The 144,179-nt window shown below is 43.5% G+C and overlaps 1 pseudogene; it reads left to right on the top strand.

Annotated features, from left to right (window-relative positions):
* Nucleotides 1–14,803: 14,803 nt before the first annotated feature.
* On the top strand, nt 14,804–99,531 carry LOC146833821 (flavin-containing monooxygenase 1-like; annotated as a pseudogene).
* Nucleotides 99,532–144,179: the final 44,648 nt, after the last annotated feature.

The following is a 144,179-nucleotide window of genomic DNA, read 5'->3' on the forward strand; positions in this document are numbered from 1 at the left end:
CAAAAGGGGCACCTTAATTTGAGCCGGGGTGCCTAGGAACGCTTGCTCCAAAAATGAAGAAAACAGACATATGAGACATGGAATTGGAGGCAGAATACAATGGCAGTTTAATGAGAAGATGCAACTTCAAAGAAACCGCAGAATAGAGACATAAAGTACAAAATACAGAATCCAGATAATCATACAGCTGTCATGATATTCTCTGTATCTCAATTAATGTACTGACAGAGAGAGAGAGAAAACACATCTATAAATGCATCATGAGAAACAAGTTACACCAAGGAAAATGTTACCTAGGAACACTCACGTTTACTCTTAGAGCAAGCATTCCTGCAATTACAATACAAAATCTTTTAAATGCAAAAGTAAAGAGAACAATGGTTAAACATAACATGACATTTCATATAGGTAAAATAGAATAAGATACTTCAAGCAAAGCAGAGCAAGACATTTTAAGCAAAGGAAGACAAGAGCTCCCAGCTCTTGGGGAAAACCTGCACTGCCTGTTAACCTACATACAGACGGCGAGGTAGTCCGTCGATATCTGTGGGTGCTCCCTTTTTATATCATTTTGTGGGCTCCTTTGCACGCTACATCTCCCTACGTATGCTACCCAAAAGCTTCGTCTGCAGATTTTACCAGACATTTCGTCATTTACCCACTTAATGCTGACAATGGACTGGGTGAAAAGGTCAGTCTCTCAGGCCAATCGCTTATCGTAAGTTCCATAGAGCAAGCAGAAAATAATGGGTATTGTACGGGAATTCAATATATTCATGTATAAAATCTCCTCAGTTCTCCTAACTTGACGCTCTGCGGTTGCCACTTCCTTAAAAGCGGGAAACCTGCCCAGGAAGCAAGTACCAGTCCAGGATGCAGCCTACTGTATGTCGACAGCTTCAGGGGGATGTTGAACTTTGATACCGAGCACGGAGCACTCGGGTAGGGTGGGGGCTACTGGTTTGGAGCAGAAGGCCTCGCAGACCTGCCTTCAGACTGCTATACACTAAAATTGCAGAGCTATGGTCAATTTAACAAAGAGGCCTACATATTGAACAGAAGGGCCTACACAGGGGTTTTATACTGGCTGAGTGGTAAGGATGTCTCAGGATAATTATATAGCAACACAGGACCCGCTGGTCAATTTAATACGGCCTACAAATGCAGCTGGCAGGGCAAGGACAAGGGTCTCATACTTCAGGTGTGGACAGAACGGGCCAGGGGCCCCCTGTGATACAAAATCTACCCTCCTTCAAGCCTGTGGCAATGTAATAGACCATTGTGGGCAGAAGGAAGAGGCAATGGTAGTACAACCATACATGCCAACAGACCCGATTCAGCCAGGAAACGTCCAATGTTTTTAAGCTCAAATGGGCTTTATTTGATCTGTCTCCTGTCTACAATATCCTCTTTTTCAATGTAACTCAAAGGGGAAAATCAATACCCCAGTTTTTTTTCAAAATCTCCCTCTTACCAAGTTCAAAATGTTCGCAAGTATGGTACATTGGATCATGGAAGGAAATGGGATAGGGACATGGACTTGGATAACAGAGGACAGGAGGGACATGGAGAGGTGCACCAAACTGACCCTGCAGGGCAGGCATCAGGGTTTGCAGCAGCACAATACACCACACGGGAGTGCAGCACAACAATCCATAGAAAGCAAGAGGGAGGGGACAGGACCATGCACATGGACAACAGAGAACAGAGGGGCAAGAGGCAATGGTAGCTAGCTGACCATAATGGACAGACAGGAGAGAAAGCTGCAGCATAACAGACCATAAAGGGCAGGAGGGACGGATCAGGGGCATTACAATGGAACAGACAAGCCAGGAGGGAGGGAGTAGGGCTGGGGGCAAGGGGGCAGGGCAGGAGCAGCAAGATAGCCATGGAGGTCAGGCAGGATGGGCACTAGAAGCAAGACACACCATGAAGAGCAACAGTGAGACTGTGATGGCATACACACAGACCATGGAGGGAAGGTGGGAGGGGGTCAGGGGCAGCTAACTGACCACACAGGGAAGGTGGGAGGGGCCATGGCAGCACAGAAGACCATGCATGGCAAGTGGGAGGGTTAGTGGCAGCACAATGGCTATGATGGGCAAGAAGGAGGGTGGAGGGGCATGCACAAAGGACGATGGAGGATAGAAGGGAGGGTCAGGACCTGTGCACAGACAAGAAAGTTCAGGGGAAGGGACCTCACAACAGACCACACGGGGCAGGCAGGAGGAGCAGCTGCAGCACAACAGACCAGGGAGGGCAGAAGGGTGTGGCAGTACAATGGACCATGTAGGACAGGAGGAAGAGGATAGGGGCATGGCATGTGGACAGGCAGGGTGGAGGTGACAGGGACAGGTTACAGTCATCTGACAATGCTAGGCAGGTGGGAGGGGAGTGGCAGCTCAACAGAACACTCAGAGTAGATAGGAGTGGCAGGTCCATGGGACATGGTGGGCAAAAAGGATGGAGCAGGGGCATGCACAAAGACATCGGAGGGCAGGGGGAAGGAGAATAGGGGCAGCAAGCTAAGCACAGAGTTTAAGCAGGAGGTCAATGATGGGGCATAGAATTGGGCAATGGAGGGCAGGAGGAGTGGACTGGTACATCATACTGAGGGCAGTGGCAGCACATCAGACCATGCATGGCAGGAGGGAGGAGGCTAGTCCATGGATTCACACAACAGAGGATAGGGAGGAAGGGGATGGGGCAGCAAGCTAACTGTTCAGAGAAGGCGGGTATTAGGAACTTTATTGTTTTTAAAACATTGTGTCTGTGCGAACTACTTAAAATATGAACAAGTATGCAGCATAATCTCACTTTTATTCAGGAAGAAGAGGACGTTTGTGACTGTGACTCCGGGCTCACTTGGCAGAAACACCCCCTGACCCTCCACCCCCTATCGCAAAATGTAATGCCCGTGAAAAGGGTAGGTGAACACAGTGTTATATAGAACATAGTCCTGAGAGCACGATTGAAAATGAAAACTAGATATAGTGTATGGTATAAACTATGCACCAAAAAGTGTGATATAAGATGAACCGGGCGTGAAATATAATACGCAATACATTGTGCGCAATGACAGATTCATTGGAGAGCGCGAGATAGCACAGGCACTAGCGCGTGCTATGCGATATGCGCCTTGGAGTGTAATATGCACAGGGCAGTGTTGTGTAACCTAACTAGTCTCTAAAGTTGTAATATAAAATATGTGCTGGGGAGTGTAACGTTGCATATGCACTGTGACAAAGATATGGATCCCAGATTGTAATATGTATGGCATAGCACTGTGCGTTATAACATAGGCATCGAGAAAGGCACGTTAGATGGGGCAATATAACCCGTGCGAAGACAAGTGTGGCATGACATATTCACGGGGTGGTGTTACAGTGCACATGGGCTAGAGAGTGTCATAGCATATGCACTAGCTAGTGGAATACAACACAGAGGTGTGTGGCACACGGCAGGCAATGGTGGGTGTAACACAGCATTGGGCTCTGTCAGGAGCGCGCTGTGACTCTCAAGTGATGTTCGTCCCCTTTCCAGAGAGTAAAATAAAAAGTATTACACATCCGGCAGTGGATGTGTGTTTTATTAACCGTGAGGGGGGTTTCTTGCATAGTTTTGGTCGAATTTTTGTCGAATCCCCTTTGAATGGCTTGGTGTGCATGTGTATTAAATGTGCCCGTCAATAGCTACCCAAGTTTGTATAAATAAACGACAAGGGTGTCTACCGGGATTAGGCACGGTAGGGCATCAGACATGTCAGAGCTTCACTAGTGGTGTAAATACATTCCACGTGGATTCATTGCATGCATAGTCGCCTTTTAATGAATATCACGCAAATCGTCATGGTGATAGGTACGTACGGTTTGTCCAGCATGTCCTAGGTGTGTCTATAAATATATATTTTTTAAAAATAATAAAAAACAGTGGCCGGCCCTGGGGATTGGGGTCAAAAAAATATAATTAGGAGACTGGCCCTGGGGGATGGGGTCATCAGGGCCAATAAATTAGAATAAGAAGGGGAACCAAACAGCCCCCCTTCTTAAAAAACTAAAATAAATAAAAGACTGGCATCGTGCCGGAGGCCATGCCCCCTCCGTGCAGCACTCTGCAAACGCGCCCCAAACAGGTATCTCCAGTATGCGCCAGGGAGCTGCGCTGCAGCCAGGTGTTCTGAGGCCAAGCCCCTTTTTACACCTCTCTGCAACGCAGCTCTGTGGCGCTTACTGGAGGTACCTAGTGGTCTAGTTTGACCCTAGGGACCCTTAGGATTCAAGGGGACTTAATCTCTCAACTTAGAACAGCCACAGGGCGCGTTTACACAGTGGTGAAGGGAGGGGACGGGGCCTGAGGTGACGTGTGCAAACACGCACTATGGCACGTTTTAAATTGGGGATATAATTTCCCTTCAATACTGAGGGCCCCTGGGGGCTAACTAGCCCACCAAGTGCTTCCAGTAAGCGCCACTGAGCTGCATTGCAGAGAGGTGGTCCAGGCCGTGCCACTTTTTACACCTCTCTGCAACGCAGCTCTGTGGCACTTACTGGAGGTACCTAGTGGGCTAGTTGGACCCCAGGGACCCTCAGGATTCAAATGAACTTAATCTCCCAACTAAAAATGGACACAGGGCGTGTTTACACAGTGGTGAAGGGAGGGGACGGGGCCTGAGTTAACGTGTGCAAAAACGCCCTGTGGCCTGTTTTAAGAGGTAGTTTTAATCCCCATGCCCTCTTATATACTAGGGGCTTACAGAGGAGGTCATGCTAATCATAGGGGGACCCCAACGCATAATGTTCCCTAGTGTATGTAGGTGTTTTCACTGTATTCTAAGTGTCTTTTAACATAGCACTGGCTCTAGGACTGGTTAGTCAGGCTCAGTTACCACCAGTATCCGTCTGAAAAAGTTGAGGGTACAGGATGATTTTGCAACAAGGCTTCTTTCTGCTCTTCTTTTTGTTCTTTCTGCACGTTATCCTTCTTCCTGCACTTATCTTCGTATTTGAGGACTTCTGTTGCTTCTTTCTGCACTTCTTTTGTTTCTTTCTGTGCATTTTTTCTTCTTTCTTCACATGTCCTATCTCTGTAGGCATAGTTAGAAATTAGCATTTAAAAAACCTTTGAAATTCACAGAAAAAACCATAGGTTTCAGGCACGTTATAGTTAGGAATTAGCATTTAAAAAACCTCAGAAATTCACTGAAAAAACCATAGGTTTCAGGGGTGTTATAGTTAGCTGGACTTTTCACTTGTACAAAACCATTGAAATTCCCCCGTTATAGTTAGTTCAGCTAACTATAACTCGGGCGCCCGCAATGCACTGCTGATGACGTCACATATTACATCACTCATGACATGGTCAGTGACATCACTCATGACATCACTGATGACATCTCAAATGACATCACTGATGACATCACTGATGACATCATCCTTGTGATAGAGTGGCAGACCTCCTCTCACCCTAATATAACCTTTGATACACACATTCAAAAATAGAGACTAAAATTTTCAAAACAATGGACATACCAATACCAGTTACAACAACCTCTTCAGTAATTCTAAGATCCACATACACATCCACTCATTCACCAACAGTCCTATACAGTCACTCATACATGTACTCACTCATCATATGTACTCATACACCTATACATCCTGTTACACAATGCCACTCATCCATAGAGTTACTCACACACATAGTCACTCATGCTAATAAAGAATCAAACATACATTTACTTGCATATACAGTTATACACACACCACCATACTTACTTCTACGGAAACTTACACATACTTAGTCTTTTAAACAATCACTTATAGAAACACATACTTATTCATACAGGAACTCTTTCAATCTCTCACTCTCACATATACTCACATATATACACCAATAGTCACATATACTAGTTTAAAACATATGTAGTTACTCATAAAGACACTATTGAGACAGTCATTCACTCACTAACACACCCATACACACACTCATCCACCCATACAGTCCTGCACACATGCTGTGTTCAACACATACAAACAGTGAGTCACTCATTCATGCACCTATGCACTACGTAATACCCCCCACCGAACCATGCAGACACTCAGACTGATACTCAAAAAACCAACTAATAACCTATATAGACACCCATGTAGCTACTCACCAACCCATGCAGCCACTTATACACAAAGTGAGAGACTGATACAGATATTTACATATTTAAACATTACTCACTAAGCCATGTATTCACTATGATACACTTAATCAGTCAGTTACACAATCAATTTTTCAAAAACAAATCATCCATTTAGACACTTATATACCCATTTATTCTTCCATCGACCTTGAGATATACATATATAAAACATATTTAATTTTCAGAAAAACACACATTCACTGGATGATGTCATCAGTGATGTCATCAGTGATGTCATTTGAGATGTCATCAGTGATGTCATGAGTGATGTCACTGACCATGTCATGAGTGATGTAATATGTGACGTCATCAGCAGTGCATTGCGGGCGCCCGAGTTATAGTTAGCTGAACTAACTGTAACGGGGGAATTTCAATGGTTTTGTACAAGTGAAAAGTCCAGCTAACTATAACACCCCTGAAACCTATGGTTTTTTCAGTGAATATATATATATATATATATATATATATATATATATATATATATATATATATATATATATTCACTTAAAAAACTATTGTTTTCACACACGTTATAGTTAGGAATTAGCATTTAAAAAACCTTGCAAATTCACTTAAAAAACCATAGGTTTCACACATGTTATAGTTAGCTGGACATTTTACTCGTAAAAAACCAATGAAATTCCCCCGTTATAGTTAGTGCAGGCAACTTTAACTCACGCGACCGCAATCCTCTGCTGATGACGTCAGATATTACATCACTGTATTTAGGCACTTATTTACCCATGTCTTCCTCCATTATTCTTTAGCGACACATATATTACAAATATTTATTTTTCAGAAAGACACATATGTCATCAGTGATGGAATATCTGACCGGCGTGCGCACACCGTGCGCGCACCCCGCGAAATTTAAAAAAAAAAAAATGTTTTTTCACCCTAGGGGGTCCTTCTGTGACCCCCTGACAAAGGCTAGGGGGTCAGGAACTGTCCACCCTGCCCCCTTTTCACGTTCTCCACCTTTGTTTTTCACCCCCTCAGACTGCGAGAGACAAAATGGCGGCCGACACTTCCTGGTTTCGACCGATTCGAATGTTTACCGACATCTAACAACCAATCAGAATTGCGCTCGCGCACGGCAGGATGCGCGCACCGTGCGCGCACGGTGCGCGTGTATAGATATTGATATGGTTTCAATTGCTATTTTCTCAGGAAATACTGAACAGATTTACACCAGACCTGCAAAAGGCACTTCCTTGACCTTATGGCTACCTCTCTGCCAAATTTCACGTAATTCTGTTCAGCCATTCGGGCTGTAGCTGCGACTAAAGGTCCTATGGAAAAATGCATGGGGAAAACGCGTTTTGGGATCCCCCTTTTTCTCGGCCCCCGCTTGACGAATCACCCCGAGACTTTCAGGGTAGGAGCTGAGCGGAGCGCCCCATTAGTTTTGAAAATTTCGCGAGGATTCGACACATGTTATAGTTAGGTGGACATTTCACTCGTAAAAAACCATTGAAATTCCCCCGTTATAGTTAGTTCAGATAACTATAACTCGCGCGACCGCAATCCACTGCTGATGACGTCACATATTACATCACTCATGACATGGTCAGTGGCATCACTCATGACATCACTGATGACATCATCCTTTTGATAGAGTGGCGGTCGCGCGAGTTATAGTTATCTGAACTAACTATAACGGGGGAATTTCATTGGTTTTTTACGAGTGAAATGTCCACCTAACTATAACATGTGTGAAACCTATGGTTTTTTAAGTGAATATATATGTATATATATATATAGTAACCACAGTCCTTTATCGCCGTATTTTCAGCTCGAACAAAGGTGCAGACCACGTCGTGGAGTTCAAAAAAGGTGCTTTATTGAATTAATCTATGCATTGAAAGTGAAAGCAAGTGCCCAGCCTGGCGCGTTTTGACCGCGTTGCCGCAGTCTTGATCACAAGACGCGCTGGACCAATAGACCACTTTAAATAGTAATACAACCCAATACATCCCACTAGAAGCACACCTATTCATGATAAACATAGATAACATACTTTGAGGGTTCCACTGGTTTTAATGCAGCACTGAAAGCTAAATCGTTTTTTTAAATTAGTAATATAAAAAAGAAAATATTAAACTATACAGTGCAATAAACTGGTCCTATTAGCATAAATGTAGCATTAAGAACATATTGTCAAAGTGACCATGTCGTAACGTTCTAATATGCGTGTTACACTGACCAACTATTAAAATAACACCTCTAAGTAAAAGTATGTTATCACTAAAATAGGTAAAGCGCTAAAGATATAAAGTGCTAGTACAAGAAAAATGATTTTTCCAGTGGATGTGTAAATATCAGCATTAATTCATGTGTGTTATTGTAAAATCTGTAACATAGTCGCTTGCTAAATGTCCTAACATACTATGAATAAACTGCAAGTGCACAATGGAATTGCTTATAGATAGACCCTGGTGACCAATGTTACATATCATAACCACTAGTTGGTGGCTATATTGCACGACTGTCTCATGATTCTAGATAAAGTGGAAATGCATAATAGACCAATAAATCTTGCATACTCAGGTCACACTAGATGTTAAAACACCTTCTCATTGCGGCTATATGGGACTAAAAACCAGATTTAAAACCATCCTAGACCGAGTAAAACTAGGGAAAACCCAGTAAAAACAGAGTTAAAAAAACTAGTTAAAAGACAGCTTGTAAAAATACAGAATACGGCCTCCAACCTGAAATACTATACGAAGAAAACCATCTTATAGAAAATTGTGAAGATCTTCTCCTGTGTTCAAACCATTTGGCATCTTGGTATCTAGCAACATAATAAATTCTGATTCTAGCTGCCTGAGTCTCTTTTCATGGTTACAACCCCTGATTGATTTGGGTACTGAACCAACCACATATTAACTGAGATCATTGATATTATTATTATGTACAAGTTTTAAATAGCGAGCTACCGGATAGTTAGGATCTGAATTTACAACTGCCCGTAAATGTTGGAGTATTCTATTAAATACTTGCAGTTTAGTACTTCCAACATGTTGCAGATGGCATGTGCATTCCAATATATAGACTGCAAAATCAGTCCTGCAGGTGTAATGACCCGGAATTTTAACGGTTTTAATGGTGATGTCATCAGTGATGTCATTTGAGATGTCATCAGTGATATCATCAGTGATGTCACTGAACATGTCATAAAGTGATGAAATATGTGACGTCATCAGCAGTACATTGTGGGGTGCGAGTTATAGTTAGCTCTACTAACAATAACGGCCGAATTTCTATGGTCTTGTACTAGTGACATGTGCAACTAACTATAACGTCCCTGAAACCTATGTTTTTTTCAGTGCATTTCTAAGGTTTTTTAAATGCTAATTTGTAACTATAACGTCCCTGAAACCTATCGTTTTTTCAGTGAATTTCAATGGTTTTTAAAATGATAATTTGTAACTATAACGTCCCTGAAATCTATGGTTTTTTCAGTGAATTTCAAAGGTTTTTAAAATGATAATTTGTACTTATAACGTTCCTGAAACCTATGGTTTTTCAGTGAATTTCAAAGGTTTTTTAAATGCTAATTTGTAACTATAACGTCCCTGAAACCTATGTTTTTGTCAGTGAATTTCAAAGGTTTTTTAAATGCTTATTTTCTTCTTTAAACCTAAAGTTTTTTCAGTGATTTTAAATTATCACTTCATTGTCAACCTAGTAAAAACAGCCAATATCCCCAGTTTTCCAGCCATAGCTACACAAAAAAAAAGAAATCGTCACAAATGAGAACAACAACTAACGGTAATAATATACAGAGTAGACGTCCCCGTGCAAAAATTAACACCAAAGCACCAGTTCCCGCTATTTTCAACGAGCAGCCAAATCTGAGGTGCGATCCAAAAACAGGGAATAAGCCACGTTTGCAGTAGGTATCTAACATCTACATTTTACTGGTGTAAACCAGGACGACTACCTACAATGTGAAAGGGATCGCAGCCCAAAATCATATCTGAAGCGCAACATATGTCATAGAGTTACTGATCACGCAGCTCAAACACCCATGAAGACCACAACACTCACTGCCACCAGCCTCAGGACATCCCCCCGGACCACCCCCCTCCCTACTACCACCGAGACAGCACAGAACAGGACAGCGGACCTTCCAAAAACAGCATGGTCCGTCAGCCACACAATACTTGAATGTTGGCAGATATGGCAAGCAAATATGCATGAAGGACGCAACTTATCCATCAATAATAATAATGCCCACAATACCAAGTGTAGCGGTGATATGCTGGACAGACCTCACTATACAGATCATAAACCTCTCCATGTGTACATATACTGCTGGTGCTTGTAGTGTTGTGGACAGTGGACGCAACCATGTTACCTCAGGCAGTGAGGAAGATCTCGGTCATGTAACTGTATCATCGTCCCCTGTAAGCGGAAGCGCAGTGTGCTGGTCCAACATACACCACTCCAGCGTAGAAGTGTGAATAAATAGGCCGGGACTCTGGGTGTGGTTCCCTTGTGTGAAGGCCAATGCGTCTGCCAGAGCAGCGGCCCTCACCCTGCCACATGGCTGCTGCCATGACCACCGGCCTCCTCGACACAGGCCCCCTGCGAACACAGCGGCACAGCACCGCTGACTTATGTCTGTACATACTACTGCCTTCGATCTACACTGCGGACAGCAGGGATCACAATTCAGATGGAGTGGCGATTGCAGATGACGCAGTCCAGTAGGCAAGACACATTGCTCCCAGCGCGGCCCGCCCGGACCACGCATCATCGCAGGCTGCGTACACGCTGAGCGCCAGAGGTACCACTAACTCAGTGCACCACAAGTCAACGCCATGTGGCCTTATTAAGGCAGAATTTATTAGTTAAAAGACATTACTACCAGTGTGGCCCGCCCGGACCATGCATCATCGAGTCATCATCTACACTTCGGACAGCAGGGCTCACAATTCAGATGAAGTCACAATTGCAGATGACGCAGTCCAGTAGGCAAGAGACATTTCTCCCAGTGCGGCCGGCCCGCACCACGCATCATCACTGGCTGCGCACACGCTGAATACTTCTGATGCCCCTACCTCAGTGCACCACAACTCATGGACCCTTTATGATAGGATCTTTTGTGTATGATTTCAGATCTGCTGCACCCACCTCAGTGCACCACAAGTCATGGACCCTTTATGATAGAATCTTTTGTGTGTTATTTCACATCTGGTGCCCCTACCTTAGTGCAGCACAAGTCATGGACCCTTTATGATTGATTCTCTGTGTCTGATCCAATGATTACTGTTGTACTTGTTGCCAGCACCAACCATTCCCGGAGGGTTGGCTTACAATCACCCCACACGCATCCACCACAGATGCCACTGGAGATGTGACCCTTGTAATAAAAAGGAGTCAAGCGGATGTGCCCGTACCCAGTTCCATCTGTGTCCGTGTGTTCATTATATATGCAACATGCTGCCCCTAGGCCCTACCACATTACATAGTGCTCTGAACAGCGTATGCAACCATCTTACCTTTGACAGTGGGGGAAAACTTTAGTTATGTAACTTTGTCTCGGTCATTGCACAAGTACGTACATAGAGACTGCATCTTTAGAGTACTGCAAGTAGAGTGTATAGTGAATTTATAAGTGCGTGAGGATCATCGCAGTGATTGTATAAGTACATATGTTGGCACAGCCTAACTCCGACAACAAGCTTTTCTCTAATTGGCTGCCCTCCATGTGCCAAAAACTGAAACTTCACCTTTCCAAGGCCCTGTATTGCTACAGCTGCAACACTCCACTGAATGTGCAATAAACATTCATATCCATCGTTCTTTTGCCCACTACACCACCCCAGTTTAGACATGGCCATAGGATTTAACCCAGATCTCTTGACTGGGGGAGAATGTCTGCATTGTCAGCATTCCGTCCATCATTTGTTTGTTGTAGCGCTTTTCGCCCTAAGTGGGATGGGTATTCCCAGACGTGGGACCCGTGCTCACTACGCCACTGGAGTCAAGCTATCCTGGCTGATGACGGCTGATAGCCAGAAACCGGTCCTAGGATGCTTGATTCCGGTCCAGGGAAGACATGGCTTGGCAGTTCGGGCTGGACTGTTCCCATGAGGCACAGGGTCAAGACTGATTTGCATATGGCCATGTCTAAACTGGGGTGGCGTAGTGGGCAAAAGAACGATGGATTTAACCCAGATCTCTTGACTGGGGGAGAATGTCTGCATTGTCAGCATTCCGTCCATCATTTGTTTGTTGTAGCGCTTTTCGCCCTAAGTGGGATGGGTATTCCCAGACGTGGGACCCGTGCTCACTACGCCACTGGAGTCAAGCTATCCTGGCTGATGACGGCTGATAGCCAGAAACCGGTCCTAGGATGCTTGATTCCGGTCCAGGGAAGACATGGCTTGGCAGTTCGGGCTGGACTGTTCCCATGAGGCACAGGGTCAAGACTGATTTGCATATGGACATGTCTAAACTGGGGTGGCGTAGTGGGCAAAAGAACGATGGATTTAACCCAGATCTCTTGACTGGGGGAGAATGTCTGCATTGTCAGCATTCCGTCCATCATTTCTTTGTTGTAGCGCTTTTCGCCCTAAGTGGGATGGGTATTCCCAGACGTGGGACCCGTGCTCACTACGCCACTGGAGTCAAGCTATCCTGGCTGATGACGGCTGATAGCCAGAAACCGGTCCTAGGATGCTTGATTCCGGTCCAGGGAAGACATGGCTTGGCAGTTCGGGCTGGACTGTTCCCATGAGGCACAGGGTCAAGACTGATTTGCATATGGCCATGTCTAAACTGGGGTGGCGTAGTGGGCAAAAGAACGATGGATTTAACCAAGATCTCTTGACTGGGGGAGAATGTCTGCATTGTCAGCATTCCGTCCATCATTTGTTTGTTGTAGCGCTTTTCGCCCTAAGTTGGATGGGTATTCCCAGACGTGGGACCCGTGCTCACTACGCCACTGGAGTCAAGCTATCCTGGCTGATGACGGCTGATAGCAAGAAACCGGTCCTAAGATGCTTGATTCCGGTCCAGGGAAGACATGGCTTGGCAGTTCGGGCTGGACTGTTCCCATGAGGCACAGGGTCAAGACTGATTTGCATATGGCCATGTCTAAACTGGGGTGGCGTAGTGGGCAAAAGAACGATGGATTTAGCCCAGATCTCTTGACTGGGGGAGAATGTCTGCATTGTCAGCATTCCGTCCATCATTTGTTTGTTGTAGCGCTTTTCGCCCTAAGTGGGATGGGTATTCCCAGACGTGGGACCCGTGCTCACTACGCCACTGGAGTCAAGCTATCCTGGCTGATGACGGCTGATAGCCAGAAACCGGTCCTAGGATGCTTGATTCCGGTCCAGGGAAGGCATGGCTTGGCAGTTCGGGCTGGACTGTTCCCATGAGGCACAGGGTCAAGACTGATTTGCATATGGCCATGTCTAAACTGGGTTGGCGTAGTGGGCAAAAGAACGATGGATTTAACCCAGATCTCTTGACTGGGGGAGAATGTCTGCATTGTCAGCATTCCGTCCATCATTTGTTTGTTGTAGCGCTTTTCGCCCTAAGTGGGATGGGTATTCCCAGACGTGGGACCCGTGCTCACTACGCCACTGGAGTCAAGCTATCCTGGCTGATGATGGCTGATAGCCAGAAACCGGTCCTAGGATGCTTGATTCCGGTCCAGGGAAGACATGGCTTGGCAGTTCGGGCTGGACTGTTCCCATGAGGCACAGGGTCAAGACTGATTTGCATATGGCCATGTCTAAACTGGGGTGGCGTAGTGGGCAAAAGAATGATGGATTTAACCCAGATCTCTTGACTGGGGGAGAATGTCTGCATTGTCAGCATTCCGTCCATCATTTGTTTGTTGAAACGCTTTTCGCCCTAAGTGGGATGGGTATTCCCAGACGTGGGACCCGTGCTCACTACGCCACTGGAGTCAAGCTATCCTGGCTGATGACGGCTGATAGCCAGAAACCGGTCCTAGGATGCTTGATTCCGGTCCAGGGAAGACATGGCTTGGCAGTTCGGGCTGGACTGTTCCCATGAGGCACAGGGTCAAGACTGATTTGCATATGGCCATGTCTAAACTGGGGTGGCGTAGTGGGCAAAAGAACGATGGATTTAACCCAGATCTCTTGACTGGGGGAGAATGTCTGCATTGTCAGCATTCCGTCCATCATTTGTTTGTTGTAGCACAGAGTACTTCAGTGGCACAGCAACCTTCCCTTTGCCCATGCGGTGGAAACCCCTTATGTGCCAGTAGGCTTATGATTCACCCGGCCTCCCCGGCCCTGCACACGCTTCCAGGCCAAGGACCCAGCACACGCCCACAGCTATGGCACGAAGTGGGAGCCAGAGCTCTTCTATTCAGCCATCTGTCCCACAGTCACTCTGAGTGCAGTCACTGCTGGCAAGGGGACTCCTTCCCGCAGGGTGACCCCGAATGCCCGGAGCGTTGCCGGTCCAGTCAGCGCAGATAAAGCCGCTCGTGAGGGCCCCCCTCGCCTCTCACCTTCGGATTAGTGTGTCCGCAGGGCACATGGCCAGGCACGTCGTCCTGGATCAGTGTCCGGACTCGATGCTGCGTACCCAGTCCAGAAATAGGCATCAGCGATGTTGCCAGTCGATGCACCCGCCGAAGCGCTTCTGGCACGCAGCGAGTGCACTCCGACCTGGGTGCGGCTCGGAGCAGCTCGCAGCCGGCTAATGGCACCTGATACGGCCTTCAGACTCATCTCAGTCGGTGCCCCAGTGGATGGAGACTCGGCTGCAGGTGAGCTACAGACGTCACGCTCACAAATACGGGCGGATTATTCATGGATATCGGCCCAGCCGGAGGAGTCCTCTCAAGGAGCGGACATTTCGCTGCTCGGCTAGACAACGCCCCTCTCTGCAGACACTCGAACACTTGCCAACTACAGAGTAATACCCCTACTACCATTCCCAACCAAGGTCTTAGAGAAAATCATAAACAGAAATCTCACTTAATATTTCAACAACCAGCAACTCCCTGACACCACTCAGTCTGGTTTTAGACCCACCCACAGAATTAAAACTGCCTCATCACCGCCACAGAAGACATGTGCTTGACTCTGGACAGAAGAGACACTGCAGCCCTCATCCTCCTCAACCCCTCCTCAGTATTTGACAGTCTTTGCCACCTCAGGTGCTCCTCATCCAACACTTTCATGACATCAGATTTCAAGGACGCACACTCCAATGGATCTGCTCCTTCCTGACTGGAAGGACCCAATCAGTTAACCTGACAACATACACCTCGGATGCACATGACCTATTCTGCTATGTTCCGCAAGGGTCCTACCTGAGCCTGAACCTCATCAAAACATACATGACCCCTCTAGCCAGCATCATCTACTCTCCTATGCCAACAACATGCAACTCATTCTATTCTTCACAGAAAAGAAGCCCAGAGCCCAGATCAAATTCAATTCCCGCATGATTGAAATCCCCCACTGGATGAAAACCAACTGTTTAATGCTGAACAACGACAAGACCGAAATTGTAATCTTCAGGAAGAGCACCTCAGCATGGAACTCCTCCTGTTGACCAACAAAGATGGGACCAAGACCCACCCCTACCAACCAGGGCAAGAACCTCGGAATCATCATCAACAGCAAACTGAACATAACCGCCCAAGTCAATGCTGTTACTGCCTCATGCTTCCACACCCTGAAGATGCTGAGGAAGATTTTCAAATGGCTCCCAATCGACACCCGGAAAACCATCACGCATGTCCTGCTCACAGCCATGGACTATGGGACTACGGGCACACCCTCTATGCTGGGAAAACTCACCATAATGGCTGCAGGCCATTCAGAACTCGGGCTGCCAGAATCACTTGCAACCTCCCATGATGCACTCACATCATAACACACCTGATTGGGCTCCACTGGCTCCCCATTCACAAACTAGCTGTCAGAACCCCATTTAGAGGGCCAAGGGGCACGCAGAGATTACAGGACCCAACCAAGGTAGTTGAGGCCTTTTACTCCTGATGTCTGGGGGACTGCCCTACTATGGAGCCTGCTCACCTGGGTCAAGCACCTCCTTCTGCACCTGACTCTCAGTTAGTAGCATAGCACAAGTAGTCAAGTCTACCTCAGAGAAAAGTGTACATACAGATCAGTGAACATGACTCATAACTCAACGTGCATGCATCTCACACAATAAATCAATGACAAGTCAAATATTTATTTTGTATAAAAGAAGTATTTTTATTCTAATTCTACACATGCAAAGGTAAACGACATTTAATAAAGAATAACACAGTCCCCCTTGAGGTAGGCACCCTAGTAGTTGTTCCCCCCCAACGATCTATTTCCCATGTAACGTGTGTGCTCTCATGCCCCAGTCACATGCAGCAAAATCCAGGGAATGTAAACTATTATGCCCTGTTCACCGGGTTTTCCCCTCTTGGCCTTAGTGAATAAGGTGTAGTCACAGAGTTCAAGAAGGGTTGCAAAAACCAAAGGCGGTATATCTCCCAGGGCCTGGTAGGCCCAGTTCTCAGCTTACCTGCTCCAGCAATACGTTCCCTGGCAGTGGTGCATTGCAGTCCTTTCCCAGAATCGCAATATCAGGCTTAAGGCATTTGCACGTGCAGCTCCTGGCAGGCACCGTCTCTCTCTCTCTAGAGGCACGCTTACCAACGTCCTGGCGATAGGTGTTGCTCTGGCTCCAGACATGCAGTAAGTCTTGTTCTTGTATACTAGCTAATAAAAACTAGCAATGCCCTTTCAAAACTGTATGTAGCATGAGAATAACAAACAATAGTGGTGTTATCACCTGAGAATTTTAGAACAAAAACTACCCACAGCTAGTTCCCCTTTTGCCTACCCTTAATTTGTAGAGGAGACATGCAGTAAGTCTTGTTCTCCCATGTTCAGGGATAGGAGCGGTCGCTTCGCACTAGTGTTGCTCCAATGGGGTTCTGACTGTGTCTCTTCTATCTTTGGGCCTCATTGGATATTAAGCCTCCCTCGTCTTGGTTGTAGCAGGAATTTGGGTCACGGGCAATGACATGGACCTCTGGCCTCAGCGCTTCGAGTGGCCCTGTTGATGGTGACCTCAGCTAGGCGTACCAGTGCAAGGGGTTCGCCCTTCTCTGCACAGAGTCCTCAGACCAATAGGAAGAAGTTGGCACAGAAACTGGAATAGAAAATACAAAGTTTAATAAACCTCATGAGGTGGAACTACATTCACACAGCACCCTTCGGTGTTGAGTGAAGTAGCACACTGAACAGAAGAAGCATGGTCCTTTTATACCCACACAGGGGCTGAAAAAGGCGGTACAAGTACACATGAGAAAAGTTATGCACATAGATGGTCATACAGAAACTGCACAGTCAACAAGTAGGAGGAGTAAGAAGTTGCTGACATCAGTTAGAACAGCCTGACAGTTCTATACTAGGAACAGGTGCACTCTACTAGCTAAGCACATCTGCACATGTGCAAGACTCTGGGAGAGGGAAACAGCAAATGTCCAGCACATAGCTAACTAAAATGGCTGCCAAGTACAAAATGGCTTTCAGCTCATGCTAAGAGATTAATGCAATCTTCAACAGATGGTCCTTTTAGCATGAGCTAAAGACATTCCCATAATCCAGTAGGAAATATGCATATTAATTTTTTTTCATAAATTTATCAATATCCTAATTCATTGCTTGGTGGGCATTTCTCATTCTAAATATTGTTAAGCTGGTATGTATAAGGTATAAGCAGGAGTACAAAGGGAACAGAGCATTGGGCCATACAGATAGCAGGAGAGAGTAATTACTATTATCAGAAACAGAACTATTAGCTTTCTAGTCCTAAGCAAATCCTAGAACCATCCAGTAAAAACATTTTTAAGGCTCCTATGCATTTCAGTGACCATCAATTTCAACTTCAAAATAGCCAACAGCACATATCTAATAAAAACATTTTCACTAGACTTTTCCAGTGTTTCCTTTATGAGGGCTAGAATATCAATCAAGAAAAGGGTAAAGTAACATTTGTCAATTGCTCAGATGAACTTTTCTCTCGCAGAATAAACATTATTCCTAATACAATTATGAAAGCAGTCAGACATATTATTACAAAATTGATCCTGGATCCAGAGGACCAGGAGGACCACACAGGACCATGAGAATTAGGACGAAGAGCTGCAAAGGGCTGCTCCTCCTCAAAAATGGGACGACCAATGGGGTACATTTTCAACAAAAAAGAAAAAGAAGTCCTTGGGAAATTAAAGCCGCTGTACAACCAACCAGAGGGGAGTCTTCTCCCTGTGTCCGTTTGAGCCTCACAGGCAGGCTCTTGTTGTTCCCACGGTGGAGCTGCACAACTCGCAACTCAGGAATCACGGCCCAGTTTCAAGGGAAAAGTTTCTTCTTTCAGGATAGGGCAATCACCCACCAGGGCAAATGCTCTCAGCGATCCTGTCCAGTGTCTCAGGCAGTGCACCAGTTTTCTTCATTTCAATCTAACAGGCACCAGAGACACAGCACCTGTACCCTGAACTCAAGTCCTTCCCTGTATTGCTCTGCTGGCACACTGCTCTTTCGTTGGGGCCATAGATTGCATTCGGTGTGCCCAGGTATCTCTTGACCAACAAAGGTGAAAACTTTACAGCCACTTTGGGACCAGGATTCAATGGCCTGATGCTAGGATCTCTGAAGCAACCCTTGTTTCAAAGGGGGTTACCTCAAGCAAAAACTTTCCTGCCTTCCTGGTCGGTCTGTGACTCTCGGCTGGGCATCAAAAACTTGATCCACGATTTCTCCTTTCTGATTTGTGACCCCGTCTTTCGCCCAAGACAGTGGCAGGGGTACACACTTCACATCCCAGTGCTTCCGGCCTTCTACCTTCACTGAGGTCCTGGTTGCCAGCAATGCCTGTGCTGGTTACCTTCACTTTGACTTCAAGCTGGACTGGTGCTGACTCTCCAAGCTGGATCTGATGTCCGCGCCCCTCTGGCAATGGTTGTAAGGCAGCAAATATCTATTGGTGGACAGAACAAAAGGTCTTTAGGCAAGGTAGAGAAATAATCTATCAACAGAGAGGATAGTCTCAGAATACTTCCTAGTCTAGGGACGCCCCATATATTAGCAAGGCACCCAAGAACCACTTTCATCTATGTGAGAGTAAAAGAAACAACAGCCTGGACCTGTTGGCAAGTATAAAAGGAACTCTTTGGTGAACTGACAAGAGTAATACGTCACCCAATCCGAAGCAGCCAAGGAGGTCTGTGTTCATTTACTAAATTCTGAGGAAAAGAGAAAAACAATACAGACATACTCCAAATCCTTACATCTGTATATTCCTATCTTAATCATCTAAAGACCCTCAAGAAAAAAGGAAATGTTCTACACTTTTACTCATAGACTTTGCATTACTTGTACAGGACTGCAGACACTTCTAAAATGATTTATCTTAATAAAAGCACCTACATTGTATGCTTAGGACCATGCTCTCATGTTATAAGAGCAACAGTAAAATCTAAAACTGCTAATTTACCAGGGATTCCTATTACATAAAGAACTAAAAAACTTCAACATAATGGGTACATTTTCTCCAGCAGAACATCTTGTGACAAACAGACTCCTATAAAACAATATTTTCCTCAAAAATGTTTGCTAAGGATCACATGGGCATCTTCTCTGCATTCTATTTTTCACAATCCAAACTATGCAACATCAGCTCTAGTAAGGACTGTCAGTTTATTTACACAGACTAGCTAATAAAAACTAGCAATGCCCTTTCAAAACTGTATGTAGCATGAGAATAACAAACAATAGTGGTGTTATCACCTGAGAATTTTAGAACAAAAACTACCCACAGCTAGTTCCCCTTTTGCCTACCCTTAATTTGTAGAGGAGCTAGCGTCCTTCCCCCATTTTTGACAGTAGGAAACCTGTAACAGGTTTCATTCTGTCAACACTATCAACCCCAATTTGTAGCAACTGGGCATAAACAAACTCTGAGGAGCTAAATAGCACATTGAGCTAGCAAAAGAACATATTCCTTTAGCAAATGTACAAGTGTGACACGAGGGCAAATGAATTTAAACTAAATCCCATTGCTTCCTTAATTCAGCCCTAAAAGCATTAGTGCTACATATATGGCAGAGCCATTGTCTTAATAAGAGCTGACATATACCATTATTATTCAATCTGTTCATATGAGTGAACAAAAACTTGCTTTTGCAAAAAAAAGCAAGCAAAACCTCTTTCTGTCCCTGCCCTGCCATTTCGTCTTTCAAATGTCGAAATGTCAAAGCAAATGTTGCGCTGAGCCCTGTTTCTAAAAGTAGAACTTCGACCTTTAACCTATTTACAGCTGTTCCATCTTGAGTGCAAGGTTTTCATGCAGTTTTACTTTTACCAATTCAAAGGGACCCTGGAGACTGAGAGCTCAACAGCAAAACCCACTCCATTCCTGTCTACCAGCAATTCAGAGGTAAGCTTAATAACTTCTGCCAGATTTTTTGTACATATTTATATTTGTAAGCAGTGTGCCGAGTGCTTGTATAGCAGTATAGATGTCAGCTATTCATTCTATGCTTACATATGTGCATTTACTGTAGCCTGAGGCAGTTTAAAAGCTGCTCTGATTGGAATAACCTCATTTAAATAGTGAATTTTACTCAATTTCGACTTTGATGTTTGGGGCACTTAAAATGAATATCCTACAATGTTTTTGCATAATAGTCATCCCCAGAATGTCCCCTACATATCCCAAAGATGTGGCATCAGAAATGTATAATGTATACCCTTATAAAAATGAGTTTTGTACGCCTGGGTAAAGTGACATTTCACATGTAAGTGACCCCCTATTGCTGTATAGCATGGCTTAAATTCAATTTGGATGCTAGAAGGTCACAGCATCATTATGAGGCATTATACATATTAAAAAACGAATTTAATGCACCTATTTTAAATAACATTTTTTATATAATCAAAATAATTTTCTTTTTTTTTAATAAATCCAATCATTTTGATGAGTCCACATATGAAAAGCAAACTGCATCCCTTTGCCTATCATATTTAAACACATTCATTCACAGCCCTAAGAACAGAAACCGAACTTGAAAGTCTGCGCCACTTTTAAATGAAGGACAGTCATTATTATTTAACATCAAAAACCACTCTTATCCTTATTTAAAAAGACATTAAGAAAATAAATCCCTACTGTTAATCTGTCCTCTGTTTATCAAAAATAATGAAACTATATTTCTAACTTTTAAAACAGCAGTCTGAAATGCAGGATTTTACACCGTGTTTGACTTCAGCTGTTTTCTGAGGCCAGAGTCAGAAATACCCACGTGCTGACACAGCTGCTTGACACGTAAAGGCATCGAATTCACACGCCTTTCAAGTCAGCCATTCCAGCCAGCACAAATCTGTCGTTCTGTAATGTGTATTTTGGGTCAATTCACTCAGATAATGTGAATGCCTTTTAATACCTAATACAGAAGGATAAATGCTGTGACATTTTGTATCTTTAATTTTATCTATTGCAAAACACATAATTTCGTTTTTTGAAGCTTTTTTATTCCTATTAAATGGATTCTAATTTTATCTTTAACATTGTGGCAATTTGCACACATGTATAGTGTCTTACTCTGTCAATTTAATGATAGCGTGCAGCTATTTAGCATATATTATATAATTCATTGCTGGATTCTTTTAAAATGTATTTTATTTTAATGATATTTGGCATAATAGAATGATGACAAAAAAAAAACATTGAGCTCATTCCAGACATTTTCAAAACGGTGTCATACACATAATACAGGGTACTTAAGGCTAGCCATTCTTGCACCAAGAGCGCAATCGCTACTTACTCACACAAGTACCACTAATTACAAACCACAGACATTTAAACACACATTTAACCCACAGATCAACACTTAAGACAGAAACAAAAGACAGCCCACAGACTGTACTTAAACCAAACCATTTGTAAATACTAGTTGTAAGTCATATTCACTAGATTTGGCTGGCAGAACATTAAGAAAAAAAACGCTCTGCATAGCACCACTTATGAATGTTACTAAGTGCACAGACCAGGATCCTTTCTATGTACATATTTAGTTCCTCGGGGTACTAGTCACCAAAGAAGAAATACTTTTTTATACCTAAACCTAGTTAAGTATCCCCTCTAGGGGAGCCGGCTAATTATATACAAGTTTAAAATGGTACATCCAAGAAAGCAACACATTCATAAATTCACCTGGGGGAAAACAAAAAGACCATCACGCACTTGCTTACAATTAACTGCTTTGTTCTTCAGCTCTAATGCTTTCACATGAATGTTCTTTCGCTGTTCTTTTTCAATCAAGGCTCGCTCACGCTTCATTCGTTCACGCACTTCTTTCTCCCACATTCGTACACAATCAAACATCTCTTGCCTAGTCTTTCGCTTAACCCCTTCGATGCTGCGCAGATTCCGCCGCTGTGCTGGCGGAATCTTGCGCGGGCGTGGTCATGACGGAATGGTTCCGTCATGAGCACAGCTCAACCGTGGGTCATGACGGAACCATTCCGTCATGAGCACCGAAGGGGTTAAACATACATTGTTCCACATACTCAATCTTTCGTAAATCAAATGACCCATACATAGGCCAACGCAACTCAGGATCCTTACGAGTGAATTTTTTATTCCATAATGCGCTGTACATTATAGAAGAAAGACCATACTTAATATACATATCCCTATTAGGCGTCCCCTCCGAGGGGCCGGTTGTGCTTCATCTAGTCTCAAATTGGTACCACTACAAAAGCAACACATCCTATGAAGTGTGCTAAAAACAGGCATGCCAAAAATAGCGCAGAATATGCAGTATTATAATCAAAGTAGCACTTAAGGTACGATGTGCCGTTCAAATCAATTCAGATAGAGAAAATTCTCCTCATTACCTGCCTATATAAATTGCAATCCATATATAAATCTCATAACAAACCAAGTTGGCCAACACCAATTCCAAAATCCAAAAGCCACAGTAAGTGTTACTAAACTACCTTACCAATCCCAGGCATCAAAACCAACAGCAAGCGCCACAGAAGGACACTTACCAATCACTTGGTGTCCAGGTTCCAACTGCCAAGTTCTAAAATCGACCAAATGGTCACTGCACGGCGAATCAACAGAAGAGATCTCAGTCGAGGACCGGCACCACCTGGATGGTCAGATCAGAAAGAAAGGAAAAACGCCGTGGTTGCCAAGACTCGGGTCTCATCGGGCAGCGATCGCGTCCAGAGCGAGATTCCAATCCTTCGTCGCGACCAATCCTTTGGGCATCCGAGTCACCGATGAGCCTCAGTAGTTGGGCGCCAATTTGTTGATGGTGATCTCAGCTAGGCCTACCAGTGCAAGGGGTTCGCCCTTCTCTGCACAGAGTCCTCAGACCAATAGGAAGAAGTTGGCACAGAAACTGCTCTAGAGCTCCACACGCCTGGGCTCCTTTCTGGATCTCGCTACCTTCAGCACGGCCTTCTCTCTCACCGGCACACTGGTCTTGGCAATCAGGCAGGTACTGGTGCTCCAGACTCCAGGCCAGGTGATCTTGGTTTCCCTGGGTTATGTCCCTTCACCTAGCAGGGAGACTAGCAGGCTACGCCTCTAGTCCTGGTCACAGGCAGAAGTCTTCCAGAGCTTCCCCTCCTTATGCATCTCGGCTGGCTCATTGGCAGATGACAATGTATAGAGTCTCAGACTGTCATGAACCTGACCTTCTTGCGTTCTCACTCCTCCTGTAACCTGTGTGTGGTGGGCTTGCGGGATCAAGCACACGTCTCAATGCCTCTCTGGCTGTTCATGGACTCATTGCCCTGTAAGCTTTACAACGTTCTTGAATGGTAATTATCCCATTGGATGGGGGCTGGTTGGGCAGGGACTGAGGGGGTTAGGAGGATGTGGGCGGGGGCAGTGGGGATGGGTGGTGGGGAGTGTGGGAGGGTAAAAAAGCACTATAAAAATGAGGAGGGAAGACAAATTGCTTTTAATGGAATCTTAAACGACAGAAAGGAAGTTTTTCCGAACGGTGTTCGGAAGCATCGTAATCGGTCAAGCGGAACCGCCAATCGCGATTCGGTCGGAACCGAATCTGACAAGGAGTCTGGCGGAAAGCTTCCGCGCAACATGGTAATGGGCTACTAAGCTTGGTAGATTTTCTAGTTGCAGCACTGTTTTCTTCATAAATAGAGCACATAGTTTCAATAAATATTGTAAACTGTTTTTATGTCTCATTTCTGTTTATTACGGGCATGCATGAGTGAGAGAACAAAAGGTGATGACCTGCTACCATGGTTCCTGAGGCAATTAGAGTGTTGTGTTCTGGGGTGCAAATTTACCTATTATTCCAGGAAGGTTAGTAGGGCAGGTAAGGCGTGCTAGTCTGTATTTGGGCGAATAGGTACTGATTTGGTATGGTGACTCAGTCCCTACATACTTTTGTTCTGTGGTCCCAGGCATAGTATTGTTCTCAAACAGAATCCCAGGAACATAGGCTTCTGTAGAATGAATAGGTGCACCTCAGATCAAGCTGGTAAATGGGCTCTAGCAGGATTGCAAACAGTAGGGTTCAGGTTTACAATGTGCTCCATATATGGCTCTAATGTTGACGAGTAATCAGTGATTGATTATTTGATAACTGAACTTGCATCTTGGCTGACGCCGATAATTTTATGTGGTGAACTCAAATGTCATATGGAAACAACTTGCCCCCTATGAAAGTCAAAAGCCGAAAATGTTCTGGACAAGTAAACATTTGTTGAAATTGCATGGGTTTAAAGATGCATGGTGAGAGTTAAATAGCCAGACCCAAGTTTCACATATTTTTCCACATCAAAGTGAGTTTGCTTGGGCAATTTTTTTATTTATGCCTGCCTTTTGAATAAAGCCTGGATATTTAAATTTGCCTGGGTCTTCTCGGACCATATTCTGTTGGTCCTGGAATTATGTCTTTCCACAATTAAGTGCCTGCAGTATCAGTAGACATTTAACAAAATTTAAGACAAATATAAGGAACTTGCCAGGCTAGAATCATTTCATGTGACACAACACTTAAAGGACCAAAAAGATTATGAAAGTCTTTTGCAAAATAGCTGCTGTAAAGGCAGATATTAATAACACCTTTATCAGGAATGCCACTGAGAAATATCAGTTATATAAAGCAGAGAGTTATGCGTACAGTGATACAGTAGGTAAGCAGCTGACTCTAAGAACCAGGCATAAAGAGTTGTTGAATGGAATCAGATAGCTCCAGTCAGGTGGTGAACTTCCTAGGTGACTCCATTTGAGTTTTTGGAGATTATTACAGAACCTTATATCAGGAAGATTGGTTCCTCACATAGGATCAAATCAAACAGTACCTGGGGCAAGAAGGTGGGACTATTTTAGGTGAGGGAGATAGTGTTGGCCTAGATTCCTCGCTTACTATACGGAAAGTAAAAGAGACACTGGGCTGTCTCGCATTTGGTAAAGTCATGGGACCAGATAATTTCCCTCTAGAATTGTATAATACTCTTTTTTCAGTGCTCTTGGAGGCAGAGTGTGGAAGGGCCACTCCAGAGTCTTGGGCACCTACAAATATTATGTTTTTAAAAAAAGGAAAACTGCCACTGAACCCAGGGTCTTAATGATCAATTGCACTCATGAACAGTGATTCCAAGATTTATTCCAAAGTGCTGGCCTCTTATTTGGGCAGGATCTTTGCCACAGTTGTCCCTCCTTGTCAACACAAGTTCGTATCAGGTCCTGGCATGATAGACCATGTAAGACCTGCTATAATGATGTTTGATGTAATTGAAAAAAGGAGGACCCATATGCAAATGATCATGCTTGATGCTAAGAAGGCCTTTGATTGTGTCACAAGACAATTTGTTTGGGAGGTACTGGAGGGGTCTGGATTTGGGCCTAGTTTTTGAACTGCCATTCGCAATATGCACTGTAATATGACCGCAGAATTACAGTTAAGGGGCACTGAGTCTGATATTATAAAGACTTCATGGGGAAAATGGCAGGGGTGCCCTTGATCTCCTTCCTTATTTGCCCATTATATTGAAGCCCTTCTTGCAGAAACTCTTGAATAACAGCAATATAACCCCTGTGACAACTAACAGCTGTGCTACTAAACTGTCAGCATAAGTGGATGATATTGCCATTGTCACCATGGATCCGGAAAATGTAATTCAGGTGGTGGAGGAGAAGGCTGACCAAACTTGAGAAATTATCAGGATACCTCCTAAATTTGGGCACAACTCAAATATTGTGTAATAATGATACTGGTTGTCAGGATAGTGTGGTTGCAAGTAATTGGGTTGTTGGTTGACTGGTGTGTGATCCTTGGTCAACCAACAGCCACAATCCCTTGCAGGGTAAACCAAAAAAACATACTAAATTAACCTGTGCTTAATTGTTGAAGCTTGGCACAAAAACGAGTCAGGCTTAACTTAGGGATAATGTGTAAAGTATTTATGCAGCACACAAACAGTAATAAAGTGAAAAACACAACCCAAGAAAATCCCAAACAAATTTTGAAAAATAGAGTACATTTTAATAACTTATTTGATCCCTAAACACCAGAACTCTAATCGGTAGAACTGGAATTATGATTTTTTTAAGTTTTATGTGAAATCTAGCGCCTAAAAGATCAAAGCACCAACAGTGGACATCTAGTCCCATGAGACCAGGTCAAAGTCAAAAGTTAAGCCCACCACAATGGAGCACAGTTCAGATACAAGAAGTGGATTGAAGTTGGCACTGCTTATCTTTGAACTGAGAAAATGAAGTTTAACAGGGCAAGGCTGCAGGAGGTGCTGAGCAGAGAGTTTCACTGTTGGGTGGCTTTGGGTCAAAGCCATGGTGAAGATTTCTACGTTCGGACTTAGTCGCCAAAATGGAAGTAAAAAAACTCCAACAAAACGAAGATAGTTCCATGGGATCGGATACCCCTTTGGCGAAGGACCACTGAAATGGATGTGCTGCAGCAGAGAAGAACATAGCGTGAGAGTTCAAGGCAGACTCCAGGAAGCAAAGCAGTCCTTCCATGTACAGCAGCAGTTTGGCAGAGTGTACGACAGGTTACAGCAGCATGTAGTCTTCTGAGAGTCCTTCTGCCAGGTCCAGTAGTGAACTGAAGATAAAGAGTAGGTCTGAAGGTCCTATTTTTTACCCTGGTGCACGTTTTCTGAAAGGTGGGAGAAGCTTCAAGAAAGGTTCTGTGAAGTGCATGGATCTTCATGGATGCACTGCCCTGGCTCCAAGCTGGCTGCAGTGACAACATAAGGTTGATAAGCCCTTTATGTGAAGGCAGAGCACAGGCTACTGAGGTGTAAGTGGGGCTGTGCCCAGCTCCGCTCCCCCATTGTACAAGCATTAAACCACACCTAATCCCTCTATTGTGTGACTTTCTGGGAGGAATTCACAAAGTCTAACTGTCAGCTATACCGAGTAATGTGAGCCAAGCCAGGCTACAGACACAAAAGGGCTAAGGTCAGGAAAATGCCAACTTTCTAATGGTGGCATTTTCAAAATTATAATGAAAAATCTGACTTTACCATTAAAGAAGACTCATCATTACAATTCTATAGATACCAAACATGATATAAATACCTGCTCCCAATTAGGAATTACAGTATATTACATGTTCCAAGGAATCCCCTATGTTATCCAATGGGAGGGGTTGTCCTCACAGTAGTGAAAAACTAATTTGGGAGTTTTTCACTACCAGGACATGTAAAACTTAAAAGTACATGTCCAACCTTTCATTTACACAGCACCCTGCTTATGGGCTACCTGGGGCCTACCTTAGGGGTGACTTATATGTAATGAAAAGGGAATTTAAGGTTTGGCAAGGGGATTTAAATGCCAAGTTGACATGACAGTTTGTCTCTGCATTCAAGCAGCAATGTCTCCCTGGGACATGTTTTGGAGGGCTACATAAGTGAGTGGCTCAATATGTTCTGCAGGCCCACTAGTAATATTTAATTTACAGGCCATCGGTATATGGCATACCATTCTACAAGGAACTTATAAGTCAATTAAATATGCCAATTAGGAATATGTCAATAAAACCATGTTTAGGGGAGTGAGCACAAGCACTTTAGCTCTGGGTAGCAGTGGTAAAATGTACCGAGTCCTAAGGCTAGTAAAAACAAAATCCAGCACAAATTGTAGGTAAGTAGGCAAAACATTTGGAGGAAGACCACCCTAAGGCTGACAAGTCTAAACATGGTTGATCTGGGAATCGAGATGACACCTAATATGGAGTGTATTCCTCCATTGAATTATGAACCTATAATGCGCAAAACGAAGTCTGAGTTAGAACATAATAGTAATCTACATTTAACACTGATTGAGCATTGCAATGACATCAAAATGTTGGTGCTCTCCAAGATTCTCTATCTGTTTACGGTGATCTGGGAAAACAAGCGGGTGAGAAGGGCTTTGAAATACCTAGTTATGCCTCTGGAGAGAGGCATCCATGTTGCAACATATGGAACTTTTGATCACTGATAACGGAAGTATGTACCCCTCAGGCAACAAGCCTTCCCAGTATATACAAGCTATCTCTGGGTAAGGAAGATGGAGGCTGCTTTTTGAGGATCCTGAAACCTAACCTTGTGGGCTACCTCAATCGTCTAATACTTGAATTTCTTATAGAAAGTTAAGTATTAGACGATCGACGCAGCCCACAAAATCTGATCTATCGTGCGAGGTAAAATAGACAGTGGCAGCTCCCCTGCAATGTTGGAGGAGCATTGCTCCAGTGGCTCAGAGCCAGCAGCTGAAAAATAAAATTATATTTTATTATTGTTTTATTTTTCAGCTGCTATCTGAGCCAAACGTGTGCAGGGAGGGATGGGGCCGGGCGATGGGAGGGAGGAGAGCAGTGCACTCATAAGTGCGCATGTCACTTTGGCCAAAGGTCCTAGGCCTGCCAAACAGACATGCGCCGTTAGGTTTGTCCAACCCAGCTGTATTCCACAGCCAGGTGGAGAAACGGCACATACTCCCTGTGCCTGAGCGATCATTAAGCCAGCCAGCTCAGGACGAACCATGCACTGTTCTCATGAAGCAGAGAAGTACCAAGGTGCGAGGTGACCGGCAGCATCAGGAAAGTTCTTTTTATTATTCCCCCGCTGCTGCCCCACAACTTTTTATTTCCAGCAGCCGTGACTGAAAATGGATATAGGTTGGTATAATCTTTGCACATCTCTCTGGCACTCCCCCCTGTTTCACCTCGTTTTCCGTGACCACCATTGCTTGGCCTGGGAGAAGGCTGGGGTATGACAAATAGGCACCCTCTAACTTGGGGATCAATTCCATTTATATGAGGATCTGCAGCAGGAATCTGTGTTAAGAATATATTTTTCAAAATCTGTAAATCAGGAACTTCTTACTTAAAGTAGACAAAGGCATAATCCCATTAATTCAAGTGCCTTAGTGCAGAGTCTGAAGGCCAGAGGCAGTGGTAAAATAGGTGTTTTATTCAGACTAATCATTGAGCTGGACTAAGATTATGTAATTTTTCAACTTCAGAAATTAGCTATGATGGTGAACACTACCCCTGACAACACCCTCTTTCGGCTGCCTTTGAGATTGGGAAAGGAGACTCTGCTATGTACCAGGCTGAGAAATCAACACTACAAGACATTTTTAAATCTGTATTATACTCACCAGAAAATGTATAGATGGAGAAAAGATCAGATTCAAAGTGTGCTAGCTGCGGGAACTACACTGCAGATTTAATCCATATAGGGAGTTTTTTTTATACTTATGTGTTTTTCATGGAATTGTCTTTTTAACATTGATTAATTGATAAAGAGTATTTGTGGATGAATTATGAACTATGTATTACGGATTTTGCAACAGTCTAATCTGTAGCAGACTCATTTGTGTTTGTTCACAATATATTTAAAGTTCAAAGATTTGCAATATTTTACTTCATTGCCACTTTCCCCACTTCTTTGCTTTTGTAGTTGAATCCTATAGAAATGAAATTTTAAAAATCCAAATTGATTGCTCATTCATGATGCTTAGTTGCATTTATTGCTATTTGTGTGCTTTTTGCTCAGGTTTTCTGTTCGGCTATCGGATTCTGTAAAAAGCCAAAATCGCAAAATATAAACTTATTATTGGTGCTTGTCCACTAAGTGAGGTGTGTATTGTAAGGTGCCACATTCACACCATGAGAGGTATTTACAAAAGATCTAGGGCCTCATTTACGAAGTTTTGCCATAGGGTAGCGCTGCAAGCCTTCTTGCTGTGCTGTCCTATGGCAAAAGAAAGAGCAGGAATGTTACGTATCTATCGGATATGGCACATTCCTGTCCTTTCGCCCTGCGCTGACGCACAAGGGTGTGCCAACGCAGGCACCCTTGCATCATGTTGCAAAGGGACCTCCGTTGCAGGATGCATATTTTTGTCCGGAAAGGACACCATCCTGCACAAAAACAATAATGAGGATTTTTCCTCTTTCTATGTGTGTTGCAGAATGCAGCACACATAGAAACTTGAAAAACAATGAGACATAAAGGTATATCTCCTTGTTGTACCTTCCTTATGCCTCCCCTTGGGAGGCATAGGCTTGTGACGTATTCTCAGGTTTACGAAATCTTGTAAATCTGGTAAATGTGTCAAATGCCATGGGTGTTACACCGTAACGCTCATGGCACGCCTCACTATCGCATGGTGAGGCAACGCAGCGACTTGCACAGGGTGGCTTTACGTGGCTTTGTAGATATGGCCTGCAGTGTGCGCCACTGGGGTGTCACTAAAAGTGACATTCCGGCTTTGCTCAGGGCCATGTAAACACATCAACCAGGGGTAGGGTACTTCTGGTCGAGAACCTGCGTTCCTCTGTTAGTGTGATTTCTTCAGAAGAGATTGAATTGTACTTTCCGATCTTGGTAAAGCAGACAAAGCTTATTGTTAATATTTGTTTATTTTTTCATGTGCTGTGCAAAATTTCAAAGTTAGCTGTGCTGTGTGGCGCACTGTGGTCAGTGTTTCCGTCACTGGGTGTTGCGCTGAGATTGGGTGGTTGCTTCCACAGCCATACTGTGACTGGTTAACCTTTGAACTGCACATGTAGGAATTGGTTGACAATGTAGTGATTCGAGCTGTGGCTAATTGGTTGGGTCATCAGATACCTTGCTAGGATTGACTAGTTAATGTTCAGTGCTATATTGAGATTGCTGTAATATTGTTGTGGTGTACATGTGCAGGAGATTGACATTTTTCAAGGAAAATGGGAGCTTGTGTCAGTAAATACCTTCATCCTGGTTTTAGGGAGAGAAAATACTACCCAGGCATACCTGCTTATGATATGGCACTTGATAAGTGGTTACATATAGTCCAGTGGATTGAAGAATGAAATAAGATCACTACTCTGACATGCAATGTATCCAGAATTGGCACCTTTAAAGTAAAAATCAGGACCATTTAGAGCAAGGGATTTATGGAATGAAGCTCAAACCATAACCCACACACTTTTTAAACATTGAATGCATGGGAGCATGCCACACATAAAAAGGAGTGCAACCGAACTAATGCTCAATTCAGTCAGTCCGTTAGTTACTGTTTGGATGTGAAATAAAATTTGAATCAGCAGGTATGACATGTTGGTATGGGTGTATACCCTGCAAATGTGAGGGAGAATGAAAGGGTGACGGCAGACAAGGAAGAGATGTTACTGCAAGTGACGATGGTCACTTGATGCCTGATTGCACAGCGTGAATATATCAATGTATGCCTTTGTGCAAATAATATGACATCACTGTGAATTTATTTCAACAATAACAACAATGATCATTTTCAATGTGACAATCCATATTGTATGTCACTGTTCAACAATCGTACATCTGAGAAAGTACATCAATTTGACTGTGTGATCAGTGTGATCAAAACAATTAAAAGAAATAAATTGGCCTATTTGACAAATAAGGTTTCATTTCCAAACATGTATTTACAAAAATGTATTTGCATTTCGGGATCTCTGTCCCTTCTTCAGAGGCCACTGTAAAAGAATACATGAATAACAATAAGAAGGGTGGAAGTATTACTGAATCAAAGATGCAGTTTGACCAAAGGACTAAAGAGTGTTCATGCGTGACAGTGAAAAAATCTCATGCTTGCTGAAATCCTCTGACAAAGAAAAAGACAAAATCTGCAAGAATCTACAGAGCATAAACAAAATGTAGTAATCAACATATCTTCAGTGGCACTAACAACTCAGCAATTAGTGTTGTTAACTAAAGGCACGTAATTCATACCAATTTACAACACCAACTTGTTGGAAACAGAAGTAGCTCTGTACAGATTTATGAGAAATTTGCGATTACAGCATTTTTTTGAGAATGTGATACCACCCACAGAAGAGTTAGAAATATCAGAATACAAAGAATTCAAACCCAGAAGTACATTTATTATACCAGTTTGCCACAAATTGTTGGATACTTTCAAAGCATTGAAAAAAAAGATCTTGCTACTTTGAACTTCCAACCCAATCGTCGTAATTTTTCAAAATCAGACTATAGAACTTTTAAAAATGTGTCTGATAACAAGGAAATAGTGTTTCAACTGGCTGATAAGGGAGGCGCCTTAGTCACCATGGATAAGTATTTTTACAATATTAAAGTACAAGAACATATCATGGATGAGTCCACACATTTACTTCTTGACAAGGATCCCACGACGGAAACATCAGGAACTCTAACAAAAATCTTACACAATGCTCTAGAAATGGAATGGATAAGCCCTTCTACCCGTGCTTATCTCATGGTGAAACACCCATGTCGACCACATCTGTATATGCTCCCAAAAGTACACAAAAGCATTGAAGATCCTCCGTTTTGACCCATTGTATCGGGGTGTGATTCATTGTTTGAACCATTTGGAAAATATGTTGGTTACTTTCTGCAGTCTTTTGTTCAAACATGGCAATCATACATCCAAGATACCACCGATTTTTTTAAATGCCTTGAAAACTTTAAATGTGCAACAAGCAATCAGTGGTTACTATGCACAATTGATGTTACAACTCTTTAGACTTCCATTCTGTTAGAAGAAGGGATTGAAGCAGTGGAATGGGCTCTATTACAGCAGCCTCAAAGCCAAGCTAACATAGTCTTCCTATTAGAGATTTTGCAACTTTGTCTCCAGCGCAGCTACTTCACCTGAAATGACCAGTTTTTTCTTCAACTAAGTGGAACATTGTTGGGATTTTCAGGGGCCTCAGCCTATGCAAACATGTTCATGTCTAAATTTGAACATGACTTCATCTTCACAGATCAAGAATGGAATGAAAATATGATTCTGTACTGTCGATTTATAGATGACATATTTCTAATTTGGAACAACACCTGAATGAAACTACTGGATAAAAACACAAGAACACCATTCACTTACAATATCAGTGACAACAGCTTAGCACTTTTAGATGTCTGGGTGAAGAAATCAAATCTGAAGATTGACACAAGCACATATTAGAAGAACACAGACAAAAATAATGTATTACTTCACCAGAGTTTTCATCCACCAAACCTCATCACTAACTTACCTTACTCATAGATGCTGAGAATCAAAAGGATATCATCCACTACAGCAGCCTTCACAACATCACTTGAAGAATAGAAGCAGAAATTCAGGGAAAGGGAAAGGTGAATATACTGTAAAATTAAAAAACAAAGCCTGCCAGAAGTTAAGCATGAAGATCTGTTACTTAACAAAGCTAAGGTTTTGCAGGATCATCATGTTTTTGCGTAAAAATTTTCAATTGACTCAATGACCATTAAGAAAATAATGAACAAACGCTGGGAACATCTTCAAAATGAAACAGATTTCAACGGGTTATTTCAGCACAAACCTCTTTTTGCTTATAAACGCACAAAAACTTGAAGAAATTACTAACCCTGCCAAAGATCAAAAGCCACACACAAGTAATTGGGACTACAAAATGTCACAATTGCATTAATTGCAATAACATCATCAAAGTTAACAATATTACACATCTACAAACAGGTGAGCAGGTTAAACTAAGACATTCCACAGATTGTAACACATCACAGATGATTTACTGTATTAAATGTCCATGCTGACTAATGTATATTGGCAAAATGGAGTGTAAAATAAAAAAAAGAATAACGGAACATAAAAGTATGATCCCCAGTAAAAATACCAACTCCAATTCAGTGGTGCATTGGTTAGAAAGCAGACATAACATTGCTCTGTTATGGTTTTTGATTTTTGAAACACTTGCAGGGACCAATGACAAAGACAATTCTAAATTGCTTTCGCAGAGAGAAATTTACTTGATTAAGAAATTCAATATATCGATTTCACTAGGAATGAACGATAAAGGTGATATGATTTGTTTTCTATAGCAGTACCATCCAGACATGAAAATACATATTACATCTAGAACACGTGTTAACATATTTTGTAGAAGTTATATTTTATTTATTTGAAAATGTGTTTACATCTCATGTTCTTTCTTATTGTGTATCTCAGACATTTTTTCTTCTTTAGATGCTGTTTACTGCATTCCTGTTATTATATTACACTGGCAGCAATTTATTATGATGGTATATTTTCACCAGAAACTTTGGTTACACACAGTTATGTCTCAGGAAATTTAATTGATGACAGATTCGCTTTTGAGGCAATTGCAGTCATATATCTGTTTTTTGACGATCATCTTCATTTTCACTTTATGAGATTTTTATATGAGCAGCTTCTTCTTTTGTGTTGTCTCAATTTCACAGTCTATCCATCTGTTTAACTTTTTCAAATTTTTCTGGGGCTTCTTTGTCGGATCCATGATTTGTTTACACACCTTAACAGTTTCACTGCATTCACAGTATGGTCAGGCTTGAACCTTTATCCTGAGGCAGTTAGCACTGCATCGGATGTATCCTTAGTCTAACAGGAGAGTTCCAAGATGGCGGCCATTGGTTTCTCTGAATCTTTCTATCAGGTAGTGAGTCCTATGTTTATTTCGACACACTGAAGATGCTGAGTTCATGCAGCGGTTAGATAAAATCGTAGTTTCAGTCCAGTCTAGTTTCTCTGGGATTTTTCAAAGTGAACGATTGAATTCTCGAGCTAAAACCTTCTGCGGTAAGCACATTTTTTAGTTGTACACAACAATATCTTTATTTAGCACATTCACAGTATTTCAATGGGCTCCCTTTATACGTATTTTTTCCTTTCACAGCATCTATTACAACTACCCCTTAGACAAACCTTAGCAGTGCACCGTCTATATGCACATCCATTGTAGGTATGTAGAGAATAGGCAGTACATTGGGGATTCAGTACAGAGACTTTTGTTCTCTATAATGTGTGTTTCATGGAAGGTTATTATTTTCAGAACTCGTTCATTAGGGATATTGGCCTTGGTATTAATGAAGAAGGAGATATTTCTCTTCCTCCTTGTATGTTGTGAGTGCAGCTAATTAGGACATTCACCTCAGCTTTTTTGTCACGGGGCACTTTCATTAGAAACAAGTGACACGTGTACACTGTCAGTCGGGTGGCTGGTTCTGTGCTTACTATTCTGAATCTCCGTTTTATTATTGTTGCACTACTGAACAACTTATCGTTTCTGGGTGTCAACACACCGTTTTTCATTGAGGCACTGGGACTCTTTCAGCAAGCATGACATTTTTTCACAGTTACGCATCAAAACTCTTTAATACTTTGGTCAAACTGCATCTTTGATTCAGTGATACTTCCTCTTTTCTTATTGTTATTCATATATTCTTTTACAGTGTCCCCCGAAGAAGGGACAGAGATACTGAAATGCATAGAGCAACAAATACATGTTTGGAAATAAAACCTTATTTGTCCAAAAAGTTAATTTATTTCTTCTAATTGTTTGATCACACTGATCAACAGTCAAATTGATGTACTTTATTAGACGTACTATTGTTGAACTGACATATAATATGGATTCATTGTCACATTGAAAATGATAATTGTTGTTCTTGTTGAAATAAATTCACAATGATATCACATTATTTGTACAAAGGCATACATTGATAGATTCACACGATGTACGATCAGGCATCAAGTGACCTTCGTCACTTGCAGTAACAAGTATTTTAATTGTGTGCTAGGCACTCCCATGCTCCTGATCAGCATGCCAAATAGGCAAACTGTCACATCATTTGTTTTATTTTCTTTCAAACGACATAACCTTTGTGTGCGCAATACAACACACATCTACACTAGAAGTTCGTACAAGAAAGAAAGCCAGATTAAAGATCAGCAGTAGGAAAGGGATACAGAGTCAGATGAGAATGAGAAGAGGGCTAATAGAGATTTGTTAAATTCACCATCATTCCATAGTAGGGTGGACCTCCTCCAGTGGGGTCAGCAGCTCAGTGGTCAGGTACTGGAAGATCATGAGTCAATGCAACTGAGGGCCCAAGTGTATACATTGTCCTCAGTTTATCCAAGAAGTGACGTCTACCTCTGTATCAAGTGCATTTTCAGGTCCCCTGCTGTTGTGGACATTGAATTATAGCCTCCGCAAATAGAGCCAGCACCGAAAGAGATTGATGTATTAAGATTACATGTGGAATTCAAAGAAAATGTGAAGGGTACAGTTCATCCAGGAATGAACAGGTACTATGAGGTAGAGTTGAGATACCTGAGCAAGGAAGCTGCAAGCTATCCCAGTGGAGTACCCTGAAAGTTTTAATGCTCCCTACTTGGACCAAGCATTTAATCACAAAGCGCACATGAAACAAAATGACCCTCCTTACAAGAGTTCCTTTCACCCTTTCAACCTTCAACCTTTCTAATAACCAATTCCTTCTCCGTTCTGTTTCTTAATTTTCATCTATTTTGCCATCAATCTCTTCCTCCCTTTAACTTTCTATCAACCAAAATCATGCTTTCTTTTACCCTTTCCTGTTACCATCCGCACTTTCAACGGATCACCCACAAATACACCCATGAATCAATCTAGGCATCCTTTTACCCTGCATTTAACTCTTCCTTCTTCCTATCTGCCCATTCTTCCATCCATCCCTTTATTCATCAATTCACCTATCCATCCTTTCAGATACCCATCCTGTCACAGAAAGTCCTTTCACCCTTTATTCCATTCATTTTTTCTATCTTCACTTCTTTCACCCTTCCATTATAACCTTCACCTTCACATTCTCTTCCTTCTTTCATTTCATGTTTCCTTCCTTCCACACCTCCCTTCTGTCCCAGGTTTTTCCTCTATATAGCTACCAATCTTTTTTCTGTCATGCATATTTTTTACTTTCTTACTTTTCTCCGTCAAGCTTACTAGTTCATCATTCTTATCTCTTTGTTTCATTGAGTATGCATATACGCCCACAACAGACACCCATGTCATCTGCGATGTTATTCTCCAGCAGTGATTTATGAGCATTTTGTTCTGCAAAAAGTCCAATTACTCTGTCAACATAAAGCTTCCTCTAGCAGAAGGAAGTCCTATGCTTAGGACACCAGACTGAGGAGTGAGTGAGAAAGGTGTTTAAAGCATTCATCTCTGCGATCCTGGGAATTTACCAACCCACTGCACAAAGAGAAGTCAGGATGTTTGTAGGAATGGTTGGCTATTGTTGTCAGTGGATCACAAATGTTTCCCTAGTCACAAAGCCTCTACAGATGCTAATCACAATGATGTGATTGATGCGGTACCCTGGAATGAAGAATGTATGGGTGCCGACCTAGAGCTCAAAAGCAATCTCTGCAGTACCGCAACCCTTGGAATATTCGACTATAGTACGGACCCTTCCTTTTCTGTCATGAATGTGTAAGGGGCACACTGTCTGTATTGACACAGATCCATGGAGAAGTGAAATGGCTAGTTGCTTACTTATCAGCCAAAGTAGCTGAAGTGGCTGTAGCACTTGCCAAAAAGTTTAAATTCCGTTGATGCTGTTATTGTTGGAATCCAGCAGAGTGAGCGTATTGTAATAGTTAATATCCTTATTATGATGGTTCTTCAAAAGTTTAATTCAAGATCAATTTTTCCTTTAGGATTTTAAGAATTTAGCAGGTTGAGATTGTTTGCAATAGCATGCAATCTGTGCCTGTAAATCTATGGAAAGAAACAGTTTTAAGTTTTGCTCTAAATGAATTTGACTTTTAACTGTCTTTGTAGAAACACTTAGGGGCAGATTTATCTATATTTCTTTTAGTTTTTTTTTGGTTTTCATTTTTTTTATTAATGCATGTTGGACATTGATATATAGGACAATAAAAAAAACAATTATAATTCACAGTGTGCGGGAGAAAGAAAAAAGAGCAAAGATAATCACAATTATGCATGACTTTTTCTTTTTTTTTTAACAAATCCCTCCCTAAAACCCACCCACCCCTCCCCTGCGGTTGACAACTAGTAACTTGTTTACATATATTTAGGTTTTGTCGTGTTGCTCTTTTAGAAATCTGCCCCCCTTTTTTCGATCCATCTAGTCAGAGGTGCCCACATTTTTAAACCCTTTGTTCGAGAGCATAGACCCCTTTTTGTATATATAGCTTTTTCAAGATTGTAATTAGCTAAAAAGCGAGATAACCATTGCTGAAATGTGGGAGGGTTAGGGTCCAACCATGCGGATGCCAGACATAACCGTAGTATTGCCATACCAATGAACAACAGTTCTTCTCCAAACTTCCCCCAAGTGCTCTGTGCAACACCGAGTCCGATCAAGGTAGGAGAAAAGACGCATTCGACGCCCAGTGACAACCTGAAAAAATTGGCAATATCTTCCCTAAGTTTATGGAGGGCAACACAAGAGGCAAAGATATGCATCAAATCTGCCTGGAATAGTGCACATCGTGGGCAGAGGGTTCCTCTCCCCGTCCCCCATTTCGCAATTCTTTTAGGTGTATAGTAGAGCGAGAAGCAAGTTTTGTAATATTGGGCCTGGAGTCGGGCCGGAATCAAGATGTTCTGTGCTAATTTGACTGAGTGAAAGAATAGGTTTTCTGTCGTCCCAGTTTCAGCTACCCACTTTGCCGCTCGAGCACCCATATCATCTATCATTAGTGTGTTAAAAAAATTATAGACTGTACCTATGGATAGATTTGTATTCCTTCTCAGATTATCAATTAAGTCATTCTTAGCGAAGCTAATTGGCCCTCCGCCTTTCTCATGTAAAAAGTCTCTAATTTGAAGGTATTTGTAAAAATCCCTCCAATCTAATGCATAGCGTTCTTTAAGAGTATCAAAGGTAGTCAGACCGGATAAAGAAAAGAATGCTCCCAAATTAGTCAGACCGGCATTGCACCATTTTTGAACGACTGGGCCTTTAAAGATCTCAGGTAAATTTGGATTATTGAAAAGAGGTGTATAGTGATTGAACTGACCCAAACCGATCAATTTACGTATTAGTTTCCAGATTTGGTGTCCTGCTTGCAGGGTTTTAAGGCGAACCTTCTTATTGTAACTGTTGCCTAGAAATCGCCATGCCCAACCCCACGCTTCGACTCCCATTATAAGTTCGAGGCAGGTTGCTATCTCCTCGATCATAATACCTCTTGGCTTTTCTTGTATTACAACTAGGTTATATAATAGTGTTGTAACCCAATAATAAAGTTGTATATTAGGAAGAGCCAAACCGCCTCTCTCTCTAGGTAAAGAGAGATATTTGTATACTCTTCTTGGTTTGGCATATGCCCAGATAAAACGGGAAAATACATTTTCAATTTGTTTAAGACAATCCATGGAGAATTCAAGTGGGATTGCACGCTTAAGATATAGAAATTTGGGAAAAAATAGCATTTTAATGATATTATATCTGCCGATAATAGACAGATGTAAGTTGTGAATTCTCAGCAGATCAGGTTTAGTTTCATCAATTAGTGGGCCTATGTTATCTTTTGACTATTTTCTCGATGTTAGCTGAGATATCTACGCCAAGATATATTGCGTGTTTAACTACGCGAGAGTCATTAATGGTTAAGTTCTCATTAACGACAATTTGCGTTTTCGTACGATTTAGAGAGTACCCGGAGAAAGTCCCAAATCTGGCTACTTCTGTCTCTATTTCGACCATAGCTGTTACGGGGTCGGGAGTCACAAGGGCGATGTTGTCCGCATACGCCAGTACTTTAGTTTCCCAACCTTGGGTAACTATGGGTCTGATTGTTTCATTCGTTTCTAGTTGGTGTAAGAACGGGTCTATGTAAATAGCAAACAGAAGCGGCGAGCTTGGGAATCCCTGGCGGGTACCTCCCGTAATGTTAAAAGTGAGTGCGCCATTAAAAAAGAGGCGTTCCGTCGGGTGAAAATACAGCATTTTAAAGGCTTAAAGACTCCCTTTGCCGACTTCAACCCTCGACAGGGTCCCCCATAAAAAATGCCAGGAGACCCTGTCAAAGGCTTTTTCTGCACCTAGCAAAATTAATGCCATTGGGTGATTAGAGATGTTTGCAGCATCAAAGAGTGAGATAGCCCGTCTTATATGGTCTGTCGTCCCTCGCCCTGTTATAAACCCATGTTGCTTGCTTGAAACAACCTTATGGATGACAGAGGCCAATCGAGTGGCAAGGATTTTAGAGTAGATCTTAATATCACTGTTGATTAAGGTTATAGGGCGATATGAACCAGGTTCAGATGGTATTTTATTTTTTTTAAGAAAAACCACAATCTTGGCCTGTGACCAGGATTCAGGTGGTCTGCCACCCTTGAACATTTGTATAAATAGTTGAGTCATACAGTCTTTGAGCTGTGGCAAGTATTTTTTATAGAATTCGAGAGGTATACTATCTAATCCAGCTGTTGATGCGTAACAATATCTCAACCCATTGAGGAAGTTCATCGAGCCATAGTCGGTCTTCCAGGGAGAATTGTTCTGAAGGGATTGGGTTGAGGTATGTCGGCATGCCTCCCGGATCCCCAGAGGAGTTTTCACTATATAGTTTCTGATAGATTGTGTGAAATACCTCTCGAATTCTATCAGGGTCCGTTATCACCCCTCGCTTAGGGTCATTTATTTCTTGTATTGTATTCAGGGTTTTTTTTTGTCTTGCTCTGATTGCCAGGTGTCAGGAATCAGACTCACGTGGTGTCTGCAGTGCACCATAAATGGCAAAAACCAAAGAGACAGCGAATTCTTGTGAAGCCGCAAGTGGTGAATTTATATCGGGACATATAATGTTCTATGTGCAGTTAGACCTTTCAAGATGGCCGCGGCTCTTGCCGTCATTAGGTGTGCATCTTTGACATGACGGTTGAGTGCGCGGCAAACTGCGCACTTCAATCAAGATATCCTGAGAGAAGCTAGTGTTTCCCGTCAGCTCCTGTATCCTGAGGAGAACGGCCCTAGAACTTGAAGAGAGATATTTTCGGAGTAAATCACAGAGCCGAATCTACCGCTAGTAGTCAGAGTCAAGTTAAGCGGCTTTTCGGTTACCCAAGATTCAGACAGGAAAGTTGCGGAGATTTCAAGAGGCTGAAATATTCGTTTGTTCATCTCTAGAGGAAGCAGTTTCCGGAGTGGCTGAGTACAAGATTTTCCTGTGAACTATTAGAAGCCAAGACTAAGCCAACGACTAAAGTCAGTGAGTGCGTACATGCGCAGGACCCCCAGTTTCCTCTCCTCCCTTTGGCGACCTTTCCTTTTCCTTTCCGCCCTATTTACCCTTTCCCTGTACCTTTTGCGCGCTTCTTTTCCAATGGAAGTTGTGGAATCTATCTACGCTGTGTGACACAACCTTGACATTCTACGCTACAGAGTCTGCGAGAGAGAGAGAGAGTTACTCCGTTATTCCGCTACTATGTACATACCTAGTTCTTTGTAAAAATGTTGGAACTTTGTTCTCAAGTCTGAAGATATTGAAAAGTCAGTAATAATCAAAAAGATTACAATGAATATCATCATATAGAAGAGTAGCAAGCCTGCAGGAGTATAAGGTAGGAGTAGAGGGATATAAAAGTCATTAGGAAGAATAGAAGAGTAGGATGTCTTTGTAATCCCTTTCACCTCTGTGCATTAGGTGTACCTCGTTAAGATTTGCCAGTGAAGAACCACACACTACAGAAGACTCAGCAGAGGAAGCAGAATCGTCACCTTGAGGTCATACACCTTCCTGAGGCAGTCTCTTCTCTTCCACTTTCCCTTTCCCCCGTGCTAGTGCCGTTACCTAGTCTGGTTGCTGTACTGATGCAGGGGCATTGGGAGTAGTCGTCATCTCTGCTTCTCTGGAACTTGAGGTACATTCTGACACCAGGTGGTGGCCTACCTGTTCGCTACACTCATATCTCCTCCTGCCATGTTATAAGTTTATCAGCTGCCGTATTTGCTATGAACTCCATGACCACTGATTTAGCGACTGCTACCTTAGTCTGTGCTTCAGCGGGGTCGCCCCCGGTTTGAATCACAGAGGTCAATTCCTCTTCGGAGGAGGCTAATCTGGCTAGTGTGTCATTTGCCATGGAGCGTTTTTTTTTGTTCAATGATAGAGAAAATCCAAGGGTTTCCCCCCGTATTCCAGCTTTTAGTGCATCCCAGACAGCTTCAATTTTTGTGCTCCCCAAGTTCTCGCCTAGAAATTGCGGAATCCACATTCTCATATGATGACAGTAGTCTTCATTAAGAAGTATAGCTCGTTCAAAGCTCCAGGTGGCGCTTCTCCGAACCCTCGGGCAGTTTCCACTTGAGTTCTACAGTTAGGGGGTTGTGTTCAGAGAGAATGCATGATGCTTTTCAATAAAACAATTGTGGAGAAGAGAGTGCGACACTAATATATAGTCTAATCTGGCATGTTTATTATGGGGATAGGAGAAGTAAGTGAAGCTAGGATCAGAGGGATTCTGCCAGTTCCAGAGATCGAAAATAGCATGCTTCTGGCATAATGTCCTTAGTGCCCGGAACACCTTAGGTTTCCGACCACTATATACCCAATCAGTTTCTACGTTTAATTTTTTATCTGCGGGTATATTGATGTTAAGGTCCCCACAGATAATTATGGGAAGTGGCCAAGTGGCCAAGTGGCCAATTCATTATTTATATAATGAAAAACTTCTGGGTCGTCTAGTATGCTGCCGTAGATCGAGCAAATGGTGAGCGGGTCTCCATTCTCCCTGCAACATTCCGTAATTACCCATCTCCCTAGTTGATCAGCCAAAGTGCGCCTACATTTGATAGAATTGTTTGTTGTCAGGATCCTGACCCCACGTGTACGTGAACTTTGTGTAGTTCCCCCCACCAGTGTTGTTCAAGTGTTTTGAGTAGATGCTGCTGTGACCTCTCAATATGTGTCTCTTGTATACAAATTATGTCGGCCTTCAATAGGCGTAGACCAACTGAAGTGTTCTTTCTCTTTTTGGGGTCATTTTCGCCACAAATATTAATCGTAGCAATACGGAGTTTACTCATTTAGGATGCCAAAAAAGAAAAAGGGTGAAAAAAGAATGAAGGAATTTTAAGACATTTCCAATTGTGTTGCCAACCCCTGCCTAACCCTAAAGGCCCCCCCTCATCCTTTCCCTTCCCAAGCCGGCCGTCCCCCCACCCCCACCTATTGCTGAGGTTACCTGGTCCTGCCCGGGCCAGGATGATGGCATCTGAGCAATCAAAGCCCCATGTCTCCGCCGAGCTGGTCACCCCACAATTACCGCCCCCCACAGTGCCCTTTGTGACCTCAGCGTAGTATAAAGCCAAAAAGGCGAGAGGGAAAAGAAAAAAAAGTTTTAAGGATCTGACTTTAGAACCTCACAAGAATGAAATCAACCCTCAGTTATCTCTTTAAGAATTTTCTCGATTACCATGCGAATAATGGAGTGTAAGAGAGAGGAGAGAAGGAAACAGTTGAATAGATAGTGACTTTGTAGTTAGATTCCTGGTTGGTAGGTTTATAGTCTATTATCTCCTAGTTCTTATTGGTATGATTCGCATTTTGGCAGGTGATTTCCTGTAGATACGCCTGGGCCTGAACTTCCGAGATGAAACTACGCATGGAGCCCTTGTAGACGATTTTTAGACGGGCTGAGTTCTGTAAGTAAACTTCTGCTCCAAGTTGTTGGAAGGGAGTAAAGAGTTGTCTAAGCCTCCATCTACGCTCAACAGTTGCGTGAGCAAAATCAGGTCTTGTGAAGAACGATACTCCATTTAATTATTTTTTGGCTGTTGGTCTAACAAGGTCATAAAGAGTTTGGTGTAAGAGGAAGTTGCCGAAGTATAGAAGCATTGCGCGTGGGTGTTGAAGAGTAGCTGAGGGACGTTTAGATGGTATTAGAGGGAACCTATGGGACGTTGGATCTCTTTATCCCAATTCCAGGTATTCAGTTCGGGGAAGGCACCCTTCAACAACGTGATCATATATTTCCTAGGATCTCCCCCTTCGGCCCCCTCTGGAATACCAAGAACAGGAAGATTATTGCGCCGTTGCCTGTTTTTATATTCCTCCATTTATCACATAAGGACCTTCACAATGCCGTCGTGCTTATTTCCTTGCGCTTTTAGAGTGACAAGGTCCTTCTCGAGATTTTCAGTGCGAGTTTCAACGGATGCCATCCTATCCACTATATCAGCACAGGTCCTGCCAACTTTCCGAACAGCCCCTTGTAGTTTTTTGGCGGCTAAGCGAGATCTCCAGTTGTCTGTTTGGCCTCTTCCCGTAAGCTCTTAATACACTGTAAGACCACAGCTAGAGCAGGATTGTTTTGGACCTCCAGCTCTTTACCTTCAGTGCTGCCAATGACTGTACGATTTCCTCCTGAGCACACTGTTAGGTCTATCATGCTAGTGAGTTGTGAGGCTGAGTAATCCCATCTGAGGTCCCCAGCACTACCATTGTCGGTGGCCCCCGCCCCTCTTCTCCGGCTTACTTTTTTATTCCGATTTTTGCTATGTCCATGCATTTGGCTGGTAGCTCTATGTCAGAATATGAGCTGCTTTTCCAATTCTGCCCCTCTCCTTCGCTGGAGGTGGATATGCTCAGATCTGAGATGTCCGATTCATCTGTTAAAGAATAGAATTTCTCGAGGGTATCGGGTGTCATAGGCCGGGGGTGAGGTGTATTCGCCGGGTCAAATTCAGAGGCCTTGCAGGTTGAGAATAATTCACCACCATTAATATCTGATTTTCTTTCTGAACCTTTTTTACAACCTAGAGCGACAGGGGTGACAGGAACATCAGGAGTGACAGCTTGGAGCTCCATGTTGAGATTACTTCCCAATGCCTCCTCGCGGTCAGGGATAGGGGTAGATGATGTTTGACCATGTGTGCCTGCCAGTGGGACTGGAGCGAGGATAGAGTGAGCTCAAGTATTCAGACTATCAGCAGTACTTAAGCCGAGCTCCCCCTCTTGGTCTTTATTTCTTTGGAGAGGAGCCTTATGAGCTTTCCCATTACTCGGACCAAAAATATTTGAAATTAAAGTTTGCGAGTTGCCCGGGTCCCTAGGGTTTCTATGCTGAGTTTTTTTTGCAATGTCAATTTTTTGCAAGCTCTCAATGTTTTCAATTTTCTCTCCCCTTTTATTTTGGCCCCACGTGTATTAGTGCGCTTAGCCCAATTTTCAGCTGTCAATGTGGAGGGCAGACCTGTAGGCGAAACAGACGGGAGAGAGGGATGAGAACTCTTGGATTTTACTCTTTTTCCTCCCCGTCCCGTCATTCTTACTTGTCTGTAGGCTGGCCCCCTTTTGTTCTGCTGTAGCCGCAAGGTGCTCCAAAGGCTTGATTACGGGAGCCGGGAGTCAGATGACAGATTTATCTATATTTCACACAGCACAGCAACCCACCTTGCTGCTGCGCTGTGTGAAAGGGCAGGAATGCACCGTAATTAATATGATACAGCGTGTTCCTGTCCTTTCCTTGCTTTGGCGCTAAATGTGCTGCCGTGCGCCAATGCAGGCACACTTGGCCCTTGGTGCTAGGGTGCTTGAGTTGCAGGCAGGATTGTTTTTGAGCAGGAAGGATCACCTTCCTGCACGAAAACAATCCTCAGAGGCATTTCACTTTTCCTATGTGTGCTGCATTCTGCAGCACACAAAGAAAGAGGAAAAACTAGGAGAAGTTGGCTTTTTGACGCATTCCCAGGTCTACCAGTAATGGTAAATCTGGGAGTGTGACAAAATCCAAAGGTGGATATATGGAAAACTCCCACACTCCACCCATGGAATGCTTCCTTGGAGAAGAGTAACACAATACAGCGATTTGCGCAGCGTCACTCTAGATTTACCAAACCATGCAGGGCTGCCCAAGGTGGCCTTACGTGGCCTGATAAATCTGTCTTAGTTGTTGCGTCACCGTAGCACCCATTAGTGTGGCACAAGGGTGACACAACTCATTGATAAATATGCCCCTTAGCATTTAAAGAGGTGGCACATATTTGCCTCATCTCAATGCAAACCTAGTGTTTCCTGAGACCCTTTGTTAGAGACTGTCAGCAGTATGGTATTCAAGCACATCCCACTAGCCGTAGTTACAATTTGATAACACCACGATCACCCCGCTGTATGCAAAGCAAACAGTACTTTCTGTGCTACAGGTAATGCAAATCATTTTACATTACTTATAAACAACGCATATATAATAAACATATGTTATGTAAACAAACACCAGCTTAACCCCTTCAGTGCCCATGACGAGCTGGACTCGTCATGGGCTGCGGTGGCGCTGTGCCCATGACGAGTCCAGCTCGTCATGAACTCCGCCCGCTAATACAAAGCGCGGCACTGGGCGGGGAAAGGGGCGGGCATGCAAGGGGTTAAAATATAAAAATTCAGTTCATAAACATGTAGCAGTAATCATCATTAGTAAGTTCAGTGCATGTTTTTGACCCATTCACTACTTAGTTTGGAAGATTTTGGGGCATATTTATTAGGAAATAGCGCCGCGCTGCAAGCAATTTAGCAGCGCGGCGCTGTGTCATTTAAAAAATGCAGGGACGTGCCTTATTTAAGAGAATACGGCGCACCCCTGTGCTTTCCCCGGTGCTAAAAAAAGATGCCTAGCGCCAACACAGACACCCTTGCGCCATAGTGCAAGGCAGTAGCGGCTCCTGGAGGGAGTGCGGTGAGGCGGGGCGGAGGAGGGGCAGGGTGGGGGGTAGTAAACTCCGGCTCACGGCCGACCGGAGGAATGTATATAAATAAATAAATAAAATGAATTTCATTGCGACTGCTGCATCTCCATTGGCGTTTCAGCCGACGCAATGAAATTCGTTTTATTTATTTATTTATTTACATTACACTGGTAGGCCGTGAGCCGGAGTTTACTACCCCCCACTCTGCCCCTCCCCCGCCCCACTGCCGCGCAGCACTCCCTCCAGGAGCCGCTACTGGTGCAAGGGTGCCTGCGGTGCAGTGATGATTGTTTATGTGCAGAAAGTAACACCTTCTGCAAATAAACAATCTTTAACGGTGATTTGCTCTTTCTACGTGTGCGGTAGAGTGCCGCACACATAGAAAGAGCAAAAACTAGGAGAAATAAAGGTATTTCTCCTCATTGCGCCAAAATAACACCTGCTATTCAGTGGCGTTTGTTTTTGCTGCTTCCTCAGATATACATCCATGTACATCTGGGACAGCATCAAAAACCAATCGATGTTGCTGTGGAACGCCCACAGCAACGCCCATTGCACGCCCCTTTCATGCAGGTACCTGGCCGAAAGGGTACGATATTTACAAAGCGGCGTTAAGCCATGCAAAGTGGCTTAACACTGCTTTGTAAATATGGAGCAGAGCATTGTGCCACAGGAACGACGGAAAAAGTGACGGTCTGGTGGCTCAATGCCCTTGTGAATATGCCCCTTGGTCTCCTGCGCCCAGCTGAAGAGCACCAGACCCCACACAACAGACACCATTTTCTGCAGAATAGATGTGTCTGAGGTCCCTACAGTAGCAGCTCGTATAGGGCGTGCCACGGGGCGGTGGGGCAGGGTGGGGGAGGGGCAAGGTGGGGGGTAGCAAACACGGACATACGACGGAACGGAGGAACGGAATAATCACTTTCCTCTGTTCCGTCCTATGTTTGTATTTGCTACCCCCCCCACCCTGCCCCTCTCCCACCCCACCGCCCTGCAGCACACCCTATACCAGCCGCTACTGGGACCCTCAGGTTCCACCTTGTCTCGTAGTGGGGAACACCTGTGGGCTGACCGACAAAGTCACCGCAGGGGACCCTCATAAGAGGGCCTCATAAGAGGGCGGCCCCTTTAGTGCCACAGGATGGCACACTGGGCAGCCTAGTGTCCAGAGACCCCTTTGGGGTCCCGCTCGTCACTTCTGTCCGGGGTGGGGGACGGGGAGAGGTATAAATTCCTCCCCCGCCCACCTGGAGGCCTCTTTGTCCCCTCACTCTGACGCTCGGTTGGGGGGGGCGTTTGAGTCTGCGCGCAGGAGGGTCATCTGCACTATGCGTTAATTCACTGAGCAGAGGCGATTTGGCTTCCTTAGACATGGGTTGCTACACGCCAAATTCACAGGGTGCTTTGAGGACGATGGGGGACATCTGTCCAGTTTAGCACGGACCTGTTCTTGCTGGATAGGGGGAGAGGCACTTAAAATAGCTAAAGATAAGGCCGCTACTTTGGGCAAAAGGACACTGCTTCAAAAATATGAAGGCCATAATTTGCAAATTAAGCAACCAGTTAGGGACATGTGAACTGTGGTGGTCAGAGATCACTCCCCGGCTCCAGTGGCAGGGAAGCAATGGAGGCTGCGCGCAGGAGAGTCAATTGCGCGATGCGCAAATTCACCGAACAAATGGGGTTTGGATTCATAAGACATGGTTTGCTTCATGCTAAATTCACAGGGTATTTCAAGGACGATGGGATACAGCTCTCCAGAATAGGCATGGACTTGTTCCTCCTGGACCTAGGGGAGGCCCTGGAAATAGAGGGATGTAAGTAGGAGCGAAGGACTTGGTGGGGGGGCCCTGGCTGCGACGGTCGCCACACCCAGGCCTAATATCCCCAGGAAGTCTGTGCAGTGGACCCTGGGGTGCGACGGCGCCCCATCTGTCCTACGGACGGTTGGAAACCTGTACAACCGGGGGTCGCTTGAACGCTTCGCCCCTCGTAGGGGGGGCGTGAGTTATATGGTGGACCAATGGTTCACCGGAAGTGGGAGGGGCTATCCCCTCACCACAATGGCTAAGCACCGATTGGCTAAGGCCACGATGCAAGTTGGCCCATCAGGTGGTAGGCCGCGAGGGGCGGCTTGCCTTTGGATCACCTGTAAAATAACCCACCATCTTGGCATATTTGGTACGCTAATAAACCTGCAGCAATTTTCTCCACCAAAAAGTTGTCTTGTCTGCTTATTTATGCTACCTGTATGTTGCTGCGTGAGGGCTGGTGAGTGTGGCCGATATTGGCACTATGCCCATTAACTGTTGTAAGTATTTTGCCCTTCTCTCATGATGGGACTCCCTAAATTAACAGCACGCGAGTTAGGCTTCTGGGTGGCGGAGCTTGTGAGATTACTGTTTTGCCGGAGGATTAGCACTATGCTCTTTGTGCTACTGCTAAAGAAGGAAGAGCACAAAGAAGTTCCTTGCCAAAGGCAGGTATATACATAAGGACAGCCCTGTGCATACCCACAGATACCGCCAAAGTAATTTCTCTGCAACGCAAAGCTCATTAACAGGTTGTGAGTGAAGCATAGTTCTATTGTTCATGGGAAACGTTTTGAACATATCGGCTGATCATTTTTTTCTATTTCGTTTACACACCATCACCTACAAAACGCGCAACTACATTTAAAAATAAATCTAAATGAAATTAAACTGGAGGTTAAGTGGTATGTTAATCTATGTTTGTTCAGAATCGTTGATCGCCCGTGTTGGCTAAAAGCCATTACAAAAGAGACACACAGACGCTCACCGATTGGTTGGTTTGTTTTCCAGGTGTTTCTTAGCAGCAAGAGAGGAGCCTGGGTCCTGAGTCGTATCGAGGAAGGCGGCTACCCTTTTGACTTGTTGAACTTTTCCCGCTTTAAGAACTGGATCCGGCCGGCCTTGCCTAGCTCCGTGGAATGGTAGCTGATAGAGAGGCGCCTGAATAAGTGGTTTGATCAGTCAAACTATGGCTTACAGCGAGACAGGTGTGTTGTTCTTTGTTCAAAAGCTATTATGTATTTTTAATTAGTTATCCTCATTCAATAGCACTTGGATTGATCAACATTAATAAATCAGTATTATTACAGTCTGTACGTTGTATAAAAGACAGCTTGGATTCAGCTCTCAGAGCTATCGGGAGGGAATCCCACAGCCTCGGTGTTGCACACTGAGAAGCATCATCTTCCCAGCTTTGATTTAACACACCTCGGGGTGCTGCTGAGGCAGTGCAGTGCTTGGGAAGGCGTGCACTCTGCGACAATAGAAGAGCCAAGGCCATGGAGTGCCTGACAAACGACTCAACAGAGCTGGAACCGGAGTCTGCACTTCACTGGCAGCCGGCGCAGTTGTTTAGGCAGTGGAGATACACGGGTTCTTCTTGGAGTTCAAGTTATCAAGCGGGCCTGTGGATTCTGTATGTACTGCAGACAATGCAGTGAATGGAAGGAATGGGTACAATGGATCAGCACAGTCCAATCTCGAAGCGACCAGTCACCACTACCGATATGAGAGCCTCAATGATGAGATGAGGCATCAGCTTTTTTATCTGTCCCAGAAGAAAGATAGTTTTAGCAACCACTGAGAATATTTGAGATTTGTTTGCTTAAGTTACCATTAATGACCAGCTTTTGGCCTCATTGGGGGGGGGGGGTGCTCGAAATAAAGGGGGGTTGCCTAAATAATCCCCACAAAACCATAGAGATAAATTCATATAAGAAACATTCATGCCTCATTGAAATAATTAATTTTCACCCGGATCCATATACATTCCATAATGCTTTAAAGATTTCTGATGCAAAGGTAAAAACAAAACCAAATTAAAAACAGAAGACATGAAAAAGACTCACACATTCAACACATTCCAAGTGCCCTCAATTGATGGGAGAGCTCATTGTCCATTTGTTCCTACTTGCTTCCTTATTATTAGATACAAAAAGGTGGTTGCATAACGACTCCAACTTCCAATCCACATGGAGTTAGTCACCAAATTAAGGGAGACCAGGTACACCTGTACCTTTACTTTCTCCTGATGACTATACAAATTAAATATGAATATATCTTGTTTTACTCCTCCTAATGAAAAGTTGACCCGTGACCCGTTTTGGCCCATAGTCATTAAAGACCTCGTCAGGGCTAGGAAGACAATAAAACTCAAGCCTTAAAAAGAAACAATAAATATTCGGCAACTCAAAAATTTGTAACATTATATATACATTAAAGACAAATGACCCAATGGTGCGGAATGACATATCTCCTATCTCAGGTGCTAAGGCCACATTAAACATGCTGGTATACGAATGCTTTTGAAGATCACCATGCAAGCGTAGACTAGCAATGAGCTTATGAAGGCCTTACATGAATCAACGGAGTTAGAAAAATATATAGAGCCAGGACTAAAAAGTTTTTTTGCAAATTGCCTGGAAGACTCTATGTCATGTGCTAAAACCACACTATTTGTGTCAATGTATTCATGCTTTTAAAGATCACCATGCTATTATTGACTAATAAGCTTTAGGAAATGTAACCTTAATTGGCGAGATAAGTAAATTGTATGTGAAGCGATCAAGAAACAGCGGGAAAGGATTACCACAAATTCCCCAAATGCAATCAATTCACGACATATACGTACGTTCCCCCAGCTTTCCTTGCTACTTATTCTGGACTGATCTCAGTGTAGTCTGCTGTTGTGCTTGAGACTGCTACTAGGCCTGCTGTTGCCCTCCCGTACCCGTGCTGCTGTTGTTACTAGGCCCGCAGAGGTAGGGCTGCTCTTCTTTACCTCCCCGCCCTACTGTATTATGTTGAGAGACTAGACTGCAGTGGAAACTATAGTCCAAACTAATTCACTTGGACCATGTGCTGCGTAGCCCGCATAGACTAGCACTAGAAGGTGAACTTCTTAATAACAGATTGAGTTCATGTAAGAGAAGCAACCACAGTGCAGCCTGTAAACATTTCTGCAGCTACTATCAAGTAAGAATTAATTCTGAGCCAAATATGTATATTCAGCATAAGGGTTTTGGAGGCAGGAGGAGAGTGTTAGACATAAGGTGTGTGCTCTTGTGTGTTTCTTGGAGTTTGTCTCAGTACACATTTTATGTGACTATCTCAGTGGTTTACTGCTTTTGTCCTTTTGTTACTTGCAGTTCATAAGTTACAATCCTAATATAGCAAGTTACAATCCTAATATAGCAAGTTACAATCCTAATATAGTTCAGTTACATATAAACTGTCATCAAGCTGCATTCAGACTGCACAGTATAGGTTAGAACGTTATTCCCGCCCCCTTTCTGCCAGTCTTTCATTATTCTAATGTTGCTAAAAGGGGGTTTGTTTGGGTAGAAATAATTTTTTTTAGTAAAGCCAACCACTGTGATACATTTTAAATCCTGAGTTTGTGCATCTCCTGGACAAACACTCTTAAAATATATACTGCCTACTAGTACGGATGACATGTGATACCTACAACTTGTAATCCTCACTGTCTAGTGTAACATTTCCTATAGACTAATTTACACACGTATGACTCTTCTTTGTATAGTGTGTGTGTGATGTAAAGTGCTCTTACACCCTACACTGGTATGAGTAGTTCTATAAAACAAATGAAACAAATGTGAGGGAGGTTAGTGCCCTTCCATTTCAGGTGCTTTGCAGCAGTGTCAAGAGCTTCTTAGAGTTTGTAACCCTGGGCGGAGTTTGTGTAGTCGCGGTACGTGGAATTTTGCGAAGTCGCAAAAAATCTCCTTGAGCTATGCAGAATTCAGCAAGCAAGCCGAGTTGCTTGTTCTACCTGTTCGCGATGCTTTTTTCCTGTTCAGGAACGCGTATTGCGTGTTCGGGAACACTTATTGCGTGCTCTGGGAGAAATATCGCGCAAACTTAACCACACGGTCACCAAGGTGCGTCATCTTGATTTTTCACTTTTTGCTATGGTTCTGGGCCTGATTTTCTACCCTCCCTATATCTTTTCAATCCTTTGTTTCTAGAAACTTGTTTTGATCTATTTTATTATCCCTCTCTATTCCTGATTGTATATTTTGTGTTTTTTCCTACTTTTTGTATGTTTTTAGTGTGTTTTTCACTCATTTTCTATTACTTGCTTTTTTCATTTCTTTTACTTACTTCCTTACTTCCTACCTTTTCTTTTCCGCACCCCGCCTACCCAGAACCATGGCAAAGAGCCTTAAGAAAACTTATGGCCAGGGGAAGAGGAGTGAGAGCTGCCGCAAAGGGTGCAGCCACAGGCCTTATTCACTGAGGCGGAGGTGGCTGCACTGGTTTTTATGTCCAGCGCCACCTCCTCCTAACCCAGGCAGCAGGCAGCAGGCCTGGGTCCGGGTATGGTGTCCGGGAACGTTACCGACGGTGGGAGAGTGTGTACCGGGCAGTGTTTCGCTGCTCTGGGGTCCGGTGCACCCATAACCAATTGACGCAACGGTGGTCCGACATCCTGGACCGGGAGCAGGACCTGCTGGACCTGCTAGGTGTTGAGGTCCCGGGGCTTGGTGAGTAGCTATTTATATTACTTCTGTTCTGTGTTATTGCGAATATTATTTTTTTCACAAATAGCTAACATGCTGCTGCTTTTTAAATACAAGTGACTTATGTTTAAAAATCTTATTATTATGTGATTGTTACTTCCAGACAGGTGCTCATGCTCGGCGCTAATAACTAATCGTACTTGTTGGCAACTTTGCGCTCTCTTGGGCTGGGTATGTAAGAGAGGTTAGAGAATTTAAGTTAGGTAATGCATATAGAAAAACTCCAGTCCTTTCCTTTGTTCTGTCAGGCTGTCCTGTCTCCTGTCACTAAGATAGTGGTAGTAGTTAGTGTTATTTGGTAATTTAGTGGCCTGCGTGACACGTCCTCTAACATGATTTCAGTCCTAGTTGAACCTTTTGTAGTTTGTTCGTATAGTGAGTGAATAGAATAACAACTAACCAATTTGGTGCATGCAATATGCATGCGTCCGTCTATGGATTGAGAAAATAAAAATGCAGACTTAATAATTGGCTCGTCAAAGGGGGTTTGAGTTGAAGACTGAGAGATGATTGGCAAATGAGATCGGAACTTAGTAGAAGCAAATATAATTTTTTTGCAATTCATTCTAAAGTCTGGAATAGGTGAGCTAGGTATGTTTAGGATTCAGGAATCGGAATTGAACTGTGGAATAATAATGATCGGATGGTACTCGACTTCGATACATACTAGTCGACTACTACTAGTCAAATAAGTCGATCTGATTGAGGATAGGTCAATGTTATTGCAATTCCCGTTTGCTCTCTAAAAATATATAGAGCAATTATATTTATTTATTTAACACAAATAATTTTTTGTCTCTTTAATTATGTCTTACATGATCAGCATCCAGGGGCAAGAAGAATACTGGGTCTGCTGGCAGTGCGGCGCGAGCTGAAGGTGCTTCCCAAGAGCAGCAGGAAGCGGCCTCAGGTACAGATGGCTCTGCTGCTGGCCCCAGTAAGTCCTCCTGGGGTTGTTATATATTAATATTTCCCTAACTTTTACTGCTCTATTATTTCCATTTCCTAATTTAAATTTTTCCAAAAGCCTCTCCAATCTATCTGTTTCTAAATTCTTGTTTTTTCTCCATTAACTATTACTAAATACTGGCACTACATTGTTTCTAGCGTCTTTTTTTTTTTTACATCAAATCGAACTGCATCTGACTAACCTCTGCTCTGACTTTGTATTAGTCTGTCTGTGGCTTGCTTTCTTCTGCGTTTCACTCAGCTTTCCCTCTCCCCTTATATGTGGATTGCCTAGTGGTGGTACTGAAAGACTCAGAGAACCCATTGGTCCTAGGCTACTACTAGTACTAGTAAGGACTCCTTACTACTGCTAGTCTAGTAGCACTAATCTGCTGTGCATATTGCATGCCCAAGTAAGGTGTTCTATGCGGGATTGTGAGATGAGAAGGCTTTAGTTTCTTTTACTGTCTCATCATGCTCAATCAGTAATGGTGGTCACTCAGGTTGGACACCCCAAAGTGGTGTAACTGTATTTTACTTTTTCTAATCCTGGCCTAGTCCTAATCCTTTTTTAGTAGCAGCAATTGATGGTGAACACTGAACAACTGATTACCGTGCACCATGGCTGGAAGGAAGTATGAGGAGGAGAAGGACAGCACCATTATTTTCCAACTAAGAGAGACCTCATGTCCACCCAGTTGGCCACTCTTTTTCTTTAAAAAAAATGAGATACACCAATAGCTCTAGTCACTGAGTCCAGTTCTTTGAGTTGTCCTCTTCTTGAGAGACCTTTAAAAATTGCCACCAACAAAATGCCCAACCGGATATTATTTTGTTATTTTTGATAGGACAATATTGTCCACTCTCCTCTAGTGAATTGTCAATAGTGATGTGTGTGGTGTATGTATTATTAATGATGTATTATTTTCAATCTTGCTAATGAAAAAAAATAAATAGGAGAGGTGATATGGCATCTAAAAAAAAGTGAAAGGTTTTTTCCACACGTACCGACCACCAGTGCCGGGGCCATCGGTGAGGGCCATGCCACTCCAGAGGGAGCGGATGCAGCAGCTGCAGGGGGTGAGCCAGCAGCAGTGGCGGGCAGTGGTAAGTCATATTCCTTACTTATTGATAATGATGAATACACTTACTGCAAGGGTGTACTAAGTAGTACACTGTACTTCTGCTGAGACTAAGTTGTTGTGAACACTGTACAGTTGAAGAAGACACCCTTTACTTAACATTCGCTTTAGCGGTGTGGGTTGAGTAACTAATGGCCTATTCTATTCTATGTTCAACTCAACAGAGACAGTTTTATGAGGAAGACAAAGAGTCAGATGACATATATGACTGGCAGAGAAGGATGCGTGGGTGAAGGAAGGGGCCCCGGGATGCATATAGGTGGCGGATAAAGATGATAGGATGCATGGGTAGTTGAAGGATGGGTGAAAGGTGAAAGAGAAAGCAGAAAGGCTGCCTGCCTGGGTGGGTGAAACTCTATGGGTGAAAGGAATCCTCCGGGTGTTTGAGGGGTCAAACTCTAAGGCAAACCAGGACTCATGGGTGGTGGTTGGTTATATCTATGACAAATGTATGTTGTCAGTACATGTAGCCGTTGTATGTTGTCAGTGAAAGCCGTTTTATGATAGCCATGTTGGGATGGATGGATGCCTGGATGGTATCATAGATAGGAGGTGAAAACAGAGTCAGTCTGGATGAAGAGAATGTAAAAGAAAATTAAACTGTGCCAGAGTGCCAAGTGTGAAGAATAAAATAATAATGCCAGAAGAGCAATACACTGATAAATGAAAAAAGCCCTGGGAAACACAATGACTATTTTCTTGCAAGGTTTTTGATTAAAAGGTTTGAGGTTGTACTTGTATTTCAGAATGGAGTACTCCCTTGACTCACAGTAGTTTGCAAGCACAACATGTATATTGTGCATGACTATTATGTACCCTACCCACCAATCATTAATTGCCTCCCCCTGACTCTGAGGCCCACTTCCGCTCTAGTCCCTACCCAGATCATTTTTGACTATGTCAGCCATGGGTGGCCTATTGGCTGCATGGTAACTACTAGTACTTACAAATCACTCAGTATATCATCATTCATACGCATGTCATCATCATCTAGTGCCTTATTGCTGTAGCCAGGGTGAAAGTGAAATTGTCTGAACATTTGCCATTGATTTAACAGAGTATGGCCGTAATGGAAAAATATATAATTGTGTAGTACAGCTGCCCCGCATGCAGATAGTAATAAAGTAACATGAGTCTGCGACCCAAGTATGTCTTTCTAGGGCACAAGCTGACTGAGCTGGCATGCCTACAAGATTAATTATGTTAAACAAGAGAGAGAAGAAGAATACTTTTACTCTACTCCATAGTGCCTGAAAGTCTAATCATCACATCCAAATCTTAGGGGCAGAGGAAGTGAGGAGGATAGTACCACAACTGCTAGTGCTACTGTGCCACTATAATTTTTATGTGTGTAATTTTGTGTTACTGTTTTGCTAAGATTATTGGTTACAATTGTCTTTTTTTTTCTTTCTTGTTATAGCTGCTCCTTCCCAACCCACCAGGCAGGAGTTAGCAGCCAGGGCACGGCAAAGGAAGCTGGAGGCCATCCTGGATGAATATCGACAGCTGGCTGTCCTGGTGGAGGAGGCGGTAGCTCCATATTCTTCCAATGCCCCGGGCCCCATCCAGGCCCCCCACATGCATCTGGTGGTACGGCGCTGTGCTGTGGCAGCTGTCCGTCGCCCATCATCATCATCCACTGCTGCCCACCCCTGTTCCTGCAGGAACTTTCGGCGCAGCATGTTCCTCCGGATGGCGCACCTAGAGGCCAAGCTGGAGGAGGTCCTGTAGCGAACTAGCCAGCATCCCCACCGCTAGACCTCAGTCTTTGACCCTTGCCCCATTTTTTATCTTCTTTTTGGTGGGTGGTATGTTGGGAGTTGGGGAAACTTAGGGTTTACTTTTTTTCTGCAACTTCGACGTGGAAGGACATTTATCTAATTTACTGGACGTTGGTTGGGATTAGGGAGAGGGGTGGGTCAGGTTTTGTGGGTTTTTCTTCTAGTTTATATTTGTTAAGGTAATACATTATTTATAGTTTTACAATACATATGATGCACATCTTTTCTGGGGGGTTTACTCTTTCATGTCACCTTGTTTGTATCCTCCTTTTGCTGCAGGGCCCCAGCCATTTTTAAATCTGCCTGTAGTGTAACACACCGACATATAGATGCAGTACCCTCACTTGTCTTGCTACTGTCAGTCTCTCCTCCTAGTCTATGCATTCTGCAACTAAATCCCCTTTGTAGTATGTACTCGGAAGGATGTGGTGTGTGAATGAATTAATTTCCATAGTATATACATTATTGACTCCCCCACACTTCTTCTTTTACCTGTGATTGATGTTTAGGCGAAACAATGGCTGCATGATGATGGTTTGGTGTCCTAAGGTGCCATGGTGGGTGGTGGTAGCAGTAGTAGACAGTTGCATTTGCAAAAAAAGAAAATGAGACAGTCACCTGAGGGAGACTAGGGAACGAGTAGTAGAAGTACAGTAAGTGGTAAGTACACAAGAAGAAGACTGTCAAACAAACCAGATGAAGAATGATAAGCAATGCTAAAGTAAAATAAAACATAATAGTGGCAGGGATAGCCTAGTACAATTTACAACAAACTGAAGTTGGCTCGACCTATGAAGTGGACAAGCGTAACCTTAAGTGTGGGAAGGATGATAAATCGATGCCAGCAATTAATAATTCATAATGGGTTCATAATTATGTTCCTCTGGAAAAAATTGAGAATAGCAAATACTACTGAGCATGGGTGGGTAACTGGGCACTGGGCAATCTAATCTGTTGCCAGTTTGGCCGATAGATATATAAAAAGGCTGACCTGTAAGTGTAGATGGAAAAATAAAAGGGATATTGAAAAATCAAGGAGAAAAGTAAAGTTAAAATGCATAAATTATGGAGAGGTGCAACAAGACACTTTTAGAGGCGGCATGGCTAAATCATGTCTACTCTGTTTCCAGCATTAACTTACAACAACAACAGGACAGAGCAGGCCCACGACGCCCACCCAACCTCCACTTAGATTAGATTTTGAGCCAGACAGAGCACACATATACAGCAACATAGCATTTTCCAAATTAAGTTATGTTATGTTATGTTATGTTAAAGTAATTTTGTAGAGTGCACAGCTACCCTCCTAGGGTTTCCCAGCGCTAAAACTGACAGGGGACCAAATCAATAAGAAAGTCAGAAGTAAAAATTTTTGGTTAAATAGCCAGGTTTTTAAAAGTTTTCCAAAAGCCGGAAATTAAGTTTCATTACGGATTGCAATGGGGAGAGAGTTCCAAAGCACTGCACCAAGGTAGGCAAAGGAGCGACCACCCATTCTTTTAAGTAACTAAATCAATGCACCCCTGTCAGTCATACCACTACAGTCGCCTCCACCACTACACTAACATGTAGGTCTGCTGTCAATCAATCAGGGAATTGTAAGCACGCTACTCACCCGTGAGGGTCTGAAGGCGCTGAGGGGAGGTCCGCAGATCTTCTAAGCTGAAGAGCCAGGTCTTGAGGGTCTTACTGAAAGTGTTCAGGGAGGGGGTGCGTCTGATGACTGCCGGTAGCTCGTTCCAGGTCTTGGCTGCAATGTGAGAGAAGGATCTTCCGCCTTCTCTGGCTCTGTGGATGCACGGGGTTTTGGCCAGTGCGAGGTTGGAAGATCTGAGGTTTCTTTTGGGTATGTGAAAGTTGATTCTGTTGTTGAGGTATTTGGGTCCGTTGTTGTGTAGGCATTTGTAGGCGTGAGTGAGGATTTTGAAAGCGACTCTTTTCTCCACGTGGAGCCAGTGGAGACTTCGTAGGTGTTGGCTGATGTGTTCGTGTCGGGGGATGCCGAGGACAAGTCTGGCGGCAGTGTTCTGTATTGTCTGGAGTTTGCGGAGTAGGGACTTGTTGATGCCGGCGTAGAGTGCGTTTCCATAGTCCAGTCTGCTGGTGATGAGTGCGTGGGTGACTCTCTTCCTTGACTCAGGGGGGATCCACTTGAAGGTCTTGCGGAGGATGCGGGGGTGTTGAAGCTGCTGGAGGTGACGGCGTTGACCTGTCGGGTCATGGTGAGTGATGAGTCGAGTACGATGCCGAGGTTCTTGGCGTGGTCTGAGGGGGTAGGTGGGCTTCCGAGGGAGGTCCGCCACCAGGTGCTGTCCCATGCAGAAAGGGTGGTACCGAGGAAAAGGACTTCTGTCTTCCCGGCGTTGAGCTTCAGGCAGCTGTTGGTTATCCAGACTGCAACGTCTTGCATTCCTTTATGGAAGTTGAATTTGGCAGTGGTGAGGTCTTTGGTGAGGGAGAGAATGAGCTGGGTTTCGTCGGCGTAGGATACGATGTTGAGGCTGTGTTGTTGCACGATGGCTGCGAGGAGGGACCATGTAGATGTTGAGGGTATGGCTCAGGGATAAACACTGTGGGACTCCGCAGGTGATTTTCGTGGGGTTGGAGAGGAAGGGTGGGTATCTGATCCTTTGGCTTCTTCCGGTGAGGAATGATCGAATCCAGTCCATGGCTGTTCCTTGTATGCCTGCGTCGTGTTGTCTAGCGACTAGTGTGCGGTGGGAGACGGTGTGGAAGGCCGCTGATAGGTCAAGTAGGAGGAGGGCTGCGGAGTGGCCTTGATCCAGGAGGGTGCGGATGTCATCTGTGGCAGCGAGTAGGGTGGTCTCTGTGCTGTGGTTGCTTTGGAATCCGGATTGGGACGGGTCGAGGACTGTGTTCTCTTTAATGAATCATATCATTATCCTGTTGACTGTTTTCTCTGCAACTTTGGCTGCGAAGGGTAGGAGCGAGATGGGCTGATAGTTCTTGAGGTCAGTGGGGTCAGCTGTGGGCTTCTTGAGCAGAGGTCTGACTTCTGCGCGCTTCCAGTCATCTGGGAAGGTGCCTGTTTGTTGATGGTGCGTTGTAGTTCGGGTGCGACGGCCGCCGCAGGTCTGTGGTAGATGTGAGCGGGGCAGGGGTCGGTGGGGGCCCCCAAGTGGATGCTTTTCATGGTTGAGGCGGTGTCTTCGGCCATGATCGTTGTCCAGTTGGAGATGGTGGGCTGGCTGGTGTTTCTGGTGGGTGGGTGGGGCGTCTGTGGCGCCTGCTGGATGGTCGATGAAGTTGTGATAGAGGTTTTTGATCTTGAGGTGGAAATAGGTTCCAAGCTTCTCGCAAAGGTCTTGGGATGGGGTGATGTCTGTGGCTTCGCTGCGTGGGTTGGTGAATTCTTGAATGACACTGAAAAGTTCCTTGGAGTTGGTGGAGTTGGCCAGGATTTTGTTGTGGATGAAGTTCCTCTTGGTAGCTCTGATCTGGTTGTGGTAGTCCATCATGTTGTCCTTGTAGGTGGTGTGGTTTTCGGTTGTCTTGGTGTTTCTCCAGTTCTTCTCCACGCGTCTGCAGGTGTGTCTGGCTTCTTGGAGAGCGGTGGTGAACCAGGCAGCTTACCTGGGGCGTTGTCTGTCGGGGTTGCGTAGCGGGGTGAGCTCGTCTGCGCAGTCGGAGATCCAGGTGTGGAGTTCTCTGGCTGCGTCGTTTGCGTCGGGTGCCCAGGTGTGGTTGTCTCGGGTGAGTGTGGAGTTAAGTTGCTTGTCGGTAACCTTGCTCCAGTTCCTTCGTGTTGGGCATGGGGCTGGTTTGGGTGCCTTGGGTTTGTTGATGGGGAAGTGTATGCAGTGGTGGTCGGTCCATGGCGGTTGCGTTGTGTGGCTGAATTTGACGCTGTTTCCTGTCGCAAAGATGGGGTCGAGGGTGTGTCTTGCTCTATGGGTCGGTGTGTTGACGAGTTGTTTAAGTCCGATGCTGGCGAGTTTGTCACGAAGGATAGTGGATTTGGGGTCGCTGGGGTTGTTGAGGTGAAAGTTCAGGTCTCCAATGAGTATGTAGTTTGTTGAGGCGATGGCGTGGGGTGCGATGAAGTTGGTGACGGTGGTAGCAAAGGGTTTTCGGGGGCCAGGGGGTCTGTAGATGAGGGTTCCTCTGAGTGTGGCTTTGGGGGTGATCTGGATCTGGAAGTGCAGGTGTTCGGTGGAGGGGAAGGTTTCTCTGGAGGTTATGAGGCAGAGGGTGCTCTTGTGGGCAATGGCGAGGCCCCCTCCGGGGTGGTTGGGGCGGTCTTTCCTCTGGATCTTGTACCCATCTGGGATGGCGGTGCTGATGTCGGAGGATGAGTTGGTCCAGGTCTCTGTGAAGAAGACGGTGTCAGGCGAGAGAGAATCGAGTAGGTTCCAGATTTCCATGGCGTGTTTGTGTACGGAGAGTACGTTGAGGAGGATGCATTTTAGGGTGTCGCCGGTGCTGGCATTGGCGGTGTTGGAGGCCGGGCTGGCGGTGAGGGTCTGGCGGCAGTGGAGGCAGGAGCAGCCATTCAAAGACCTTGCTGTTAAACTCTTCCAAAATGTTTGCAGCAGTATGTGATTTCTGCATGGCAAACATGGCTACAGTTGCATGTTTCCGAGTGTCAACACCTGCAGATATCTTTTCTGTAACCCCCACAAAAGAGATTCAGTGTGCAGTGATGCACATGTAATCAGTGGGTTGGCAACTGGTCCACATGTCTGTTGTCAGGTGGATAGTGTGAACAGCACTCTGCTGCAAACGTTGTCCAAGCAATTCCAGCACGTCGTGATGTAGTGCTGGAACAGCAACTCTGGCAAAATAGGACCGGCTGGAAACCTTCCATTTTGGGCAGATGGCTGTCACAAATTCAAGAAAACCCACCCCTTCCACAAAAGACAAAGGGGAAAGGTCCAACACTAACATTTTAGCCAGCTTCTCATTGTACAAACCTGCCGTTGTGTGGTTAAGTTCATATTGCCCCTCCAACCTAAACATGCTGAGAATGGTAGCCTGAATTTTTTTTCTTTTCTGGTGCCACTGATGCAGGTGACATCTTCTTGACAACAGATGTTGTTAGGCTCAACACATGTTTCGTTGCGGTGCTCTCTTGCCTGGGACGCCTAGGTGTCTCAGCCTGACTCTTACTCTTGTGCCACTGCGATGTTGCTGATGCGGATCTGACCAGTGCGCTGCTGGAGACAGGGCTACTTTGTGTACCAGAAAAAATGTCTCCCTCTTGTTCACCTTCCACCGTGATCGGATCTTCCACTCCTTCATCCCCACCAACAAAAATGGGTGCAGTTTTTTGGCCGCTAAGGTGTGCCTCACACTGGATCAAGTGGTGTTTTTTCAGATGGGTTGTTTGGCCTCCAGTACCATAGTTTGTTCGCAGCTTACCTCGACTAACACCTTGTCCACAAATGGAGCATATCGCAATGTTCACCGCCTTCCTGCTAATCGAAAAAAAGTACAAAACTGGGGAGCTCAACTTTCTGGAGCTGCTGGTGCCACCCTGAATGCCGGATGAACTGGTAGGTGGGCATGGAGTTTGACTCTCTGCAGTACCTACTTCTACTGCGGTGGTTGTGCTGGATGTAGGTCATTGCTGGGCCTTTGCAAAAGCAAATGTGGAAGCTGGAGGTGGTGTTGATGTTATCTGTGTTGGTGGCATCCATGCCACATCCTTCACTGCAATTTGAGATGGGGTAATGTCGGTCTCCACTGGGGCGGGACTAATGTCCATGATGACTGGCTCGTCATCATCACCATCATCATCCTCCTCTTCTTCTACATCTACCTCCATAACTCTAAGGCTTTCTGGAACCTTCCTTTTCCCTAGCCTTGTCTCGCAGCGTGTCTCACTCTCAGACTGAGGTGGGTCTTCCAAGTGGCATCTAGATCATCAGAAGGGGGACTTGCAGAAGAACTCGATGGACTAACCCTCCTTCTCGTTGCTGGGGATCTGGAAGACAATGGATCTTCTGAAAGAGTGGCTTGCTCTTCTTCTTCCTCTGCAGGAAGCTCGATTTTCTGAACGGCCCCTACTTTGGGAGGAACAACTACTATTGTGGGCGGTGATTGCAGCTGTTGTTGTCTACTTATCTAAGTTTCCTGCGTTGATTGGGTACTACTTTGCGATAACGATAAGTCAACTTCAACATCACTGCTCGTTTGCATTGTCGTGATTAGAATGGCTGCCTCTGAGAACGATATGGGCTTGGGCCTATGTTGGTGGGTCCACTGATGTGGGGGTGTTGCTCCTAGCTTTCTCCCCGGACACCACTGCTGCAGGCGCAATTTTTTGTTACCCAAAAAGATCTTGGGCGGCACACCAGTCTTGGTAAGTGGGAGTTCATTCTTCTCACTGGCAACTTTCTTGGTACTAGAGGACCTGGTACCTTTCTTTGGGGCCATCTTCTTCATATGTCAGCAGCACGCAGTGGCACAAGTTGAAGAGATGTCTGTGGTCACACGTCACATGACTTCATGTGCAGCAGGACTTCTGTCAGGCAGTACAATGGGTGATGACGCCTCCTCCTCTTTTGTGCACCTAAAAGCAAAGAAGCAAGAAGAACATCAGTAAAACGTGGTATTTGTTGTTGGGGTTCAATTACTACTAGTACAAATAAACAAATATAATATATCTTAGTGGGTGGTCACACTTGTTAGTGTTATTATTAATATTATTACATGTTATTAACTTAGTTATTAAAAAAATGTAACAACAGTGTAGCCATTTGTGAGACTATGACAACAAGGGCTTTCATGGTGTACTGTGTACACTCAGGAAGGATAAGTAAGAAGAAGAACAAAAACAAAAATACAAATGTAATGGAACCTGTTTGGCATTGTGCATCACGTGGGATGCAGGATTCAGGGAGCTGCAGCTGGCAATGGGGATGGAAGAGGTAAGCCAAGAGGAACAAAGGAAAGACATGCAGGCCTATGGCAAAAGCAGCACACTAACTACCACCACAAAATGGCCAGCAGCCACATGGTCACTCACAACAAGCAGGAGGCCTGGAAAACAATGAACTCAAGCAGGCCTATATGGCCAGACAAAGGAGGCATGCTAAACAACACAGCTTTAATGCAACAATGCAATGTGAGAATTACCATTACAGAAAGAAAAAAGAGCAGTGATATATCAGTGCACCTGGGATCATCCTCAAAGTAGATGATCAAACGATTTCTCCTCTATCACTATCAGGACAGTGTCCAAGATGTCTGTAGGTGTGGGCATTGTGGTGCTTCTGTCGAGGGAGGATATAGCATATATTTCTACAGGTGTCCATTTTATTAAATCATGCAACCACTTCCCTACATGTGGGGCTGCACAAGTCTTCCAGTTCATGGCAATATTACTCTTTGCTACTATAGAGTGGCAGGTCGATGAACCTACTCTGTTGCTTGGAGGATTGGGATCAAGAGGACTGTCCAAGCAAACATTGTAGAGGCACCAGTGGGATTTCATGCCCTGAAACCTCCTCAATGATGCCCAACTACACACTCCAATATGCCTCTATTATTGTGCACTAGGTCATCTATCAACTGACCCAACATACATTTTCCCAACATATATAAAGCGGACATTCTGGAGAAGGTACGCACATAAGTTAGGATGTTACTCATGCACTATCCATTAATACAGCAATAATTGCTTCCTCTCACATCTGCCACACTCTCCTTATTTCCATGTGTAAGACGGGGAAAAGAGGAGTGTGCAAGAGCGTGACCGCATGTGTGCAGTTCCCCAGTGTAAGAATATGCAACAGCGTCTGGGAATCCTTAGCTTCCTGGTCCCCTGATGTCAAAGTAGGCCTACAAGGGCTACATGTGCCATGAATTAACCCACTGGCTAGTGAGCCAGTGGGTTCCTCACAAATCTCAAAGCATCTCAGAGCAAACCCTAGCAATTAAATCAACTATCAAGCTCAAGTTGTTATTGCTCCAAATCTGCATGTCATAATGCCGGGTTAAAAGGCTGAACTGTGCGAGGCACCACTAAATGATCACTGGACCATAGATGGTTCTGTCCCTCCCAATCTGCCAACATGCTTCAACATACTTCCGCCAGCAATAGGAAGTAATCCGGGAGGTCCTCGATGTTTCCCAGTGAATGTCACATCACTCAATTTAAGCAAAGGCACCAATATCCCCGGGACAGTTGCCATGATCTCTCATGCATGCCATCCGCATAGGACTCCAATTGAGATACCAGGTTGTATGTTTCCTCATACAGTGCACCCCATTCCACTGCTATGCAGAGGAAGCATTGTCTTATCCAAGGTCAACTGTTTCCGTAGTGTCCCTCAAATCAGATCAGAAAACAGACTGTGACGCTCCTGGAAAAAAGGATATTTCAACACCATTGGTATGGCCTGAAAAAGTACAAGAGGCAAACCAACACTATGATGTTTAGTATAGCCACTCCACCCAAAGGAGAGAGCTGCAAATTTTCCAGAAAGCCAGGAATTACCTCAGTGATGACACATCCCTGCCCAAATTGGCTTACACCAGATATTTCCTCTCCTGATCAATCCAGATTCCAAAATATTTGAAGATGTCATATACTACCTGCAAGACGGCACCTACCAGAGAAAGAAGGTCTGTGGGCATGACATGTATGGGTTACAGTACCGATTTAGCCCAGTTTACATGGAGAACGGACATCCCATTGCAATTTTCCATCAAACTCATAAAGTCTGTGAGACTACTGTTTGAATCTAAGGATTCAACACCAGGTGGATACCCCACTCCAGTGCCCTAGAAATGCAGCAGACAGGCCAATGGCTTGATTGCCAAGGCTAATATCAGAGAGAGGGCATCCCTGCTAGGTGCCCCTACATTTATCCCATTGTCTCGACACTGCACTTCCTGTCTGGACCCTGGTCTATGGTGTGAAATATAGCAGGCAGATCCACTGCAGGAAACCGTCCCCGATCCCCATCTTACGGAGAGTCTCATACCGGTAAGACCACAGGAGGGTATCAACAGCCTTCACAATGTTCAGAGAGGCCACCATTACAACTTGTGGCAGGTGTGAGGCTCTATTCATGGCACTGAGAAGTCAGCGTAAGTTCATGTGGCTATTCCTCCTCGGTATAACATTACTCTGATTGTCATGGACCATGGGAAGAGACCAAGGGGGGCAGCCTATTTGCCAGTACCTTGCCCAACATATTACTGTTCGAGTTCAATAATGACAGGAGAGAATAAGATGTTACATCCAATGGATCCTTACTGGCCTTCAGCAGCACCACCACTTTGGCCGCTCTGCTTGACTCCGGCAGGACCCCACGCTCACTAGCTTCCTGTACATAGCAGGCAATTTCAGACCGACTTGGGCCTGCATGTTGCGTAGTCCATGGGTAGACCTTTCATACCAGGGGCCTTTACCGTGGCCTATTGGGTGATAGACACTCCGATCTCCCCAGCCAATGAGGGTTCCTTCAGCGATGCCTTTTGCAAGTCATTCAGACTAGGCATGACGATGTCAGCCAGATATTGTGTCAGAGAATCAGCGATAGAGTATAGGGTTTCATAATAATGAGTAAACACAGTATTAATCTCTACTTGAGTTCTCACATTTTGAGTTCTCATCCCTGAGTCCTACATTTTTCAACATGTACATGACCCCTCTGGCAAGCATCTTCAGACCCCATGGAATCAAGATCGTCTCCTATGCCGACGACACCCAGCTCATTGTTTTCCCCGTCAGATAACACTGTCACCGCCAAGACAAACTTCAAACAATGCACAACGCGCGTGGCCAATTAGATAAAGAAAATTGCCTCAAGCTCAACATCGACAAAGCTCAAATGCTGATCTTTTGAAATAGGAGCTCACCTTGGGACTTCACTTGGCGGCCCCCCTATCTTGGACCCACCCCAACCGACCACCCTAGGAACGTAGGCCTCATCCTAGACACCAGCCTTATCCTGACAACCCAGGACAATGCAGTCAACTCCTCATGCTTCAACATCCTTCGCATGTTACATAAAACCTTCAAGTGGCTCCCAATGGACACCAGATGTACCATTACGCAGGCCCTAATCACAAACAAATTAGACTACGGCAACACACTCAATGCCCGCATCCCAACCCATACTATTCACAGACATCAAACCATCCAAAACGCCACCGCCAGCCTCATCCTCGACATCCCGTGCTGAACCCACACCACACTACTCCTCAGAGAGCCCACTGGCTTCACTGCAAGTTCAAACTGCTCACATGTGCATGAAAGTCACTACACAAGAGGGGACATGCATACCTCAATTGCAGACTTTGCTTCCACCAACCCACCAGACATCTTCGCTCAGCATCACTCTGACTCACACACAAACGCACATCAACAAAAGTAGAATGATAGGCCAGTCAATCTCCTGCAAGCTGCCAAATCCTGGAACGAACTCTCCCAACACATCAGGGCCTCCTCCTCAATTCTTGAATTTCACAAGAAGCTGAAGACCTGGCTAGTCAACTAGTCTTCTTGGGGGACCAAAACATGACATTACACTATTTCACCTCTGCTAGTGCGCAGTGTGCAAATAGTTGGGCTATCCAGTTCAGTCAGCACTAACCATGCAAGCATTGTACCTGCCCAATCACCCTCAGAATGTTGTCTTGCTACATATGTTTTGTAATGTAGGCTTCCCAGATGCTCCTCCAGATCCATCAGGACCCTCTTAACTCTTTGAACCAATGTACATGCTTCACAATGTCCAAGACCAAGCTCTTCCAACCATTTCACCTCCAACTCCTTATATTTTAGTTGGCAGGTAAGCAGTTTCTTGACCCCCCAGTATATTTTGATGGATAGCACCCTAAACACTGTTTTAAAGACCTCATATTAAATGGCCGGGGTCGAGATTATTTATTCCCTCATCTATCTCTGCACAGAAGGAGATATTGAGTAGTAACTTAGGCTGTAGTCGCCACATGGAAATCCAGGCCCTATACTGATCAATGCACAACTTCATTTCCAGGGTACTATGATTGTATAAGACCCAGGCAAGGTACTGAGGGGCAGATTTACAAGAAACCGACGCATCTGTACAGATGCGTCAGTTTCCCTGCACCTCCATACAAAATCCTTGCTCCACCATGGATGCGCCGTATTTACAACACGGCGCACCATGACACAAGGATTGACGAATGCCTCAGAAATTCTGACGCATCTGTTGGCACAAAAGTGACACATTGCTGGAGTTGCTCATGAAAGTGACACAACTCCAGCACTGCGCCACAACAGATAGATGAGTCCCATTCAAAAAGTCCTGCGTCATTCCTTATGCCTGGTCTTAGCAGGCGTAAGGATTTTGATGCAGTGAAGGCGTAGAGTGACGCAGTGAAATGTTGCACATTTCACTGCATCAGTTCTACATGGCTTTTTGCGTGGGAACGCCCACCCTGCATACATTTGACCTGATGTAGGTATAATGTGGCACAGGGCTTTACAACGTGACACCTCACCCTAGATGCATCACGTAGTAAATGGGCTGCAACGTGGCGCATTGCTTATGCCGCTGCTGCGTCACAAAAAGTGACGCAACGGCGAGGCAAAAGTGTGGCAAGGGGCTTGTAAATCTGCCCCTGAGTATTTACAATCTCCATCTGCCTACTCAGTCTAAACAGGGACATATCAAGTTATGTGTACATATCATGAATTTGAGAAAACAAAGAGAAATACACAGCCTCTGGGTATTGCCCCTCCAGGCCTCAACCAGCTCCCACTGTCTCTTCCATTCTGCATAGACCTGTTTGGATGAACTAGCACTATGTGTTTTTATGACACTCATACACCCTTGCTACTGGTTTAAAGTAACTGAAAAGTACTGCCTGGTTTATGTTACTATTGTACAGAAGCAACCATAAGGCTGCCTCTCACATCTGTAAATAAATAAATTGACCATAAATTGAGGATTCTCCAAATGTGAGTGGCATAAATATCACATGCAAGAGAGACTAAGTGGACAGCTGCATTTCGATCAGTTAATACTTCTGGTACTCACTGGTCTACTGTTAACCTCCCTTTGAAGACTCGTGTGATGTTGCATTTGCTTTTGCACAGAAAACTGCTGTACCCTCTAAGTACAGTGGTGTTTAACACTCTAGTCTCTCATATTTCTATTCACAGTACTTCCCTTTATCATCAGGAGGGAAGGTGCTGCCTGAGGTACTAATTATGAAAGAGATCCTTTCACATTTGATTGTGGGGATAATTTACTAATTGACAATTTGGGATCATGTGACTCTTGTAGCTGTAATCCATTTCTCCAAATTGAGTTACTCAGTTAACTTCACATAGCACCTCTTCAAGAGAGGATTGCTCTTGACATAAATATTAAGGTGGTGACACATTGCAAGGTGTCTGTGCGAAATGTCAATTACATTGATAAGTATATCCATAGTTGACAGATCTCCTATTCATATCAGATTTCTAGATGCTCCTGGGGATAGTCCACCACTCTGCGATTTTAGACAATCTGAATGCCACAGAGGTCTCTTGATCTGAAAACCCACTTTTTGCTTAATCCATTGATTTCCACCTTCCAGGTTCAAATGACACAAATCTAACTCAGCCAACAAGAGTCTAAGGGGCTGATTCCATAAGGGCACTTGGTGTCTACTCTTCTGTTTCTCCTGCTGGGAAGAAACAAGTTCAGGATTCCACATACAAAAACAAAGGGTAAAGACAGTCCATGCACATCAGTCCAGGAACTTAGTACAGTGCAGTGCAGGGGAGGAATTGACGCCCAGACTCAGTGATTACAGGCCCATTAATTTTGCCTACCAGTGCACCACAGTGTTTAAATGTGGCCCATGAAAAAATTCTGACTGCTCATATTATCAGCTCACAGTGATGAAACGGCAGCAATGAACCACTGACTTTAATCACACAATGGCACTCTCACTCTACATACCAAGATCCACAAATAATGCTGTATAACGTGCTCTCTCTCTAGCAGCATTGCTGGGTCAAGACAAACAGACTGCCCATGAAGAGAAACTCATTGTGCAGACTGTTCCCAAGAGGTAATCTGCCAGCATCTGGAACAAACCTCTGCTGTATGAAAAGGTCACCCATGTTACACCTAACTGTGTACCACTCTAGATTGTTGGTATACCACACAGAGAGAAAAGTATGGGTTGATGTGTTAAGTCAAGTAGTATTCAGGGCAGATCTTGTGTCATGTAGGTGATTCAACTGCTGGTTCTGTTTGTGATAGACTAGTGCTGTAGAGTATATGATGTAATAAAGTTCAGGAAACTGGTTTATCTACCAGGCACAGCTAGAAGGCTGAGTAAGCAATGGGCTGAACAAGGAATATTATTGCTCCTAATGGGATGTGTTACATGAAATCTAATGAAGAGTTATTTATCCCTGTAAATCCTTATTTAAGCAGATTAATACATAAATTCCACCTTCAACGGTCAAATCACACAATGTGTGGATTTAGTGTGCTCTGGAATAATAGAAGTAGACTGAAAGTCCTCACTTAGTGGAGTATTCCATGTGTCCTATCTATTAGCCTTGTAGCAGATGAAGAGGGTCGATCTGAATTGGATAATAATGGCCTGTATCTAAAAGTCATTTACATGAAAAATATATAAATATATATATGCTTACTTTTGTCCTGTTTTCTTTCCTCCAGATGCTCATGGAAGGAACCCCTGGTGAGCGATGACTTGCCACTCTGCATAATCCGCGGCTCAGTGGTGATTAAGCCAAGTGTGATGAAGTTCACTGAATCCTCCGTAACATTTGATGATGGGACATCTGAAGGCATTGATGTCATCATCTTTGCTACTGGGTTCAACTTCACTTTCCCATTCCTGGACAAAACAGGTACCAAACCCAGTAACAGCAAGGTTTTACTCTACAGGCATGTCTTTCCACTAGAACTAGAGAAACCAACACTAGCGTTCATTGGCATCATCCAGCCAATTGGTGCCGTCATATTACCTTCAGAGATTCAGGCACGCTGGGTCACACGAGTCTTCAAAGGTAGGTTAACAGTAGACCAGTGAGTCCCAGAAGCATTAACTGATCGAAATGTAACTGTCCACTTAGTCTCTCTTGCATGTGATATTTATGCTACTCACATTTAGAGAATCCTCAATTTATGGTCAATTTATTTATTTACAGATGTGAGAGGCAGCTTTATGGTTGCTCTGTACAATAGTAACATAAACCAGGCAGTACTTTTCAGTTACTTTAAACCAGTAGCAAGGGTGTATGAGTGTCATAAAAACACACAGTGCTAGTTCATCAGAACAGGGCTATGCTTTGAAGGAGTCAAAAATATGGGTAAAGGAGATGTTTAGACAGTAATAGAGATGGTTGAAAAAGTCATAGATCCTGATCTGCTCAATAGCATGTAACAATAAAAAAGGGGTACATTGAGAAGAATAGTAATTAACTGTAAAGGCTCCAATGCAGTGATCCAATGATGTTGGACACACCAAACAAATCCACAACTTAAGTTCTGCACACTGAATAAAGAGAATAGAAAATGCACAAGGACAGTGTGAGGCAGGTGTGCGGGGGAAGGAATCCATGCAAATGAATCATAGGCACAACTCAAGGAGGGGAAAAACAAGGTTTAAGTGGAAACAACTTGTGGACAAAACTGTTAAAACTGCAACACATCTCCCTTCCTACAACAACAAGTAAGATCCCAGCCTCCAACTTGAGTAGTTCCAAACAATTCCCAGCCTCCAACTTGAGTAGTTCCGAACAATTGTAGGAGGTAAAGGCTTAATCATACAAAGTCTTTCTGATATTCCGTATGCTTCCAGTGCACAACTTGAGCAGCTGCAAAACATTGCAGCAGGGAAAGGCCTAATTAAAGTCTTTCAGCTGTTCAAGTCTTTTAACACATCTTAAACGTCTTATAGAAATTGATGAACCTTGAGGTTTTTCTACACTGGCTTCCATAAGGCTTTGGCACTCCATCATACATATTTGTAAAAGAACATTGGCAATCTAAAGAACCTTCACATATCCCATTGCTCACAAAAACAGTTTTTTTCACAATCAATCCACAAATCATAATTATCCTTTTTCATGCATGCATTATCATTATGACATTTTCCAACTTTATTGCAGCTCCACCACCTTCCATTTCCCAATTTAACAAAGGACGCAACTTTGAACATCCATTTACTTGATGTACTTGGATGCCGGATAACGTTTTAAAATTAAACCCTGATAAAATGGAGATTCTGCTCCACAGACTGAATCCCAAAACATAGCACAGTACTTTGTTTCCCTCATCTATAGGCTTCTCGCCACTCCCAGTAAATATAGTGCATATTCTGGGAATAGCACCTGCCCAGGAACGTTATTTGAAAAAAACACATTGCAGGTACAGTGAAAGCCTGTCTCCACCATTTAAAAAGATTTTGAGCTGAATCTTTTGTCTTTTTTAAATTTCTACTCAAAATATTAACCACCAAATGTTTTCTACAATTCAGAAATATTTGACTCTGTATCCGAACATCTGACTGAGTTGCATTAGCTTCAATTCCGCAAAAGGAATATGCTCATCCTGCTTGAGGCATGCATTTATTATGGATAAGACTGATTTTCTAAGAAACAAATTCACCAAATATACCTTTGGGAGTCATTTAATATCTGCTACAGCCCAACATCTTAAATCTCCAACCTAAAGACTCAGACAGAGCATTTAGCACCCAAGGTGCCCAGCTATGGAATAATATTTATTGAAAAGTCAGAGCAGAATCAGTTTTATCGAAAATTTCAGAAAAATCTTAAAACCTTTTATTCTTTTGCTGTGTCTAGCTTGGGTTTTTACTGATCATCATTTTAAAACCTTGATCCAGTAAAATCCGATATCTATATAGTAGGTTTCTAGTCACAGCTTTCAGATCTGGACCTGCTGCTCATGTTAGTAAATCCATTCACTATACATGTGTTTTCTCAGTTGTGCCAAGAGACTCGAAGGTCGTATGTTGCGCTATAGAGATAACCATTTAATAATAATAAAATATCTGATACTGTGTCAGGTGTATCAGTGAGCACACCAAATTCAATGATAAACCTTGGTTTTTCATACACAAAGCACATCGTACTATGGGCATTAACCAAAAAACTTCCTTCTGACTCCGAAAATGTGGCAGGTTTTTTTCAAATCATCTGCTACAGTTTTGATTACAAGAACAAAAGTACATAAAAAAGCTATTCACAAAGGTAACTTACACATGTGAGTAATATTTGTATGTGTAAGTTTACTCTTACACTTTTCAAACATTTGGTCAGTCACAAAATCAGAGTGTAATGTAACTCAAAATTGTATTTACATGTGCAAGTTGCTACTGCCAAAAGAAACAGTAACAAGTCCAGCACTGCACATGGCCAACCACTGATACTTCATTAACCTCCCGTAGAAGGCAATGGAGGCAGATACTTAAAAACAAACCCTATAGAAAATAACACTAAATTAAATTACTTAAAATATTTAAGAATATAAATATAAGTTATTGTTAATGGTAATTAGATATGAAGATAAATCACATCTGTTATTTATTTATGACATATGTATACAATGTTTTAGTTTAAAAATTAATTTAAAAATATTGCAATAACAATATGATTTAATTACATTGAATTAATTCTGTACATCACTATTAATAATCATTATTGCATAATGAATTTATTTTCTGATTTACATTTCTGAAAAAGGATTTTAATTTATTTAATATTTTAAAATATTTAAAGATTGCTGTAACATTTTTTCGTTTGTTTAAAATAAATATATAACATTAATTTAGAATAATATTAAACATAAAAATATGTTTGCTAACTTTTTCTAAGATTAATAAACTTTTTTGTTTTCCCTACTCTTTTCCACATGGAGTGCTCCACTATGACTGCGAAGCCTCCATAAGTTAAAGTATAGGAAAAAGAAAAACTGTTTATTTCACTAAAAAAAAACGTAAACATATTTTTATGTTAAACATTATTTCAAACTAATTTTATACATTTATTTTAAATGTAGAACAAAAGAAAACATGCTGCACACTGCTAGCTTAATTTGTAAGTAAATCTTTAATTTAAATATGTCAAATTAAATAGAAATTGTTTTCTCAAATTGATTCAAAAAATACATCTGCACCTAAAGCATTTATTATGCATTAATATTATTTAAAAGTATTCTACTGAATTTATTAAAAGGAATTAAGTGATATTTTATTAAAATGTAATGTTGCAATAATTTTTTAATTTAAAAAAGTTGCTAAAATATTTTATAGTTAAATAATAAATATGTTTACTTTGTATATGTATTTTTTTATTAAATCATATTCAATTTAAATGGGGGGATGTTGCAGTACCAATGGGTTGCCGTGTGGTGCTAGACCTACTTCTGCTCCGAGCTAGAATAATTTACTGTTTTGGGTTTCTTTTTGGCTCTAGTAACTTTAGAAGGATAGTTTATGAATAGCAACCGGCTTACTCTTTTGTGGGTGGGTGCATGCCCCTCTCTAAACACATCACTACCCTCCCTAAACTCACATGACTTCTTCCTATCCTCCACCCTTTGAATTCTAATTGTACCCCATTTTCCAACCATTCTGCCTGTCCCTCCCACATTTACTATTAAAACGCATACTTAATGTGTGTGGAGTCTGCATCCAGAACGGGGATATCCACACAGAAAAAGATAGGCTAGTCTATACCTGAATCTCCACATGCAAGTTTGTGAATAATATTTTGTAGTACATTTGAGTACTATTAAAGTACTACAAAATGTACTACAAAATGCAGTTTGTAAATAGGCCCCTTAGAGTGTAAATGACACCAGTGAATGATGCCAGTGAAAATCCATATTTATAAAAATGGAATCAAATATCTATCTTGACATTACAAATAAAGATAAAAAACACTGTTGCTGAAGTACCAAAATATAGGGCCCCATTACATTGACCTGCATTGAGTCAGAAACGTGACAGCCGGACAAGGAGTCGGCGGTCCCGCTTCCCTAATGAGGATTAACCCCGGGCGGTGAACTCCACTCGCGGAGTTTTTTGCACTCCGCGTTGCACGGAGTTCCGAAAAACTTCACTCCGCGTAGTGGTGCAGAGTTTTTTCCTCGATCGTACCCGTCAACATCAAGTTGATGAGCGCCAGCGAGGGAAACGAACCTCCCGGCGAGATCTCTCAACGCGGGCGGTCGGATTTCTGAATGTGAGTGGCCGCATATGTTCGCGTCCGCTCACATTGAGAAGCCATCCATTTGCATTGAGTAAGCTTTCGCTCGATCAGAAAATCTACTCGAGCTGCAGAACGGAAGCAGCGCCCGCTTGTGCTGTGCATGGTGCCATTTGCGATAATTTCACAGCGCGGACAAACACCCGACGCTGAAAATTACAGCAAATGGCATTTTTCTAATGCATTCTGCCGCTTGCGGAGCTCAGCGTAGTGTGGCAGAGTTTTTTGCACTTCACGTAGTTCCGCCTACTCCGTGAACTACGCCCAGGCCTAATTAATATAGGACCGCCTTCACGGCGGTCTGAAAGTGTATCTTTCCTATTGCGGCTTGTGCTGCTGGCTGCAGCACAAGCCACAATATGAAATAGGCACTTTTTAAACATCCATGCACCGTGTGGCAGGCACTGTGCCTGCCGCACAATTAATGAATGTTTTCGGATCACCACAAGTTACCCCCAAGCCTCATAGCGGTGTACACTGGGCACAGGGGCCCTGCTAGGGGTCTCCAAAGTCCGTTTCAGATGGCCTTTCTATGGCAGTCGGACCGTCATAGAATGGCTGTGGGAAACGTGCATCGTAATCCTCAGGGCAGTGCCTGAGGAGGCACTGCCTCCATTCTGAGGATTACAATCCACCCTCCAGCTCGATGAGCTCCTTGAGCCTGTCGGAGGCAGAGCGGATTCCCCTGCAGGCATTGGTCCGATGCCTTGGATATCGGGCAGAACTCCACCAATGAGCTGTTGGATGGCCTTCCGCCTGACATAGTAATGAGGTCCATTGTGTTTATAGTACTGACTTGCACATGTAATGATTCCAAAATCTAACTTGCACAATATCATCAAAGTAAGTAGATGTGGAGTTAGAAGAGTAAATCTGTAAAAGTTTGCCTACTAAATACTAGCAAATCTTAGTTGTGCCATCCTTTTGCAAAAACTTCTACAATTAAAGTAAAGTTCTTTTTAGAGTTGCACTTAAAACAATCAAAACCATGGACAAATTTAGGAGAAAACAATGTCCTCCAATTAGTGGACTACATTGTGTTTTGTACTATGATGTAACACAATATTTCAAGGTGAGAGACTGAATAATACTGGAAAATAACACAACATGTATTCTTGCAATGAATTAGAAGTAGATCAGATGCATGAGGACACATAAGTATAGTTTCATCAAATTAAACCAGTAGGAAGGAAATTTTAAAAAAGGTAAATTACTGCATATCATTTCCTGTAGGTGATATAGGCACAGTTTAAACTTAGTTTTTGTAAAAAACCTGCTCATTGCACACTATCCTTCACTTCTCAATGCCTATAGATTTAGCACAACATATAACAAGAAAATTGTAAGGTTCTCCCAGTAATTGCAGGATTCTAAGGCCCTCATTTCTAGTGGCTGTGTTTTAGAGGCGATATTTATGAACCTAATAATGAACAATCCCATGGGGGATGTTATTTATCAGGTGCAATTCAATTCAATTATTTTATTATGATTTGGAGTTCAGAGAAGTTCCAAATAAAAATACATACAATCAACTCCAAATCAGTCAATACTTAAAAACAAAACTGATAAAAAACAAAAGACATCAGTGATTAAAATTTTCATAAAATAATACAAGAATCATAATTGCTTTAAGATTAAAAGGAGGTAGGAAGTAATATCCAAACTAATTTCAGGGTACTTTCCATTCCAAAGTTAACAAGAGCGGGGCAAAGCCAATTGTACCGTAAATTTCTTAGGTGACTTCGGCTGTGCATTTCGGGGACGTGAAACAAAAATAATGCGTTCTATTCATTGAAAAATAAAATACAAACAGTTTTAAAATACTCAATAGCTATATACTATTACTTTACATTTCTCCCTATAATGGGGAAATTGTGGATTTTGGTACTTACTGCAGCAAATCTGCATCTCCCGATCATTATTGGGGATTTTTCCTTGATAAATATCAGCAGGTTTGACCTGCCGAAATTTATTACAGGCAGTGGTGTAATTAAACTTGAGGGCCTCCCCTGCAAAGTACATACAGGGGGCCCCCCAAGCTCCAGACCCAGTCCGGAGCTCTCAGTCCCGGGAGGTGACAGTGCCAGAGGGGGCCCGTGGAGCTCGGAGGCCCCCCACACTGCGGTGTCTGCAAGAGTTTTTGTTACGCCACTGATTACAGGATGCATTTTTTAGTGCACCCAGTATTTACCAGATGCAATAAAATATGGCAAACTCATAACTGCAATATTTGCAGCAACAGGAATATACATACATGTCGTCATTTATAGGGCAACTCGTAATGAGGGTCTAATACATTGGATGTTATTTTTTCAAATAACCAATACAATTGTATTGTAAAAATATTAGCTGATTCTTTTTTTTCTTTGAGGGGTGCAACACTGCATGAGGTTGAACAATGATAATAATAATAATAATAATAATAATAATAATAATAATGATAATAATAATAATCTGTGCAGAAGTTGGACCTGATGGCTTCGACAAAACTTGCTCTGGCAGCCTGTGGGAGAGATGGCTGTTCAGGCACTTCAATGCATGGATAGTAAAAAAGACCCATAATGAAAAGGTATATACAACTGGAGGAGATCTTGCATGCAGCAGAGGGTCCAGTCATCCATTTAGACTGAAAAGTTGTTCCTCTCTTCCAGGGCTTAACAAGCTGCCTTCACTGGAGAAGCAGCAAGAAGAACTTGCAGGAAGGACCAAAATGGTGTTAAAAAGGTATGAGATATTAAATGGAGAACATCTCCAATCTTTGTAACTAACTTCTGTTTCACTTCCTTTCCCCTATACATGCACGTGTGTAAGGAGCAAAGGAATTTCAATCAAAAATATTTAAATTATAAAAATATAAAATGTGATTTTCATTTGGGTGCACAGAATGCTTTTTTTGATTTATTACCCAAAAATCGAGCTTTTATCATTGATTTGCAAAATATCACTCCATTGTGTGTGTGCGTGTGTGTGTGTGTGTGTGCACGTCTGTATATATTAAAAAACAAAGGCATTTTCAGTTTTCCTAATTACTTTGGCGTCATTCAAGGAATCTGTACAAAACTTTCCAAAACAAAATATATCCACGCTGGGATCGTCAAGGCAAGTTTTGTGGATTACTCTCAATCGGGGTATTAAAAATATCAGTGGCGGCTCCTCTGCTAATGCGGAGTACGTCGCCCCACTGCTTTTCAGCAGTGTAAGGAAAAATAAAATGATAATAGCTCAATGTTATTATCATTGTATTTTTTCTTGTTGCAGGAGTGGCAGCTTTGTCAGGCGGGCGGGGCTGCTCTGCTGACAGAGCAGGGGAAGGGAGGAGTGGTTTGCACTCCCTAAGTGTGCAAGAATGTTTGGCCGGCCATCTTGGGCCAGCCAAACATTCATGCGCACTTAGCATGTTTGCCACCCAGGCTGCATTACAGCCTGGGTGAAGAACATGCCGAGGCCCCCAGTCCCTGTGGCCAAACCAGGGCACTCAGACCAATCACAACTCTGCATTGTAACGTTGTGATTGGCTCAGGGGACCTTGGTGCTTCCTTTTCCGGCCGGAGGGAGGAGAGGCGAGACGCGACAAGGAGGACGTGGAGGTGGAAACAGCAAGGAGGAAAGTTTAATAATTTTTTTTATTTACTCCTTTCACCCGCCTCCCCACCTGCCACCCAGCCTCCCAGCCTCACCACCCCCGATCTCTTCCGGCCGCCACTGAAAAATAGGTGGTGTCCCAAAAGTTATATTCTCTATTTTAACTTCCGTAGGATCCTTTGCTCTTCCATACTGAAACAAAAAATGTCTAAACAGTTTTACACCAAATGTGGCATGTAAGTTTACTTAAGTAAGTGCTTTTACTCAGTTTGCTGTAAATCTGTTCAGTAGTTTACGAGAAATTAGAGTTTAGAAAGTGTTTCCATTTGGGCATGAAGAGGTTACATTTTAGAGTTATCTGGAACATTAATTAGCAGAAGCTCCACAGCTTTGTGAATCCAATACGGACACATATATCCAGCTGTCCAGTTAGAATAGTAAGCTTTTTCCACCGTCGTCCATTTTGGATTCATGAATTAGACTACAGTTTCACCAAAGTGTGGCACTCTGATTAGCTGACTGTCCCTGAGAAATTTCTGCGCACCATTACCCAACATGATTTATTGAGCATCATGCTGGAAAAAAAGAAAATGGCATAGGGAACATGTGAACCTCATATAACCCCCAACCATGTGGGGGCTCCCAAACGGATTTACCCTGGCAATAAGATAAATATTAAAACAATTATTTTTATCATAGGATTCGTGAATCCTATTCCAGGGCCTCAAATCGCGGGCCCTTGTGAGCCTAAGAATCCACAAATCTGCTATAGGATTCACAAATACGGAAAAAAAAGAAAAACATTTTCACTGCAGTACAGTTGCACTCTTCCCAACTTCCACATGTAGAGGAATTTCACATGCAGGGGCTTCGGAGCTGGGTTTGACCACAGTTCAGTCCCTACCACCAAGGCTTTGCACAGTGGGGTTGGACACATGCAGCAGGTTGGTTCCTACATCCAACCGCTGCTGTAGACAGTCCAATTGTGTTTGCAATGGGAGTTGCCTTTCTACAGGGGTCATGTGATAGGTCAGGCTGAAGTCCAAGCGTTGCAGTCCACCCCACCCAACCAGAGGGGTCTGACCACCCATGTAGAGTTCACCATAGAAACTGGGCTTAGAACCTGGCAGCATGCCAGTACCTGTGGCTAACCCCCACTGTGTACGTCTATAGCCTGTGCACAGTGGGGGCTGGATGCCCACGTTTTAGGGGTGCAGAGAAATGTCGCATGTGGAATATGATTAAAAACTCTAAATAATCATTGAAAAAAACAAAGGTCAAAGGGAAGTTTTGTTTAGCTTTGGTTATGAGAGATTTACTGATGCCGCCATGTATGTTTCAAATAGCCCTTTATAAATATTACTCTGGTGTAACAACTCTGCATATTCCCATAGATCACTATGCACAAACGTATACATTACGTATTGTTTATGAATTAGTAGAAAGTTAAACAAAAGAGCATTTTGCCAGCAGCCAACCAAGCAAATTGTACAACCACAGGTCAAACCAACAATGAGTTCAGTATTCGTACAAACTAAAAATGACATGCCCATGTAAAGAAATTAAATTATAATTTCCAAGCTGGTAGAACTGCACTGCATAATAGTACTATATCATATAACAATGTTTGTTTAACAAGGTTCATCAAACATCTACAGAAAGAGAAGGAAATGGAAATACAGCTCCAAAATAACACTGAAATATAGTCATGGGAGATGTTTGTCCATTCTCACTAGGAGTGCCAGCAGTATAGTGCCCCAGTCGTCAGTAGTCACATTGTTGATTTTTTGGTGGGCCACTTCACAAGCACTGTCAACTCAGCTGAGGATCATTTTTGTAGATCATGAACCCATATCTTGAAGTTTTTTTCGCCCTGTTTCACTTCCATTGCATCACTATATTCCTTATAGCAGTCACCAGTGACAAGTCTATAAACTTCCACATTTGCTTAATATTCTTGGGCCTGAGCACACATCTGATTATGCACAAAATAGGATTATGTTCAATACACTTATCGAATACCTCAGCTATCAATTCCAGTATATCCGTCCAAAATAGTTGAAACAAGTGGCATTGCCACAGCATATGGTAAAAATCAGCTTATGTTACCTGGCACCTTGAGCAAGCATGTGATGCACTTTAATACATTTGGGCAATCTTTCTATAGGATAGGTAGGTTTTCTGCAAATAGTTACATTGTGTGGATTTAATCAGGGATTCCTAGACATTGACTTTGGATATGCTAGGAACCCTTACCATTCTTTGCCTGTGGCACATTTCCAATTTTCTCATCCTATATTTTCAGTGTTGAAATAGTTACATACAATGAGGGGACCAGCTTCGAGTATAATATAGTTCCTGCATCTACACACTTCCTGAATTTTAGCATCATGTATAATAAGTGAGTTCTGATTAATATAGTAGTGTGGAAGAACCGACAAAGCAACAACACCACCAAGGACTCTATCAAGTATCAACCATTTATCTATCTACACCTTTATGGTATCCTCCGAAGGGAGGTTACCCAGCCAGGTTCACATATTTTCACAACAATCAGCTTTTTTTTAGGATACGATTGGGGCAGAGTAAGAGAAAGGACGCAAAGAAGAGGATCCTCAACCCAGGTGCAATGGATGGAGCAAACCAGACCCAAATACAAAGCAAGTCAAGGATCAACACAACTACAACAATTTAGTGGTCAATTTATGCAATCGAATTTTTACAAATTGTGAAGAAAAGGTTTTGAACCTAGGGTTGAGATTTGTTCCAACCCTCAGAATTTACAATGTTCTATTACATTATGAATTCCCAGCCTTCTTCAAAACCATAAGACTAAAAGCTTTCACGACCCGGCCACATTTAATCCACCAGCCTCAGGGGTACCGACCGAAGGAAAACCTTCGAACAAGCAGACCTTAAAGAGGTCACAAGTCTCAAAGAGCGAAATACCTTCCACGATGCAACAAAAAAATAAATGAATGCTATCAACACCCCCTCAAGAGACTCCTCAATCATCATTAAACTAGCTGATAAAGGAGGTGCTATTGTAGTCATGAAATCAGAAGTCTACAGTAAAGAATATCTCAGGTTGTTATCAGACACAGTCAACTACAAAAAAATCAAAACAGACCCAAAACATTCTTTGAGCAGAAAAATCTAAACCATAGTGTATGAAGCCGAAACCTTAAGCTGGATCACAGCTAAAGAAGCTGACTTCCTCCAAAAGAAAAATCCCAAGATTCCATATTTTTATATCCTTCCCAAAGTTCATAAGGGCATCACTCAACCTTCTGGTAGACCTATTGTTTCTGGTGTTGATTCGGTACTTGAACCATTATCAATCTTTTGTGATTTCTTTCTTCTTGCAATGGATCCTTAAAGGATACCAAAGATGTTTTAAACCTATTGAAAGACTTGGATCTTGTAGGCATGACCACCACCCTCATCTCTCTTGACATGAAAGCTTTCCCCCAAAAACCCACTCTTACGGTAATCAAGTTTATCCTAAGGAGGAGAACATGGACCTCCATCACACCAATATTTCATTATGGAATTTGCCTACATAGCACTAATGGAAAACTACTTCAAATTTGAAGATGCATTATACTTTCAGAGCCAAGGTACTTCCAAGGGCAGCACAAGTGCCCCACGTCTGGCATACTTGCACATGCACAATTTTGAGACGGTCTACATATACCGCAATGGTAACCCATACAGAAGTGAGATCATGCTATGGAAAATATTCATAGATTACATCTTTATTATTTGGCAAGGGGATACGGCCAGCGTAGATTAATATTTTATATGGCTCAATACTTTGGTTCCTTTCCTCAATCAACATCAAAGGAAATACCATTACCTTGAAAATATTCCATAAGAAGACAGATAGGATAGCCTTCTGCAGTTCAACAGTTACTATCCTAGATGTCTGTGCCTGAATCTGCCCTTTGGACAATTTCAAAGACTACGCAAGAACTACAATAGGCAAAGTGAATTTGAAAATCAGGCTGACCTACTCACAAAGATGCTTCTCACAAAGGGTTACCCTTCCGAAACTATTGGGAAAGCACACAAATGGGCAAGAACCACAACAGGGAAGCCCTGCTGGAAACAAGACAAAAGAACTCCGGACAGAAGATGACATGTATAACCATGTATACCCCCCTATCGAACAACGTGGAAGAGATTATAACAAAGCAATGGCACATCCTCAACGCTGGCAAGATGCAATCATAAAAAATGCTTTTTGCCTTTAAGAAATTAAGAAAATTAAGAACCTCTTTGGTCCATACTAGATGTGACATATAAACTGATTCTCTCACTGAAAACACACTTTAGAATCTCCCAGAGGTGACAGGTCACTCCCCATGTGGCAGGTGCAATGTCTGTCACCTTACGACCAAACAGACAGAAATTGGCTTCAGACTCCCTAATAAAATGGCAACTAAAGGACCACAACCATTGCACTACTAAGAACTGCATTTATTTTATTCAATGCCTGTGTTCTTTACAAAACATTGGGATGACAACAAGCCCCATAAAAGTGGAGATCAAAGAACATAGGAGCACAGTCAGGTGTCAGCAAACAGTAAGGAGACTGATGGATCATTATATGGATCATGACATACACCAGATTACATGAATTGGTTGATTTATTGAGATTGAGAAGCTAGACTCTTACTAAAAGAACAAAGATGGGTGTTCAGACGCCGCACTGATTTAACTGACCTCAATGATAAGAGATATCTTGGACATTCTTTCAAGACTAGTGTGACTACCAGTGACTAGTTGTTTTGACCGTGAATTAGGATTTTTTTTTAAATATATTTTTTGAAAATGTCTATTTATTTATTTATGTATATATTTTTTACTCATAACGTTGTTTTTTCTGGGCATTTCCTCCAGATCCAAGTAAGCTAAGTAGATCTTCAAGACACTTACCCCTTTATAGGGAGTTCAAAAATTGACATTCAGTTATGTCTTCATATAACCCTGAGTCTGCCGGACTCCTAGACATATATAGCTCCCAGTTCCAGATAGCTTGGGGATCGGCATGAGGGTAGCGAATGGCGGCCGAGGGGTACGAATGCTAACGCAGAAGAGGTCAGGTCCACTTCCCACTAGATACTTCTCGTAATAACGGATGGGCGGCTCTGATGTGGATAGGTTGGATGGGTGTCACCTGTATTCCACACATCCTGACCCAGGTGCGGCGGCTAGATGATGGCTTTGTTTGTTTGTTTGATTGCAAAGGGAAAATGCTCGGACACAGACATTTACACGAAAAGCCATCTGGGCGCATGGATGCAACGACAAAAACATGGAAACAAGACAAGTAACTTGCTATTCCAATGGACATAAATAATGTACCCTTACGGACACCTAAACGTGATGGAACATGCAAGGACCATAATAAGCAACCATTTTCCTACTATATAGCATTGATATTGTGTTCTCTTTAGCATGTCTCAACAGAGAAAATCATACCAATGTTTGATGTAACCAACTGGCCCCTTGTGATGTATACGTATATTGGTATCTGTAAGAATGAAACATGTCCTTTAAATGCAAAAACTATAAAATGCAAATAAAGATATTTTAATAAAAAATAATAACCCTGAGTCTGCCGAAAATACCCCATTTTTGGTCTTCTCCCATGTCACCCATAGGTGTACTTATATACCAGGCCCTTTCCAAAACCACTTCCAAAATATCATCTGGTCATGCTTTCTCATTTAGACACTGCTGTTATATGATATATAAAAAAGATTTTCACTTCAACCCCTTTCTTTTCCTCTATTTTTTCCTCTCCTTTTGAAGAAATATGTAATTTTATGAGTAATTGGCAGGTTGTAAAAACAAGTCATTTCATTTAAATCTTTATTTCGACGCATTTGTGTCATAAAAGAGCAATAGAAACATTTGTTATCTTACATTTTGACATTTGCTAGCACAAAAAGAAATAATAAAAGTAGCAGTAAATAAAGAGTCAAATAAGCTAACCTATTCGTATATATCCATAGCGTCCATGTATACAATGTCTAATTTCATAGTCTTTGTCAAACACATTTTACCCGGGCGGAAAATTTACAAAGTTAAAAATACAATTTAACAATAAATATAATTTAAAAACTATTAAAATAGTATTAAATCAGTAACCGCTAGGACATTTTTTATATAAAAGGAATTCTTAAAAATTCGTATGAAATTCATAAAAAGCAACAACCACATATTCCTAGTTGGAGAATAATGAAGCAACAATTACATGTTTTAGTATCATGATCTTTTTTTAAAAAATATCAGATAATGTATCTCGTCGATTTATCTTTTTCTTTAAAAATGTAGACCCAACTTTATTCTAATAAAATTAGCAGCGAGAAGAAACCTACTAACTCCAAAAACTATCACCTGGCTGGTGTCAGTTTTTAAAATTCTACCAGCCTCCTTGTAGGATCTGGAGCCTATTTTATGGCAGAGTGGTACTATCCACTTTTTCCTTGGTATTACATAGCTGGAGCAGAATAGAAGTATGTGTAAATCATCTTCCTTAGTACCATGAATACATGAGAGACAGAGATCACTTCCTGATTTCGCCCAGCTTTTTTCAAAGGCCTTAGTTCTAAGGGTACCATATCTAAATTTTAGGTACAAGGTTTTTGATAAAGGCGGATGGATCTCGTCTAAAAATGGTTCAAAAGATGCGACATCCTTAAACAATAGGAAGTTTTCAGTTAGCGGTCCATGAATTCTTGCATATACTAATTCGTTGCTCACATATGACCAGAAAGATAATTTAACAATTTTCTTGGAGCACGAATTCATAGCCTCAGGATCATTCCAAAAATGGGCTAATCCGATTATGCCTAACCAAATTCTTACATGCTTGAACCAATAAACTTTATTACAATTGTCGAGATCCATAACTTCTTTCAGGCCGTTCTTGTAATTAAGTAGTTCTGGGGTCGTCCACAATCTAACCCACAGCAATAATGGTCTCAATATTGCGTGTTGATCTGTTCGTTTCAGGTTTAGATCCAAAAGAAGTGGTATTAAAGGGGTATTTGTAGGTATTTTTATCAACCCCCTAAGAAACTTGTTCTCAAGGTTTTCAAATGTATGTCTACATACAGGACCCCATATTTCCGCCCCATATAATACTGCTGATTGGACTTTATACTTAAAAATCTCTATCGCAGGGGTCACTGCCTTATTCAAGCATTCGTTGTGTCTCTTAAGAATTGGTAAACAGTTTTGTTTGAAGATGATCTTATTCTTTTCTAGCTGCGGTCTCCAAGCTAAGGAAGAGTCTATAGAGACACCTAAATATATAAAATTCTGCACATAATCAAGCTTCTGTCCATTTAACATTAAATTTTTCTTGAAGTTCCTATGTGGGCTCAATGCCATGTATTTCGTTTTTTTTGTATTGATTTCTAGGCCCTTCAAGGAACAGTACGACTGGAATCTATTTAACAAATTTTGAAGGCCCCGTGGTGTTTGGGAAATGAGAATGGTGTCATCTGCAAACAAAAGGGAAGAAACCCGTTCACCCCCTAGTCTTGGAGCGTCGTTTTCACTACACTCCATGTAAGATGGTATATCGTTAACAAACAGGGAGAATAGGGTTGGCGCCAGTACACATCCCTGGCGTACTCCTCTTTTTATGGGGATAGCTTTTGTGAGTTCCCCAGTAGGACCCCACCTCACCTTTGCATAGTTGTCCATATGTAGTCCAATAACCAATTTTAGTAGACCTAGCGGGATCCCCTGGGATTTCAATGATTCCCATAAAAGGTCTCGCGGTATAAGGTCAAATGCGGCCCGTAAGTCTACGAATGCCACATACAAATGACCTTTACGAATAACGACGTATTTCCAATACAAACAACAGAGCCTTAAGACTTGGTCGATGGTTCCTGTTTTTACTCTGAAACCTGCCTGATATTTCGTTAAAATTTGTTCTTCTTCCAACCAGGTATTTATGCGGTTTAGTATATGCCTAGCATAAATTTTTTGGGTAATATCTAAAAGACTTATGGGACGATAGTTAGCAGGATTGCTTCTATCGCCCTTTTTAAAAATAGTAATGATTTCCGCCCCGTTCCATGTGTCCGGAATTGTCTCCCCGGCAGCAACAATGTTGCACAGATGATTAAGGTAAGGAACCCAGACATCTAGTTCATGCTTGAACAGATCACCTGGTACTTTGTCCAGCCCAGGAGCTTTCCCATATTTAACAGAGTTGATGGCTAATTTTGTTTCCACCAAATCAAAAACTATATGTGTAGATTCAGCCTCTGTAAGCAACACAGCATGATCTTCCTGCGCTGCATTAACAGTCCCTTGGGCGGCGTACAGGTTCGTAAAATGGTCTATCCAGGTTGCTTCATTGAGATAAACTTCTCTCGAACCTTTCTCTCTTTGATTACCCTTAACCACTGTTTCCCAAAATAGCTTTTGGTCCTTCATTTTAGCTGCCATCAGCATACCGGACCATAATTCCTCATCCCATGAACACTTTGCATTGGTCAGCACCTTATTATATAATTTCCTATTTTCTTTAATTACCATAGCATTTTTACTTTTGACCGAGTCTATCAAAGCTGATTTTGCTTTCCGGCATTCTTTGTTAAACCATGGTTTGCCTGTAGGCTGCAGCTTCACTGCGCCCATTCCTTTTTTTGGTCTTCTAGTCATGAGTTCTAATAGTTCATTAAAGAACTCTTTATGTAATTTAAGAAATAAACCGGGTTCGCTTTCGGAGGGATTATAGATGTCAAATACATTAGTGAGGCAATTATAAATATTTGCCACTAGATCTTCTTGTCCCAGTATGTATGCCCATTTAACGGACCGACGATTATTACTTAATATAACATTATCTGGGACAGGTTGGTGTCCTCCCTCATCTACTTCCTGACCCAGCATTAAGCTCTTTGCAAAGCTGACTTCCAAGGAATGGTGATCACTATCAAATCTATCTTTGACCATCAAGTCATTTATATATGGCCACAAGTCCATGGAAATAATAACATAATCAATTAAACTTTGGCAATTACGTCTCGTGAAAGTAGGTACCTTGGGACTATCAGAGGGAAAACGTCCGTTACATGCCCTCAGTCCATGGCTTACCAGTACCCTTGTAATTTGGAAAGCTAGGGTAGAACCTGCAACTGTCCCATTACTAGATAAGGATGGTATGCCATTAGCATTATCTTCATCCTCATACAATTTATTCATTCCGGCAATGGGTTCAAAGTTGCAGTTCATATCCCCACATATTATCGTGCTTGTTTCCGGGTCCAGCGTATCCAGTATTGATTCTAATTTGTCAATACATGGTGACTCCTTATATGATGGGCATGGTCGATTATATATATTAAAAAGATGAATCATCCGATTATCAATGGTAACCATTTTTAAACCGAGTATATCTAAGGAATCGGTTCTTAATTGCTGTATGGCTATATTAATGGACACACTAACCCATATTATTAGCCCTCCTGATGGACGACCTCTTACTGATGGAACTGCTTCCAGCTGGTACGTTCTATATCCAACCCTATGCCTAGCTGTCGTAGCCCATGTTTCTTGTAGAACACATATTTCAAAGGAGTTTATGTAAAGGTTCCATTCGGGGTCACTTGTTTTTGAACCTACTCCTGCAACGTTCCATGAAACAATCCTGGCCATAGAGGGGCCTTGATTAGAGCTGCAGTTAGCAGCCGATGAAGATTTACCTAATCTTCTCGGTATTTCTGATCTATTACTAATAGGATCGCTTGCCTCTTGATGCTTTATTTGTTCCACTTTGGATGTGGGTTCAGGAGCTTCCAAGGGTTTTTTTTTTGATATAATATTTCCCCCCTGTATACCAGTTGATAGTAATTGAAGTGAACCATTTAAACAATCAGGTGTCCTAAGGGGACTTATTAAAGCCACGGGTGAATTTACGGATAAAACAAATGGACAGAGTGTGGATTTGTGTCCTTCCCCATGTGCTTGGAGTCAATCAATGCCCTCCAGTCCACTAAACCTATTGTAACAAGAAATTAAGGGTTGAGTGTACTGTGGGCCCATCCATTCTCTGTGATACTGAGAGTTGGCATGTTGGGGCCTCCCTGCCCTACGTTGTATTAAAGTCCAGCCATCTTCCCCCTCCCTTTCCCATCTTTTAGGATATGTATTCCTAAAAAATTCACACCCTATTCCACCCCTATCTGGATTTGAGTCCCTTAACCAACTCCATGCATTATCTTGGTGTTCCGTTGGTGGATAAAAATAAGCCAGGGGTCTTGCTACAATCAGTGAACCATTATTCCTTGGGACTCCCGAACAGATATGTCCTACTGTCCGAGGGTCCTCAAACGATACAATCACACAGTCCCCTTTCATTTTTTTCCTGTTATGGCCTACCCAGGGGACCCTCTCTACCATTAAGATATTGCTTCTTATTGTTGGTGGTAATGGATGATTGTTATTCAGCCAATGTGACACTTTGTTTTTAAGCGCCACATAAGGTTCTAAGACTGATGAGCCTAATTCCGGAACCCCAGTTAGAATAACTACATAATCACATGCTTCAGGGGGTAAGTTAATATTCCTGCGCTTTTCTATGTGCGTGATGTCGTTATTGTTTGTAGAGATACTACAAGGAGTCAACTTTTTAGCTGTTTCACATGTTGGTAAGGACTTTGCACTATTTTCATCTACGTCAATGATGATGGGATTGTTGGTAGAGACCTTTAGGGCTGTATTCCTTTCCTTTTCAATGTCATTATCAAGTATTTTTGATACCTGTACATTGCTAATAGGGGCTGGAACCTGCGTTACCTTTTTTTGATTGCTAGTATATTCATCTTTTTTCTCTTTCCTCAGTTCTATAAGTTGTTTTTCTATCCCAATTAGTCTTTCTTCTATAGGAATGAGGAAGGTCTTAAATATTTTTGACAGGGTCAATATAAGGGAGTCTTCTTTCCCTATGTTTGTACCTATACTTTCAGCTGATAGATTAACAGATAAAATGTCGGCTAAGGAGTTATCTAAAAAGCTGTCATCTACAATGTTCATGGGTAGTGTCTTAGGGGCAGCTCCTCCTTTCCCCTGTTCTTGGCCCTTGCCTTCCCTTGACCCTCTTGCATTAGATATATTATTTTCTTTGCACTTTCCTGACTTAGAAGCCTTAATAGGTTTAGTAGCGGGATATTTTTTGTTTAATCGTCTACTTGTTATTTTTTTGGGAATTGCTCCCTCCCTTATCCCTTTTCTTGAGGTATTATTGTTTGCTGTCTGGTTTTCTGGCTGAGGGGCTGGCAAGGTGCTTTCTATAATAGCCAAACCTTGTGGATCAGGAGTATTACAATCTTGAGTATCAGAGGGTGTCAATGTAATACCGTGAACCTCTGCATTATTATGCCGTGTGTTAGAATTGATAGTGTTATTCTCAAGAGTTCGCGTTGGAGTGCGAACTGTAGCAATGTGGCCCATTGATGACCTTTTTGCTTGGGCAAGATCTTGGGAGACCCTCCTTTCCATGAGGACAATACCCTGATCTATCAGTGTATTTGTACGAACTATAAAATCATCTAAGGTTCCAGTTAATTTGGAACTACCTGACACAGCTTTACTACTTCTGGTTTCACGTGACATTATATCAATATGGTATAGGCAGCTAAACACAAATGGATAATGACGAAAAAAAATTTTTTTTTATTTTTTTTTTAAACTTATTTAACTAATTACCATAACATTTGTAATAGTTAGTCAATAAAATTCCTATTACTGCAATGGATGGGGGATAATAGCATCTATTGTGTATGAAAAATTAACCCACATCTACATATAACACTATTGCCTAACTGTCCGAGTAATAGTAGGAATTGGCAATGGTGTGCTTACAATGTCCGAAGTTTATCCGACGAAACGACCAGCGTCCCTGGCCCAGTCCAGTCTCCTCAGGCCTCTGAGGGCCTAAGAGGGCCCGCCCTTTGCCCGGGCTTAGCCCGGCTGCGCCCGCGCGCGTCCCGCGAAGCGGAGGGCGGCGTCAGTTTTGTAGCGCCTTCAGGCGCGAAAATGCGGCACTTCCGGGGTGCCAAGGATCATGGGAGATGTAGTTTTCCCAAGCGTCTCCCCCCACACAGCGGTCGCGTTTGTCCTGCGACGGCGGGAGGGAGATTCAGGCGTCACAGGGAAGGCTGCCCCGGGGAACAGGATGCACAGCAGGTAAGCACTCAGAAAATGTCTCCTCGTAATAGCAACGGGCCCCGCTCTGCCAAGGGCAGCGTCAGTTTTGTAGCGCCTTCAGGCGCGAAAATGCGGCACTTCCGGGGTGCCAAGGATCATGGGAGATGTAGTTTTCCCAAGCGTCTCCCCCCACACAGCGGTCGCGTTTGTCCTGCGACGGCGGGAGGGAGATTCAGGCGTCACAGGGAAGGCTGCCCCGGGGAACAGGATGCACAGCAGGTAAGCACTCAGAAAATGTCTCCTCGTAATAGCAACGGGCCCCGCTCTGCCAAGGGCAGCGTCAGTTTTGTAGCGCCTTCAGGCGCGAAAATGCGGCACTTCCGGGGTGCCAAGGATCATGGGATATGTAGTTTTCCCAAGCGTCTCCCCCCACACAGCGGTCGCGTTTGTCCTGCGACGGCGGGAGGGAGATTCAGGCGTCACAGGGAAGGCTGCCCCGGGGAACAGGATGCACAGCAGGTAAGCACTCAGAAAATGTCTCCTCGTAATAGCAACGGGCCCCGCTCTGCCAAGGGCAGCGTCAGTTTCGTAGCGCCTTCAGGCGCGAAAATGCGGCACTTCCGGGGTGCCAAGGATCATGGGAGATGTAGTTTTCCCAAGCGTCTCCCCCCACACAGCGGTCGCGTTTGTCCTGCGACGGCGGGAGGGAGATTCAGGCGTCACAGGGAAGGCTGCCCCGGGGAACAGGATGCACAGCAGGTAAGCACTCAGAAAATGTCTCCTCGTAATAGCAACGGGCCCCCAAGTCATTTTTCTTCATACTGGTTAAATCCAGAAATTCTTCATATTTTGCTGTGCTTTCTAATTCTGTTTCAAAGTGGTGTTAGCATTCTTGAGATATTGTAGATCCAGCTACGATGGAGCATAGGTTGGATGCATCAACCATGTTTGACTCAGTCTAATGTTTTCCCTTTGGACTTAGTCTAAAAAATGGAAGTCAAAAACTTTCAGCGAGGCAAGGCAGCAATCTTTGTCCAATGAGAGCTACATGATGTCAAAAGGCATTGGACAAGGTCTTTGTGATTCCACTGGTTTGGACAGGAAAAGTTCAATATATACCTAAGTATTTAAAAATGATAACTTTAACACTACTTACGCTATTCACACATACTAACCAAAAATACCATTTACACCAAATAATCTCTTTTCCTGCCACATTACATCTACATCCCTTAACACACTTTCATGCTATGTTTGTTTCAATTACCACACTTAACTGTACACCACTGCACTCTATGCCACTCCACTCTATGCTATTAGACTCTATGCCACTATACGTATCTCCACTAGAAGCCACTCCACTTGATCCACTATACTCACTCCACTCCACTCCACAACACTACACTCTGCATTATTCTACTCTATACCACTCCACTGTATGCCACTTCAGTGTACATTGTGGAAATGTATGCTGCTTCTTTGTATACAAGTGCACTTTAGGCCAAGCAACTGAATAACACTCCATAATACACCAATCCACTGGATGACAATCCACTGTACGCTAGTACACTGTAATCACTCCATTCTATGAAACTTCACTCTATGCCACTCTACTCTACCCCAATCCACTCTACCATGCTACACTCTGTTATTCCACTGTATGACACTACACTGTACACCAATAACACTCAACACTATTCCACTGTACACCACTCCTCTGTATGCTACTCCACTGTATGCCACTGCCCAATACACCACTCCACTCTACACCACTACACTCTATGCTATTCCACTGTACACCACTCCACTCCACAACACCTCACTCTATGCCACTCCACAGTTTACTGTTACACTGTATGATACTATAGTCTACCCCACTACACTTACCCCGCTCCACTTTCCAACACTCACTCTACACCACTCCACTCTATGCAACTCCACTCTATGCCACTCCACTCTATACCACTCCAATCTACGACACTCCACTCTCCACTATTCCACTGTACACCATTCCACTCTATGCCATTCCACTCTATTCCAGTCTCAGCCACTCCACTCCATGGTATGCTCCATGGTATGCTATTCCAGTCTATGCCACTCCACTCTACACCAATCCACTCTACTCCATTCCACTCTATGCTGTTCCACTCAATGCGACTCCACTCTACATTATGCCACTCTACACCACTCCACTCTATACCACTCCACTCTGCACCACCCAACTCTACCACTCCACTCTACATTATTCCATGCTTCACCACTCAATTCAATGCTATTCGACTCTACACTACTCCTTTCTACGCCACTAAACTCTATGCCACTATACTCTAAGCCACTCCTCTCTGTGCCACTCCACTCTATGCAATTGCACTTTATGCTCCTCCACTGTACACTATTCCACTCATGCCCCTCCACCCAACGTCCTCCATTCTACGCCACTCAACTTTACGCCATTCCATTCTACGCCACTCCATTCTATGCCACCCCACTCTAAGCCCCCTCTCTATAACACACTGTATGACACTCCATTCTATGACATGCTACGTCACTCTTTTGTACATCATGCCAATCCATTGCACTCCAGTATGGCTATGGGGTTTGTTCTCTCTTGACTGGTAGTTACTGCCTTATTTAGCCAAGAAGATCAATATAATGTTTGTAGAATCTAGATGGGAAGCATTCCTGGATGATCACATCCTGGTCTCCATTTTTCTCCTTATATTAATCCAAGTGTATTATTATTTGCTATATGAAGTTACAACCGATGGTTCAAATTAGCTCCTTAGACATTCTTGTGTCTCCTTACACCACATTTCTTGTACTGAATTATATTTTTCCCCCCTTTCCTTCTGATTTGTATCAGTGCACGTCATTATTCAAAAAGAAAAGTTAGGCCCCCTGCCTGGTGGCTGAATCCAGTGCAGGTGAAAGCCATCATGGATTCTCCCACCTCTCACTGAGGATTACTGGAACCGTTCAGCTTGGAGGAGCCTCTGAATCCTCCTCAGTCTGATGCCACCTTATCACTCGCAGGCTAGGTGTTCTTGCCTGGTACCAGGACCTCTGGCCTCTGGAGACCATGGTGCCCTTCAGGCAAAAGCCATTGGTTCACCTGTCTCTCACTGGGGTTTACTTGAACTCTTTAACCATGAGGAGACCCTGAATACTCTCTGGTCCAATGCCACCCTGCACTGGATAGAGAAGATAACACCCTCTCCCTAGCTGGCTGCTGCCAACCCACCCAATTGGCAACAGATGTCCAGGGGTGATATCCACCTTCCTAGAACTCAGCCAGGTTTAGCCAAGGGGGTTTAAGATGCCATCATGCCTTGGGAATGGAAGGACACTCTGGCCAGTGATTAGGGAACCTGAGTCACTTCAGTTGTAAGTTTTGGCTTCACCCTACCTCTCGCTGGTAATACATGGAGCAGGTCGGTAGAGAGGAGCTCCCAATCACTCCTTGTTCTGACTTCACCAAACCCTTGGTAGGGAGGATCTCACCCGCTCCTCGTCTGGCTGCTGCCAATCCAGCCATTTGGCCATGGATGCACAGGGGAAATGTCGGTCTTCCTGGAACTCAGCCCTGGTTAGCCGAGTTGGTTTAAGCCCCTCTGTCTTACATCCTCTGGTCCTAACAAATAAGTTAACAACCTCTACACCCGCAAAGTTTGGGCTTATGGAACCCAAAGGGAGCAACAAGATGCAGATAATGCAAGTGACCAGATTGCCCGGGCTGATCCAGTGACCAGATTGCCTAGGCCTAGGCAGCCGAAAACTAGAGTGGCAATGCACTCTGAGGCCAGTGGTCAGGAGGCCTTTCCTAGAGACACCCACCAGCTTGCCATCAATTAGTAGGCTAGAATGTCTCCCAGAGCAGGCCACCCTGCTCAGTGATTTCAGCTTTGCATCTCTGCCTGCTCTCCAGGAAAGGCCCTATGGACAGAGGCCAAGGGAAGGTGGCCCAGGTCCTCGCAGCAGTTGGGTAGAAAAACCAGACAATAAATTACCTTTTCTCTGCTAATCTGGAAAAAGCCCACTCGCTTTTCTAGTAATCCATGCACGCCAAGTGACAGAGGGGGCTGTTTGAAAAAATGCATCTGACCTCCTTGAGTCCTGGCTGAGCTCACAGTCAAATGGGATACCAGGACAGCCCTGTGATCTTGATGCACCATGCATTCCTATGGCATGCATAACCTGATGTTCGGGCAACAACTTGAACAACCTGAAGGACAGCCATCTGGTTGCACCATGTCTTCTGAAACAGATTCCACTCGCTGCACTGCACTCAAGAATCTAGTCCCATAATGCTTTGCAGGGCCTTTGTTTGGGATTGTATTTTTGTCCAAAACTATGCTTGGGGTGGTCCTAGGAGGATGGGACCACCACTGAATCGTTCAGCATGATGTGCTCTTTGAGTTCAATGCATCTGCTTGGTTCTCTCCCTAGGTTAGGGAGGACTCCAAAATCATCACCTCTCTCGCTACTTGCTGTATTTTCATTTTCACTTTTGTGAAATGACTATATGCATTTTAGCATGTAAAGATAGAGTTACTTGCTGTTTTACCAAAGGTATGTGAGGTTTCTGTTTTATTAATTGGGATGAGACAGGGCAGAGTTCACAGAGTTTTTGTTCAACTCTGCAGAATTCTGCATAGTGGTACTCCGCCAACTTCGCCCACCCTTATGGGCCAGAAACAAGCATCCTGGGACCGACTTAGGGGCATCACCCCTCATCAGCCAGGGTAGCTTTACTCCAGTGGCGCAGGGAGCACAGGACCCATGTCCAGACATACCCTTCACACTTTGGGCGACAAAAAAGAAAGGGAATAAATGATGGACAGAATGCTGAACAATGCAAACATTCATCCCCATCACAAAGATCTGGGTTTAATTCATTGTTCTTTTGCTCACCATGCCACCCCTGTTTGGACCCAGCTATATGCAAATCAGTCTTGACCCTGTTCCTCATGGGAACCGTCCAGCCCAACCTGCCAACCCAGGTCCTCCCTGGACCAGAAACAAGCATCCTGGGACCTGGACCAGAAACAAGCATCCTGGGACCAGTTTCGGGGCATTACCCTACATCAGCCAGGTTAGCTTGAATCCAATGGTACAGTGAGCACAGGACCCACGTCTGGAAGAAACAATGGTTTTAGGCCCGGATCTCTGTTCTGGGGTGAAGGTTTGATATTGTGCAGTATTCTATCCATCAATTGTTCTTTTTGCATTTCTCACCCCGAGTGTGACGGGTATGCCCAGACATAGGTCCCGTGCTCTTCATGCCACTGAAGTCAGGCTAGCCTGGCTGATGAGGGGTGATGCCCCGTAACCGGTCCCAAGATGCTTGTTTCCAGTCCAGGGAGGGCCTGGCAGTTCGGGCTAGACTGTTCCCATGGGGAACAGGGTCAAGACTGATTTGCATATGGCTGGGTCTGAACTGGAAAGGCATGGGGAGCAAAAAAACAATGTATTTAGGCCCAGATCTATATACTGGGGTGAATTTTTGACATTGTGCAGCATTCTCTCCATCAATTGTTCTTTTTGCATTTGTCACCCCGAGTGGGATGGGTATGCCCAGATGTTTGTCCTGTGCTCTCCATGCCACTGGAGTCAAGCTAGCCTGGCTGATGAGGGGTGATGCCCTGAAACCGGTACCAGGATGAGGGTATAATCAGTTTTGCTATCGAACACTTGGTAGCCATTATGCGTGAGAGAGAGTCTTGTGATTAAACACATGCTGTGAACAGATGACAGGCACAGCAACCTTTCCCAGTGCAACATCTCCCCTGTTTTTCTTTGCATACCGTTTCACTATTTATTGTTGTATACATCAGCCAGTGGATGGATATGGACACTGAAGTACTCAACATCCCCATCTCACAGAGAGAGAGAGAGTCCCAGAATTTAATGGGAATTGCCACTCCACTCTTTTATCTAAATTGAAATGTATTTCCTTCACAGAGGAGCTAAGGTTTAAGTGGGCATGAAGCGTACATCCATTTATCCATCTGTCCCTCTGTTCGTCTGAATCCTGTCTACCTATGTAACCCTGTTTATGTGTACCGGGCTGCAAGTTGTGCATGAATGCATCTGTTTGTGTGTGTTCTGTGTGTGTAAGTGTGTACTGTTGTGTGTTGGTCTGTATGCCTGTTATCTTGTGCATATTTCGGTGTGTGTGAATGGGAATCCATCTATCTGTTGGCCAGTGTTTCTTTCTCTGGGTAGTGACCTGTTTGTATGGATGTCTGTGAGTGTGGTGTTTGTGGGCCTCAGTATTTGCACGTATATCGTTTTGTCTGCCTTTGTGTGTAATGATGATCAGCATGCGTATGGATGTTGCTTGTCATTGTGCTTTGGAATTGCAACTGGGCTTTTTCTGAACAATAGCCCCATGAATTTGTCCTGCTGTTCTGTTTCCATTTCACCCAATCTGACAAGTGGCACCATGACATATCCTTCTGGATGCATCTGGGTGAGACTTGAAGTCAGGCTAGCCTGGCTGATGAGGGGTGATGCCCCGTAACCGGTCCCAAGATGCTTGTATCCAGTCCAGGGAAGGCCTGGCAGTTTGGGCTAGACTGTTCCCATGGGGAACAGGGTCAAGACTGATTTGCATATAGCTGGGTCTGAACTGGAAAGGCATGGGGAGCAAAAAAACAATGTATTTAGGCCCAGATCTATATACTGGGGTGAATTTTTGACATTGTGCAGCATTCTCTCCATCAATTGTTCTTTTTGCATTTGTCACCCCGAGTGGGATGGGTATGCCCAGATGTGGATCCTGTGCTCTCCGTGCCGCTGGAGTCAAGCTAGCCTGGCTGATGAGGGGTGATGCCCTGAAACCGGTACCAGGATACTGGTTTCCAGTCCATGGAGAACCTGGCCTGGCAGTTCGGGCTGGACTGTTCCCATGGGGAACAGGGTCAAGACTGATTTGCATATGGCTAGGTTTGAACTGAAAGTTATAGGGAGCAAAAAGCAATGGATTTAGGCCCAGATCTCTGTACTGGTTTAAATGTTTGACATTGTGCCGCATTCTGTCCATCAATAGTTTTTTTGAATATTTATCACGAAGCACGCCAAGGGTATAATCAGTTTTGCTATCGAACACTTGGTAGCCATTATGCGTGAGAGAGAGTCTTGTGATTAAACACATGCTGTGAACAGATGGCAGGTACAGCAACCTTTCCCAGTGCAATATCTCCCCTGTTTTTCTTTGCATACCGTTTCACTATTTATTGTTGTATACATCAGCCAGTGGATGGATATGGACACTGAAGTACTCAACATCCCCATCTCACAGAGAGAGAGAGAGTCCCAGAATTTAATGGGAATTGCCACTCCGCTCTTTTATCTAAATTGAAATGTATTTCCTTCACAGAGGAGCTAAGGTTTAAGTGGACATGAAGCGTACATCCATTTATCCATCCATAAAATACCCTAGTTGTAGCCATTATATCTTAATTAACATTGACTTCATTGTGACGCATTGCTAATTAACATCTACCTATTGTTTGATTAAGGTATGGGACCCACGAGGGAAACACCTTGCAGATGGAGCTAATTGATTACATTGATCCCATTGCTTCAGAGATTGGTGTCAAGCCCAACATGCTTCGTCTCCTTCTAACCGACCCCAGACTGGCAATGGAAGTCTTCTTTGGCGCTTACACATCACTACAATACCGCCTAACTGGGCCAGGAAAATGGTGTGGAGCCCGGAATGCCATCCTAGCCAAGTGGGACCGGGTACTAAAACCCATGAAGACGAGAGTGGTGAATAACAAGAGCAGAAGGTCTTCACTGTCCACCATGTTTGGATTCCTCTGCCTCCTTGCCTTGTTTGCTTCTGTCTATAAGTTTATTTGAATGAAAGTATTTTTCTCCCTTTCATACTACTGCTGCTTACCTTCTGGTCTATATTTTACTATTGTCCTTTTGAGCACTTGGTAAAGCAATGCTTCCTGTGTTTAAGCTGACTTTCTGTGATAGTGTATCACTGCCTAGATGTTGAGTCAGGCTCTTGATGTTCCTCTTCAAGATCAGCTTACAAATTCACCAATATGATGATGATATACAACTCTGCTTGAAAGTCTCTTCCACTGAAGACATTTAACATCTTAAACACTGCTTACCCGGATCAAGTTAAATGTCTGCATGACTGAAATCACCCACTGGACGAAGAACTGGGGCCATATTTATCAAGGTTTTGCATCGCTCTTTCTCCACTCAAGGAGACACAGGGCGACGCAAAACCTAGAGTGAGATTTGCCAAGCCACACAAGGCTGCCTTGTGTTGCCCTGCATTGCTTGGTAAATTGAGTACCGCAAGGCAGCGCAAGTCGCTGCCTTGCTTTACTTTGCTCTGGGATGGCGTTCCATGGGTGGAGCGTGGGTGTTCACAGGCAGCCACCCATGGATTTTGGAGAATTCCCAGATTTATCAAGACAGGTAAACCTAGGAATGCTTCAAAATGCTACGCCTTCTCAGGGAAGGTGCAACGAGGAGAAATATCTTTATTCTGCATCACTCTTGGAAAGGGGGAAAAGTCTCAGAGGATTGTTTTTTTTACAGGAAGGTGCCTCTTTCTGCACAAAAACAATGCTGTCTACAATGCAGTCATCCTTGCACCTTGGCACAAGTGTGTCTTCATTAGAGCAAGGCAGCACATTGTGTTAAATATGGCGAATTCCTGCCCTCTCCCTTTCACGCAGCCCAGCAAGGTGTTTTGCTGGGTTTTACTGTGCTAAAGTATGATAAATCTGGCCCTCAACTGTCTAAAGCTGAATACCGACAAGACTGAAATTGTGATCTTCGAGAAGAGCACTTCACTGTGGGACTTCACCTAGTGGACAACAGAGCTGGGAATGACACCCATCGCCCACGCCAAGACCCTCATGATCATCATTGACAGCAAATTTGACATGGCTGCCCAAGTCAATGCTGTCACCGTCTCATGCTTCCATATCCTGAGGGAGATCTGCAAATGGCTTCCAATCAGCACCCAGAAAATCACCACTCACGCTCTGGTCATAAGTATGCTGGACTACTGGAGCACTAAGGTGGGTGAAATATTCCGTTCCGCACACAGATTTGGCAGAATGTTGGCCACTCCACGTTACTCTTTAGTGCGGAGTTCTGCCCAACTTCTGCCAATCACCGCACAGCAAAATTATTCTCCTGTGAGTCTCCAGAATATGCGACCTGGTGAGTGCGAGCGAGAGTTTGAACCCCCTAGCGTGATTTTCGAATGCTGGTGGTTACCAGGGTCGTGGTCAGAGAGCTGCTGTAGATTCTTTACTCGAGCAGCAGAAAAATCTACTCTAATGGCTGCACGCTCTGGCGCAATGCATGCTGCTGTTCGCAATGATTTCCAGCAACACTACCAGCACTAAATTGCAGGGCGAGCTGCATTTTCAGCCCTTTGGCAGAATTCCACGGACTCTCACCAAGTTTTTCTGTAACTACACGGAGTGAAACTGTAAATTCCGCCCACCCCTAGGGAGTACCCTCTATGCAAGTGTCAACAATAAACTAACCAAAAGCTTGCAAACTATTCAGAATTTGGCAGCAGAATCACTCTCAGTCTCCCAGGCCGCATACACATCACACCACACCCAAAGGAACTCCACTGGCCCCCCATACACAAACAAGAACAATTCAAACTCCTCAACCACACTTTCAAGGCACTATATAATACTGGCCTAGCATACCTCAACAATTGCATAAGCCTTCCCAAACATTCTAGACAACTCTGTTCATCCAGGCTCCTACTTGCACACACCCTACACATATAGAAAACTAGATCCAACAGTTGAGCCCTCTCCTATATCGCTCCTGGAATGTGGTGCAACTTGCTTCTACACATAAGAACCTCCTCGTCACTTCTTGAATTCTGCAAGAAGCTGAAGATCTGGCTTACGAAAAGCCCCACTACATCTTAGGTTAGGGTCAACTCACACCTGCTCAGCCCCAGGATACCTTTCTGGGTGATAGTGTGCTCTACAAATCTGCATAACATAACACCCAGGATCTGGAACAACTTACCTTCCAGGACCACTCCAACATTGCTACAATTTAGGAAAGATATGAAGACTCACCTCTTTAAAGAACACTTCATCACCATAACCCAGATTTTTCTCCTATTAATCGCTGACTTTATTCTTTTGTTTGACCATGTTTTCCACATGTTTTTTGGCCAGGTTTGCGCTATAGAAATACCATATATATTCATGCATACATACATACATACATAGAGTCCTATTTTATCGCACTTCAGTTTCATTCAGCAGGTTTGTAATACATCTACAACTATTATTTTTCACAGTTCCAATCAATAAACCAATTGTATAATTAACAGGTTGAAAAACAAGCATAGCCTTGAATAATAAAATTGGCAACTGATGAACCAACTCCATGAGTCATTTATTTTAGAAGAGATACGCAATAAACCAATTGTATAATTAACAGGTTGAAAAACAAGCATAGCATTGAGTAATAAAATTGGCAGCTGACGAACCAACTCCATGAGTCATTTAGTTTAGAAGAGATACGATGCTGCTTCGAGAGTGTATGGCAGTGTGTGGGATAGAAATATTTTTGATATTTGATTCCATCTGTGTGGTAGAGTGTTAATGAGGAGTGCATAGAGGAACCTAGAGAGAGACACATGTGACAGGGCTGTGCAGGCCCCCAGTCCTAGTCTCATAGATTTGGGTTAGTTATCTTACTTTCTTCTTCATGAGATTGCACAGTACAACACTTGTCATCTTCCCCGTTGCATATGAACTCTGGCATTGTAGCCTCCCCCCACCTGTGCTTGTTTTGTATCTATGACATAACATCCCTTCTTTGTCTATATGTTATTCCTCTGCTTCCAGTTGTTTCCACTTTAGTACTTCTGCTTGCCATTTGTAAAATGTTGGGGTCCTAAAGGCATTTCATATCATGACCAGACATCTATTTACTAATAATATCACCAGGACTAGGCATCTTGAGGTTGTTTTAGTTTGTCTGTTGGATCTTGCATTATTCTCAGTTACCGACCTTCAGGGGTTAAGTTTGTTCTGCCAGTGATTTCTTCTACTGTGTTCATTTGTTCATTATGTCTGTTTAGTATTAAATTCCTTTGCAGGTTCATAGCATGTGCAGAATATGAGCCCAGTCCTCTCCACATCTTGGGCAATCGGCAGAGTGCAGATCATCTATTTACTGTAATTTACTAGAGGTAAGATAGATAGGTGGGATACATTAAAATTGAAGAAGCATAATTCTGGAAAGAGAGTATGCCGAGTGTTAGAAATGGGTGTCTAGTTGGTGGATTTATGCACCCTGTCCAAGGACGAACCACCTTCCTAGTCAGGGTAAGCTAGCTACACACTAAAAGATAACCTGTGCTCACCCTTTGGCAGTTTGGGACAGAGCAGTCAGGCTTATCTATAGAGGCAATATGTAAAGTATTTATTCAACACACACACACAGAGCAACACAATGAATATACCACAAAAATATTCAACACAGTTGTAGGAAAAAAGAGAATATTTTTATGACAAAATCAAGACCAAAAATGTACAAAAGTCCAATAAGTAGAAGTCCAGAAATGAATTTGTAATGAAAAATTGAGAAACAGTGCTTAGAAGCAAATAGCGCTTAGGAGTTACTTGAGGTCTTGCTGGACCGGAATAAATCCAAAGTTTAGGCAGACTGCGATGGAGGGCAGGCCGGCTGCAAGACTCACACAGGTCAACGTGAAAGTCTCGATCCACACACGGGATGAAGGCTTCGTCGATGAACCCCTTTACGATGCAGGCACTGCATCATCGTTGAGCCATGCAGTCTGTTGTCGATGAGCCATGCAGTCCGTCGAGGCGATGTTGTCAGTCAGCTCCTGCGTCGGCGTTGAAGGGCAATGTGTAGATTCTAATTGGGGCAAAGTCGTCACTGCATTGATTTTGTTCTGGACAGCAGAAATCACATTTTAAGGACCTAGGACCGGGTTGGAACAACTTGGCAGGGCAGGACTCACAGATGGCAGGGTCCAGGTGCTGTTGTGGAGGTGTAGGGAGTCTTTGATGGTCCTGTGACTTCAGAACAGGGGGCAAGCCCTTTACGTAACTCTGAGTTAAAGGGAGATGGGTCCAGTCATTGTCCTCAGCAGGGCAGCTAATCAAAGCAGACAAGAAGTTCTTCCAGCCAGAGTAGGAAATAGAATCAGCAGAGTGGCAATCCTTGTAGCACAGCAGTCTTTACTCCTGGCAGAGATCTTCACCGGTCCACTAGTATACTGTCTTTTTAGGGTCAGAGCCCTAGTACTTATATCCATTTTGTCTTTGAAGTGTGGGTGACTTTTAAGCAGGCCCTTGAAGTGCACAGTTCCCCCTTTCACCCCAGCCCTGGCTCCAGGTAATCAAAGGTGGTAATCAGCCCTTTGTGTGGGATACAGGACACTGCCTATTCCGTTGTGAGTGTCAGCTCCCCCTCTCTCCTCCGACCCAGAAAGAGCTGTCAGAATGCAGATGGCTCCTCTGTCACACCCACACTTCCTATGTTTTGGCTGTCTAGAGGGAATGCAGATTTCACCCACCCCAGACATATATTGGAGACAGGCTGCAAGGCACACAGAGCAGTAAGAGCAGGGAAATGTCCACTTTCTAAAAGCGGCATTTCTAAAACAGTAATGTTAAATCCAACTTTACCAGTAAGGAGGATTTATCAGTACCATTCATTCCAAAGATATGAAACATGATGCAGCTACTCCTTTCTAATCCTGAATTACAGCTTAAAAGTGTATTAAGGAATTCCCAATGCTAGCCTATGAGAGTAGTAGGCCTCTAGTAGTAAAAAAACAACTTAGCTGTTTGTCACTACCAGAACATCTAGAACTTAAAAGTACATGTCCTACATTTTAGTTACACAGCACCCTGCCCTTAAGGCTATGCAGGGCCTACCTTAGGGGTGACTTATGTGTAATAAAAGTGGAGTTTAAGTCTTGGAAATTGGTTTTAAATGCTAAGTCGAAGTGGCAGTAAACTGCACAAACTGGCCTTGCAATGGCAGGTCTGAGACAGGTTTGAAAGGTTACTTGGGTAGGTGGCACAATTAGTGCTGCAGGCCAAATAGCAATTAATTTATAGGCCCTGGGTATATGGTATGCCACTTTACAAGGAACATACAAGTAAATTAAAGATGTCAAACAGATGTAAACCAATTATACCATGTTTAGAGACAAGAGCACATGCTTTTTAGTACTGATCAGTAGCAGTGAAGTGCTCAGAGTCCTAAGGCCAACAAAAAGAAGGTTAGAAAATTAGGAGGAGGAAGGTAAAATGTTTGGGGTGACCCTTCAGAGGGGGCCATTTTCCAAAAAGGGTCCAATCAGCGTCCTCCAAATCTCTGCCAAGATCGTGCGCATATTTTCCGTAAGGGGTCTTGACTAAGCCTGGGCGTTGAACTACGCTCCGTTCGCGGAGCTTGCGAAGTTTTGGTAACTTCGCGCTTCGCGTAGAGCGCGAAGTTGCAGATTGCTACGCAATCTAGCGCGTAGCGTAGTAAATTTGCTTCCTCGCGCGCTCAATATTCATTCTCGCGCGCGCGGTAATGTCTTACCTTGATTCTGCGATCGCCAACTTGCTTTTCTGTCTGTTTGCGAGCGCCACGAGATTTGTACTATGGCTGCCCAAGCCCGCGAGAGTGTGCGGCCCCGAACACGTCATTGGTGCGCGCGAACTGACTTCCGGCGGCTGTTTTGGTAAGATCGCGATCCCGAACATGGAAAAACTGCAATCTGGCAAAGAATATCTCGCGAGCTTCATAAAACCTTCTCTAAAATGATCATTTTGCTCAGAAAACTCCTCAGATTGTGATCTTGCTATAGTCTTTGTGTAAGAAAGAGTCCTTTAATTTTTTTAACACTTTTTTTTCAAGAGGAAGGAAGTGCCCCTGACACTGCAACTTCCTGTTCCTGTACAGCAGGCTCCTCCCACGTGCTTTGTGCATGTGTTGTTCACTTTCATTTGGATTTGGAGCTGGAAGGATCACTTTTTGTGTCTGTCTGCTGCATCACACCATTTTTTTGGATTTATTTGAGGAATTTTTGATTTGAGATTTAATTTACGACAAGTAAGTTGGAGAATTGGTGTGATTGTTTCATTGGGGCTTGTTTGTACCTACATTTTTCTGGGATTTTTATTGTTTTTAAAAATTATTGTTGTGGTGGGTAGCCTGCACTACTTTCAATATGGGCCTAGTTGTTTTTCTCTGCAATTTCAGCCAGTAGGGTACCCATAGGTCCATGTTTTGTGGTGTCTGTAGAATTTCTACATCATGTAGGGCATGGATGGCATAGGATTGAAATGCTAAACGTGGCTGTGGTGTATTTCACTGTTGGTGTGTGTGTGTGATTTACCTTTGTTGGATGTGTGTGCTTGTGGCCTAGTAGTCTTCCACTAGGCCCAGAGGAAGTCAGCCTCCAAGCTGTGGTGCGTGATTTTGAATGTACAGTTGGTGTTGTCTGGTGATTTTCCTTTACTCCACGGATGGCTTTGGATTTTGTTGCAAAAGGTGTGTTTGGGGTGCAACAGCATTTTTTGGGTGTGTGCTAAACAAATTGGGCTATTTTGGCCTGCATTTAAGGCAAGGGATTCAGCTCGCGAACTTTCGGTAACTCTGCACAGCGCGACAACGCGGACTTACAGTTTTCGTCATTTTTGCGCTCGCAATATGCGTGTTCGCGCACGCGAGAAAGCCTTTTTGTACAGTTCGCGATCCCGAACACGCAGCTTTTGCAATCTGGCAAACAATATCTCGCGAGCAACATAGACCCTTCTCGAAAACGCTTTTTTGTGCATTTCTGCACAAAAAACTCCTCAGGCTGTCATTGAGCTGTAGGTTTGGAGCAGGGAGAAGCTGTTATTTGTCTGGAAAACATTTTTATGAGAGGGATTAAGTTCCACAGACACTACAACTTCCTCTTCCTGTCCTTTCCAATCACTTTTTGTGTGTTATTGTGGTGGGGGGGCTGGGCATGTGTGTGGCGGCCATTTTGGGAAGGCATGCATTGTGCCTTTGCCATAGGCGTCCATTGACTGTCTCCCATTTCTTGTGGTTGTTGTGGGTGTGTGGCGGCCATTTTGTGAAGCCATCCAAGCAGTGTGCTTGCTTTTGCCATCCGGTTCCACGCTTGTGGCCTAGTAGTCTTCCACTAGGCCCAGAGGTAGTCAGCCTCCAAGCTGTGGTGCGTGATTTTGAATGTACAGTTGGTGTTGTCTGGTGATTTTCCTTTACTCCACGGATGGCTTTGGATTTTGTTGGAAAAGGTGTGTTTGGGGTGCAATAGCATTTTTGGGTGTGTGCTAAACAAATTGGGCTATTTTGGCCTGCATTTAAGGCAAGGGATTCAGCTCGCGAACTTTCGGTAACTCTGCACAGCGCGACAACGCGGACTTACAGTTTTCGTCATTTTTGCGCTCGCAATATGCGTGTTCGCGCACGCGAGAAAGCCTTTTTGTACAGTTCGCGATCCCGAACACGCAGCTTTTGCAATCTGGCAAACAATATCTCGCGAGCAACATAGACCCTTCTCGAAAACGCTTTTTTGTGCATTTCTGCACAAAAAACTCCTCAGGCTGTCATTGAGCTGTAGGTTTGGAGCAGGGAGAAGCTGTTATTTGTCTGGAAAACATTTTTATGAGAGGGATTAAGTTCCACAGACACTACAACTTCCTCTTCCTGTCCTTTCCAATCACTTTTTGTGTGTTATTGTGGTGGGGGGGCTGGGCATGTGTGTGGCGGCCATTTTGGGAAGGCATGCATTGTGCCTTTGCCATAGGCGTCCATTGACTGTCTCCCATTTCTTGTGGTTGTTGTGGGTGTGTGGCGGCCATTTTGTGAAGCCATCCAAGCAGTGTGCTTGCTTTTGCCATCCGGTTCCACGCTTGTGGCCTAGTAGTCTTCCACTAGGCCCAGAGGTAGTCAGCCTCCAAGCTGTGGTGCGTGATTTTGAATGTACAGTTGGTGTTGTCTGGTGATTTTCCTTTACTCCACGGATGGCTTTGGATTTTGTTGCAAAAGGTGTGTTTGGGGTGCAATAGCATTTTTTGGGTGTGTGCTAAACAAATTGGGCTATTTTGGCCTGCATTTAAGGCAAGGGATTCAGCTCGCGAACTTTCGGTAACTCTGCACAGCGCGACAACGCGGACTTACAGTTTTCGTCATTTTTGCGCTCGCAATATGCGTGTTCGCGCACGCGAGAAAGCCTTTTTGTACAGTTCGCGATCCCGAACACGCAGCTTTTGCAATCTGGCAAACAATATCTCGCGAGCAACATAGACCCTTCTCGAAAAGGCTTTTTTGTGCATTTCTGCACAAAAAACTCCTCAGGCTGTCATTGAGCTGTAGGTTTGGAGCAGGGAGAAGCTGTTATTTGTCTGGAAAACATTTTTATGAGAGGGATTAAGTTCCACAGACACTACAACTTCCTCTTCCTGTCCTTTCCAATCACTTTTTGTGTGTTATTGTGGTGGGGGGGCTGGGCATGTGTGTGGCGGCCATTTTGGGAAGGCATGCATTGTGCCTTTGCCATAGGCGTCCATTGACTGTCTCCCATTTCTTGTGGTTGTTGTGGGTGTGTGGCGGCCATTTTGTGAAGCCATCCAAGCAGTGTGCTTGCTTTTGCCATCCGGTTCCACGCTTGTGGCCTAGTAGTCTTCCACTAGGCCCAGAGGTAGTCAGCCTCCAAGCTGTGGTGCGTGATTTTGAATGTACAGTTGGTGTTGTCTGGTGATTTTCCTTTACTCCACGGATGGCTTTGGATTTTGTTGCAAAAGGTGTGTTTGGGGTGCAATAGCATTTTTTGGGTGTGTGCTAAACAAATTGGGCTATTTTGGCCTGCATTTAAGGCAAGGGATTCAGCTCGCGAACTTTCGGTAACTCTGCACAGCGCGACAACGCGGACTTACAGTTTTCGTCATTTTTGCGCTCGCAATATGCGTGTTCGCGCACGCGAGAAAGCCTTTTTGTACAGTTCGCGATCCCGAACACGCAGCTTTTGCAATCTGGCAAACAATATCTCGCGAGCAACATAGACCCTTCTCGAAAACGCTTTTTTGTGCATTTCTGCACAAAAAACTCCTCAGGCTGTCATTGAGCTGTAGGTTTGGAGCAGGGAGAAGCTGTTATTTGTCTGGAAAACATTTTTATGAGAGGGATTAAGTTCCACAGACACTACAACTTCCTCTTCCTGTCCTTTCCAATCACTTTTTGTGTGTTATTGTGGTGGGGGGGCTGGGCATGTGTGTGGCGGCCATTTTGGGAAGGCATGCATTGTGCCTTTGCCATAGGCGTCCATTGACTGTCTCCCATTTCTTGTGGTTGTTGTGGGTGTGTGGCGGCCATTTTGTGAAGCCATCCAAGCAGTGTGCTTGCTTTTGCCATCCGGTTCCACGCTTGTGGCCTAGTAGTCTTCCACTAGGCCCAGAGGTAGTCAGCCTCCAAGCTGTGGTGCGTGATTTTGAATGTACAGTTGGTGTTGTCTGGTGATTTTCCTTTACTCCACGGATGGCTTTGGATTTTGTTGCAAAAGGTGTGTTTGGGGTGCAATAGCATTTTTTGGGTGTGTGCTAAACAAATTGGGCTATTTTGGCCTGCATTTAAGGCAAGGGATTCAGCTCGCGAACTTTCGGTAACTCTGCACAGCGCGACAACGCGGACTTACAGTTTTCGTCATTTTTGCGCTCGCAATATGCGTGTTCGCGCACGCGAGAAAGCCTTTTTGTACAGTTCGCGATCCCGAACACGCAGCTTTTGCAATCTGGCAAACAATATCTCGCGAGCAACATAGACCCTTCTCGAAAACGCTTTTTTGTGCATTTCTGCACAAAAAACTCCTCAGGCTGTCATTGAGCTGTAAGTTTGGAGCAGGGAGAAGCTGTTATTTGTCTGGAAAACAGTTTTATGAGAGGGATTAAGTTCCACAGACACTACAACTTCCTCTTCCTGTCCTTTCCAATCACTTTTTGTGTGTTATTGTGGTGGGGGGGCTGGGCATGTGTGTGGCGGCCATTTTGGGAAGGCATGCATTGTGCCTTTGCCATAGGCGTCCATTGACTGTCTCCCATTTCTTGTGGTTGTTGTGGGTGTGTGGCGGCCATTTTGTGAAGCCATCCAAGCAGTGTGCTTGCTTTTGCCATCCGGTTCCACGCTTGTGGCCTAGTAGTCTTCCACTAGGCCCAGAGGTAGTCAGCCTCCAAGCTGTGGTGCGTGATTTTGAATGTACAGTTGGTGTTGTCTGGTGATTTTCCTTTACTCCACGGATGGCTTTGGATTTTGTTGCAAAAGGTGTGTTTGGGGTGCAATAGCATTTTTTGGGTGTGTGCTAAACAAATTGAGCTATTTTGGCCTGCATTTAAGGCAAGGGATTCAGCTCGCGAACTTTCGGTAACTCTGCACAGCGCGACAACGCGGACTTACAGTTTTCGTCATTTTTGCGCTCGCAATATGCGTGTTCGCGCACGCGAGAAAGCCTTTTTGTACAGTTCGCGATCCCGAACACGCAGCTTTTGCAATCTGGCAAACAATATCTCGCGAGCAACATAGACCCTTCTCGAAAACGCTTTTTTGTGCATTTCTGCACAAAAAACTCCTCAGGCTGTCATTGAGCTGTAGGTTTGGAGCAGGGTGAAGCTGTTATTTGTCTGGAAAACATTTTTATGAGAGGGATTAAGTTCCACAGACACTACAACTTCCTCTTCCTGTCCTTTCCAATCACTTTTTGTGTGTTATTGTGGTGGGGGGGCTGGGCATGTGTGTGGCGGCCATTTTGGGAAGGCATGCATTGTGCCTTTGCCATAGGCGTTCAAACTTGTGGCCTAGTCGTACAGTAGGCCCAGGGGTACAACTCAGCAATCATCACGGCGGTTTTTTTTTCCTTGCTATTCTTCTTCCTAAGTGTACACTACACAGTACAAATACAACAGGATCCCTGGCCTTGTCAGTCTCTTAATGGCTGGCTATACTGTTGATGTTGTTCACTGACTGCATGAAATTTAATAATTGTGATGACCACCCACGAGACAATAATAAATTATATATTATATTATGGATCTTTTGACTGATGTTCTTCTGGCTTTTTTGCTTTTAGGTGCACAAAAGACAGAGGTGTGTCATCATCATCCACTGTTGTGGTGCCAGACCGACGTCCTGCTGCTGTAGTGTACACAACGTGACGTGTCAGCGACCTGACCAGGCATCTCTGCAACTTGTGCAACTGAGTGCTGTTTTGACATCTGTTGAAGATGCCCCCAAAGAAAGCAGGTAGCAGGTCCTCCGGTACCAAGAAAGTTGACATGGAGAAGAAGGAACAGAAGAAGAAGGAAGTGTCACTTAAGTCTGGTGTGCCTCCCAAAACCTTTTTTGGTTCAACAAAAATGAGGCCTGCAGCAGCGGTGTTGGGGGGGCAAGCTGGGGGCAGCACCTCCACATCAGTGGGCCCAACCCACCAACCCATGCCCAAGCAGATGAGTGTGGAAGAGGTAGCCAGCCTTATGGTAGAAAGCAGTGATGCTGAGCCTGAACTAAACTTATCGCTATCTCAAAGTAGTACACAATCCACGCAGGAGGGAACATCATCAACACAGCAGATAAGTGGTCAACAGCCGCAGCTACCGCCCGCAATAGTAGCTGTTCCTCCTGAAGTAGGGGCAGTTCAGGAAATTGAGCCTCATGCAGAGGAAGAAGAGGAAGCCACTCCTTTAGAAGTTGCATTGGCTTTTAAATCCCCAGCAAGGAAAAGGAGGGTTAGTACATCAAGTTCTTCACCAAGCCCCCCTTCTGATGATCTAGATGTCACTTGGAAGCCACAAACAGAGTCTGAGAGGGAAACACATCACAAGAGCAGGCATGGCAAAAGGAAGGTTCCAGAAAGCCTTACACTTATGGATGTTGATGTAGAAGAGCAGGTTGATGATGATGATGAGCCAGTCATCACAAACATCACTCCCGGGCCTGAGGAGATGGAGAGCAACATTTTTACATTATCCAAAATGGATGCGAGGGATGTAGCACGCATACCTCCAACACAGGTAACACCAACACGACCTCCAGCTTCCATATTTACATTAGCAAAGGGCCGGCAGCGTCCTACATCCAGCACAACAAGCACCACCTCAGCAGAAGTAGGTAGTGGTCCTGCACAGAGTCAAATTCAACACACACCCTCCAGTTCATCCGGCATTGGAAGTGGGAGTGGCACCTCCAGCAGGAGACAAAAGTTAAGCTCCCCAGTGTGGGACTACTTTACGGTTCGCCCAAAGGAGGAGAACATTGCTGTATGCTCCGTTTGTCATTCCTCTGTTAGCCGTGGAAAGCTTGGTACAAACTATGGTACCGGAGGCCAAATGACCCATCTGAAAAAACACCACGCAATCCAGTGGGAGGAGCACCTTAGGCTCATCAAAACTGGAGCCATTGCTGTTGGGCATAAACGAGTAGAAAGTCCGCTCACGGTGGAACAGGAAGAAGAGGGAGACATTCTCTGTGCTAGTGGTACACAAAGTAGCCCTGTCCCCAGCACTGCAGTGGTAACGCCCACATCCTCAGCCACATCTCATTGGCACAAGAGTAAGAGCCAGCCTGAGACACCAAGGAGTACTGCTGGGCCAAAAAGTGCGACGTCGACCACAGGAAGGAATACCATGCAGCCTACCATTCTTAGCATGTTTAGTAGGCCGGAGGGGCAGTACGAACGCAATCACCCAATAGCACGTTTGTACAATGCTAAGCTGGCAAAAATGTTAGCACTGGACCTTCTCCCTTTTTCTTTTGTTGAAGGGGTGGGTTTTCTTGAGTTTGTGACCACCATCTGCCCAAAATGGAAAGTTCCCAGCCGCTACTATTTTGCAAGAGTTGCTGTTCCAGCACTACATCACGACGTGCTGGAATTGCTTGGAAAAGCCTTAAAACAGAGTGCTGTTCAGAGTATACACCTGACAACAGACATGTGGACCAGTTGCCAAGCCACTGATTACATGTGCATCACTGCACACTGGGTCTCTTTTTCGGGTGTTAAAGATAAGATATCTGACGGCGTTGTTGACACCGCTGAGATTTTTAAAGACACTCGCAAACATGCAACTGTAGCCATGTTTGCAATGGAGAAATCTCATACTGCTGCTAACATTTTGGATGAGTTTAACAGCAAGGTGTTGGAGTGGCTGCGACCAAGAGGTCTTACCATTGGTTTTGTTGCCACGGACAATGGCAGTAATGTAGTTCGGGCCATGAAAGATGGTGGGTATTTCAGGGTGCCATGTTTGGCACACTGCATTAACATTGTTGTGCAAGACTTTCTGAAAAATGAAAGCAAAGTCAGCAGCTTACTGACCACCTGCAGAAGAATATGCACACATTTCAACCATTCTTTTAAAGCCCGGAAGGAGCTGAGGGTGATTCAACGTGAGCATAAAATGCCAGTCAAAGCACTCATCCAAGAGGTGCCAACACGTTGGAACTCAACGTATTACATGCTTGAGCGTCTGTTTGAGCAGTATATACCACTTAATGCTTATGTCATGAAAAGGTCAGGGGATCCTACAGTGAAAGGCATGAGAGTTGAGATGACCCAATGGGACCTTGTCAAAAGCCTGACAGAGATGCTACTTCCTTTTGAGGTCTTCACCCGTGAAGTGAGCCGGGAGGACTGTACTATGGGCCAAGCTATCCCATTGTTGTACATGCTAGAGCAACAGCTGAAGGATGTGGCAGAAATGTACGCAGATGTGGATGACAAAGTAGAAGCACATTCTTTGGCAGACACCTTATCCGCTCGCTTATCTCACAATACAAGGCTTCAAAATAACATTCTGTCAGATCCACATTACATTACTGCCTCAATTTTGGATCCACGTTACAAATTATTGCTGCGCAGTAATGAAGTCATTCCTTTTTCAGAAGTGAATGTTGCCCAGTACAAAACTTGGATAGCTGAGGAAGCCACTGAGTTTGAAAACGAATGGATCTTCATTAAAGGCCCGCCCCTCCAGGTCAGAAAAAGTACTGCAGGGCACCCAGAACGAAGTTCTACTTCAGAAGCCAAGAGCAGTGCGTTTGCCTCCCAGCAGTCAACACTGCCAGCAGCAATAACATCAACAGCACCAACAGGATCATCAGGCACATTTCCAAAAACGGCAGGTGATTGGTTTCTACGGAAAGGGTATTGCACATCAATGACTGATGCAAAGGCAAAAGAGGCCCAGGAAATCGGAGCACCCCTGAACATTGAGCGGATGGTTCAGGCCTATCTAGATGACACAACAGAGGTCTACATGGAGCAAAGCCCATTGGTGTATTGGTATGGGAAAAGAAGCCAATGGCCAGTGCTCAGCAGGCTGGCGATAAAGTATGTGGCTTGCCCTGTTGCAAGTGTCTCTTCAGAGCGTGTTTTCAGTGCTGCTGGTGCCATTGTTACTGTCAAAAGGACCAGTCTCTCGCCCAAAAGTGTTGAGAGGTTAACCATGATCAAAATGAATCAACACTTTATACCACCAGAGTACAAAATACGTGAATCACAGGAGGAAGAGGAGAGTGACTTTGATGACATAAGTAGTGGATTGTTAGACGTACTGCTGTCCGAACCACCAGAGTTTGAGGACGAGCTCCTCTTCCCTGACAACTAGGCTTTCAAATTGTTCTCCCTTCCTTTATTTGTGTGTGATTGTGTGTATCTGTTTTTCTGGTTCAAAATCTACATTCACAACAAAGCCATCAACAGTCTCCTTTTTTTATTTCCCTATTGGAGTTGCACGTCTGTGCATAACTGTCCACTCCACTCCTCAGGGTCCTGCTCCATGTTCCTTACTCTCCCTAAGTACATTTCAAGGAAGTCAGACATTGGATGGAGATGGAGAATAGTACAATACATGTTGCCTCTAACAGTCCCTCCATAAGAAGTGAAACGTGACTCCACCTATATTCCATTTTGTTTCCAATCCGAAAGAAACTCATCACTGACTGGCAGAAGGCTAGGCAGGCATCAGATCAGACAGCCAAAGAGAACACCAAGACAGGTAATGAGTGATTATTGTGAATGATGGTGGCATGCATTGCATTGGATGCTGGCTCACTACGAAGAATTGTGCATGCCATGAAGTAGAACTATACTAGTTTACCGACAAAGTACAAGTGACTCAGGTGTGGTGACAGTTAATGTTTCCTTGCTGTTTAATAATGACCACATTGTACTCCTACCACTGCAGGTGCCGGCCAATATCCGTTGCAATTTGGTAATATGGAATATATTATAAACTTAATCAGTCACTACAGACTGAGTTGGTGTTGGAGAATACGTACCACACGGTCACCATCATTGAGGATGCTGAGCATACTATCTTTGCACACAGTCAGTTGGATTGGAGAAAATGTATGGAATAACGGCGTTTGATGGGCTGACATAAAAGGTAAAAAGTTTGAACAAGAACCACAGCAGACCTAGGCTAGATGTCCTTGTAGTGGTGTGGACTGGAGTAGAGTGTAGTGGTATGACGGACAGTGGCGCATTGATTTAGTCACTTCATTGGGAAAATTCTAGGTTGCTGCAGTGCATTTGACATTTCTCTGGCTCGGTCAAAATGTAAGTAAGGGGTAGGGTGCCTGGCCTGTGCCGCGGTTCTCCTGTCCTGTGGCTGTGCTGGCTCCTGAATCCTGTCCCGTTGTTGTTGTACCTTAATGCTTGCTGTAGAGAGTAGACACACTATGTAGCCTATCCAAGCTGCCTCAGTCTGAAAGTGTTCTCTCCAGAGTGTTGTCTTGCACTCCACTGTAATTGAGTTTATTGTTGTAAAGGCTGTAATTTTTCAATACCCCGTTTGTTTTTCCATCTACACTTACAGGCCGGCCTTTACCCTGTGCTACAGTGGGAGAAACGACTCACACGTACCTTACCAATACGCATCAGGCTTTTGATGGGCTGACATAAAAGGTAAAAAGTTTGAACAAGAACCACAGCAGACCTAGGCTAGATGTCCTTGTAGTGGTGTGGACTGGAGTAGAGTGTAGTGGTATGACGGACAGTGGCGCATTGATTTAGTCACTTCATTGGGAAAATTCTAGGTTGCTGCAGTGCATTTGACATTTCTCTGGCTCGGTCAAAATGTAAGTAAGGGGTAGGGTGCCTGGCCTGTGCCGCGGTTCTCCTGTCCTGTGGCTGTGCTGGCTCCTGAATCCTGTCCCGTTGTTGTTGTACCTTAATGCTTGCTGTAGAGTAGACACACTATGTAGCCTATCCAAGCTGCCTCAGTCTGAAAGTGTTCTCTCCAGAGTGTTGTCTTGCACTCCACTGTAATTGAGTTTATTGTTGTAAAGGCTGTAATTTTTCAATACCCCGTTTGTTTTTCCATCTACACTTACAGGCCGGCCGGCCCTTTACCCTGTGCTACAGTGGGAGAAACGACTCACACGTACCTTACCAATACGCATCAGGCAGGCAGTGATACCCAAGATTGATGTGCGGAGTGTCCATGGAAGGGAGGACCAAGAAGAATGACGAGAATGATGCAACTCCTCATTTGGACCAGGATAATACAATAACTTTAGTATCATCATTCGTCTTTACATTTATTTGCTTGCTTTTTTCTCTTTAATCATTACGACTGTGTGTTGTGGTTTGTTTGTTAATTGATCCAACTTTTTTTTAGTTTCCTTAGCTAGCTTGAAAAATGAAAGTAAGCCCGGTAGAGCAGGTAATTGGGTTCGGTCTGAGCTCTGAGGGCGTCAGACAGGCAAGGCAAATTTCAATTTCGTCCCTGACTGTACTGTCTCATTGGGTCATAGTAGTTATAGTACAACTCATTATCTCATTAACCATCAAGTTATCCTCCTCAGCATGCATGCATTTGCTTTCTCTCACTTCATACTTTGATTTCTTTGATAATGGATCATGGTCGTCTTACAAGATTGTGTTTTACTTTTGTTGTGTCCATGCATATTGTCTGTTTTTCTTTCTCAAACCTTTCCCAAAACCCCACTTCCCATCCAATCATCAATCCCTAACCCTCTTCCCCCGGGCTGTGTGATTTATATTGAGGTGTGATGTGATGACTATGTACACCAATTGATCACACGCTTGCTGGGGCAGATGTGGTGAAAGCAACAGTAATTCAATTTCAACTAAGGCAGGGCAAGGATCTTCTTCTGCTTGACCACCCATGCTGTAGTTTACTTTGTATTCTGTTCCACTCCTCCTCCCTGAGTCTCAGTCAAGTGACTTTCTCTTTCTTTTTTCAAACGCTATTGCCAGTGTCTACTACTACCACCACTATAATGGCATCTACTCCGTCAATTTGAGAAACCAACCATGCAGCCATCAGTGTGCCGAACTTCATCATCAATCACAGGTAAGATAAGTTTGGTGGGAGGTATGGACTAGGAGGAGAGACTGACAGTACTATGACAATTAAAAATAACTCAGTGAGGGGTACTGCATCTATCGGTTTGTGTGTTACAAAATCGGCAGATCTTTTAAATCAAACACTGGCTGTGGGCATGCAGCAGCACGGAAACAAAGTAAACAACCATGTAACTTACATTGAATTCGGAAAACTGTAACCCACCACAAAAAACATTAACATCATATAAATAAATAGTAAGTATATTTTTAATATCCCCTAACAAAAATAAACTATCCCGCTCTGACCTAACCCACCCCCCTCCCTAACCCCAACGAAATGAAAGTCCAAAGTCCCAATGTCCGTTGAAATCCCCAACGCCCACAAACCCACCCACCAACAAAAGGAATTAAAAAAGGGGCAAACGACGAGGTCCTCTACTGTCGGCGGGCCTTAAGGTGTTTGTCCACCAGGATCTTGACCCGCTCCTCCATGTTCTCCTCCCAGCGGGCCATCCGGCGGAGCAGCTGGCGGCGAAATGCCCTAAAGTTGCTTCCAGGGTGGGGGGCAGCAGTGCTGGAAATCGAGGCGCGGCGGCGGGCAAATGCCGGACCACGGCGCCGTGAAAGTGGAGGCCGGGCCTGACTGGGGCCCGGGGCATTGGAGGAGGCTGCAGCTTCAGCCGCCTCCTCCTCCTCCTCCTCCTGAGCCACCAGCCGGCGATAATGCTCGCAGATGGCCTCCAGTTTCCGGCGCCGGGCCCTAGCGGCCAACTCCTTCCTTGATGGTTTATTGGAAGGAGTATCATCTATATCAAAAAAGAAAAAGAACATGTTGGAGCCAATACTCTTAGCAAAACAGGAACACTAATCATTCAACACATAGTGTCACAGTATCACTAGCAAGCACAGTTCATAACATTTGGGATTTGGTGCTGGGGTAAGTATCTCTAATCCTACTTCCTTGGACTCTAACATTTGTGACCGTTTCAGACATTATTTATAAATATAATCGTACTATGTATGTACTGCGGTACACCAGTCGTGCTGTTCTTATCTGTAGTTTAGCCCAATTACATAATCTTGTTGTAGGCGGCATGCCAGGTCCATCAGCTAAGCTTGCACCCAAGAGAAACAGATATGAGCCACATGATGATGCAGACTCACGTTACTTTTATTTACTACTACTGTCTGCAGGTGTGGAAGCTCATCTTTTTGTCTGACGCCTTACGGCCGTTGGCACTGGTCATACTCTGTTACATGAGGGCAAATGGCATGCACAATTTCACTTACACCCTACCATGGGTACTACAAAAAGGCTGATTATTTATTTATCGGATCCAACGATCATTGCTTATATTCATATTATAGATGCTGCTAGTGCTAATACGATATACGACATCAGGTCGGTAGCGGTCGGTGGTGGGAGTGCTGCCGGTCGGTGACGTGGGAAGGTGCAGGGTGGGGATAGTAAACGATGGATTAAGGACATTCACAGGTAATTAAAGAATACATAAAAAAAAAACATTGCTGCACACAGTAGCACACACTGCATCGCATTCGGCGGTGCACCTTGAAAATAGTTTAATTTATTTTTATGTTGATTACCTGTATTTGGCCGTAACAGTAATACACAGTTTACTCGCCAGTGCCAACCAAACCCGTCCCCTCCCCATGTCGCCGCCCGCCAACAATCCCACCACCAACCGCTACTGCAGAGGGTACTTTGCTTTCATTGCTTGTGTAACCAATATACATAAACATTAAACAACAGATAGGCCACCCTTTGCAGGCTGGCTGCCCCAATCGAAAATACATTAATAATAATAGGTAGGGAGTGGTCCCCAGAGTGGGAGGAAGGGGTTTCCGCTTGATAATATATGACGTGCTTGCAAACTACTGCAAGTGTACTGTATGCTCATAATACTACCTTGATTCCTCTAGGCTTTGCTACTGTCGCGCAGTTTCTGTTACATTTTCTTCAAGGTAAGAATCTCCAGTGACACTTTCCACCTATACTGTCTCTTGGTGATAGTACATCCAGGCATACATCCATTAAAGTAAACGTCTATCCTTTTGTATATATCTCTTAACAAACCTTAGTTGGTTTCACCAACAAACACCCATGCTTCTGCTCCTTCCTTCCTTGCCTTGGCTTTGAGTTTGAACCAAAAACACCGCTGATTCTTGCTATCTAGTACTATCCACCCATACTGTGTCGCCCACCCAGGCAGGCATTCTTTCACCTTCCACCCATCCTTCAACAACCCATGCATCTGATCTTATTACTATCAGACTCCTATACATGCTTCCAACAACATATCCTTCTCTGCCAGTCAGTCATATTGTTTATCTCGCCCGTCCTTCCACCCTTAGTGCTTTCCCTCTATGTTCAACACATCCATGAAGGTCATCTGATCTGAGTTTGTCTTCTCCATAAAACATTCACAGCTGATTTTGGAATCAAATAGAAGAGGCCATTGGTTACTCTACTCACGCTGGTAATGCTACGTAAAGGGTGTCTTCTTCAACCGTTGTATAATGTCGCACAGTACAGTGAAATAGTGAACACAGTTCCATCTAGCTGTAATGTCAAGAAGTAATGAATATAACTTACCGCCGCCGGCCACTGCTGCTGGATCCCCCCTGGGCCCTGTGTCTCCTGCAGGTGCCGCCAGTTCGCCTGCCCCCTCCGGAATGGCCGCATCGCTGGCCCCGACGGCACTGGTGGATGGTAGTGTGCCTAGAAAAAAGCATCAAATTTTTTAGATGCCTGTAAACCTCCCCCTATTTTAAGTGTTCACTTGGAACATTGAACAAAAAGTTAATGCGATGCAACATACATCAGCACTAGACAGTAAGTACAGTCAGTAGACAGACACTAGTAGGATATGGTTCCACTTCCTAGGGTCATCTAGTCCTACTCTACTCTTTTGAAAGTTAGCCTGAGCCATGAGTAACCCTTTTAGATTCATCATGTCGACTACTACTCTTTTGGTGCATATTATACCTGCCAGCGTATTCATGTGCAGTAGATGCCTTTAAGGCCGCTTGACTGTTGCGTAAAAGTGAAGAGGTCGAAAAAAAAACAACATATTGACTTTGTTTAGTTTATATTGCTTAGCCATCACACATACATGTTACACTTTTTGGCATGACTGCAAAATGCTAGCATCATTCACCAGTATACTATCTAACGGCTAACTCGCAGCGTTTTTCTCATATATCATAGGCGAAAGATTCCCTTCTACAAACCAGAGATTTACAGAGCATAGTGGATGCAAGATGATGTAACCAGTATTTCTACGTTCTACGGTGAGGGATCTTCCACAATTATAAAGATCTTGGCTCTTGTTCTTGTTGTCAATCATGCACTTGTAAATGTTTACTGTTTTAATGTTAGGCTTTTTGCTGGCTTATTGACTATGGCTGTCGTAAATTAAATTTCATATTAACGATGTACAGAGTTTGATACTTGTTTCAAATAAACCTTTTGAACTTACACATAGACTCTGTGGTATTTGGTGTGGTGGAGTGGACTTACACAAGTGTGTGAGCAAAATGGTGTTTGTTATTATGTTCTGGATTGTCTCTGTCTCCGTCATCATCAACATTGTGTATCGTCTTCGTGGGGGGGTCGGGAGTGGGACCCTAATGTGAGACACTATAGCTAGTCTGTTAGGGGATCCTGGGTTTTTCGGACTGAGGTGTGATCAGTAAGATCCAACCTCCCATCAGCACCATCCTATTTTGTTGTGCATAGTTCTGTATGTGGCTCTGCAGAATCCTAGACAATAGTAGTATCATGTACTATCCGATCAAAAATACTAGTCAAATATCTGGTTGGGCATTTTGTTTGTGGTAATTGTCAAAGCCTCAACATTGAGAAGACTTGAAGAGGACAACCCAAAGGACAGGACCCAGTGGCTAGAGCTATTGGTCAATCAGAGTTTTATTGTTGCAAAGAAAACCTTCTATTAAAGAGTGGGCAACTGTGCAAGCTTCGCTACACACAGAGTAATAATAGTAATAGTAGTAGTAGTAGTATTAGTAGCACAGAGAGTCATAGCAGAGGGAGTTAGAAGCAACTTCGAGGCAGGGATAAACAGAATTAGTAAACAGATAGTCAAGGTCAAAGAAGTAAGCTTTTGTAAAAAAGAGATTCAGAAAGTGGAACCATAATTTAGAGTTTGGGAAAAAAAAGATGCAGTAACATAACATTTAGGGAAATATAAATGTCAATCTAACCAATGGAGGACTTACTGGGGCAAGCTGCAGGAGCCTCAGTAGAGGAGAGGTCCTGGGGTTCCCCCGCCGACTCCGACCCCGTCTTCTTGCCCCTGGGTGGTGCTGATGATCATGTAAAATATAATAAAGAAAGAGACCAACATTAAGGAGTGCTGTGAGAAAAATAATAAATCATTTGGAAAAACAATAAGTCAAAGAACATTTTAGGAAACAACAAGTGCAATAAAATTGACCTATCTAATCAGATGGATCGACTACTGGCTGCTTCCTAGTGCATTTACGGATCGTCTACTTATTTATGAACAATCCAGTGTTCCTTGATCATTCTGATTCCAAATACTAACAAAGCCTAGTAAGTACCACCTGACCTACACCACCTATTCCAGACGGGCTAATTGTTCACTAAGTCTGCACTTCAATTTTTTTCAGCCATCAAATGCATAGATGATGAGATGGAGGACACATGCATAGTTGCATACATTAGTGCATACATACAACAAATTGTGGGTTGGTTGCATAATGCTGATCTAGTTCTGCTACTGACTGACCATGCTAAGCCTACCACACACTAAACAAAGTACAAAAGGTTCGACGGAGGACTGGGGTAAGCAGCACTCAGTGACAGAGGATGCGTCACGCAGACCGCATAAAACAATTAGTAACTACTACTAACAAACTAAACCTAGTATCCAATATCCATCCACCACTATTTCACAGTAGGACAATGGAAGGACTAGAGTCTCTCTAGCAAATCGCATTACCTAACTTCAGTTCTGTAAAGTAAACTCTTACATAATCAGCATCAGCACAAGCTAGCGCAAACTACGTTGCAAACAAGTAAGAGTACCACCGTGCACCTGGGTCCTTAAATCAAAGAACATTTTGCTTTTTGGAACGTAATACCAGCAACGCTTGGCACGCAGCAGTAATCTTGTTGTTCATCTAATTTAATATACACAATCAGTTACTCACCAAGCCCGATGACCTCGACACCTAGCAGGTCCAACAGGTCCTGCTCCCGGTCCAGGATGTCGGACCACCGGTGAGCTAGCTGGTTGTGGGTGCGCCGGATCCCAGTGCACCGGAACACGGCCCGGCGCACCTTCGCCCACCGACGGTGCCGCTCCTGGGTAGCGTACCCGGAGCCGGGCCTGCCGCCTGCTGCCAAGGTCAAGGGGAGGAGGCGCTGGATGAAAAAAACAAGAGCCGCCACCTCCTCCTCCCCAAACAGTTGCCGGGCCTGCACCCCTGCAGGACGCATTCTGCCGCAAGGCAGGCGGCGCTTCTCTGCGCCTGCAGGTCCCTTGCCCTTGGGACTTGGTGTGCCCTTGGCCATGGTTCTGGGGTGGGTGGGAGGCGGAAAAGAAAAGTCCGAAGGGGAAAAAAAGTTAGGGGGAAGAAGATAGAAAGAACTTTATAAAAGTAACAAAAACACAGTAAAAGTAGAAATAAAATGCAAAATATAAACTGAGGCAAACAGAGAGATAGATAATAACTAAAAAAAGTCAGGAAAAAGGCTTTAAAGACAAAGGATTGCTGAGATAAAGGGAGGATACAAAAGTAGGCCCAGAAACATGGCATAGAGTGAAAAACAAGATGGCCGCGCCCATTCGCGACCGCGTGGGTAAGTTCGCGCGATATTTCTCGCGAACATGTACAATTTATCGCGAACAAGTAAAATGCGCTCCCGAACACGTCAATGCACATCGCGAACACGCTATCCGCGACCCGGAACAGGAAATAAGGCATCGCGAGCGGGCGGGACTATAGAAAAACAAGATGGCCGCACCCATTGGCGACCGCATGGGTAAGATCGCGAGATATATCCCCCGAGCATGCAAACAGTTCCCCGAACATGCTTACCGCGCTCGCGAACAAGAAAAAGCCATCGCGAACAGGTTGCCACAAGCAACTATGCAAGCTCGCGAAGCTTCGCGAAGGTCGCGTAGTGCAATGACATCTTCGCGAAGCTTCGCGAAGCGCGACTACGCGAACTACGCCCAGGGTTAGTCTTGACTAAACCCCTACATAGGTAGTTAGCAGCCCCCTGCCTTTCCCATCATCTGTAGATGCTCCAGTACCGAGTCTTGAGTGTCTCTCTACACTGTACTTTAAAAGTCTGAGGGGAATATTCACAAACTACATTTTGTAGTAAAACGTACTCTAAAATGCTGTTCATAAACCTACATGCAGATTTTCCACCTCCACCGCTCCTATATTTATATGTACATACTTCACTGCCTTGAAAGAAGTCTCTCTACACACATAAGTATGCATTTTAGTGGTAAATGTGGAAGGGACATAGAGAAGTGGATAGAAAATGGGAAATACTTACAAAAAAGGGGAGATGGATTAGGGAGGTGTAAGAAGGGGTTTAGAAGGGGCCATTTAGGTTCAGGGTGGGGTTTAGCCAGGAAGGTCGACCCCTCCACAAAAAAGTAAGTCTACAGCCATTCACAAATTACACTTCTAAAGTCACTACTGATATATGAAATTCCTGAAATTATGGCATTATGCGACATTGAAAAATTACTCGCTCTCTGCAAATTTTTACCACAAGTGTGTAGGAATAATACAAATGGCCAGAACGCGAGCAGCTGTTGCTATCTCAATATATGTTTTTTTATTGGATGAATGATGGAACTGTCGTACTTTAAAATTTGGGACCGCGTAGGAGGCAGGGCCCTACCCCTGTCTATCCCGGTATTAGCGAACCGCGAATGGTCAATGCGGTATGTACAAGTGCTTTGTGTAACGTTTTAGCTATGAATGCAATATGTATATGTTATTATACATTGACTCCGTGGGTTCCATTTTGTAGCAGTGGCCATCTTATGGTTGCCCTCACATAGGCTATATAGCATGAAGCGAAAACGGGCCTTTTAGAGCACATGTGCCTTTCTTTGACTTTTCCGTGACCTGGGCAGCTTGGCTCCGCCGCCCCAGGTCAAACTGGTCTCACGAGTTCCCCGTCCTCTGGCCACCTGTGATTAGCATCAGGGCTTGACACACCATAAAGTCTTTTCATCCTACACAAGCCTCCGGCTAATCTCTTTCACACCTGACTGTTCCTGCTTTATGGCTTGTTTCCCAAAACAGGAGATGCTCATGTTTATTGGGGCCTATCGATATCTGATGTGGGATCTGAGCCTTGCTGGGTAAATAATTACGGGCTGGCTTAACTGGAATGTGGGATGGTCATCATGACTCTGCCTTTTCGTTTGCAATGTATACATGTGAATGACCAACTGCAAGAGAAGGGCGGTGTTGCCCAGAGCGTAACATCCTCCATAAAAGAGGAGACTGGTTTCTGTTCTGCAGACTGCCTCATCCAGTTGCTAAGGCTTCTGTGCGACGTAGTCTCACTCATTTGAGTTTAATAAAGATGTCTTTTCATATTTCAGCTTCTGTTGCCATGTTCTTTGTTATACTATCAAGATATGCAGAATTCTATAATACCACATCAGGAAGTACTCGAAGTCATAGGGTGCTACCCCTGGCACCTCTGGGGTCTCAAAAATTGGAGTACTTCAGTTGGCGCCCAAGTTGGGCCTCATCAGAGAAGTGACTTTCTGTGGGAGTGATCTTGTCAGGAGACTGAAATCTACTGAGGAAGACAGAACGGGATTCTACCAAGAAGGTACTCTGTGCACAGGGATTCTGGAGATTCTTTGATTATGTAGCCCGGTATATTTCTGCTCTTCCTGATTTTGATCCTCCACATGATGTCACTCAAAAGGTGAGAAAAAGAACCCTTTTGGCGTGAGTATTATAGAAGACGTTTGGTCATGTAGAACTTGGCAATTAGAATTTGGATAACCTTTTGATTATTAAGAATAAGAATTAAGTATAAGTGGGTCGCTCCCAGTCCTTTGGTTCTTTGGGTCTTTAATTTGGTTATCGCAATTACCAAAGCCGAGGGGTTGGTTTCTTGGTTTCTGATTTGGTCATTGCAATTACCAAAACCGAGGGTCTCGCATATTTGCGAGTGTATTGGTAGAGATAACCCCTTGAAGTTTGAAGCTAGATTAGTGAGCTATAAGATGCCTGATCTTAGCAAATTTGGAAATGTAGCTTTTGGTTTGTATAGGTTTGGATATGCGAATTGCAATTTGTGTAGGCAGGTAATGAGGAGATATTTCTCCATTTGGTTTTTTATAATACTTGCGTTTTCCGCAGTATTTTTGGCATGCCTGTTTGTAAGCTCACATGGAAAAATGTGTTGCTTTTTGTTTTGAAAGGTACCATAGTGTGGGAAATATCTAAATAGGTTAAATGTAAAAACATATTTCTTCCTTGGTGATTTTGTATCCCCAGGGAATTAAAATATGACATAATACAAAACAAGGATCCTTCGTTCTGCGCAGTTTCATGAATGAAGATATGCAGAACGATTTTGTGTGGTGTTCTGCTAGGCAAAGCTAGTGAATTGAGCGCATTCACTAATTCTTGGACATGCATCTGTCTGTGGGGCTGTTTATGCAGCCTTTTGGAACACTATTGAAAAGCGTTGCTTGTAAATATGACCTACAACTAGTATTTGCAAATGGTTTGTTTCAAGTATAGTCTGCGAGCTGTTCTTTCTTTCTGTCATGCGTTTTGATTTGTAAGTCAACTGTGTGTTTAAATGTCTGTGGGTTTTTTTTTATCATTAGTGCAACTTCTGTAAGTAAATTGCGACGGCGCTATTTATGAAAAATGACTAAAGCGCGCTGTATTTTCTGTTTAACCCCTTTCTGTTTATGTCTGAAATGAGCTCAATATGTGTTTGTGGGTATTCTGATGTTTCCAGTCTGTTAAGTAAAGTGTTGGTTAATTTATATCAAGTAGAAACTTAAAAAAGAAATCCAGAAATGAACCATGTGACGTGCTAAAATAGCTATATGGTGCTCTTTAATTTATAGAATGAGCAATTGTGCACATATACAAAACTGCCGTTAAATGCTTAAAGGATAAAATTAGAAACACATTCAATAGATATAAATCAGGCCCCAAAAACGAAATTATATATTTTTGCAAAAGTAAATAAATTTACAGCATTTTCCTTAGATGCATTGTATTAGATGTTCACAGGCAAACCTTTCAGCTGCAGTATATTTGATAGAAATGTTCATTCAGCCAGCACCTTCCCAGTTGAACACGGGTGGAATTTTGCAGAACCGTCCTTTTACATGAAAGTGGCGCAAAAATGTGACGCGTTTCAAGTTGGGCTTATGCGCTTAGGCGTGTGAGTTAATGTGTCCAAAATAATAGGCAAGGGATGCAGCTTGTTTTTTATACATGGATTTATCACAAAAACGAATAATTGGGATTTTTTTTAAAGAAAATTATTAATAATTGAAAAATTATTTTACAAAAATAAGTGCTTTTCAAAATCGTTTTTTGATATTAATAAAGCTTAATACTCATACTATGACCTCCTAGCATTAAAATTTGATTTGAGTTGTGTTGCATCACTAAAATGGCAAGCATTCGTGTGTACAATTTTCCCTTGGCGCAGGCGCAAACAAGCTCATTTTTATAAAGTATAAGTTATTATTTCCAACGTCTGACTCATGGGTTATGTAATAAACATTCTGGTAATGCATATTATGCAAAAAAATTGTAGGATATTCATTTTTTAATGCCAAAAGAATGAAAGTCGAATTTGGGTAGAAAACACTGTTTGAACTGCATTTTCTTCCATTCAGAGTACTTTTTAAAGTGTGTCAGACTTCAGTAAATGCATACGTTTAGGTTTGATATATATTTACAGGTTGTGCCTTCTTATGATTCAATGAGTCAATGTGCCAGTACAAAGGCTTGTTTTAATATCAGGGTTGAAGGTTCTAACTTTAGCTGTGTCTGTCACGATACTACTGAACACGCTATGAAGACCTTTTTTAAAAACTTGGAGAAATTAAATAAAATATGGTGTCGCAACCCGCAACTATTTGATGTTAATAAAAAACGGCCTTAATGGAGTTAGCACCCACATAGAGAAAGAGAAATGGAGAAATTTTTTTTGATGAAGGAAAAAGAGGATGTTTGTGAGCAGGTACGTGATGAAGTCAGTAATGATAGAGGGGTGGAGAAATGTAGAATTACGGTTATAGGAACTAGGTAATACATAGGAAGGAGAAGAACAATTGGGAAAATAGAATGCCGTGGAGGGAAGAGAGATGATGAAGGGGAGTAATAAAGACATGAAGAGTAGCGTGACGAAGGTTGTATTGACGAAGGGAATAAAAAGGAATGTGGTATAAAGGCAAGTGACTAAATGATGAAGACAATATCAAAACTCATTGCAAATGCAATTCGCAGTGCCAGTGGACTGGGGCAGAAAGCGGTCCCAATTGCTGGAGTTCAGTCTAACTTTAGCTGGGCCTACTGAGACGTTCATTCATTTAAGGTTGTTGAAATGTGTACCATTACATAGGATTGTAACAAGGATTTATTCTAAAAAGTGGTATGTGTGTTATTAAGTTTCGTGAATTATTCACAGTAAATGTAGTTTAATAATCTGGGAATAGAGATAATTTTTTTAGCGCCTAAAAAGGAGAAATTATTTTTCAAAATAGAGCGAATTATTGCAAGTTAGGAGGAATTAGGAAGGCCTTCTGGCTTTGACGAATTCAGAGTGTCAGAAGCTGGGGGTTGGGAGAGCTGCAGAGGCTGGCTCGGTCACGCTGCTGAGATGCTATCTTTCCCGTAAACAATGGAGTTGACATTTATGACCTTTTCAATTAGGGCCTTGCCTCTATGGAATGCAGAATGACCTTGCTACACGGGCCTCTAAAGGTGGGGTTTCTGGTTTCTCCATAGCATCGCTAAAACTAAAGAACTCAATTCCAAAGGGAAAATATAGCAAAGGGGTTTTCTTTGAAAGTCCAAACATCATGTTAGATGCTTTGCAGATACATTGGTGCTCTAAAAAAAAAAATAGAATGATGCCTGCTATAGTTGCTCTTCTTTAACAGAAAACGAAGTGTTGCATTAAGTCTTAGACAGACAAAAAGATTCTAAAAATGTTTTTTAAGGCTACATGCCTAAATGTGAACGAATTGCTATCATGAATTGTTCTTGCTAGTCCTGTATGTTAGAAGAGAGACGGTATATTTGACAGCAGATTTCCATTTCCTGGTGATCTACTGTCAAAAAGGAGGGTAAGTATTTTAAACCTGACAAATTAAACAGGCCCAAATATTGGGTTTTGGGCTGCAGTTTTACAGTGCATAAAGTACATGACATGGTGTTTGTGTGTCACCGCTTATTACATATGCTATTGTTTTGTCTATGCTTTTTGTGCTTGATATACAGCAAGTATATCTGATGGCTTGACGTTTTGTGCGTTTTTATTATTTTTTGCATGTTTTCGTTGTTTTTGTTGCTGCTTTTTGATACTATTACAAGTTTACCTGTGTTGTGAGGGGATGGTCATGACGATGCCCATCGCTACGCAACAGTTGGTTGAACTTGTTCTGGTTACTAAATTCCACAGCTAATGATATTTCATGCTGTGAGCATGAGAGACAACACTTCACCAGTGCATGTCTAAATTGGCTATAATGGTATTACAGAAAACTAAAAGAGATCTACAGGATCTAAGTGTGTCCCGTTACTGCCCTTCCCTTAAAGGAACAGGCAGCCCTAATTTTTATGTATCCTTGATTGGACCTAAGGATGAAATTATAGATCTGTGACTCAAGGTGGCCTAATTTCTATATTACATTAGTTAATAGTGTCCTGTCTCCTAAGTAGCATATGGCCTTTGCTTCTTAAAAGGAAACTAGGTTTTAATTTTTCCCTGCAGAAGGAACTGGAACATTAGCTAAGATTACCGTATATGGTGTAGTCGCCAGCGGTAGAGTTAAAATGTATGTAACTTTGGCCTTTTGTGTATCACCCGTACTCTTGGTGTAGTGTCACATGCCTGACTATCACCGAAGTACATTTTTGTCCTTCCTATAGATTTTTATTTTTTGCTTTTGCTTCTTCCCTGACCGATGTCGCATCATGCTTAGTTATTGGGGATTTTAGTTGTGTCCCAGTTCCAATTCCCTTTTCTGTATTCCTTTCACCAGTCAGCCCATTTATTATTGTAGGTGTATTGTTCAGGTACACACTTCCAGACTGCAGTGATGTACCAGGGACCCCCCATATTATGTACAATTCCCTTTTGCATGACCAGACTGGTTTCCAAGAATTTTCTTTAGGCCTGCTTCAATGTTTTTCAGCCTGACTGTCAGAGTAGCGATAGACTGGCTAACTGACTCAATATTATAGTAAGACAAGTTTTCCATCTCAAAGGGAGATATCTTGCGTTTACCTTTTTTGAACATGACGAATTTTCAATGTCTATTTTTTTTAATGTGGTTTTTACCCTTTTTGTTCCTGCTGCTTTAATTTTTGGTGGGATCAGAAGTTTCTAATCATGCAAATATCCGGACCCTCTAGTTCTTGTCTTTTGTTTTCATATCTGACTATTACCCTGTGTATTGCCTAGTGCACCTGATGTGAAAGGTTTCTACATGCCTATGATAATCTGTACCATGTGATTTCTCTATTGAGATGTCCTAGATAAGGAATTTAGAAACACTTATATGTAATCATTCAGAAAAAGAATGTGTTTGCCCTATTAGACAATGCCACCATATGTGAAGACATCCATTTAGATAGAATTCTCGTGTAGTTATCTACCCTTAGATGATGGAGGCTCTCACACGGAAACCCAATTGAAAAGCTTAGAGGCACTGTTTTGCCTACTGCCTTTTTATTTGTATTGCTTCCTGAGAAAGACAGTGTATTCTAGACGAAAATTGTCCCATGGCGTGTGGCCACTCTTTTGAAAATCACAGGCCACCTGTTTACAGTCCCCTTGTTATACAACGAACTGTTTAAAGCATCACACTTGCTTCATCAGAAGGCGTTCAACATCAGAAAAGATGGAGGAGCTGGTTTTGCCACAGAATCAGAATTCCAGTGCAAAAGAGCGCCTGTCATGTGCTGGTAACCTCTGACAGTGTGCAGTCCCTTGAGCCCCTTGGCCTGAGTTTTTGGCCACACACCCCCCCTCTTTTCCTTTGCTTCAATGGAAGTGCAGTGCACCGGCGGATCCAAGATTGACAGAAGGCACTACATTCCAGTGCCCATGGAAGAGCAGCCTGAGCGTCCTCTGACTCTGAATGACGAGTGTTGGAGTCTGAGAATGGTCCCGAATCTGCACGAGATGACATATGCCCTTGATCAATGGAGAGCACACTACCTGTAGTGCCTGCCGCAAAGGAAAGATACTGGCGCACTGCCCTGAGACATTGAGACTCTCGAGTGAGCTGTGGGTGTTTGCCAGGAGGGCACTCCAACTAAGCAGTACTTTTCCCATGTAAGGCTTGAATGAAGAGGCCCATGCAAAAGAAAACAACAGAAGAAGATTTGATGGACAATAGAAGCCTGCCAGAGAGGCTTTTTGAACGGACTCTGGGCATAGGTGGTTTCACAAGAGGTTTCCGTGTGATTGTATAGACTAGGTGTTCGCTTCCCAACCTATGTCCTTTCCTACTACTGCTTCTTTGCATTCTTTTCACCCTTTTCCTGAACATGAGCAGGTTAAAAGATCAGAATTCATAAGCAATTCTTTTGTACAGCTTCTGCATCAACACTAGTTAGTAATGACCATCACTAATTATTGGGTGTGTGATCTTATGCCACCTAGATAGAGGTATTCCTTATTTTGTCCTGCCATATGTGGCCTTTGTGCTACTACATGTGTAAGGAGACGTGTCCCGTGAGAGTCGCTAAGTAATAGGATGATGCTACAGCAACATCTCCATGACTTCATGTCTGTAGACCTGGACTCGGATTGATGAGAGTATAGTTATTGCCTATGTAAGGGCAAAAGGAGGGTCTGTCGTACTTTAAAATTTGGGACCGCGTAGGAGGCAGGGCCCTACCCCTGTCTATCCCGGTATTAGCGAACCGCGAATGGTCAATGCGGTATGTACAAGTGCTTTGTGTAACGTTTTAGCTATGAATGCACTATGTATATGTTATTATACATTGACTCCGTGGGTTCCATTTTGTAGCGGTGGCCATCTTATGGTTGCCCTCACATAGGCTATATAGCATGAAGCGAAAACGGGCCTTTTAGAGCACATGTGCCTTTCTTTGACTTTTCCGTGACCTGGGCAGCTTGGCTCCGCCGCCCCAGGTCAAACTGGTCTCACGAGTTCCCCGTCCTCTGGCCACCTGTGATTAGCATCAGGGCTTGACACACCATAAAGTCTTTTCATCCTACACAAGCCTCCGGCTAATCTCTTTCACACCTGACTGTTCCTGCTTTATGGCTTGTTTCCCAAAACAGGAGATGCTCATGTTTATTGGGGCCTATCGATATCTGATGTGGGATCTGAGCCTTGCTGGGTAAATAATTACGGGCTGGCTTAACTGGAATGTGGGATGGTCATCATGACTCTGCCTTTTCGTTTGCAATGTATACATGTGAATGACCAACTGCAAGAGAAGGGCGGTGTTGCCCAGAGCGTAACATCCTCCATAAAAGAGGAGACTGGTTTCTGTTCTGCAGACTGCCTCATCCAGTTGCTAAGGCTTCTGTGCGACGTAGTCTCACTCATTTGAGTTTAATAAAGATGTCTTTTCATATTTCAGCTTCTGTTGCCATGTTCTTTGTTATACTATCAAGATATGCAGAATTCTATAATACCACATCAGGAAGTACTCGAAGTCATAGGGTGCTACCCCTGGCACCTCTGGGGTCTCAAAAATTGGAGTACTTCAGAACCACGCATGCTATTACAATGCATGCCTTTACAACGCGGTCATTACAACGACCGTGTCTTTACCACACATGCCTTGACGATGAATGTCTTTACCACGCATATACTTTTATCACGCATGCCTTTACAATGAAAAAATAAGTATTTAGCAGGTAAGTATAAAGCCTTTTCAGGTGTGTATATATATATATATTCACTGAAAAAACCATAGGTTTCAGGCCTGATATAGTTAGGAATTAGCATTTAAAAAACCTTAGAAATTCACTGAAAAAAACATAGGTTTTAGGGGTGTTATAGTTAGCTGGACATTTAATTCGAACAAAACCATTGAAATTCCTCCGATATAGTTAGTTGTACTAACTACATCTTGCGCGCCCGCAATCCACTGCTGATGATGTCACATATTACATCATTCATGACATGGTCAGTGGCATCACTGATGACATCTCAAATGACGCGGTACAAAAGGGGGTGGTGATGGACGGATCATCAGAACCAATCAAACACTCACACCCAGTCAACAGATCTGGGTTTGATCCATCTCAAATGACATCACTGATGACTTAATTTAAAGCCCTGGGGACCACCACCCCCCAGGGCTTTAACGGACCCCCTATGTTAAATAATTATTCCCCGTGGAGGTGGCGGTCCCCGAGGCGTGTGGGGGGCTCGAGGTTTTTTTCTTTATTTAAAAAAAAAAAACAAGCCCCGGGTGTTGGCGGTCCCCGGGGCTTGGGGGGGCCTTTGAGCCCCCCACCCATATCTAATAAAGCCCCGGGGGTGGCGGTCCCCGGGGCTGGGGGGGCTGAGAGCCCCCCTAATTCTGATAAGCCCCAGGGGTTGCAGTCCCCGGGGCTGGGGGGCCCCTCCAGGCCCCCCATTTTTTTCTCCGGCAGCGGGATGCGCGGATCCTACGCGCATCCCGTGATTTAAAAAAATAAAACTAAATATTGTGCCTTGGGCGTCCTTGTGGGACCCCCTGAGCAGGCCTAGGATGTCAGGGTGTTTCTACCCTGCCCCCTTGTCGCGTTTTGCGCATTTTATTTGGGGTTTTCTTGTGCCTCGGTTCTACCGAGGCACAAGATGTCTGCCAACACTTACTGATTCAGAGTGTTAGCAGCCAATTAGCATTCAGCTCATGCTCGGGAGGGTGCGCGGATCCTTCGCGACCACAGATATATCTATCTTTTTAACTCTAATTTTCTCAGGAACTATTGAACGGATTTACACCATTTAAGCAAAAGGCACGAGTCTGAACTGAGGACTACCTCTTTGCCAAATTTGGTGTAATTCCGTTCAGCAGTTCGGGCTGTAGCTGCGTCAACAGGTTTTGGGACCCCCCTTTTTTCTCGGCCCCCGCTTGACGAATTAACATGAAATTTAGGAGCGGACCAGAGCTGGCCAAAAGTTTGGAAAATTTTGCGAAGATTTGTCAATCGGCGCCAACGTTATTCCAAATAGAATGTTGCGGATTTCCTATGGAAAATAGGTCTTAACTATATCCACCTACTGGCGACCGCCAGTAGGTAATATATGTATACATATATGTATGTGTGTGTATATTACCTACTGGCGGTCGCCAGTAGGTAGTTATAGTTAGGACCCTCTTACCATAGGAAATCCGCAACATTCTATTTGGAATAACTTTGGCGCCGGACGACGAATCCTCGCGAAATTTTCAAAATAGGTGGGGCGCTACGCTCCGCTCCTACCCTGAAAGTCTCGGGGGGATTCGTCAAGCGGGGGCTGAGAAAAAAGGGGGGTCCCAAAACGCGTTTTTCCCATGCATTTTTCCATAGGACCTTTAGACACAGCTACAGCCCGAACGGCTGAACAGAGTTACTTGAAATTTGGCAGAGAGGTAGTCCTCAGGTCAAGGAAGTGCCTTTTGTAGGTCTGGTGTAAATCTGTTCAGTAGTTCCTGAGAAAATAGCATTTAAATCAATATATATATCTGAGCCAGCTTACGGTGCGCTTACCGTGCGCTTACGGTAAGCTTACCGTACGCATACGGTGACGTGCGCGAGCGCGATTCTGATTGGCTGTTAGATCTTAGTAAACATTAGAATCGTTCGAAACCAGGAAGCGGCGGCCGCCATTTTCTCTCTCGCACTCTGAGGGGGGGAGGAAAAACAAAGGCAAAAAACATGTAAAGGGACTGTTTAGACAGCTCCTAACCACCTAGCCTTGATGAATGTGTCCCCAAAGAACCCCCAAGGCCAAAAATGCATTTTTAATTTTTTTAAAAAAATCGCTGATTACGCTTACCGTACGCGTACGTTAAAAATTATTTTAAAAAAAATAAAATTATCCACACACTCCCCACCCCGTCTGCAAATGGTGCCCGCAGCGCACCATTTGTGCATGGCATATTATTATTAAGAAAATATAAAAGCTTACCTTTCACAACGAAGCGCATAATATGTCCTCCATGTGCGCACGGTGCGCGAAGCGCATCGTGCGTACATGGCCCATCCAGCGTAACGTGCGCACGGAACGAACTGCGTTAAGTGGGCGCGCACGCCACGAATGGCGTAAAGTAACTTAGCATTTAAAAAACCGTACAAATTCACTGAAAAAACCATAGGTTTCACACACGTTATAGTTAGGAATTAGCATTTAAAAAACCTTGCAAATTCAGTGAAAAAACCATAGGTTTCACACATGTTATAGTTAGCTGGACATTTTACTGATAAAAAACCAATGAAATTCCCCCGTTATAGTTAGTGCAGGCAACTATAACTCACGCGACCGCAATCCTCTGCTGATGACATATGTGTCTTTATGAAAAAAAAATATTTGTAATATATGTATAGCTAAAATTTAATGGAAGAAGACATGGGCAAATAATTGTCTAAATACAGTATTAGCATCAGCAGAGGATTGCGGTCGCGTGAGTTATAGTTGCCTGCACTAACTATAACGGGGGAATTTCATTGGTTTTTTATCAGTAAAATGTCCAGCTAACTATAACATGTGTGAAACCTATGGTTTTTTCACTGAATATATATATAAATATACATATATATATACATATATATATATATATATATATATATATATTCACAGAAAAAAACATAGGTTTCAGGCACGTTATAGTTAGGAATTAGCATTTAAAAAACCTCAGAAATTCACTGAAAAAACCATAGGTTTCAGGGGTGTTATAGTTAGCTGGACTTTACACTTGTACAAAACCATTGAAATTCCCCCGTTATAGTTAGTTCAGCTAACTATAACTCGCGCGCCCGCAATGCACTGCTGATGACGTCACATATTACATCACTCATGACATGGTCAGTGACATCACTCATGACATCACTGATGACATCTCAAATGACATCACTGATGACATCATCCAGTGAATGTGTGTTTTTCTGAAAATTAAATATGTTTTATATATGTATATCTCAAGGTGGATGGAAGAATAAATGGGTATATAAGTGTCTAAATGGATGATTTGTTTTTGAAAAATTGATTGTGTAACTGACTGATTAAGTGTATCATTGTGAATACATGGCTTAGTGAGTAATGTTTAAATATGTAAATATCTGTATCAGTCTCTCACTTTGTGTATAAGTGGCTGCATGGGTTGGTGAGTAGCTACATGGGTGTCTATATAGGTTATTAGTTGGTTTTTTGAGTATCAGTCTGAGTGTCTGCATGATTCGGTGGGGGGTATTACGTAGTGCATAGGTGCATGAATGAGTGACTCACTCTTTGTATGTGTTGAAGACAGCATGTGTGCAGGACTGTATGGGTGGATGAGTGTGTGTATGGGTGTGTTAGTGAGTGAATGACTGTCTCAATAGTGTCTTTATGAGTAACTACATATGTTTTAAACTAGTATATATGACTATTGGTGTATATAAGTGAGTATATGTGAGAGTGAGAGATTGAAAGAGTTCCTGTATGAATAAGTATGTGTTTCTATAAGTGATTGTTTAAAAGACTAAGTATGTGTAAGTTTCCGTAGAAGTAAGTGTGGTGGTGTGTGTATAACTGTATATGCAAATAAATGTATGTTTGATTCTTTATTAGCATGAGTGACTATGTGTGTGAGTAACTCTATGGATGAGTGGCATTGTGTAACAGGATGTATAGGTGTATGAGTACGTATGATGAGTGAATACATGTATGAGTGACTGTATAGGACTGTTGGTGAATGAATGGATGTGTATGTGGATCTTAGAATTACTGAAGAGGTTGTTGTAACTGGTATTGGTATGTCCATTGTTTTGAAAAGTTTAGTCTCTATTTTTGAATGTGTGTATCAAAGGTTATATTAGGGTGAGAGGAGGTCTGCCACTCTATCACAAGGATGATGTCATCAGTGATGTCATCAGTGATGTCATTTGAGATGTCATCAGTGATGTCATGAGTGATGTCACTGACCATGTCATGAGTGATGTAATATGTGACGTCATCAGCAGTGCATTGCGGGCGCACGAGTTATAGTTAGCTGAACTAACTATAACGGGGGAATTTCAATGGTTTTGTACAAGTGTAAAGTCCAGCTAACTATAACACCCCTGAAACCTATGGTTTTTTCAGTGAATTTCTGAGGTTTTTTAAATGCTAATTCCTAACTATAACGTGCCTGAAACCTATGGTTTTTTCTGTGAATTTCAAAGGTTTTTTAAATGCTAATTTCTAACTATGCCTACAGAGATAGGACATGTGAAGAAAGAAGAAAAAATGCACAGAAAGAAAAAAAAGAAGTGCAGAAAGAAGCAACAGAAGTCCTCAAAGACGAAGAAAAGTGCAGGAAGAAGGATAACGTGCAGAGAGAACAAAAAGAAGAGCAGAAAGAAGCCTTGTTGCAAAATCATCCTGTACCCTCAACTTTTTCAGACAGATACTGGTGGTAACTGAGTCTGACTAACCAGTCCTAGAGCCAGTGCTATGTTAAAAGACACTTAGAATACAGTGAAAACACCTACATACACTAGGGAACATTATGCGTTGGGGTCCCCCTGTGATTAGCATGACCTCCTCTGTAAGCCCCTAGTATATAATAGGGCAGGGGGATTAAAACTACCTCTTAAAACAGGCCACAGGGCGTTTTTGCAGACGTTAACTCAGGCCCCGTCCCCTCCCTTCACCACTGTGTAAACACGCCCTGTGTCCGTTTTTAGTTGGGAGATTAAGTTCATTTGAATCCTGAGGGTCCCTAGGGTCCAACTAGCCCACTAGGTACCTCCAGTAAGTGCCACAGAGCTGCGTTGCAGAGAGGTGTAAAAAGTGGCACGGCCTGGACCACCTCTCTGCAATGCAGCTCAGTGGCGCTTACTGGAAGCACTTGGTGGGCTAGTTAGCCCCCAGGGGCGCTCAGTATTGAAGGAAAATTATATCCCCAATTTAAAACGTGCCATAGTGCGTGTTTGCACACGTCACCTCAGGCCCGTCCCCTCCCTTCACCACTGTGTAAACGCGCCCTGTGGCTGTTCTAAGTTGAGAGATTAAGTCCCCTTGAATCCTAAGGGTCCCTAGGGTCAAACTAGACCACTAGGTACCTCCAGTAAGCGCCACAGAGCTGCTTTACAGAGAGGTGTAAAAAGGGGCTTGGCCTCAGAACACCTGTCTGCAGCGCAGCTCCCTGGCGCATACTGGAGATGTATGTTGGGCTAGTTGGCCCTCAGGGACCCTCAGTATTGAAGAGGAATAAATTCCCCAACTTACAACTCTCCAGGGGGCGCGTTTGCAGAGTGCTGCAAGGAGGGGGCGTGGCCTCCGGCACGATGCCAGTCTTTTATTTATTTGAATTTTTTAAGAAGGGGGGCTGTGTGGTTCCCCTTCTTATTCTAATTTATTGGCCCTGATGACCCTATCCCCCAGGGCCTGTCTCCTAATTATATTTTTTTGACCCCAATCCCCAGGGCCGGCCACTGTTTTTTATTATTTTTAAAAAATATATATTTATAGACACACCTAGGACATGCTGGACAAACCGTACGTACCTATCACCATGACGATTTGCGTGATATTCATTAAAAGGCGACTATGCATACAATGAATCCACGTGGAATGTATTTACACCACTAGTGAAGCTCTGACATGTCTGATGCCCTACCGTGCCTAATCCCGGTAGACACCCTTGTCGTTTATTTATACAAACATGGGTAGCTGTTGACGGGCACATTTAATACACATGCACTGCAAGCCATTCAAAGGGGATTCGACAAAAATTCAACCAAAACTATGCAAGAAGACCCCCTCACGGTTAATAAAACACACATCCACTGCCGGATGTGTAATACTTTTTATTTTACTCTCTGGAAAGGGGACGAACATCACTTGAGAGTCACAGCGCGCTCCTGGCAGAGCCCAATGCTGTGTTACACCCACCATTGCCTGCTGAGTGCCACACACCTCTGTGTTGTATTCCACTAGCTAGTGCATATGCTATGACACTCTCTAGCCCATGTACACTGTAACACCACCCCGTGAATATGTCATGCCACACTTGTCTTCGCACGGGTTATATTGCCCCATCTAACGTGCCTTCCTCGATGCCTATGTTATAACGCACAGTGCTATGCCATACATATTACAATCTGGGCTTCATATCTTTGTCACAGTGCATATGCAACGTTACACTCCCCAGCACATATTTTATATTACAACTTTAGAGACTAGTTAGGTTACACAACACTGCCCTGTGCGTATTACACTCCAAGGCGCATATCGCATAGCACGCGCTAGTGCCTGTGCTATCTCGCGCTCTCCAATGAATCTGTCATTGCGCACAATGTATTGCATATTATATTTCACGCCCGGTTCATCTTATATCACACTTTTTGGTGCATAGTTTATACCATACACTATATCTAGTTTTCATTTTCAATCGTGCTCTCAGGACTATGTTCTATATAACACTGTGTTCACCTACCCTTTTCACGGGCATTACTTTTTGCGATAGGGGGTGGAGGGTCAGGGGGTGTTTCTGCCAAGTGAGCCCGGAGTCACAGTCACAAACGTCCTCTTCTTCCTGAATAAAAGTGAGATTATGCTGCATACTTGTTCATATATTAATTAGTTCGCACAGACACACGTTTTAAAAACAATAAAGTTCCTAATACCCGCCTTCTCTGAACAGTTAGCTTGCTGCCCCATCCCCCTCCTCCCTATCCTCTGTTGTGTGAATCCATGGACTAGCCTCCTCCCTCCTGCCATGCATGGTCTGATGTGCTGCCACTGCCTTCAATTTAGTATGATGTACCAGTCCACTCCTCCTGCCCTCCATTGCCCAATTCTACGCCCCATCATTGACCTCCTGCTTAAACTCTGTGCTTAGCTTGCTGCCCCTATTCTCCTTCCCCCTGCCCTCCGATGTCTTTGTGCATGCCCCTGCTCCATCCTTTTTGCCCACCATGTTCCATGGACCTGCCACTCCTATCTACTCTGAGTGTTCTGTTGAGCTGCCACTCCCCTCCCACCTGCCTAGCATTGTCAGATGACTGTAACCTGTCCCTGCCACCTCCACCCTGCCTGTCCACATGCCATGCCCCTATCCTCTTCCTCCTGTCCTACATGGTCCATTGTACTGCCACACCCTTCTGCCCTCCCTGGTCTGTTGTGCTGCAACTGCTCCTCCTGCCTGCCCCGTGCGGTCTGTTGTGAGGCCCCTTCCCCTGAACTTTCTTGTCTGTGCACAGGTCCTGACCCTCCCTTCTATCCTCCATCGTCCTTTGTGCATGCCCCTGCACCCTCCTTCTTGCCCATCATCGCCATTGTGCTACCACTAACCCTCCCACTTGCCATGCATGGTCTTCTGTGCTGCCATGGCCCCTCCCACCTTCCCTGTGTGGTCAGTTAGCTGCCCCTGAACCCCTCCCACCTTCCCTCCATGGTCTGTGTGTATGCCATCACAGTCTCACTGTTGCTCTTCATGGTGTGTCTTGCTTCTAGTGCCCATCCTGCCTGACCTCCATGGCTATCTTGCTGCTCCTGCCCTGCCCCCTTGCCCCCAGCCCTCTGTTTACATGTGCAGACCCCTACTCCCTCCCTCCTGGCTTGTCTGTTTCATTGTAATGCCCCTGATCCATCCCTCCTGCCCTTTATGGTCTGTTATGCTGCAGCTTTCTCTCCTGTCTGTCCATTATGGTCCTGCCTCTTGCCCCTCTGTTCTCTGTTGTCCATGTGCATGGTCCTGTCCCCTCCCTCTTGCTTTCTATGGATTGTTGTGCTGCACTCCCGTCCCGCATGCCCTGTGTGGTGTATTGTGCTGCTGCAAACCCTGATGCCTGCCCTGCAGGGTCAGTTTGGTGCACCTCTCCATGTCCCTCCTGTCCTCTGTTATCCAAGTCCATGTCCCTACCCCATTTCCTTCCATGATCCAATGTACCATACTTGCAAACATTTTGAACTTGGTAAGAGGGAGATTTTGAAAAAAAACTGGGGTATTGATTTTTCCCTTTGAGTTACATTGAAAAAGAGGAGATTGTAGACAGGAGACAGATAAAATAAAGCCCATTTGAGCTTAAAAACATTGGACGTTTCCTGGCTGAATCGGGTCTGTTGGCATGTATGGTTATACTACCATTGCCTCTTTCTTCTACACACAATGGTCTATTACATTGCCACAGCCTCTCTTGCAAGTCCTGTATTGTTGGTTTGTTGCCCCTGCCCCCCTTTCCACTGCCCTCCATAGTCTGTTGTGCTGCCACGGCCCTTCCTGCCTGCTCAGTGTGGTTAAATTGTTGCCTTTGCACCCTCCTACCTGCCTTCAATTTTCAGAGTCCGTGCCCCTGGCCTCTGCCTCTCAACAGTATCCTAATGAACAACTAGATTGCTAACATTCTATATTTATTACAAAAGTGTGGAACGCCTGATGTCATCTTGATGTAATCAAAACTGTAATACCTAAAGCATTTCCTTTAGAAATTACATATATGAGAGGGTCTTATTGGCATCAAAATTATGGTTAGTGCTCTAAAAGACTAAAATAAGGACATATTTTCTGAGTTTTCAAATAGCGAGAAAGCACTTTTAAATTATTTGTTACCTTTATGTTTTTTTATCCAGTTGACCACTTGATTAAATGTTGCACTTAGGGGAGAGGATGTGGTGTTACTTCCACAACTGCAGACTTTGCAACTGGGGAACCAGGTTGGAGTTTCTGCTTCAGCTCGACATTCTGTGATTCTGGTCAAATCACTTAGTCTCCCCATGTCTACAACCAAAATTAATTTGTTCTTGTGGTGATGTAACCAATGCTCATGTAAAGCACTCCAATACCTGACACGTCTGCACTATATAACACTGCAAAAACACAAAATAATAAGTGTTTTGCACACTTCTGTCATTGGGCTATATTTGGGCTACATCTGGGTGATTTTGGGCTACATTTGGGCTCTTTTGTCTCCGGTGGCCATCTTGGGAGATTTATTTGTTATGAAGTTTCCTAATTTCCTCATGTACTGCAGTCTCCTCAGTAGGAAATGCTTTCAGTTTTTTACTTTGATTCCATCATGAAGGTATTCAGATATGTCACACATTTGCCATAAATTCTGAATGTTAGCACTCTAGTTGCTCATTAGATCACTGTAGTAAAACTACTGTTCACCATGGAAGTCTGCTCCTGGTACTAAAAGTGCATGTTTCAGTCTGCATGTCAGAATTTTTTAATGAAACAGAAGAGGATTTGAGAAGTCACTCAAAATGTGCCCTCATTTTCTTTCTTCAGCATTAATCATAATTTCTATGGCAAAAGGAACCCCCTTCATTGTGTTCCTTTTTAAATTAAATGTTTTAAGTGTTACCAGTTTATTCCAATCAAGATGGCTTCAGGTGTGCCATACTTTTGTCATAATGAAGACAGTAAGCGCTCTAGTTGTTTAAAGAACACTCTGGGACATTCTGTCATTGGGCTATACTTGGGCTACATCTGGGTGATATTTGGGCTACATTTGGGCTCTTTTGTCTCTGGTGGCCATCTTGGCAGACTTATTTGTTATGAAGTTTCCTAATTTCCTCATTTACTGCAGTCTCCTCAGTAGGAAATACTTTCAGTTTTTTACTTTGATTCCAAAGGCATTCAGATGTGTCACACATTTGCCATAAATTCAGAATGTTAGCACTCTTTTTGCTCATTAGATCACTGTAGTAAAGCTACTGCTCACCAGGGAAAACTGCTGCTGGTATTGAAAGTACATGTTTCAGTCTGCATGTCAGAATTTTTTAATGAAATAGAAGAGGATTTGAGAAGTCACTCAAAATGTGCCCTAATTTTTCTTTCTGCAGCACTAATCATACTTTTTATGGAAAAATGAACCCCCTCATTTTGTTCCTTTTTAAATTAAATGTTTTAAGAGTTACCACTTTAATCCAAGCAAGATGGCTTCAGGTGTGCCATACGTTTATCATAAGTATGACTGTTAGCGCTCTAGTTGTTCTTTGGAACACTCTGGGAAGCTGCAGTAGAACACAAAGGAATCAACTGACAGTCTCTGCCCTTGTTGGATGTACATGTTTTACTGAGAATGTCAGACTTCATTCTCACATGACTGAGAAAGATAATGTGAATTTACAGAAAATAAGCTCTCAGTTTAGCTTATAGATCACCTTCCAAACCTCTGTGGGAAAAGCATGAGAAACTATTTTTCTCTCAATCATGATATCCCAGCAGAAGGCTTTTTCACATGGTGAAATCACCTTAGAACATACCACAATTCCTAAAATGAGTATGGTACCATCAATAAATGATTTATAATGTAACTAAAGTCTTAAAACCTTCTATTAACTGCAATGCTTTTTAATGAGGTGCTATCATGTATATTGGTCCCAAGATGGCTGCCAACACTTCTTGGATGAAGTGCTGACAGCCAATCAGATCTCAGGATGAGATGTGTGGTTAGGCTCCACCCACATATATATATCTGATTTTACTTTTGATTTTCTCAGGAACTACTGAACAGATTGACACCAGACCTGTAAAAGGCACATCCCTGACCTGAGGACTACCTCTCTGCCAAATTTCAAGTAATTCTGTTCAGCCGTTCGGGCTGTACCTTGGACTAAAGGTCCCTATGGAAAATTGCATGGGGAAAACGCGTTTTGGGACCCCCCTTTTTTCTCAGCCCCCGCTTGACGAATCCCCCCGAGACTTTCAGGGTAGGAGCGGAGCGGAGCGCCCCTCCTATTTTGAAAATTTCGCGAGGATTTGTCAACCGGCGCCAAAGTTATTCCAAATAGAATGTTGCGGATTTCCTATGGAAACACGGTCCTAACTATAACTATCTACTGGTGACCGCCAGTAGATAATATATATATATATATATATATATATATATATATATATATATATATATATATATATGTCCCCACAAAGTTCAATGCTGCGCTCTCAGTCACCAGTAATGCCAGAATCCAAAATAATATCCAAAGAGGTGTTTATTCCTCACACAACGCGTTTCAACTCTATGCAGAGTCTTGATCACGTAAGGAAAGAAAGTGAGTGCGCAAAGGATAAAGTTTTCTGGAGGGGTAAACAGTAACAAAGGACTATCTGACAGCAGATATTACATACCCATAGACACTGCTACTTACAACAATAGCATTATCACCATTTGGGACATGCTTACCACCTGGCGGGACAAAGGGATTCTGGTATGGGAGGAATATTGTTTTCTTAAAAATGATCACCCTATTTTACCGGTCCTATACCTATTACCCAAGATACATAAAAATTGTACCAAACCACCAGGGCGTCCAATCGTGTCATCTAGGGGATGTGTAACAGAATATGTGTCAAAGTATGTTGATCATTTCCTGAGGGGTTTTGTTAACAACTTGCCCAGTTATGTCAGGGATACAAAGGACTTTCTGGGTAAGATCAACAACCTGCAGTTAGATGACGAATGTCTATTGATTACCTTAGACGTACAATCCCTTTACACGATCATCGACCACGAACAAGGTCTTACAGCGTGTGAACACTTTCTTAACACCAGGCCCCTACACTACAGGGAAAATAACAAGATGATTTTGAGCATGATCAGGTTTTGTCTGTCTAACAACATTTTTCTCTTTGACGGTACCCTGTATAGACAGACTACGGGTACCGCGATGGGTTCGTGCTTTGCGCCTAGTCTAGCAAACCTATTCATGGGCAAGTGGGAAGAAGA

This window comes from Triturus cristatus, chromosome 4_2, assembly GCF_964204655.1.
Source record: "Triturus cristatus chromosome 4_2, aTriCri1.1, whole genome shotgun sequence".
Lineage (NCBI taxonomy): Eukaryota > Metazoa > Chordata > Amphibia > Caudata > Salamandridae > Triturus > Triturus cristatus.